We start from the raw sequence: 121341 nt of genomic DNA on the forward strand, positions 1-121341 counted from the left end.
TTATTGGTAGGACATCTTGATGGGTAGGAACAAATTTCAGGACACCGGCAAATCCACCTGAAAGGGTGGCAGCTGTTCTTCACTTTAGCCTGTCTGTAATTTAATTGAGTAAAAAGTGTGGGAAATGAATGGATGGTATCTTTGTTATGGGAGTGGCTCACACTACCTACCCCTTTGTGTATGGCTCTTTGTATAAGGTGGCTTGTTTTTAATGCTTGCCAAGTTGTACCTTTGTACCAGCTAGACCTTTTCAAGCATCAAAAACAAACAAGATAAAAGCCTATACAATTGTTGATACATGAAAGTACCCAAAATGATTGATGATGGTATTAAATGTTGTCAGTGTTTACAGAGTTCTTTTTTGGTAAAAATAATTACCCAAAAGAATCATGCAAGGAATATCTGCAACAACAAAAAAAAGATGCATTTGCAACATTCAGAGACAAGACACACTGATTAGGCCATCAGGCCAGCAAAAAGATGGAGCATAGATTATTTTTAAAAAGATAAACACAATGTTCCATTAGGCCCCTTAGGTTGCTTGCACGACCGCGGCCCCAGTGAGGATTCATCATTTGGAAAATGAATGGATTAATTGAGTATTTAAAATTTAGGTGACCTGAATCATTGGTAGATTTCTCATTGTCTACATGTGTGGGTGTGCAAAGGGTTATTTCTGTCTTATCTGTGCAGGACTTCTCTATGCCTTAACAGCTGGAGTGTATTTGCAATCTGTCCAAGAGTCTATTAGCACTCAATCCAAATTACCCTCACTCTAATGCATGTTGACACTATCCAATCCACTTGCAAATCCAAGAATCTCACTTCTTCACATGGAATGCCTCCAATAGCTACAGCAGAGGCATTTGATATTCTGTGTGATGACAAGACAATCCTGGGAATGCCAGAAGAGTATTGGCAAATAGAGTTGACGATGAAAGGGTTCAGGTTGTGACGTAAATCACACTAAGACTTTTAAACTGATAGCAGGCTCATCCAACAGGGCAAAGCTTAATACAATTTTGATTAGCATAATTGTTTATTTAAGTCTTGATTGGGTGGAGAATCGTCCAAACTGGAAAGTTTGTTTTTGAAAGTAGATGATCGAAGTACTTCAGATTACCAAAAATGTATACATTTCTGTATAGCAGAAAATAATTCTGAATATGAGGAAACAGATTCACTGAACAAAACATTAGGTGGACCCATAATATCATATTAAGAAAGCTGAGCCATAAAAAAAAAATGATAATGCTGGATTTTATTGATTGACATTTTTAGATGTGTATTTGATAGGAGTTTTCTACTGGATCACATTATATCAGGGGTGTAGAATTCATTTTTGTCATGTGTCATGTGCCATATGAATGTATGATCGTTTTATATCGTCACATATACACAACAAATTGATGGATAACTAGTTTTGAAATCAGAAGCCAATAAATAGTTTGTTCAACTCTTTTCAGTTTATTTTAAAGGAGACACTGGTAACAAATGTTTGCAATAGCTCATATGTAATGTTGACAATTTGAAAGAAACATGTCAAGTCAACACACATGATTTGCCAAAATGATGTTGCGGGCCGGATATGGCCCAAAGGCCGTGAGTTTGACCCCTGTGCATTAGATGATGCAGGCGAGGTCTGTCAATCTATTACTCAGAGATGGACACTTTACCCTTTTTTGCCGGTCCGTCCTCCGCCCACGACCTGGGTACCCTTCTGTCATCGTCCCTCCATTCTTATTGATAAAATTAATCATCCTTGGACCCCGGTCGTCCATCCTCGTCGTTTTAAAGCGCTTCCGCCCCCGCCCCAATTGCAAAATAGCGCAATGTTATTTTAGGAAACTTTCACATGTGGGTCGTAGCTTTAAGTGTACAGCGACGCTTGCATGAACATGAATGACGGTTTGGAAAGATTTTCATACTGTAGAGATGTCCCAGACAAGGACATGCTTCGCATGCAAAGGAGTAAGGTATATATTAAATGTTAACAAAATTGCTATCCACCTATTTTCTCGTCAGTGAAATGGGGGTCCTGCGGCGTAATCCATGGTATTACATGTGTTACACCACTAGAGGGCAGACTATACTGATGAGTACAATGTTACTGCAGATAAAGCACATGGGAAAGAAAAAACAGGACTTTAATGTTGTGCAGGCAGTTAATCAAGGCGACTCCGTGATATCGCAGAAGAGTGAACAGTGGGCTTTCTTTTTAAAACAATCCAACACAACATTCATCCCGGATAGGGATGAATAGAAGGACGGACGAAAACCCACTCCCGTCCTTGCTTAGGCCATCCTTTTTAAAAAAAAAGATATTGAGTGCTGGGGGTGTTACTTTAAGAGTAATTAGTTATAGTTACAATTTACTTCTTCCACAAAGTAATTGAGTAACGTTGTTATTGCCTTGTAAAAGTAATTTATTTCTTACCAAGGTAATAATGACATTTATGGTAAGTTTTATCTATAGTTTAAAAGTAAAAATAAAAACACAATATATTTTTGAACCTTTGATATTTAACAGATTGCAACTTGCCACATGCATAGAAATAAAAATGTATACTTATTTAAATATCGAAAATAATAATAATCGAATTTTTTTTTCCTTTTTTCATAGTTTTCCCGGGGGTGCGATTTATACTCTAGTGCGATTTATATATGTTTTTTTCTTCTGTATTATGCATTTTATGGCTGGTGCGAGTTGTACTCCGAAGCCACGTATAGTCTGGAAAACACGGTAGCCACTTACTTTGCATTTAAGTGCAAAACCAAGACACATAATGTAAACTTAAATCTACCAAGAAATTAAGGAAAATCTGGCCATTAGGTAGTGCAATTCTCTGTTTTTGTACGTATATTATTGTACAGTAAACTGACCTCTTAAATATTCATATTGTAAGAATAAACAACATGTTGAACTGTACTCAAATACTCCACTTATCTAACCACTGAGTCACTGGTTGTAATGTCGTAGGAGAAAAAGCTTTTCAAATCTTTTGTCAGACAGCCCATTGCTCATAGGAGAGAAGACAAGTTTGCTCAGGCTGAACTGTCTCTCAACAGGTGCACTAGATAGAGTGGCTGCATTGAAATGTAGTGAAATTTTCTTGATGAGAGAAAATCCACTCAAAGACTCTTAAATTTTGTGATGGAGATCTAAAGTAATCTGCAGCCTGGTTTTCAGATTAAGAGGGCACATACTCCACATCCTCCTCAAAAGAAAATACATCATCCTCTTTGGCTGAATCTGTGTCATGCAATGGTGCCAGTACCTGGCTGTGGTTCTTTATCAGGACAATTTTCTGGCACTCTGCCAGCAGACTTGCTTTGGCCTTGTTCTTTAATTCTTGTGAATGCGACCAGCGTAATATCACAGCAGCCAGGATTAACCTGTTCATTTCCCAGCACATCATCAAATCTGTTTTTGTTGCCTTAAAAGACACATAAGAATAAACACATGCAATGTATTGTATGAATGCACACAAAACATCATTAATATCCAGTGGTGTGCACAGATAGACCTCGGGTGGTGCTGAAGCACTTGCCCCTCTCCCATCTCTCAAAAAAAGTCTCCTTTGAAATGACTGATAAGTATACATGCAGAACATTAAATGAGAAATAATATACAACTTCTTAGCATTCTAAAAACACACCAGGGAGGTTAAAAAAATCAAATCAAATAAAAAATCATTATAAAAGAAGAGTGATGTCCCCTGGCAGGCTCCGGTGTCCTGCCCGTCAAGACGTCCTACCAATACTTATCTTATAACGCCAATAGTGAGGTACGTTAGTTTGCGTTTACATTTAGGTTGAGGGGTAGACTGTCTAATCAGCAGAACTGGGAATCGTCTATTTCCCGTCTGCATATTTAATGGACCCATGTGGTCCTCCCCATTCGGTCCGAGTCAGCCAAACGACAGCGAGAACGGACTTAACTTGCACCACATCACATGCAGGTGCTGCACTCCTGACACGCGGCCGAGTAAGGACAAAATAACAGTGTTGTGTACCTTGCGGTCCCACAGATGCGATGACATGTGCCCCATATTGTTTTTATTTCACTGATCACCATGCTGTGTGTGTGTGTCTGTTGTTTTTGTTTGATATTTATTCTTTGTTGGCCGCGTCTCTGCACGTGCGGCGACTGCTTGTGACGTGAAAATTACGTTTTGGACGCCGATTGGCTGTCACCGACGAGGGATGGGCCAGAAATAAACAGCATCTAGTGGTAACAGTTTGATTCTTCACAAATTTTAATACATGTTTATCTGACAATAGTTAAGTACCCTCTTGAGTTTGTTTTGCACATCTGGGTCAGGCAGCACATGCAAATTGAACTGCTCCAGTGGTGGCTCCTGGCCGCACATCAACTGGAAGAGTCAAGGATCTAGGGCCTTCATGCATGGACCGCCATGAGTAACTAACCAAGCCATAAGGTTGACACCTCTGAAATATGTTTGCTGGTCAAGACCTGTTTGGTCATATCTAAGTAAGACCTGGCCAGCCTTTCCCTCGAAAATCTCAAGAGAGGTGTGCACCTCTAACATCAGGAGTCTAGGATAAAAATCAAAAGGGAAGAGTTCCATTCATTCATTCGTTCATCTTCTGAACCGCTTATCCTCACTTGGGTCACGGGTGTGCTGGTGCCCCTCCCAGCTGTCTTTGTGCTGTAAAACCAACCAAACGCAGGGCCCACAGACACAAACACACATTCACACACAGACACACACATCCACACCGAGGGACAATTTAGACTGTCCAATGAACCTACCATGCATGTTTTGGGAATGTGGGAGGAAACTGGAGTACCCAGAGGAAACCCACACAGACATGGAGAAAACATGCAAACTCAACACAGGAAGACCAGAGCTGGAATTGAACCGTACACCTCAGAACTGTGAGGCGGACTTGCTAACCAGTGGACCACCATGCCGCCAAGACAAGGTGCTTAAATGCAACAATTTGTACTACAGTGCAGACCACAATATAAAGGGAGAATTACTACTGGGATTAATACCTGAAAAACTCCCGCTGTGGTTCCCCCATATCATCTGCATCTTCTCCTACACACTCAAGGTGTGGTGAATGGGTCCAACAGAAAGTCACTCTGGAGAGCGCCATTAAAGCACTCTCCAGAAGCTTACTTCTTCTGATACAAATGGTGGATACCAGATTGCCAGAAATGTGATCCTCATGAAAAGTCCTCAAACAGTGGCAAGATCCACTTCTTCCTAATATATATTAAAAGACATGTACATCAGAAATGAATGGCAAAAACAATGGCAGAAAGTGGCAAAAATATTCCTTCCATTTATGAGTACTTAAAATGCATCGTAAGAAACGACTTCTGAAAAACATTTTGCCAATGTTCTGTTCAAAAAGGTTGTAACTTATTGATGGAAGACTGTCAATTTCAAATGGAACTGCAATGAGGTCATCAGCTTCCCTATCGTCTTCGGAATCATTAATAAAAAAAAAAAGTCATTAATCGGAGTCCTAAAAATCAAATTACACATGTCATTACACAGTAATCCATAAATCCCAAAGCATTTACATAATACAGTGTGATTTATCTACAGATGTATTGTGATTTAATTCATGCATGTGTATCTCCTTAATTTCTTGTTTATTCACATTGGCATGCATATATTGTAATATTGACTACTCATTTGTTTTCTATATTTTTATAGAGTTTCACAGAAGCCTTTCTTATACCCATTAAACCTTCACAACTGACAAAACCGTCTATATGAGAGGGACGTTTAGCTGTTAATATACGAGGCACAGTACACGTGTCGAGGACGGCGCAGACATTGAATTCAGTGTCACAAATGGTTCATGTTTCTAAACCTACAAAGTACCAATTCATTGGTTCCAAAGATGCTCCTCTGTAAAAGACCTTGAAAAGTATAAATGCTGCATTTGATAATGTGATAAAATGATAATGCTTGTAGTCACATTTTCAGAACATACTCAGTATGACAGATTATATATTAGCATCATTTAGAGATTTACCTCTGGGGCATCGGCATTCAGCCACTATGCAGAATCCAAACTTGACTCTAAACTAGTGTCCTGTTGGCAAAAGTTAGATCTACTTTTATCCAGCTGTCTTTTATGGAGGTGTACACTGAAACGGCAACTTCTAAATTACAATTATTAACAATAAGATCACAATTGTTTTCAGTCTGAATTATCAATTGCATCTGAAATACAGAATTGTGTACAAATACTTACAAGAGTTGAGATCTGTCCTCGATGAGCTTCCATCATTGTCCATCGATGAACACAAAGCCGAGACATCGAGGGGCAACGACTGTGAACTCACAAATGACGAGTGCACTGGTACTGCAGGAGCAGAGTGCTTGAAGTGAGGGACTGCAGGTGAGGCCAGAGATACGCTATCTGATGATGCAGGGAATTGAGATGGAGTATTGGGTGAGACCTCAGGTCTGGTAGCTGTTGAGGGAGCAGTGGGTGAAGCCATCAGTGTTGTGGATGATGATGGTGGAGAAAAAGACTGGGAGACGCTCTCAAATTCAATTTGTGGGATGTCTGGTGGAGTGTGAGTACTTTCAGATTCAGTGATCTAAATTGACAAGACAAACTGTCTTATTAATAAGACAGTCATTATGCTAATATTCCAAACGAATGTTTGATCAATACAAACACAAAGACTAACCTCTAATGGCAGTGTAATGTTAGTCAGAGGAAGAATATAAATTCCGCTTCCACCAATTGGTGTCCTGAGGTCCTTGAAAGTACTTGCCTGAACTTTCATCAGAAGACTTGTCAGCTCTTGCGATGTGAAAACCAATAACAGTTTTAGATAGTTTAGTTTTGGTTTCAATAACAATAAGATAACTGATGGGACGCTTTGGAACATATAATTATTAAATTCTGGGAGAGTCATTGAAAGCTGCACATAATATTTAGAGGAGTCTGCCCCTTGCAGATCATGACTTGGGATCCCTGCAAAATAATAACAAAATAATTAAACAATATTACATCAGTATTGGTTTAAAAGATAATTTTTATACTTATATATACTTATATAACTTTTTATATCCAACACTACCATACTACATAATGACAACCAATGGACTTTCCATGTAAATTAAAACGCATACACATGCGCGCACACACAATCTCACTGTGAAAATAATTAGTGTGGACATTACCCAAACCAATTCCGGTCAGTTTGCCGCATTCTGAATGAGGTGGAGGGGTGAGATGATGAGCATTACGCAACAGGAAGAGCCTTAGTCGCCAGACTCCATTTCTCCTATTAGTATGTGCTTGTGTTTCTCGATGAAAACCAAATCTTGTATTGATATACAACTGTCAGTAGCGATTTAAGCAAATTGGGATATTCTAATCTCAAGATTGCTAAGGACATTTGGGCCAACAATTTTCCCATTCTCTTTCTCACTACTTTATTCTTACACTCAGCTATACAGTGATAATTAAATCAAAGGCAGATCCTAAAACTCATATTTCATTTTTTATCATAATAACATTGATTGAAAGTCTTACAATAACAAAATTACAATAGCTAAGTAGCTATGTCTAAAAGTTAGCTTACTTGTCATTGGGCTTGCTCTTCTTCGAAATGTGTTCCTTGTGATTAGCAATAAATTGCTTTCGTTCATCTGTGCTGCCAGTTCTCTTCTTGCGACGTCAAGGGCATTCCAGAACTGATTAAAAACCTTATTAAAACCACTTTCTGTGGCCGATCCTGATGAAGTCCGGCTCATGTCAGCAGGAGCCCCGCCAAATAACTTAGCTGCATACACAACTTCCACCCACCGGTCATATCTGTCTGTATACTCACCTACAGTGTACTGTATATCTAGCTAATATCATATATACCGGGGGTAGGTGCAAAATTAGGTAATATCACATCGGTAGGATTAGTGACATTTCATGAATGTATTTTTGATGCAATATTTAATAACTTAATATTTAATAAACAATGACCCAGTTTGCCACAAGACTTATATCAAGCCAGGAGTAGGCCTAAATCAGATTAGTAAAGCTAGGCTATTTAAGTGGCTTGCATGAGCGTAGCTGAAATTTATTTTGGTTGGTCCTAGACTATGGAGTCCTGGAGTAACTTAACTTAAATTAGTCAAATTAACTTAAATGAGAACACCTGGGTAAAGCCTAATTATCTTAAGTGGGAGCACAGCCTGATAGCATAATGGTGCTCTGGAAAACCTGAACTGGAATTCAGGAAAGCTTTGCTGGAGGAAATCTTGACCCTCAACAATGGCTGAAAGAAAAAGAACACGTTATGAAAAAAGTCTGCTGAAACAAGTTGTATCATTCCAGGGTTAGAAAAATCATTTTTCAAACTGAAGTGCTGCAACGTAAAAGCAGAGTGCAATTCTTCGATTATTTTCTGCTACCATTATGATCTGATATCATTCTGGTCTTCCATTGGAGGGCCAGGACAGTTTTGCTGCTTCAGGAAGTTGGGCAGCGCAACTGTAGCAATGATCACCTTGCAACATCTTCTTGGCTCAAAACAAAGTTTATTGCGTGGACATTGGAATCGATTTTTTTCCACACTCCAAACATCCGCTCGACCATCCCTCTAGTGCGAATTTGAGCTCTGTTGCATCTTTGCTGCTCAGTTGTTGTGGGATGTGGCCAAGGCGTGAATAAATAGGAACGTTGAGCATATCCACTGTGACCAAGTAGCAGTCCACAATACTGCCCTCTCCCAAACTGAGAACAGTGAAGAGTTGTGAAATATCCTTGAATCATGTGTTGCTCCTTTCCAATGGGCAACAATGTTTGAGAACTCTAATTTGGGGCTACATACAGCCTGAACATTAATAGAAGTCCACAGTTCTTATGGTTCCTGTACTCCTCAGCATCAGGAGGTGATGGACACTTGGTCTGAATATGACATCCAAAAACCAATCACTAAATCTGTAGAATCATGCTTTATAGTTGGCTTGCTCAACAGCACCAGGGAACTTGATGTATCGAGTTCTCAGTTCACAGATTGCGCTGCAAACAATGTGAGCTATTCTACACACTGTTGCTTCACTGACACCACACAAATCACCAGTTTCACAAAGAAAGGTTCCAGATGCCAAGAATCCCAAAGTGATCAGAACTTGGAGAGAAGTGGGGACAGGCCTTCCTCTTTGTGACATGGAGGAAAGTCTGGGCTCAAGCAGTGCAATTATGTCCAGTACATCTTTGTACAAACGAAAGCGATCTCTGAAAGTAATTTCGTGAAATTGATTCAAAGGATTACTCCTATCCACAAGTATTTGCCTGTCTGGACTCTGTAGTGAATGTTGTTGTTGATTTAGATATTCCAAATACTCCATGCTTCCAAACCATCTGTACTCGCTTTTACAAACAGTACTAAAATGAAGTTAAACCTGCCTCTTTGATGGATTAATAGAAACTTCAATTTAGTCCTAGACTAGCTCTAATTTATGAGCTTCCATTTGTGCCAAAAATATGTTATGTGTCGATGATACGTGTCTATGTTAGATGTCCATGATACGTGTCTATGTTATGTCGATGATATGTGTCTATGTGTTGTTAGACGTCCATGTTAAGTGTTTGTTAAACGTCCATGTTAATTGTTTGTTAGACACCCATGTTCAGTGTTTGTTAAAAAAAAGAATAAAATGAGCCAAACAATAGCCTAAAGTATGAGGTTTGCTAAACTTAAGTACTGTTTACATTCATGAAAAAGACAAGATTCATGACATCAAATATTGCACATTTAGAAAAAATGTAGGTTAATTGTTATTGTGCAGCGAGGGAGCAGTCAGATTGCGCTGTCTACCGCGAAATTAAAAAAAAATTCTCATTGACGTCTAACATACACTTATCATCGACACATTACATAGACGCGTATCATGGATGTCTAACAAACAATTAACATGGACGTTTAGCAAACACTTAACATGGACGTCTAACAATCAACATGGACGTTTAACAAACACTTAACATGATCGTCTAACAAACACTTAACATGGACGTCTAACAACACATAGACACGTATCACAGACGTCTAACAGACACATACATCGACACATAACATAGATACGTATCATCGACATAACAGACACGTATCATAGACGTCTAACATATACACATTCATCGACACATAACATAGACACGTATCATGGACGTATAACATAGACACGTATCATCGACACATAACATATAACAGACACGTATCATCGACACATAACATATTTTTGGCACAAATGGAATCACATACTAATTCCCACTCTTGCAATTTTTTTTTATCACAAATACTACTACAAATAATAATGTGTTATACACTGTGCAATGTACTACTCATGATTTTGTCAAGTACTTTCATTTGTATGTTGTGATTAGACATTTCTCGCAGCTCTGTACTGGTGGTGGCATCTCGGCATTCACAGAGTCTCCCGAGTCAGACAGTCTAGCTGAGGGCATGTACTCATTGTCAAGTCTCATCCATGCCTGTATCACCACTGCATGTTCATCAGCATCTCCGACACTGTGGCCACTCCTGAAAATACAATTACTTGGAAAAAAAACATTTACCATGATAAGTATGAGATAATGGCACAATAATTAAATAATTAAAATAACTAAATGATAACTTTTTATTGATTTAGCATCAGCAGTTATTTGCTACATGCACCGTATGCGCTCTATCTTGGATCTGAGTGGTGTGTGTGTTTCTAGATTTTAGTTGTTACCTCTTTTCTGAATGTCTTTTAATCAATGGGTGTCTTAAAGTACTTTATAAATACAGCTGAGTTGAGTTGAGTTGAGTTGAGTTGCGATGCTTCTGCCCAGCAGGTGCAAAGACGTCTCCCTCTTTTTCCATCTTTGGGGAACCGAAACAGGCTCACGCCATCCTCCCGTTGGTTCAAATAAAAGCCATGTGGCGCCATAAGCCAAGCGAACCAAAAAACGAAACGAATCAGAACAGAAAACATGACGAGCACACATCTTAGCCGTCAGCCAGCAATTCAGACAAGTGGCTTGGACACGTCATAAGCACCGCCCTAAGATTTCGCCGCGAAGACGCCGGAACCCCAAAGTGTTTCAAAGGGTAACATTAAATTCATTAAATACTCGGTTAATGTTTATCAATTCGAAAAACCATTCATTGTGAGATGGATATTTTATTATTTAATACAACATATTAAAATTAGTAAAAATCGTGTCCCATACACCTTAAGTCCTTACACTGTTAATTGCTTGTTTACAATAATGAATTCATTTTGAAAACCATCAGGGAGCTGTTGTTTTTAAAAATACAGCTTTGGTTACATTATTTCTTGATTTTCTTATAAACTTCTTCTTTCTTCATAGAATGATCAAAGGGAAGCTTATTTAGTACAGCCCATTTTCGAGTGATGGTTATTGTTTACACACATTCATGCATAATGTATTACTACTACATTTGAATAAACAGTCATGCAAATCTAAATTTGTTTCATGTTTACTCAGGTGTATTTATTTTTCAAAACAAACTTCCCGTAATTGTTATTACGAAATTAAAAGATGTGTAACGTACTGATATCAAGGGAGTGCTGAAGACATCTGATGTTCAAGCCTCCTGATTTTCAAACATGAAGAACTATGTTCATGTTTTATTTAGGGGTTTTTGTAACAGATACACACTGAAATAATATTAAGTGAGAGCTAGGTTTCTTTTGTACAGGCAGTCCTCGTATTACGACGAACACGACCTACGGCGTTTCGACCTTATGACGCCCGTGCCTCCTCCACCATTTTGTCCCCAGCACCATAGTGACTACGTTTACATGCAGTCAGTATTTGGGTTAAAGTCAAAATTCTGATTTCTGAAACATTCTGAATATCCCGTTTACATGATTGAGCGGACAGAGTTGCTCCAACATTTGAATAACCCACTGTGTACGGCGACACACGGCGTCATGACTGAAATGGACATCATTTCCGCTTATTACTTTCAACTGTCAATAAAACACAATATTCATGTCACTGACCACATGAATGAAGCAGCCGGTTTCCTCTTCGCTCCAAAAGTGTGTTCTTATGCTGTGTCTTTGAGCTTGTTTACCTCTGCTTATGCAGTTGCGTTGGGTTTTGCGCCAAACAACGCACTTCCGCATACAAGCACTTCCTGTACTAAAAACACGCGGGTGAGCAATGAGCATGCGCAGTGTCTCCATCGTGTCTGTGCGCCGGCCGTATCTTTGCCTTTTTCGCCTCTCGTCCTTCTCCATCCACTTTCTCAGCAGTAATGCTAAGTACAGCATTGTATGCTTTTTATTTTAATGTATTTTCGTTTTTTCTCATACAATGTATTTTGACATAAATTTCGACTTTAATGGTGAAATCCGACATGCGCGGAAATTCGTGTTACATCGCCAGTGTAGGAACGGAACTCGGAAAATGAGGACTCCCTGTATTAGGTAATAAGATTTCAGTCTCTACCTGATACGTGATTTTGTGTCTCTCTATGCCAGAGTACAGTCCGGGGGCTACATCCAAGAGTTGCGCATTTTATGTGTACACATGTAGACTCTCATGCACATAGCTACAGTGAGGCCAGGGGGTGTTGTAGTCCTGTCAGAAATCTATCTAGCCTTCGTTCAGCACCCCCAGCAATTTATTTGCCTTTAAAAACATTGAAAACTTCACAGGTAGCTATTCTGTTCCAATACAATTCCTACTTCCGCGTTTGTGCTGCAGGTGTACCATGTGTGTTTGTGAGGAAGGCTCGCATTGTTCATCATTCTCCGTATGAGCATGGCTCTCAGGATGAGAATTCCGCACCTCCCTGTCCATGCCCAATTCTGTATCCCACGTCGGCGATGCAGACAGTTGTGATGCATTCCAGGTCCTACCATCATCCAGCAGATATGTGTGGGGACCTTCTTGCCTCACCGCCATCTGTGGTTCAGTGAACTTTGTTCCCCTTTCCTTACTTTCCACAATTTCCTGACTCTAGTGGGAGTGCTGGTGTTTTGCACCTCCCTTCACATCTGTGTACTGCTTTACCTTCTCCTGTTTGTGTTCCACCCTTTCTCCCACAACACCATCATCCTCTGTGACAGGAATGCCATCCAAGATCTGAAGTTTCATTCTCATATGTCTTCCATGAAGTAGATATGATGGATTGACGCCAGTAGTTCCATGAGGGGTCGCTCTGTAGTCCATGAGAAAGGATTGTAAAAATGATTTCCAAAGCATACCTTGTATTGAAGCGGTCTCGCAGATAGTCATTTAGCACACTGTTGAACCGTTCAACTTCCCCATTAGCACGGGGATAGTAGACTGATGTTCTTAGGTGAACAATTTCGCTCTGTTTGAGGAAGTCCTTGAACTCAGCAGAGGTTAATTGTGGGCCGTTGTCGCTCACAATCTCTCTCTCATTCCCCTCTCGTGACAAAAAAAGGGCAGTCAGAAACTGCATAATCGCTGCAGCATCAATGCATGTGGCAAAAGCGACTTCTGGCCATTTACTGTAGTAATCTACCAGTGTAATTGCCTGCAGTCTCTTGGCACCTTTTCAAAGGGGCCAACAATGCCAATGGCAACCTTTTCCCAGGCAGCCGAAGGCAACTGAACAGGGCTCAGGGGGGCATCGCGGGTCACAGCATATTTATCGTTCTGACAACATGTGACACACTCCTTGAAGAAAGCTTCCACCTATCCATCCATTTTAGGCCACTAGTACAGCTCCCTCAACCGTTGTTTCGTGAGGAAAATGCCCTGGTGAGTCTCGTGACCTATGACATATAGTTGCTTCTGCAGAGCCTCTGGCGATAAGAAGCCCTGAAGACACAGCCATTCACTACTGACAGTTCATTGCGTACTGACAGTTCATTGCGCAAGTAATACGGACACAAATCGGGGTGGACAGCACTCATTCGTATTGGCCATGGCCTATGGAGTTGCGCCCCTAGCTTGGCAAGTACAGGGCAACAGCGGAATGCTCTTTTGAAGTCCTCCATAGCGATTGCCTCAGCGCCCGCCATTATAACTGCCGCTGTCCCTACTTTCTCCGTGTGGTCCACGCCAGTTCCAGGGAGTGGCGGCCTAGATAAGCAATCAGAAGCATCATTCTGTGAGCCAGGCCTATACTGGGCATCATAACCAAATTCCATAAGACAAGCCAACACCCGGAAAAATAAATAAGGGACACCTCATCGGCAGGGACTGGGCATCATAACCAAATTCCATTAGACAAGCCAACACCCGGAAAAATAAATAGGGGACACCTCATCGGCAGGCATTACCTTGACCAATAAGATAAGCGGATTCTGTATCATCATACTCGTGTAAAAATATGCTGTCAGCTCATTGGTTATAGAGCAGAGAGGTCCTAGGACCATTACTGTAAGTTGTCATATAAAGACAACTGTTGTTAATTAATTATTAAGTATTTTTGACTCTCACAATATTACGGGTCAAAGTGAGTCCCTTTACAACTCAATACGGGACGCATACTTATATTTCTAAATACGGGACAATTCCGTTTTTCAATGGACGGTTGGCAAACCTACGAGCATACCACCTAGCTATGCGAAGGCCAGCTCGGTTGTTCCCTTTTGTCGTCAAGAGCATAGTCTGCTTGATGATCGGTGTACAGCAGGAACCTCCTCCCCCAGAGCCCCACTCTCCACTTTTCAGCAGCCCACACACATGTTGTCCTCCTTTTCCACAATAGAGTTTTTCTTTTCAGCATCATTCAGGCTGCGAGAGGAAAAAGCAACAGTTTCTTCCTCATCAGCATCATTTATTTCGCCAGGACCGCTCCAAGGCCATAGTCGGAAGCATCGGTTGAGACAACTGCGTTTGTTAGTCGAACAGTGTCAGCGCTGGTCCGTTAGCAATCAGGCTTTTTCCTTGCTCAAAACTCTGTTGAGCTGCAGCAGTCCAGTTAAATTACGTGTTTTTACCCAGAAAGGCCCCCATGGGCTTAACCACAATAGCAGAGTTAGGCATAAACTTGCTATACCATGCACTCAGGCCCAGGAATGAACGCAAAGAAGCAGTATTGGTAGGTGCGGGGGCATTCAGTATTGCTGTGACATGGGAGTCATTAGGCTCCAAGCCATCAGGCGACAGTCTGAACCTCAGCAAGTCCAGCGTGCTCTGCCGGAACAGGCATTTTTCCTTATTGAGTTTCAAACCTGCGACTTGCAGGTTGGCGTCATGGGCGGCCTGTGACGATCCATAGACAGTGACATCATCCAAGTAGCATTGCATGCCTTGTAGGCCACAAAGAATTTCTTTCAGCATTTTCTGAAATGTAGAAGGAGCGGAACTCAGCCCATATGGCACTGTACGGTACTATTATAAGCCCTTGTATGTGATGAAAGCACTCAGGCCTCTGCTGTCCTTGTGCAGTTCAAGCCGATGGTAGGCACTTTTCAAATCCGGGCTGGAATACATCTTAGAAGCACGCAGCTCTGACAGCAGGTCTTCAATCAATGGTAAGGGGTTGCACACCTTGCACACACATCAGGCACACCGCCTTGTTAGGTTCCCTCATGTCCACACGCATACAGATTCTCCCATTTCTCCTACTAGTAACAGCAATGGGGGACACCCACTCAGATGAGTCAATTTTCTCAATGACCCCTTGCTCCTCCAGTTCGTTCAGTTCTTTGGTGTCAGCCTCATGTACTGAAAGAGGCAGACGGCGAAGCTTTTGTTGTACTGGCTTCACCTCAGAGCGGATTCGCACTTTATGTACAAAATTCTTAGTATGTCCAAGTCTGTTGTCCACTTTATGACCCAATGAAAATTTAACTTGCACATCTGTGAAGGCACCATTCATTCTGAAAGGTGTATGCAGGTTTTGGAGCAACATATTCTGCCATCAAAGCAATTACTTTTTCAGGGATGTCCTTGTTTATTTCAGCAAGACAATGATAAGCTATATTCTGCACGTGTTACAACAGCGTGGCTGCTTGTAAAAAAGTGAGTACTAGACTAGACTGACTGGAGTCCAGAGCTGTCTCCCACTGAAAATGGATAGCCCATTTAGAAGCGCAGAGTACAATACAATACAATACAACTTTATTTATACAGCACAATAATAATAAAATAGAAATAATATAACAAGTGATAGCAATAAATTACACACAAAATATTCTATACAATAGACACCGCAAAGCAACAGAAAACTGTTCCAAGTCGGGGGGCGTCGCTTCAAAAAGACAGCGACAACAAAGGATATCGTACCTGCTACAACCATAAAGGGACCGAGATGACTAGACTATGCATTTAATTTTATTGCCAAACTAGTTTGCGTTTGCAGCAGCAACGAGCTGCGTGCTGCATCCTCTCTCTCCTCCTCTCCGTGTGGGATACTGTATGTCATCGCAACATGTGACATAATGGACGGATCAGAGCGGAAACAATTCCTGATGGGTGCGTGGCATGTGTTACAGACCTGTCGCCAACAGCACAATGCGTCGGTCACGTGAATCAATGCGGAAGTTGTCGCTCGCGCCGACGCGGGAGTAAAAAGAAGCCTTTCACTGAGTAGATGAGATGAAATTTGGCTGCCCCGCGACCACGTCAAACGCATGAGGGCCGATTAGTGGGCTGGACTAAAATCCACTTCCGGCCATGCTTAGTTCAGACATTTTTTTAAATTTGTCAGTGGTCTTTCTTTTTAAAAGAACCCAATACAACACGTCAGTCGGTACTTGACCCGGTTAGGGGACGAGTCCAGGGACGGACGAAAACCCACTTCTGTCCTTGCTTAGTCCGTTCTTTTTAAAAAAAACTTCTCATCCTCGGTTCATAAAATGGCTGTCCCTCACTGGGACGGAATGCCCATCTCTGTTTTTCAGTGTATTAACCACACTCATGAACCTAATATTTTGGCCTTGAAAAGTTTAGTCGCTCAAAGACATTAACTGTATTGAACGGTTCATCATAGGTTTAATTCATTCAAAGATATAAGTGTCAATGCGGAATGCCCAGCAGCATCTGTGCAGTTTTTTTTTTTTTTTAAACTCTTTCTGTCTGCCGCAAACAAGGAAAATGCTTGAGGGAAGGAGTGATGAGAGACAAAAATCTGTGCCTTTTCAGAAGGAATATAGCCTCTATCATCTTCATAGGCAACGGTTCTGAAAAACACTATTGAAACTAGTGTAGCTCTAAGATATAAGATACACACATGCATTGTTTGTTATGTTTAAAATGTACAATCTGTACAACTTTGAATTTAAATATTGTAGGATCATTTCAGGATATTAATTCAAGTTCAGGTCAATAGAAAATTAAGATAATCTGTCCCTTACCTGCATGCCTGTGGTGGAGCCTATATGGCATTAATAGATTAGGGAAAAAAAATACATGAAACAAGATCAATGTAGCAACTGTTTAGAAACACAGACTTTATCTGCATCGATCATAGACAATTATGCAAATGACAAACAAATTCCCAACCCCTATATCATTTTTAAGATACTCAAACTCAGTCTTAAGTACATTGGGTTCACTGCCGTACTCATGAAAATTTACGAAACTGTACATCCACAATGCCTGTGACACACACATCGCTATTGGAAATAAACTCTAAAAGAATGTCCTAAATTACAGAGCTGGGCATTTTACCAAAATTTCACGGTCCGGGTACCCTTCTGCCAACCGCCTAGGCGCCTTTTTTCAGGCCTGACCAAATAGTAATCGCCTATAGGCCGGTCATCATTTTAAACAGGCTTTCCAACTATACGGCCATGGAAGCCTCATCGCGGAAATAGACGATGGGCGATTACACAGACGAAAAAAATGTGCTTCCACCTATGCTTAGTCCGTTACTTTTTTTAAGTTTCCAGTCTTTCGTTTATCGCCTACAAAATGGGCGTTGATCGTAGGTGGATAGACGGACCGTACCGTCAGATAGTTGGAATGCCCAGCTCTGCTAAATTGATTGGGCTGACTGCAGATACAAAAGCATATGCATACATACACACAAACACACACTGGGATTCCCAGTCTGCTGGAAGTCCTGCAACTGTGTGCTTCCAGCCCATGAAATAAGATGCCCCCCCCCCCCCCCAGTGTTCCACCACGCGCTTTAATTTAGAGCTCCAGTGGCCAGAACATTGTGTGACCTGGTTTCCTTAGCTGCACCTCCGAGGTGTTTTTACTGTCTTTTAAAAATAAAAGAAGCAAATCCATTTTATGTATTATTTCTCACCCCTACTGTAACCTAATTTATAGAAGTAAACATATTGCAGGATGAACGCCGCTTGAGGGTGATAATTGTTTGCAAGATACAAGCATAAATTAATTCACCTGCTTTGGAAATGTAGGCTCTTTTATATCCCATTGTGTCATGCGTCAAAGTTACATAACTGTATTTGTTCCACTTCACAAAACATTCCCCCTGATTTGTGCCACAGATCAATTGGGACTGGAAAATAGTTTTGACATTCTGGAATTTCTCCAGGAACATTAATTAGTATTGGGCCCAAGCCATATTTTACTCTGATTTGCAGATGCCCATTTCGTAGGCGATAAACGGAAGACGGGAACCTTAAAAAAATAGGAAGCTCATTTAAAATGAGAGGCGGACCGGCCTATAGGCGATTACTATTTGTTTCAGCCAGACGAAAAGGTGGATACACGGGCAGCAGTGGGGTACCCCCGCTGTAGATGGAAGGCAATAAACGGACGGGGAAATTTTAGTAAATTGCTCAGCTCTGTTAAATAGCGCATGCCAAATGAATGTCAAACAGATACAACTACAAACAGACTTCAGGAGTAACGGAATGGATGTACCGGCGTTATGTATTCAGGATACAAAAAAAAAAAGTGAGAGACGGGAGTTGATTTGAGTCCTTGCCCGAACAACATTTTCCGAAGTTAAGTGGATAAATGGTCACAATGTAGCTCAAAGGACACCCATAGCTCGTCCCCGGGAATGTTGATCTTTGTTGGCCATTCAGGCAAATGACTGCCGTAATCCAAAAGTAATATAACTACATTTCTTTAATATCATAGTACTTGGATTTTGTTACAAACTACATTTTTTAATAGGAAAAAAGTAATTTCATGGAAATTAAATTTTAAAATAACCCTGACTGTCACGCGAGCAGTGGAAATTGGACCCAGAAGCTGACATGACGTGGAAGTTTTAAAGTGAAAATCTTTATCTATGAAAATACAAAATAACTACAGAGAGCAGGGCCCGATGCAGAACACACGGAAGACCGCTGACAGTTTTACCGGATGAAAGCTTGAGGTACTAACGTGTCACTGGATAACCCAATCCTAAACACATCAGGCCTATATGAAAAAAGGTGACACAATAAAGGACCACAACAAGATACATCTAAGAACAACCAGTCCCAACACTTACAACCCTGAATATAAAATATGAATATGGAAAATTATATTTTTTACACAAAACTGCACAATAGGCTCAACATGTTACATATATACTGAATTATTTTTATTTGATATTGAACTTTACCAGGTGGATTCACCTACATTTCTTAGCAATGCTGATATCTGTTTCAATTTACTCATATATACTGTAATTATTTTTATTTGATATTGAGCTTTACCAGGTGGATTCACCTACATGTATTAGCAATGCTGATATCTGTTTCAATTTACTTAAAAGCTTAAGTTATACCAACTTACACTCTTTATCTTCAGTCCTATACATACGTTGCAGATTGCAAACAGGTCTGAGTAGGTCGGACAAACTGCAATTTACATGTGTATGTACATACATACAGTATGTACATACAATTTACATTTTCATGTGCTACTGCTGTGGTTGACCTCCTGGTTTTATTCACAGAGCATTACATTTTGCAAATGCAGACCGAGACAGCCTCTTGAATGTTTCTCAAGACTTCTTGTAAAACGTGTAGTGAGCGGGATGTAGCACGATGTAGTGGAGTAAAACTGTAAATGTAGTGTTTCTTCTTAACAAAAAGACTCTTGAATAAATGGACATCTTTACTACCCACCTCTTGTGCACATAGATACATGCAACCATTAGCTCTGGAGGTTCATGCAAGTACATTTTCTCATTGTTAGAGTAATGACCTTAATTCAGCAAATAGACAAAGCCCTCTGGCAAACAAACACTGTTAGTCCTGCAAGCTGGGCAACCATGATAATAAATCTGTTAGTTTGTCATTTAAACAAGATCAGCATATCAATCTATTCGTTGCCAAAATAGGACTGTGACGCATACAATTCAGAAGGTCATACATGGCATACTTTTTATTTTCTTTGAAATAAATCAAATCAGTTGTGCATCATGTCTTGTTGTTCTCATTTCAAAGTCATCTGCTACTAGCAGAGCTGGGCAGTCCGTCCCGGGGGCGGAACGGTCCGTCCCTCCGTCCAGGATAAATGCCCATTTTGGGGGCGGAGGACGGGGGCGTGACACGTTTGAAGAAAAGGGGGTGGACTAAGCAAGGGCGTAGGTGGATTTTAGTCCGGCCCACTAATTGACCCTCATGCGTGTGACATGGGACAAGGCCGGTAGGGTACCCAAGTCGCGGACGGAGGACGGACCTGCAAAAAAGGGTCAAGTGCCCAGCTCTGGCTAGCTAAATTAGTAACCGTATGTCTATAATGGGGGAGGAGGGAGCACTAATTTAAGTGACAGGATCCTCCCTCCACCCCCACCACCAAAAACAAAAATGTGTCAATTCAACCGGAGTGTTCCAAGTGTGCTATAAGCTTCAGCTTTTGCATAGACATTTTATTAAGTCACCTAAGTCCTCAGGTGCAAAGTCACATTTAAATTAAGAACCACACAAAAAATGGGTTAGTCAAGTCCTATCACTAAATGTGTCATATTTCTATTGTCAATAAATATATCGTTAGTCTGCATCTCAAATATAATAGTATTTTCAACAGCCCATTCTACCTGAGGCTATTACACTCGCCGTCACCATAAAGCTCATTTTCTTTGAGGCAGCAGACAAAGTAGTTCATATTTAACAGCCTGTGAACTGCTGTGTTGAAGGGAGATGCCATATGGCTTAGATCAAAACCTCTCCTCAACTGGAAAGAAAAACTCAGCTAATTAAATGCTTCCCAATTAATTCAGCCACTGTAATTAGATGAGAATTTATTCCGCATAAATATTTCACTATGTCAGCAGAAACATGGCCTGAGCCTTGAGAGAATGGTGAAAAGCACTCATTTTTAACATCTCCCACAACTCTTAATGCTCTCATTTACCGTATGCACATCCTATTTAGCTTGGGAAAAGCTGACCAAGTGTTTAACTCTCCAGAATTTGATCTGTGCCCTCACATCTTGACTGGCATAATAAATATCAACATTAACTAATGTACTTGTAAACACCCTAATCCTCTGATTTCATTTAAGTTAGATAAATAGCAAAGGTGACAGACAGAAAATAAAATAAAATTTAAAAAAAACAGCCATTTGCAGGGACAAACCCATTTATGTTCGTTTCATTCATTCAATTTTGAGCATGAGCATGCCACACTGTCATCTTGCTTTGATACAAATTATGCAAATATAACCGTGTTTATAACTTCAGATAATCAGTCCATTTCTACCTAATATGCGGAAACATTGGTGATTTTTGTTACAGTTTATATCTTTGTTGCTCGTGTGTTGTGCTAGGAATAATTGTTGTCATGTAAACATAACTAATTAATGTTAAAGTAATAATGTGCTAATGAAAAGCAAAAAGCATTGTTGGGTTTGTATTTATCAGCTATCTACAGTAAGGGCAAGACGGTAAATTATTTGAATTAAAGCAGCATCCTGTGATTGGAAGAGGATTCTAAATTTGTAATTATTATTCCAAAGAGTGATGATGGAAGTAACATTTTATTGCAATTGTCTTGGTAGAACGACTTAAAATATCCCTTATATAGTCTGTCTTCAGTGAAAAGACTTGAGTTTAAAGGGAGCACTGCCACAGCACTTAACCACAAACCATTTAGCACTTAAACAATTCTCCTGCTGAACTATGAAGACATGACTCCCCCCGAGGAACACTGGAGTGTTGTGTGACAGCATGCAACAATTAGAAGCAATGTGGCAGCTTTTAAATAGCTAAGACAAAATGGGACAAAATATTGAAATGGTTTGGGAACAGTAAAAGCTCAAACCCTCTTAGCAAGAGCCATGCAGTCAATAGTGTGAAAAATATACTGTTAAAATATGTTTCATTTATCAGCCCATCATCCATATTTTATTGTATCAGCCCTTGTATATTGCTTGTTGTAAACATGAGATTGCATTTCAAATTTTGCTGGCATTTAAGTTCTAATGAAAAGATGGAAAAAGGTTGAGTTGATTCAGATTAATTAGGTAAATGGTTAGTCATGATTGTATTCTATGAGGAGTAGTTTTATCACTGCTCAGGTGCTGACCCCTTTTAAGAAGAGTTTTATTTTGTCCATCGTATTTAGCATTTAAAAAATTTTTGAAGTGTGGATATTACATGAAATAATTGGCATTGGTACAACATCATATTTCCATCCAATGTCACTGTGTAGGATTAATGTGTTCATACAGTCTGTTTATACAACAGCACAACGCGAAAATAGAGTTATTGGCTGCTTGAAAATTCATTCATTCATTCATTATCCATACCGCTTATCCGCACAAGGGTCGCGGGCGTGCTGGAGCCTAACCCAGCTGTCTTTGGGCAGTAGGCGGGGGACACCCTGAATTGGTTGCCAGCCAATCGCAGGGCACACAGAGACAAACATCCGCACTCACAATCACACCTAGGGGCAATTGAGACAGTCCAATCAACTTACCATGCATGTTTTTGGAATGTGGGAGGAAACCGGAGTACCCGGAGGAAACCCACGCAGGCACGGGGAGAACATGCAAACTCCACACAGGGAGGCCGGAGCCGGGATCGAACGTCGCTGTTGTGACCGACACCGCTCGCAACATCGATGTGGCGAGAAGTGCTTATTGTGCAGGCAATGAACGCAACGCTAGTGCAGCTGGTCCAAAGTTGGCCGCGTATCATGTTTGTTTGGACGTGTCAAGCGTATAGTTTCTTTTTTTCACCGATGCTCAACACCAGCAGCACTTTTGACGTCTAAATAAAGACAGCTCGAGCTGCCCGCGCACAAACTAATTATGGACGTAATCACGCGCTAGAACAACTCTTGGACATGATGGCTCGCGATCTAGAGCAGCGGGGTGCCGTATTTGCAGCTCTGAGAAGCCCAGAACTACAACGAGTTGCAAAAATCTTGACACAGACGCAGTGACATTCCTCTTGTTGAAGATTGACTGAGAAAGAAGTTGAGCTCTACAATACAACCAATTTTATTTATATAGCGCATTTCATAACAGCTAGAGCTGTAACAAAGCACTTTAAAAACAATACAATAAACAAGAAAAAACAATAAGAGGCAGCGATACATCTATTAATAAATATATCAATAAATATTAACAAATATATAAAATATAAATATAAATAAATAAAGCCAATAAATTAATATAAAACGGATGTTTGTCTCTGTGTGCCCTGCGATTGGCTGGCAACCAATTCAGGGTGTCCCCCGCCTACTGCCCAAAGACAGCTGGGATAGGCTCCAGCACGCTCCGCGACCCTTGTGAGGAGAAGCGGTACAGATAATGGATGGATGGAATTAATATAAAACACGATATACAATTGTGTTACTGCCCCACGAGCACAGTTGGATTTTGTCAAAGTATTCAGGAAGTGGAAAGATCTCATCTTTAGCCCTTATTGCAGCAATATTTGAGAGCATGTAACCAAAGTGACTCCTGTTTGAATTTGCACTTTAGAGCTAGATGATTAATTTTCTTGCAGTCTGTTCGATAAAAAACATTTTGAAAACTGAAAAAATTACATTAGGTATTCTTTTATATGGCGGCTGGTTAGCACGTCCGCCTCACAGTTCAGAGGTCGTGGGTTCGATCCCGGCTCCGGCCTCCCTGTGTGGAGTTTGCATGTTCTCCCCGTGCCTGCGTGGGTTTCCTCCGGGCACTCCGGTTTCCTCCCACATTCCAAAAACATGCATGGTAAGTTGATTGGACTGTCTAAATTGCCCCTAGGTGTGATTGTGAGTGCGGATGTTAGTCTTTGTGTGCCCTGCGATTGGCTGGCAACCAATTCAGGGTGTCCCCCGCCTACTGTTCAAAGACAGCTGGGATAGGCTCCAGCACGCCCGCGACCCTTGTGAGGATAAGCGGTATGGATAATGAATGAATGAGTGAATGAATTCTTTTATATTGCAGCACGGTGGTCGATTAGTTAGCACGTCCGCCTCACAGTTCAGAGGTCGAGGGTTCGATCCCGGCCCCGGCCTCCCTGTGCAGAGTTTGCATGTTCTCCCCGTGCCTGCGTGGATTTTCTCTGGGTACTCCGGTTTCCTCCCACATTCCAAAAACATGCATGGTAAGTTGATTGGACTCTCTAAATTGCCCCTAGGTGTGATTGTGGGTGCGGATGTTTGTCTCTGTGTGCCCTGCGATTGGCTGGCAACCAATTCAGTGTGTCCTCTGCCTACTGCACGAAGACAGCTGGGATAGGCTCCAGCACACCCCGCGACCCTTGTGAGGATAAGCGGTATCGATAATGGATGGATGGATGGATTTTTTTATATTCAAAATTTAGCAAAAATCTCGTCTCATCTCGTTCTCGCGGGCTCAATCTCGTGAGACACCTCGTCTCGTGGGATTTTTGTCTCGTCCCATCCCTAATATATATATATATATATATATATATATATATATATATATATTTTTTTTTTTTTTGTCATCCTCAGAGAAGAACAGTTAAAAATCGGTGCCCTTAAACTCTGATTCCTCTCTGAAAGTTGTGTGGGTGAAATCGATGAGATCCTTGAATCATTACTTCTACTGGCTAAATCTAGGTTGACAGACTTCTTGTCTGTTTGTTAAACTGCGTGGACACGGCACTAGCGACTTGCAGTCCAGCGTCTGAAAACTCACACACCCAAGGTACCAAAGTTGGCGTCATTAGCTGGGTTTCTATTATAGGTTTTGGCATGGGACGACGGTGGCGTGGGGAGGCCCGGGGGCTTCGGTCTTCACCGCATCTCCGCGCTCTACAGTGCTCCCTTGCCCGGATCGCTTCCCCCGAGGCCACAGGACAGTGCTCGCTGCGTCCTCCACTTGGACGGGGCCCCCGACTCCCAGCGCGGCGGTCCACCGGCGCAGAATGCTTTCCCCCGGTGGTCCTCTGTTAAATCAGCGCTTGTCACTGTGGTTGCATGGAGGCGTTGTCAAATGACTAGTGGAAATGTGAAAAATGTGTATCCATAACGCTTATGCGATATACTTCTATATTGACACGTCTCAAAAACCACCTCATGACAGCGTAAAGACTTTTTGAGGTTTTTCAGAATTTCCTTGTTGCCATCACCTGCTATTGCGCAATTTGTATTTTACGCTTTTCTATGGATAATGGAAACCCAGCTATTGTTGTAATTACTTACATGCAGTATTGCAAGATTTGGTTTACATCTTGGGCACGGTGGTCGACTGGTACGTCCGCCTCACAGTTCAGAGGTTGTGGGTTCGATCCCGGCTCTGGCCTACCTGTGTGGAGTTTGCATGTTCTCCCCGTGCCTGCGTGGGTTTTCTCCGGGTACTCCGGTTTCCTCCCACATTCCAAAAACATGCATGATAAGTTGATTGGACACTCTAAATTGCCCCTAGGTGTGATTGTGAGTGTGGATGTTTGTTTGTCTCTGTGTGCCCTGCGATTGGCTGGCTACCAATTCAGGGTATCCCCCGCCTACTGCCCAAAGACAGCTAGGATAGGCTCCAGCACGCCCACGACCCTTGTGAGGATGAGCAGTATAGATAATGGATGGATGGATGGATGGGTTTACATCTTGAGTTAATTGTAGTCCCAGACCAAATTCATGCCCTCCTATTTACTTTATGCTTTAGTTTTATGGCTTCCCATTCAGCATTCATTTGAATTGTCTGATTGAACTAAAGTGTTTCAAATAGCTACTCAAGGCTTGAAATTTTTTCTTTGCGGAGCAGCTTTGCTAATCAGTGACTTAATTTGAGGAGCAACAAACTGTTCAGAAAGCAGCGAAGATGGGTTTACTATTCATCGTGGACGCACCATCGTTGTTGTTTTTTTAAAAAATAAAGTAGTGTTAATTTCATCGTATTTTTTCATTAAAATCTTACTGCCCCAGTTGAGCCAGCATCTGCAATGTCCTGGTGGTCCAATGCGCCGTACTGACCATTTGCTTCCACCTTGCTCTTCCCACACATAGGTGACCGTAAGCTCGTTTCACCACATTAACACGCGTGCCCAACGCACCTAATAGCGATAGCATTGCATCCATGTTTCTACACTTAACTGCCACTGCTGACTGTGGTATGAGTCATCTGACTCAACTTGGTCTCTTATGACAGGCGTTTGCAGCCAACTGAACAAAGGCAAACATCATCAGTGCGACAGTGATAAGTAGGACACTCGCGCATATAAACTGCAACTGCATTTTTATGCTGCTGAGCTAGAATAAGACAAAGAATTACCAGCTTTCAGCAAATAGCTAAAGAGCTCCTCAGTGGCTCTATGGTGCTATTTATTTCTGAGGATAGTTAATTTATGTTTGATGAAATTAATTCTTCTGGATGTCCTCATTTCTTAACTGTCAAAGCCTTGCAAGGTTTGGTCATTTATGTGGCATGATGTCTCAAATGACAGAAAATGCCTTTTCACTTCAAGTTTCAAGATGATCTTACACTGTGCTGACATTAATCAATGTTCCTTTTTGGGATTTTATTCATTAAAGTGTTAGAATTTATACATTAACCAGTTAAGGCATAAAGCGCATGGCTCAATAGCTCCCCAAAACCTACGGTCGTCTTTGGAATTACCCTTGAAAACTGGAAGTTTTCGATCTTCCTCTTCAGTAGTTGCTTCAGCTCTTTACGGTGCATTGGGATAGCGTCTCCTTAGTGGCGCAACGCTGCAACTGCAGTTGAACTAAGTAGTTGACACAGAGGCACAGCAATCTTGTAATCAAAACAACTGTAGCTTCACGCTGTTTTGAGCGATATCAATCGCTCTGACTGGGGCCTGCACAAAATTAGCTGGGGGCCGCCCGCCACGTAATTTTGAACGTAGGAAAAACCCTATATTTAATGTATCCTTTACACTTATTTGACCAGGAAGAAAGCACTGAGATTGTCTTGGCCAAGACAGGTATAGCTAAATACAGCTGACTAACTCATCAGTACACAAGCAGCACAAATTGCAAACAGTATCCTAATTTTGAAAAATACCTCTGCCTGTGTCACATTTCTTTCCCCTCATATTTCTTTGTATAACTAAACTATTTGGTGGCTATTAACTGCATAGTGAATATTAATAAAATGCTCCAGTGACCCAAGGTGCCACTTGCAGCACATTCTCTCAGTTGCTGTACTTGCTAATAATGAGTGGAAATGCCTCTGGCTGGGAGAGGTCAGGGAAGCAGACCATCAAATGAATATCCAACTCTGCCACAGTCGTTTGACTTATCACCCCATTCCAAGACTCAGTCAAAGAAGTGCAACATTTCTGTATTTCTTAGAGGCAGGTGGGATTTCCATCTCGCTACAGAAAAATGACTTGGAACAGACCAGCTCACCAGCAACATTCTGTATACTCCGTAGTGAGTGTTCTTTAGCAGTAAATGTGACACCAATTGACCCATTTGGAATAAATTCTTCAGCAACTGAGAGCAGGCATGAACACTTGAATGAAGGGTGATAGCATACAAAGAGAGGTTCAAGCTAAAATTGTCCAGAAAGTGGATTATGTTGTTCACGTTTAGTATGTTGAAATGACATCAGAGCTGGGTATTTTACTAAAAATTCACAGTCCGTTTATCACCTTACGCCTACAGGAGTACCCTTCCGCCGGTCCGCCTATCATTTTAAACGGGCTTCCGTTCGCGTTGCCGACTAGCAACTTTGACAAACTACCACTAGCGCCACCCTAGGGGTGTCAAACTCATTTTTGTCATGGGCCACATTGTAGTTAATTTGCCTCGAATGGCCATTATGACTTTGAAACCATATACTGTAAATGTTAAGCAACGCCTCATTTTATTACATATCCACTACAAAACAAATTGATGGATAACTAGTTTTGAAAACAGAAGTCAAGAATAATACTTTGTTGAAGTTACTGTAATACTGTGACAAGAAAATGTTCACAATACCTCTTATGACAATTTGAAATTTTGGGACAGATTTCAGCAAGCATTATGAAAGTTGAAATGCTTGATTTGCTTTCGTGGGCCACATAATAGGATGTGACGGGCCAGATTTGGACCCCAAGCATTGCGTTTGATACCTCTGCTCTGTCATGCAGCACATGCACACAAACACACACACCCACACACACACACACACACCCACACACACGCCCACACCCACACCCACACACACACACACACACACACAACATGGTGAAATAATAACAATGTGCAACAATATCATTGCGGCCTGTGGGACCAAGAAGAAGTATACAACACAGCCAGCTTCCAATGGTGGCCAAACAGGAGCAACGAGGAGGCAAGGAAGTATCTGTGTGTAAAAGCATATTGACCGTTCCTAAAACCGTAATCATTGCCTTCATGTCGGCAAATAAGCTACAAGCCATGCTAATTGGTAAGCTAACCTAGCTTGTGGTTTAACACCGCAATTAAGTAAGTGCTTGGGTGATACGAGTTCACTTTTCACATACGTCTGGATGGAACCGTGTAAAATCGGAGGGCATCCAACTTTGCACAGCAAAATAGCAGGCAAATAAATAAAAGTTTGGACTCTGGGGAGAATATCGACTCACTAAATTGAACCAGAAACCGTAAAAGAATTACTGTATGCTACGTCCTACAACAGCCAGAATGAGTGGGCTTATTACTTATTAATATAAGCAATAATACAATACATAATAAATTAAAAGGATATAAATATAGTATGAAATACGTATTATTTGTATTGTTATTTGTTCGTTTTTGCAATACAGTCTTGAGGTTTGATTTTGACTTTTGTGTTCTGCGGCACAATAAATGTTCTCAAAATTACATACAGTCAGTTAATCTTTTTTTTTTTTTTTAAATCAATTTAGCTTTGCTCACAAAATAGTTTGCTGCGATATACAATGTGAATTTAAGAAATATATATATTTTTTTAATTGCTCATTTGTTATATTGTAATATTGATCTTGTTTATTCAGGTCTCTTAGAAAGTTACGGAGCCCCTAAAGTGACATGGAAGTCAAATAAAAAACACGTTTGTGTTCCCTCGCAAAACGTTTTTTGCGAGGGAACGCATTTTGTTTTAAATGCATGGTTATATACTTCCTAGCCTAGCCTAGCTTCTAATGCGCGGCTGTTTGAGAGATGACTGTACATCGGAGACGGCCGGCAAGAATAATGGAGGAGGACTCGGAACGCTCCTTGGGGTCAAGAGAGATCCTCTATTGTTTAGCACTCGCTTCAGATGTCTTTCGCTTATTTGGAAACCGTGCTTAACATCCAAATCTGATTTTATGTCTTTGTATTTCAAGCGAATTTCAAAGCAATTCGATTAAACTCGCCCACGGCTGAAAACGCTCCTTTTGTTGCTTTTTTTTACACGGAAAATGACCCGTAAGTACATAAGCACTCATTTTAAAAAAATGCGTTCCCTCGCAAAAATTTCCAGATAACGCAAATCTTTGCGAGGGAATGCAAATCTTTACGAGGGAACGCAAAGTTTTTGCGAGGGAACGCAAAGTTGTTTTTTTTACTTTCATGTCGTCTTAGGGGCTCCGCAGAAAGTTGCTCCTCAAATGAAATCACTGATTCGCAAAGCTGACCTACAAGAAAAAAAAATCCTTGATCATGAAATACATTTCAGCAATGTCGCACAGCCTAAAAATGGGAAGAAAAGATTTAATTAATTATTTACAATACTTGTATTTTGTGGTTGGTGGGCAGTTTATAGACATGGAAAAAGAGTGGCACCAATACACGCAATTCACATTCACAACACTATTAACTGTGACTTTCGTCTCCTCCCTCCAGGGAGTACTAGTAGCCACAGCGAATCACTCACATGTTTAGTTAGGACGATTTTTACATCGGATGGCCTTCCTGACTCAACCCTCCAGTTTATCTACTGCGGTTTAGACGCGCTCATGGCTCTATACATTGGCTAGAAAACCACAGCATTCTGTTCAATCGAACATTTATGCCATGTTGAAGGTGCAGGTTTTTACTTGCGGTCTGAAATTATACTGTTAAATAATTATTTGTATTTAAATTGGATATTTTCTTTGTTTGTTTCCCACATATTATTTCATTAAATGAAACTTTGTATAATTTAATTTGGTTAAGAACAACAAGTCACCCCAAAAAAACATCCCTTCAAGACAGTATTTTCTCATCTAGTTGTACGTGGAGACAGTGTGAAAGAAACATCGATTGTTTGCTGCCATCTTGTGTCTTAATATGGTGCATTACACTTGAGGGTTGCACCCAACATTGGTCAACAGCAAATCTTTTGTCAGAAAAAAATGGTAATAAGATAAAAGACTCGAATTTGCAGAAGGTGTTAGAAAGCAGTGCAGCAAAGAATAATCAACAATAATAATGACAAATACAACAAATTCACGGGCCAATAGAGGATTTTTTTTATTTGCACTGTCACAACTTTTAAGGGCAAAATGCTGCCATTTATGGGCAGTCCAAATGGTCATAAACATCTAGAGAGAAAAAAAATACAACAGGTATACAGACATTTATGTAGTTCATATTGTCTATTGTGTTCAACTAGCTTTGCCAGACCAGTTGAATTCTGCTGAGCATAATAAAAATATATAATATCTAACAATCTAGCATTACAGCCAAGCTACAATTAAAAGGCCAAGCTTATTTCGACAGACTCCCTTTGGCGTCCATTAAGAAGTTCAACTTAATCATTGCTGTAACTTAAAACCATATACACCTTTAAATATACGTTTATATTTAACTATATGTTGCTTTTAAAGAGACGGCCAAACTGGAACTTTTGACGTGAACCTTTATTTTTAAAACCAAAAGCTACCGAGAGATACTTCCACTCATCGAGGTCCCCGTGAGCGTCGATGTAGCCACCAGCCGCGCATAAATTTATTGAACCTGGGTAAATCATATTCACACTAGCAAATGGAGAAATAAGTCCCCGTCACTACCATGTTTTAAATATGACCTAACCAAATATTTACAATCTTTAACTCTACTGGCTGAAAGAAGTGAAAAGATAAATGGTTTGGTGGAAACTACAACACAATATTATATATATATTAAATAGTATATATAAAATGTGTTTGTATGTGAAGACTGCCAATGATTATATTGCCTTCGAATTTGTTTTAATTAAATTTTTGTTTTTATGCATTTAGAGATTTTGTAAAAGCCTTGAAAATGTTATTTTTCTGTTTCTAATGAATCAAAACTATTGTCTTCTGAAAAATGCTGTTTTCTATTCAAGAATGTTTCTAAATTAAAGAACAAATAAAGGTTGGGAAATAAATCAATCAATCAATCAATAAATAAATAAATAAATAGGACGTGGTGGCCACGTGGTATTGACGTCATCGATTACACGGCGTGCGCGGCCCATTTCCAAAACCAACACTTGCACCCTTGTGCCCCTCACTTACGCGTTCCTGCCGAGGGTAGTGTGTAGGGTATCTGCGAAGTGTTTTGTCTCCCCGCCCCTTTTGCGCCCTTGTTCCGCACTTCAGCTAAACCCGTATCCACGGTCCCTAAACCGTAGCAACCGTAGTATTATTATATTACCCATAATTCATTACGGATTTGACGGATAATATTGCGAGAAACTGACGACATTCGGTGGAATTTTAATAACTGTGCCGAAAAACCCAATCTGGCCCAATCCCAATATCCACACTTGCATACTATGGTCGCACACGATTGGTCTATCCCAATCGCGGCTACTCCGCCATCCCCCACTCCAATGCACGCATTACATACTGTATTTTGGAATCCAGGCTGCCCTAAATAAAACAGACACCCAGCAAAATTGTATATTAAAATCCAAAATGAAATAATGAAGAAATTACACAAATGTGGATGGATTATAACAATTTCATTTAAAGTCCTGCGTCGTTTTCGGTTCTGCTGGTACACGCCTCTTTTTTAAACGTCACCACCGAGAAGCTACAAGACTTCCGCAAAGAATACGTCTGACTACCCTCGATATTAAGATAGCTAGCGGGAGCTTGTCGTTGCTCGGTCCTCGCACCTCGTTGCGCGTTAGCTGCAGCTGGCACCATATAAATGACCGCCTTTCTCATCAATCATGAACAGGACGCACCTGAAGCGGTCCAGTATTTTGAGGATGGCTGGTGTGGAAATGGTGGACCAAGACGGACTAGGGGAGACCTTCCTTCTCCGGGCTGCGAGGATAGCAGCCGTGGTAGTGTTGTACTGGTTCGTGTCAATAACAATGGTGTTCCTCAATAATCACCTTCTGGACAACCGCGACCTGGACGCGCCGCTGTTTGTGACGTTCTACCAGTGTGTTGTGACTGTAGTGCTCTGCTGGCTGATGCAGTTGTTGTCTGCCGTGTGCCCGCAATTGATCGACTTCCCGTCGGTCAAATTTGACGTGAAGACGTCCCGTGAAGTTCTGCCCCTGTCGGTGGTCTTCATCAGCATGATAACCTTCAACAACCTGTGCCTGAAACATGTCGGAGTGGCCTTCTACACTGTGGGACGTTCCCTCAGCACTGTATTTAATTTGTTGCTGTCATATGTGATCCTGAAACAGACCACTTCGTTCCAAGCCATATTGTGCTGTGGCATCATTCTAGGTACGTCGGTCCATATTTCACTTTATTCTTTACATAAAACAAACGTTTAAGGAAAACTTGTGGTCGCCGAAACATTGCATGAAACTACAAAAATAGCATATAGCAAATTGTTGAGCTACAATGGCAATTTTTATTTCAATTAGCAGCAAATTTTACCTATATAGATTGTTGGGGTGTAACGGTATACGTGGGTGTATTAATACGTTTCGGTGCGGTATGTTCGGTTCAGTCCACTTAAGTACCGTTTCTGATCAGTTTTTTATTATTAGCGCGAGTAGGCGAGTTTTCACACGGACGCTATTGAGTGTTGCACGCGTAGGAGAGTGGGGGCACAGATGAGGAGCCGGTATGCCAGAAGCCCTGATAAATCATAAATGCATGGATAAATGTCATTATTATAGCATACGCAAACAAGCCAGAGCCAGAAGCCAAACCCCCTACCCCCGCCCCCCGTGCAGTGCTGTCTCCTGTTTGGGAACATTTTGGCTTTCCTGTTAAAATTGCCGATGGGGAAAGGTACGTAGATAAGTCCCAAAGTTGTGTGCCGACATTGCTACATGGAGATCGGCGGCTATGTTGCTGGTAGCACGTCTAACATAACGCACTTAAAACTGCATCATCCGACTGTGAATGTTTCTTCCACGAGGAAGAAAGCAGTCTTTTTAGCCCAAAACTTCAAACTTAAATAGCGAGATTTATCATATGCTGTTGAACATTCAAAGATTTCAATGCCTAAAAAGTGTATATAATTTCATAAAGGCTTTTATTGTAGAAGTTACTGTATTTTTTTTTTCATTATAAAAGCAGTTTTAATGTAGTCAAAATTGTTTTTGTTTTTTTTATTTACAGAAAATCCTGTCATTTGAACTGAGGTATGAAACATTATCCTGTTTGTGTTGTTTTGTCTTAGGTGGATTCTGGCTCGGTGTGGACCAGGAAGGCATGGCGGGCTCCCTTTCCTGGTCAGGTGTCTTCTTTGGTGTGGTCGCCAGTGCCTGTGTGTCTCTCAATGCCATATTCACAAAGAAAGTGATGCCTGCCGTGGATGGAAATATCTGGAAACTATCCTACTACAACAATATCAATGCATGCATCCTCTTTGTCCCACTCATTCTTGTGTTTGGAGAAGTGGGACGCATCACCAGCTTCAGCCGCCTAACTGATCAGTGGTTTTGGGCCATGATGACACTTGGAGGAGTGTTTGGTTTTGCCATCGGTTATGTCACAGGCTTGCAGATCAAGTATACCAGTCCGCTGACACACAATGTCTCGGGGACTGCAAAAGCCTGCGCTCAGACTGTTATTGCAGTTATGTACAATTCTTCCTTTAAGAGCTTTCTGTGGTGGACCAGTAACATGTTGGTTCTAGGCGGTTCCTCAGCCTACACATGGGTCAAGAGCCGAGAAATGAAGAAGACTCCCTCCAGTCATCAGGATTTCACCAAAGAAAAATTGCTACTTGAGGAAAAAGGAAACACAGGGGTATAGTACATCCATAGATGTGTGTGTGTTTTGGGGGAATGAACCTTTTAATTAAATAAATCATGAGTCTTAGCGATTCATTCAACTGTCTGTTTTAGAGTTGTCGTTTTTTTTTTTAATGATGTGAAATGCACTTTTGTAGTGGTTTGGGGTTTAATCATACAGAGGGCTTATAATTTAATGTCACTTTATGTAATGGTGTGAACATTTATGTTTTAATGCTATTATTGTCTTACACTGACATGCAAGTGTAATTACTTCCACACCAAGCTTGTAACTAATTTACTCTAAACGTTGCAATTGCCTCACAGCACGAAGCAACAAAATTGACTTGACAATGGTTCCTAACCATTCCAAAACTCAGAAGTTGGTGTACTTGTAAGTTAAGGTACCAATGTGTTTGTGTATTTTCCATTTGAATGACCAACCAGCAACCACTACGTCACAAGTTTAAATGTAAAATGGAACATTTTCTTAATTTCATGACTGCTTTGTTACTGTCAAACAAATTGTCTTATTGTAAATAGAAACAGAAACATAATACACATTTTAAAAGACATCCTTGGTTTTAATCGTTTCACTTTTCTACTCAACAAATGAGGCTTTTACTGTTCATTTTATTTTAATAACTTTTTAGTTTAACACTAAATGTCTTAACATGTTCATATTGCTCTTTAATGATTTTTTTTCTACACAAATACTATGAATGTGACAGGATTTTTTTTATACTATATGAAATAAATCAAAAAAATAATTTTCATCATAATACTGTGCTTGTGACTGAATGTTATTTGAATATGTATCTATTTAACAACAACAAAAATATGTGACAGATCTAGCGAGTCATTTTAACCCGGCCATGTTTTGACAACACACACCAGCATATAAGCAAACAAAGACACATTATTAAATATCTAACTCATCTTTGTGCCAACTTTGCAAAAATGTTTTAAATTCACGGGAAAATACGCTCAAAGCCAAATCTGACAGGGAACACCCACATTTAAGGTGCTCCACCCAGATTGCGTATCTGGCTTGTGTAATGAAGGACTGAAGTGGACCGGAAAATCCATGCAGCCAGAAAAGTAGGCAGTTGTGTGACTTTGGGGAGAATATGGCCTTTATAGCCTATAGGCGGGTTTCAATGTTTACAAACAATACGGACTTAGTGACATCACTGAGATGCGCACGCACCGCGGAGGAAAAAGCGCCCGTCAACTCCGTTAAGAATGGCCGCTTACGTACCGCTCCAGGACAATTATTTACAAAGGCTTGAAAAACTTAAAGAAGCTTATTTAAATAAATGAACACTTACATCAGGAGTTCTGCTACCCATTCCTTAGTCGCTCCCTGCCAGTGAGTGGTCGAATGGATGGACGCTCAATTAAAAATTCTGAACAGTCAATTATGCATCTGCATTTTCAAAATGATTTCTTGACACTTTTGCGCATGTTTTTTTTTCTCACAGGTTCTTTAGATGGCCAAATTATGAGATCTTTTAATATTTTTCTCTTTACAGGCAACCACCTTTTCAATAATCTTGTCACTAAACATTTGGGAATACCAATCCTGACAGCCAAATCCGGATCAATTAAACCTAATCTTAGCTTCATTAAAATGATCAACAGGTGGTCTTCAAGAGACAGACATGATCCAATTTACAAGAGTAAAAATGTCAAGGGGTCTGAATACTTTCCATATACCCACTGTATGTGCTTACCACGAGGTTCTGCCCAGAAAGCCTGGACAGTATTTAAGAAAAAAAAAAGATTGTTCACGGTTATTGTTGTTGTCGTTTAGCTGTGGAATAAGGGATGGTGAAAGGATAGTTTTGTAGGTAAAGATAGGAATATTATATTGAACACGTAATTGTGTCCTCATTTCCCAGAAAAAATAAATAAAATAAGCAAGTAAACGACTGCTTCGCTGTTGTAATTCCGCATATTGACACTTGATGGCAACAACACCCCACTTCAGTAGCTGGTACCACCAGTGCTAATTCCTCGTAATAGGCTAATATTCTGATAAAACCCTATTTTGCCATTAAGAATACATTATGCAATCTCTCCCCCACCCAAAATAAATCTCAATAGAGTTCAGTGTAATACAAATCGAATAAAGATGGTGAAGGTCTGCTTTTCAATGCATTTCTATTAAAGGATAACGCATCGCCTTTTTTGTTTACCTTTCTCTCTCTCTATTTTTCCACCTACTATTTTTCCATGGCTCAAGCAGAAATTGCCAGTTAGAGTGCCATCTGTCATCTATCAGTTTGGCACAAACACAAGGAAACAAATTGATGTCTTATGCAGTTTTTGCATTTGTATAGAAAATTATACTTGTTTATAAATTGTATTTGTTTTTGAGCTCTGTGTGCAAGAACCACACGTTTCTACTTTCCCTGGAACCTTAAATCTTGTAGTAAAGCTATCTAGAAATCATCAGATTGTCATTAATGTTGTTTTGCTTAGGAAGATTACATCTCTGCTTGACCATTATTGCCAAAGTCCATGTCCATGGTTACGAAAGAGGTTGCCTGGCTGTTTCCTTTGCTTTCAAATTGAATCTGCTCAAATGTCTTATTAATAACTACAACAGGATGTTCAAGGCAATTACGAGACACACATTTGATAAAAATGTGAGCAAGCCTACAAAGGCGTCATTCAGCAGTCTCAGGGTCACTAAATGTAGAAAATAAACTAAATAGTAGAAATGGTGAGCATTGACCATGTTTGGCATAGCTGATTTGAGCTCAGCTTCCATGGAGAGAATACCATTCAATCTCCAAAACAGAACATGTTGCGTTATTATGATTAATTATCTGAATTTGTTGTCTGCTATGGTTGTTGTTCCGGAGTGTGGTCTTTTTGTTTCTCCGATCATGCATGTGTTTTGTTCTCTTGTATCTGCTTTTATGAGCATTTGTATCTCACTGAGGCTTCCCAGTTAATCAAAGAATAATTATAGTATGAATGCACAAAGATAAAATTTTAACTAAGAGATAATCTACAGTTGTCCTCAAAACGGTGATGTGTACCTGCACTGCCTTACTATACTATATTTGACTTTTGACTTCTTCAAGTTGCCGGTAAACACAAGCTCACAGCATGTTTTTAAAATAATCTAAATCCAAGAGCAGAGGTAAAAACAACTGTTTTGGACACTTTCTGATTTGTTTTACAATAATTATGTATGTAATGTGTATGTGTACTGCATTTTATATATATATATATATATATATATATATATATATATATATATATATATATATATATATGTATATATATATATATATAAATATATTAGAAAGAAAAATTGCCCTTGTAATTGGAATTAAACCCTGTTGTTATCCCAATCCGCATTAAACCTTCACAGGTATGAATGTCCACTGTACGGGCAGCATCTTAATTTCTATGGGTAAATACTGCATGTGCAATATGTGTGCATTAAGGCAAGTGTGCATGTGAGGTCAGGCATTCGTGAGTTCCCATGCAGACTGTCCAACGTGCTGTCATTGAGGAACACACTGAGAGGATTTGCTAAACATAGCTCTTACTGCTAAGATGCAGACACCTTTGCAGCTTTGAGCAGGACACTAAGACAGAGCAATTAAACAACGATGTGGGCTCTTGCCAAAATCTGCAACTTGCAGAGAAAATAGGTTTGAACATAGTGATAAAGGTATGCACGGCACTCAACTGCGCATTTATTTAGCGAATTAACCCAAAACATTGAATGGGTTAGTACTACAAATACCGTACACAGCATACAACTCCAACTAAACATTACAATAAGTATTGCACAGTAGGGATGGATATATATATATATATATATATATATATATATATATTTATTTCCTTATTTTCCATGACCATTTATTTCGTCAGGGTCTTGTACTATTTAAACTCTTCATCTTTCTGCCTCAAATTGGTGTTAAAATGTTGAAGTCTTGCAATTTATTGTACAAAAACACCACACTCAGGCCTAAGAAGATTTACTGTTCCCACGTTTGAACTCTCCACCCTCTGTCTAAGCATGAGGCCACGCACAGCGCATGTGCTAGGAAAGTGTATACACAGTTTGCAAATGGGGAGGTGCGAGGATCTCTGTAGCAGACTTTTGCAGAGGAACCTACTACATGAGATTCGTCATTCCTTGTAAAAAAAAAAAGTTGTCAAATATTAGCTGAACATCTTAGAAAATTGCCAAACATCTTTGAAAATTAGCAGTAACCTTAAGCAGAAACTTCTACAAATTTGAAGAAGACAAGACACCCAACAGGTGAGCACGTTTCATTGGGAGTCATATTATTGAATAAATATTTCTGGATACACAGAGGTAGCAAGCAGGTGTCTCCCACACCATTGTAATCTGGTATTATGCGAGATCTTGCATTAGTAAAGGGATGGTGTATGGACGTACAGTATCAAAAGCAATAGTTACATTTCTTGTCTATTCATGTTCTGTACGAGGTACAGTGTATCAATAGTAGCACACTGCAGTACAGTATTATTTATACAGCCATGAATTTTGAAGGTACGTATGACTGTATTCCCCCACTGAGCGAAGGTGTAACAGCAGGTTAGATCAGGAAACTGCCAAATGCAACCTTTGACATCATAAAGTCCCCGTATTTGGCTAATACTCCACAAATGTCAATGGGAAATTTAAGGCGAGTGTTATCTTTACACCTGATAAAATGGCCATTTCTTTTAGCAGAGCAAAGATATGTTAATCTTCATTACACTCCATGTTTGCCAGAAGATAATAGTTAATCCATATTCAAATATCATTGTCATGGAATGGTTATTATAATGAAGTGCTTTTTTGTTAAATATTTCATAAAAAGTTCAACATGGCAAAGTAAGGTACCCACATTAAATAAATAAGAATAACTGTGCTCTTATTAGATGAACATATTGTATTCAAAATCAATTAGTTTACAGTGCAACACACACTGCAGTACTGTACCAGAAGCACTACATTTCATTTTATCAATGCTAATTTGAGTTATGGTGTGCAATTATTAGCCTAGCGTTACAGTATAAAACCAAAGCAATGATTCTACAAAACATTTTATTAGACCCGTGGACTTTTTGACCTTAATGCTTGGTTTTGTTTTCATGGATCTGAGATTCTGTTACTTTGATTTGGCTCTTTTTTTTCTCTCTTGCTATTTGTTGGATTGTTAGTCTTTGTTATTTCGTGTCAGAATCCCACTCATCAGCTATCATCTCAATATATAAAATAATAGTATGTCTTCTAGTCTTTTCAGTCATGTGTGTTAATCTCATCTCTCGTTCATATTGTTGCGCCCCCCCAAAAACAAAAAAACAAAACAAAAAACAAAACAGCTGTTTTAGTTGGTGGTGGATGTTATGTGTTTGAGCCTTTCTATCGCAGCTGCCACATCTGCCACCCAATGAAATTTTAGTCTATTGTATAATAAATATGGTTAAATATGAGTCTATTTTAAAATGTCAGTGTGTTATGAATGTGAAAAGTAAAACAAAACATGTTCAGAAAATGCTGCATGGATGGCAATATCAAAAGTACCGGCGCTGTATATGTCAAACAGCTTTGAATACAAATTTGACTTTTTCATCTGGCTACACATGCAAATTCTCTAAGAGGAATGAATGAAAGGCAGTGAAAACCTTGACATTTTGCCCCTTTGAACTGAAGTAAACACGGAAAAACCCGCCCCCCAAAATGAATCTTTGTAATAAGTTCTATGAACTTTCACTTGTCCAAACATGGCATTCGAATTAATATTAGATTTGTGGAATAAGAGATAAGCAGCAAAATCCACCCATCTTTAGCCATCTCAGGGGCCAGCCATTTTGTCACTTCTGTCGACTGAAAATGACATCACAACTGCTCAGAGCTTAGATAACGACCAATCATGGCTCAGCTTCAGAAAACAGATGAGCTGTGATTGGTTATTATCAAAGCTCTGAAGCTCTGAGAAACTGTGATGTCATTTTCAGTTGACAGCAAGCGGCAAAAGCGGTGGATTTGACTGCTTAACCCATGTTCCACAAACGCAATATCAATCAGAATGCCGTATTTAGACTCGTGGGCCTGCATAGGACATGTTCTTGTAAATACAATTTTGGGATTGACTTCCACTTTAAAATCCATGATAAAATAATTAATCTACTAATTTGCAGTTGATTATTAGTGTACCTTGAACATATACACGTCACAATAAAAGGCCACATTCAACTGTGCTGTTCTTTCTCACAACAATGCTGTGAATGAAGGCATTTTATAAAGGGGTGTGCAACTTTCATCATTAGCACAATACATCCTTTGAAGACCACCGCATCAGGTGTCTTCACTTGAAAGATCATCTGACTTTTCACCTCACTTGAACCTCATGGAGAGTGACAGTTCGCAGCCGGCAAACCCCCTGTTGGCAGAGTGGTACTACGCTGCAGTAGAGCTGGGCATCGCCTAACCGCCAAAGCGTGGAGATCGATGAAATAAAAACAATATGGGGCACATGTCATTGCGTCTGCAAGGTACACAACACTGTTTCATTTTTTATTTTTTCCTTACTCGGCCGCGTATCAGGAGTGTGGCACCTACGTGTGACGTGGTACAGGTTAAATCCGTTCTCGATGTCGTTTGGCTGAGTGGGACCGACTGGGACCACGTGAGTCGATTAAATATGCAAATGGAAAATAGGCGATGCCCAGCTTTGTCGCTATATTGACAGAGGAATAACTACACACAACCTGTCTCATCTGAAAGCGTGGAAGAAGGAAGAACTTCAATAAAAAGCAATATAGAATCAAAGGAAGATTTTATGTAACTAACATACATGCAATCCAATAGCAACACGTACATTTGAGAGCACATATCTTTAACACCCCCAAATACGAACGAACTGGAGATCAGTGTCCATGAGGAATTGTACTTAATTTCCTTGGGAAATCTGCCAGAAACTATTGTCTGGCCATGCATCACCCAAGCAGAAGATTTAACAACAAGATTGGGTTCAACACTAAAGATGCCCGATATAAAGTACACAGCACTAAACTTTGAAAGTGACATTCTGTGTTGAATTTGCATCAGTCGTTTGTTTGCTTTGTTGGTTGGTTGAAACTGTAAAATTTGGAAAATAAATCGAATTTGCAATTGAGGTTGAATAATTTTGGGTGCATAATCATAAGTAAAATAACGAATACAATAACATATATTTTTTGATTCTGCTTGTCTAAGTGGGCAGTATGTTTGAACTACAGGTAAGAGCATTCAACAATACTGAGTGTGAATAAATCAGTTAAAAAAATCCTAAAGTGTGACTGTGACAGCACAGGTTGTTTGTCTGTGCTCTCTGATTGGCTGGCAGCCAGTACAAGGTGTGCTCAGCAACGTCATGTTTTATTTTTTTATTTTTACATATTAGAAATTGTAATTAGCAACAACCGAAATAAATTGTCATGCAAGCAAGACAACACAAAATGGTGTGTTCGCTCTTGTAATTTGCTTTCTCTGGTCTGAATCTGTTGATGAGTTGTAAACAATGTCTGCATTCCACCCGTTTTGGTTTGTGTTCACAGTGAAAATTCCAATCTTACTAAAATGGGACACAACATATAACGCGATTTGATCAGAAGAATGTAAACAAGGGGCGCCCGTATAAAATTAGAGGCGGACCGGCCTATAGTATATGCAATTTTTTTCACCCCGGAAAAAAAAGGCGAATGACGGATGATAGAAGTAGAAGGGTACCCACGCCACGGACGGATGACAAATAACGGACACTCAATTTGTAGTAAAATGCCCAGCTCTGCAAATTAGTGCGATGCAATGCAACATGTCGGACATAACAGTCCAGAAAAGTTTATGCAGTTTACTCACATAATAAATGGGGACTAGTTTTGTGGTACTCCATTTTACCATCATTTGGCTTCAATATATGGCCCTAAAATCATCACGATGGAATTTGAATTACAACTGTGAGGTGAAATAGGTGTTTACTTTAATTCAAGGAAAATGTGCTGTAAAATACTACACCCACAGCCCTGTTCTCTGAGTGTGTCTGATACATCTCTGTGTGTGCTGGATTAGGATGGCTCAAGACGGATTAGTTAATTATAGACACCTGCTGTCTAAGCGTGGTGTGTGTTGTCAGGTGTTGCAGCATGAGGTCGGCTTGGTGTGGGGTGCGGAGGGGGAAAGTTGGAGTGAGGTGTGAAATTGCGTGGACAAATGGTTTGCCATGTGCTCTGAGCGTGTCCGTTTTCTCACTTTCTAATCTCTGACTCCTGTTATCTCTGACCAGCGACCGCAGATCAGCCATGGCTCGTTCACATATGATTGTGTGAGTGCTTGTCTCTTAGCATTCACACTAATGATATTCCGCTTCAAAAATACACTTATCATGCGAAGCATTTTTACCAATACAATGAGCTCCAATATGAGAACTGGACATCCTAAATATATTCTATCTATCTATCTATCTATCTATCTATCTATCTATCTATCTATCTATCTATCTATCTATCTATCTATCTATCTATCTATCTATCTATCTATCTATCTATCTATCTATCTATCTATCTATCTATCTATCTATCTATCTATCTATCCATCTATCTATCTATCTATCTATCTATCTATCCATCCATGCAGTACATATGTACTGTACATACATAGATATAAGCGGCAGCACGATCGATCGATCTATCTATCTATGGCGGCGATAATGGGATCCCTCCGGAAGAGCTGGTAGTCGTGGCTGGGGAGAGGGAAGTCTGGGCTTCAGTGGTAAAGCTGCTCCCTCAGCGACCCGACCTCGGATAAACGGTAGATAATGGATGGATGGATATTGTACAATAGCATAATATATGAACGTGCTTTCGTCAGGAGATCATGTGCAACAAATGTACATACTCTTCAAATGTAGTTTTTTCATTGAAATATGTACTGCACAAACAGTATTGGTCCCCCAATTATGTACAAAGGGCAAATAAAATTAAAACCACCGTCTGGACAGGTCTTATTGTGAAGTGGCGGTGTTGGAACACTGTGCTTTGTGTCTGGGATTAAAACCACGTTCATTTGCACTTTTCCCCAAAGGTGTATCTATTCGGCAACTTGCAACAGAAAACCAGTACATTTCCAATCCTATATGACATATACATGGATTATTATTATGTGTTTATACTATACAGAATGTCACCAAGTTGAGCGTCTTCTTGAGTAAGGCTACTTCATGACGACTGGAACTTTTTCACCCATAAAGATTTGTGAAATGCTCTTATACACAACTATGAAACGCTCTCATATGCACAACTAAATATCAATTAGATATAGAATTTAAATTAATTTCTGCTTCGGGTACAGCGTCAGGAAGCTGATCTTTGGGTGGAAACCTCTGTGCATGGTAGGGAGCTTTCTTGTCATGACATAAATGGCTTGCATCTTTTCCAGTGGCCACCATTTTATGCCTGAGGGCGAAGGGTATATGCCTGGATCTTATTCTTGCCATTCAGCTGACAATTCAGGATCTGCCTCACCCTCTTTAGCCAGTATTTGGCCATGACTGCCCTTGCAGTTGACTCCTCATGGTTGCTATTTGCCTATGGAATTCCAAGGTATTTGTAGCTGTCCTGCCTTCAGGTAGTTGAATGTCTCCGGCTGCTATCAACTTCCTACGTTGACGTCACTTGCCCACGCTTATCCAGTGTGAATGACATTGTGATGTCATTGCTGTATATTCTTGTGAGAATAATCAGAGGTGGGGCGATGTCACACCCGTTCTTAGCATACAGCTTCATCAATGAAGAGGAGGTGGCTGATCGTTGTTCCACTTCTGAGAAGTGGAGTAAAGTACCCGAAGCCGGTCTTGGTTATGATCTGACTGAGGGGGTTCAGGCCTATGCAGAACAGCAGCAGGGATAGAGCATCTTGGAATATGCAGCGTTTGATATTCCCCTGTGCAACTGGCATTGAGTTGCCCCCCAGAGTTGTCTTTCACAGTCTCACTGAATTCTTGATGAAGGTTCTCAGAGTCCTGTTGATGTTATACAATTCCAAACATTTCAGTATCCAATATCGGCAGTGCAGAGGTTGGTGCTTTTAGTTTTACAGTCTTGGGCATTATGGACCTGTAATTGGTGTTTGGCTCTCCTGGTGTTATTACCAATGCCCTTCTGTGCACTGCTCATGTAATGATCCATGTGCCTACTCATTTTGATGGACTTTCATTATGATACCTGATAGGAGCGTCCATGTGGTTCTGAGGCAGGTTATAGGCCAGTAGTTTGATGATGTCATTCCCTTCTGGGGGACCTTCATGATGAGGATTGTCTAACCGGTCGTTCGGGCACAACATTTTCGGCATCTGGCTGGTACATGTATGGTCCAGCATACATGCCAACAATCTCCTCTTTCTCCAACTCTTCAAACACCTGGATCCCCTCAGATAATTTGAAATATTGCTTTATGAGTCCATTTCTGACTGGCTTTGTACATTTTCCATGTTGAGCTCTGCCATTGTTGTTCATGAAATGACGTCACACTTCCGGGTTTGTCGCTCGCCAGGATCTCTCTTCGGGAAAACGATTATTTTGAGGAATATACGAAATAGAAATGATTTTTTCATGCTTTATTTTTGGCATTATGTTTAATTACTTTACTTTGATTTTAGCTTACATTTTCGGAAATTACTTCACACTTGATATTTAATTTCCAAACGCAATCAGCACGCAGTCAGAGCTTCTTGTGCCCAGTACCGTTTTTGGTGCACTCTGAATAGCCGAACGACCTCAAACGTAAATATATGAAGTTGTTTCTTGCGTCATGTTTCTCGACTCCGCTCCATCTCCCCTTTTCACCCTGCTCAAAGTATCGGCCACCTGCCGGCTCGCTGTGAGTGATAGCTGTCTGCAACGGGCTGAGAACCAACTTCCAATATTCCAATCTATTTCCAAACTTGTTTAGTGTACCCTCATCCAAGTGAATGGATTTGTCAGTTAGACACGGTAAAAGGTGCTGGAGCACAAAGCCCCTTCAAGATTTGTGGCTGCCCCCTCATACGTGACTGTTAGATCCGGCCTTGCTCCGAGTGTGGTTTTACTTAAAAAGACAATATGGTTTCAGAGGAAAAAACGACCCCCTCTCTTACCTCAACTCGTGGAAGAAATTGCTACCAGTGTAGATAAAACAATTATTTACTGTTGGGATTTTTCATGGACTTAAAAAAAACTTTTGATGCTACTGGTCACAAAATATGAATGGAAAAAAATTGAAAAATGGCATACGAGGTTTGGCATACAAATGTACGAAAAGTTATGTAGATGACAGAAATGAGTATGTGCAGCATCACAATATAAGCTCAAACCGGTTGAAGATAACTCACAGGGTTCTCCAAGAGTTTGTGCCCTGAATTATTTATTCTGATGTTTGCAGTGTCTCTAATGTTTTTCAGAAAACTATTAGCTGATGGTACAAATTTATACTGCTCTGGAGAAATTGTCGAGCAGCTTCTGACTACTGTGGAAAAATAATTAAATATATATGTTTTTTAAATGGTTTGACACCAACAAATTATCTTTGAATTTATACAAAACGAAATTTATAGTCTTTGGCACCAGACAAATTAAACACCCAGTGAAAATCATTGTCAATTGAATTGAAATAGAAAGAGTAAATGAAACTACAAAGATACATTTCTTGGTTTTGTAATTGATGCAAAACTATTTTGGAAATTACACATAGAAAATGTCAAAAGAAAAATCTCAAAAACTAAAGGTATCCTTTCCAAAAGTATCTCCTGGATACTATATCATAGTCATTTTTATTGCTCATTATTACTGTCATACCCTACTTATTTCTCATTGGTATGGACAGAAAACAAATACTCAGCCTGTGTTTAAGCTACAACAAAAGAGCTATACTGATTATTAACTGTTAAAATAACCAATCAGTCCATTATTTATCAAATTCAACACTCTCCAATTCTTTGACTTAGTCGAATTCCAAACAGCACCAAGAAGTATAAAGCATATAACCAACTTGCCACAGCATTCAGAAGCTGTTTGAATTCAGAGAGGGTTGTTATAGTTTAACGGGCACAAATGTCTTTAGAAAAAAAAAGAACATACAAAGCAAATGTGTGTGTCTCTGTTAAAGGTGTTACTTTATGGAACAGTTGTGAAACATAATTAGAAAGGTGTGAATCACTTCCTTCAAAAAGAGGTTTAAAAATATAGTGCAAAAAAACCACAAACATAAATAACAAATAAACATTACAAATTGCAGAAATGCCGCAACTACGGGAAGTAGTGTAGTGAGTTTATATGTAACCTATGTATAAAAGTGCTTGCAGGGCTTGGAGGATTATACGATTTGTTGTCATATGAGTATACTGTATGCATAAGCATGAATGTATGAGTTTGCACGCGCAAATATGTACTATATACATTTGTATGTACATAATGTATACCAAGGTTATTTAACGAAAACCAACAAAATATCTAAAACTAAAATTGAAAAAACATTTTCGTTAACGAAATAAAATAAAAACGAAAATGCTTTTAAAAGATAAAAGAAAAACGAAACTCAATTTTTACGTTTATAAAACTAACTAAATATATAATTATAGTTATCGTTTTCGTCTTTGGCAATTAATTTAACACACAAGCCTTTGGCATTAATTTTAAATGTATTTTCTTGGATATTACTGCATGGCCGTTAGCCGGAAGAAGAGCAAGTCGAACAGTCGCCTGGGATTTGTAGTCCCCTTATTCTGTTAATCTTATCTGTTAATGTGTGTTGCACAGAAGCAACGTTCTCAAGCAGCAGCCAATTAAAAAGAGCCAACAGATGACGTCGCTCCAAGGAGATAAATCTGCATGTGGTTTTGGCTAAAATGGCTACCCACCTTTTGTTATTTAACTCAGCCCAAAATGAATTGCAGGCAAAAAGTGCTTCCCCTTTTTGCTCCATACATGAAATATATATATACGGTATATTAAAAAAATACAATACTCTGACTGTACACCCAGGTTCAATACTTCTCAATAGGAATTCAAGCCACAAATCCACTTTAGAAGTTGGCACCTTGGCAAAAAGACATCTTAACTTGATTTAATTAGGGTGCATCGATGCATCTAACTTTAGAAGCGGTGTTATGCACTACACTAAATAATTCAAAGTCTGTGGACTGTTAAACTGTACCCTGTATTTTTTTTGTTGAATTTATACTACACAATACTTACTATGTTGTTTTTTAAAAATCCTGCACACAGTAAAACAATAAAAACTAATACTAAAACAAAGTGTTTTAAAAAAATAATAATGATAAAAACTAACATAGCCACCCTGAAAACTTATTAAAACTACTAAATTTCAACAACAAAACTCAAAACGGAATAAAAACTAACTATAATTAGAATTCCCAAACTATAATTACTCTTCTGTATACTGTATGTACGTATACAGCGCCCTCCATAATCACTGGCACTGCTGGTTAAGATGTTTTTAGCTCCTAATAAATTCTGTTTTTTTCCCCCCTAAATATTATAGGACCAAAATCAAAAAAATAAATAAAATAAAATAAAATACAAGAGGAAAATCTGACCATTAACACAAGTGTATTTATTCAGTGAGAAAAAAATCCCTCATTAAGAAATAATTATTTTATACCTAATCATGTGTGCCACAATTCTAACCAACCCTGATGTTAAAACTGTACAAATCCACATTTTTCCAAATAAAGAGCACCTAATCTTCTCCTATGATGTTTCAGAAGGTGGGAGCATAGAGAAAGAGGGATCTTCGACCATTCCTCTTTGCACAATCTCTCTAAATCCTTCAGCAATTTGGGTCTTCTCTGGACTCTCCTTTTTAGCCCCCTACGCAAGTTTTCAATGGGCTTGAGGTCTAGGGACTGAGTTGACCATGGTAGGAGCTTGATTCTTCTAGTGGAGCACGGCTATAATTTTCAGTATGACAGTATGCTTCTGCAATAAAAATTATACATACAGCGCACTGTATGTATGTGTGTGTGTGTGTGTGATATCAACATAAATAATTGATGTCTCGGCGTAGACATCTTTGGAGACCAAGCTGCAAGTTGGATATGATGATGAGTTAGGGAGTTGGAATGTTGCGCCTCACCTTCATCCTATCTCGACTGAGCTACTGTACATGTCAAACTTTTAACAAGAGTAAATGGGTAAAAATGTATGTGCTCCAGAACTGAAATGTGGCATTTCAGACAACAGAGCTGAACTTAATCATCATTAACTATATACTATTTATACTGCTCATTTAAAAATAGGTACCGGTTATACAGTATTTATATTTTGAAAAAAACAACAACAACAAAAGAAAAAAAAAATGTTTTTTTACGATGAATATTCTTATCTATTTTTATGTCTTCAAGGAAAGCTATATGGTGACGACCATGTGAGGCAGGGCAGTACCCTTGTGCCCTCTATTGACCAGCCGACCCTGCTTATTACCCATTACCCTTAAATAACAAATGGACATTTTATTTGATGTGAGCTACTACTGTCTTAGTCAAAACGAGGTTCTGAAAAATGTCGTGCTCCACAGCTGTTTTACTGCATTGGTCACAAGATGTCTTGAATCTGGCAAGGGTACAATGAAATCACAAGACTTATCAAGGAACTATGGAGCAAAAGGTGCCATTCAGTCAGAGCTACAGATAATGTGACCTCCAATGGGAATGGACTCAAAACATTCAACTATGAATAACAATAAAACATTGAACTATTCTGAAGTGGCCTTCTGTGAGCCCGGATCTAAATTCTACTGAAGATCTATGGAAGGAGCTGAAACATGAAGGCAACTAACCGCTGGAGCAATTTGCTCATTGGGCAAAATATCACCCAAATTACAGAAATTGTTTGATTGTAGTGTTTACATGAAAAGGTTGTGCAACAATATATTAAGTGGGATAATCAGGGGACCATTTTTTGTACAGGCCAATTTCACGAATTTTGCTTGTAAAAATAATTCTGTTGGACCGACATAAAAGCAATGTCTGATTTCCATTAGGTCATTTTCAGTACTTATTATTTTTTTCTGAATTACTTTTGTGATTTTAAAGTTACATAATTCAGTGACCATTGCACATTGTTCTTACATTATTGGGAACTCATAAGTGATCTGATCGTTAATCCCTGTAATCTAAGTGCATTTTAGTGACTGCAGGAATAGTTGCATTGCTTTTTCACTATACTCTACTTACTCGATATCTCTACCACATAAATATGGTCAGGTTTTCTTGCCTCATCACGGCCGCCTCATTCACGCTACTGAATTTTGTTGGAATTTATACTGTGGCTACTAATTAAGCTTTGTTTTCATTATAAGAGACAGCCTGGCTTCATTACAGTCATTCATTAGAAGGTGAGTGTGAATGGATGTTTGTCGAAATGTGTCCTGGCTTGACTGGTGATCAATCCCGAGTGTGCCCCGTCTCTTGTCTAAAATCAGATGGCATAGAATCTGGCTCATCCAATGAGGACACATACTATTGAAAATTGATGAATGGATGTAATATAATTTATTTACATTTTACATCTTATTTTTTTTCTTGACATTGTGGGTCTGTATAATACAATTTTATTCATTTTCTGATCTAATACTACTATTTCCTAAATTTGAGATGATGTTCCTGTGTAAATAATTGATTGTAAAAGCGTGTAAAAGGATTTTGAAATGATGATTTTCCTTTATGTAGGTGATCTGAATAATACAAGCCTGCATCCTGCATAAACCCACGTTCTTGTCTTGGAAAAAAGCTTGGTCATGTTTTATTCAAGGGCCAATTGTGGAAGCAATATTTATAAAGATTCATGCATTGGCTTCACGTAGGATTTAACTCTCTCCCCCCAAAAAAACAACAATAACATAATGATCATCTTCAACAATAATAATTGCATATCGAGTTACAATCTGGAATATTTATGCCAGCCACTTTTTCCACCTACTTTTACTACACTGCATGTACAATACTTAGACATCATCTAATGAAAAATATTTTGTCACTAAGGCAAGATGCTTTGGTTTTATTAGTCTATAAATGGGTTTGGACAAAGCGGAAGGAAATTATTTAAATATGTAATTGCTAAAGGGAACAGAACTATAGGAGAAATAATAACAGCAGCAAGGATTGTATTCTATCACTAATCTTGGCAGGTTGACTCCACCCTTTTTGTCTGGTTGTCTTCTGTCAGATGTCCAGGAAAGCCAGTCTACCTTTCAGCAAATCCCTGCAGCTGCATAGGCAAGCATCTGAGAATCTGGATATATTTTGCATGCTGAGTAGGAAGTGGTCTGCAACTTTTTTGAGGCTAAATAACTCATTGTGATGAGATAAAATTACATTTTGTTCTGGGGATTCTAATTGGATTTACAAACAAACAAGCCATGACTTTGTTAACGTTCACCTGACGGATAAAAGCGCAGTCACTCTCAAGTACAATTTACATTCTTGACAGCTCGCAAATCAACAGGTAAGTGTATTTGGAATCCGTGTGTTGCGTACTATGATGTTGTAATGCAGAACCTTATGTGATGAGCTATTCAAAGATTGCAAGTGTGGATCTTCTGTCAAACTATTGTTGAACAATTTGATTTCATTCATGATTTATGTGTTAGGCTGTTGTTGATGTGTTTGCTATGTCAACCTATTTCGAACTTGTTGTACATTTCCAGTCATTGAGCTATTTATGCATTAGAAGATGAAATCAACTACAGTGTTTTCATGATTACTTTTATTACTTTTAAAACTTTTTACAAGTGTTTTGACACGTTTATGTAATTTATTGATTAATGCTCTATGTATAGCAAAAGCAATGTAACTTGCAATGGAATACTGTACATTCCTCTCATCTTTTTATTATTATTTTTTTTACGACATAACTATGCAATATGATACGTTTTAACATTGTTAATTTCAGGGCAGTACTAGTTCTATCGAAAAAGATGTAAAAAACCTCAAATCGGTCATTTCTTGCATTACATTCACCAGGCACACCTTGGTGGCACCTTGACTTTCCCCGGGAAGCCCCTTTTCAATTACGTAACACAATTAGTTGTGTGCTGGAGGTGCTAATTTTATCCTCTTGAAAAGACTTGAGTCTCATTAATGCTGGAGCACTTTGTATCAGACGGACGTGATCGGCTTGGCTGTTCTCTCTTTACCGTAAATGTTCCTTCAGTCATGTTGCACAGAAAATTCTTCAGTAGTTCATGGTTTGATATTTAATTAATCCTCAATTAGCCAGCGTGGTGTTTACACCGTCCTTATTATGTCTTCCTTTTCTACTTCTCTATTTATACTCAAAGCAAACACACATTTTTTAAAGGTGAAATCACTGAAATGTTTGTCTTATATTGTACCTTTTCAGACAAAACTAAATACTGTCCGTATTGCACTTGTTGTCAGAACTAATAATCCAGGTGTTAAAGTCAAGAAGGCCAAGAATCTCAGTGACATGAGCTTTGTTACATAACCATGAACGTCTGTACTCTACAGTAGATTTAAAGGCCGCACGGGGGAGAGCTGATCTTTAAGTCCAAGAGGCTTTACGACAAACCATCACAAACCAACATGTTGCATCAGTGGTGTGATGAAGCAGCATGATGAAAAAAGATGGGGTCAGCAGTAATCTGTGAGATTTGGAAGGAACAAAATGACCATAAACAGGCACATTAACATTTTCAAGTGGGTAGAATTAAGATGTTCTTTTTTTAAAATTATTTGACATTTTACTGATATAGTTTCACTAAATAAAGGTTTTGTTCCCACCACCATGTTGATGTTTTTAGTTACCTGGATCATGGAAAACATATGGATCAATTTCGACAAAGCTTTGGGGAGAGAACGGGTGAAGAAGGGGGCCCATTGAATACATGGTTGTGTTAGAATACGGTAATAGTAACATTTTGTTAGAGATAATAACTTTAACTTGCAAACAGCCATAAACATTGGAAATACTACATATTGTATTCACAATCAATGTAATATAATGGGCTGTTCGTTTTACACAAAGTTTAAAAAAAGGTAATATATGTTTTGTTTTTTTAAAGCTTCCAAGTAGAAACATAATGTTGCTTGAATATTTTTAGTTTTATGTGAATCACTTACTAATTTTCGTAATTATAGAACCACCGTTTCTGAGAATTGCTGTCCAGCACGGAGTCAACTTCTGACACCATAGAACTTTTATTTGGGCCCAGGATGATTGGCTTTCATTTAACATCTCTTCAACATTTTTGATGTGAAGCCAAGCCTTCAGCAAGTAGCCATCCCAAAGTACAAAACAACATTTGCTGAAGTGGTTACATTTTGCCATCTTGCCTTAAGAGAAATGGCGCAACATTTTCTGCACTGATGAAAGCCTGATTGTTCTTCTAGAGACAGTTGTTAGTCAAACAAATTCAAACACCCCAACACTCAATTCAAACCAGAATACACAGTACGATATAAATACTGTGACGTATGGTACACGTGCCCCATGATATGAGAATGTCTCTCAAACCGTGGTAGTAGGCTGATTTATCACATAGCACGGATCATGATTCAGTTAGATTTCACCACAACAGATGAACAAGTCATGTTGCCTTGTACCAAAGACACAATTCTATCCAAATGGATATTTCAATAGAACAAAGAACTCAAACACATCAGCAGCATCTAGGTTCCAGACATACAGGATTCACATTATGAAGGGAACTGCCCAATCCCCAGACCTTAATTCAATAGAGAATTTAAGGCAGTGATGTAAAACTGCTGTTTCTGAAGCTAAACTGGAAATGCAGAGAAATTGTGGAATGGTTTGAAATTATTCTCGGCTGGAATAGCAGTTTGCAAGTTTCCTTTTAGATACAGAATCTATTAATGTGTGTTTATGTTTAGGTGTGACATATTTTTAAAGGGTATGCAGGAGGTGTTTGGTGAAACGTGCATTGATATGGTTTCAATTGCTGTTAAGTGTGTTTGGGGTTTGACTTTTTATTTTAGTACAATACCAAAATTGGAATTAAAGGATCTGCAGAAAATACCTTGTTCTTTTTGCATGACTACTTGGGAAACGAATAGCAACTTTCTTCTAAACCTTAAACATCAGCACATGATCAGACTTAAAATGCATTCAGTTACCGGTGCAAGTACCACTTTATTTGTTGCAACCCAGAGCCTCTGTAATGATAAGCAATCTAACGGTATTTCTTGGCCCTCGTGGTGCTGCCTCTGTGCCTGACAACAGCCATGCAATGAATTTCCAAGTAGGAGGTTGAATATGTGTGACATTTCTCTTACACCAGTGCCAACATTAATGACTGAAAACAATTTTGCATCAACCCGGCGTGGAACATTTTGAATGCCAAACATAAATAATAGCCTTGACAGTTTTAACACTGTTGAACAAGGCCCCCAAAATAGCTTCATTTTTAAAAATTGAATTTTCACTTATAGAAAATATGTTGATTTAATTCACCAAATTTGAAAGTAAATATCAAAATCTCCTTTCACCATGTTATAAGAAAAGCTTTTCCTTGTTTTCTTCCGTCACAGTGCCAACAAGATGCAGAAGCAAGTGGAGGTCAGGATAGATGAGGGCCACTTGGAGCCCACAGTGGACACAACTGAGAGCGCATGTAGCACTGTATGCGATAAAGTCATGAAGAACATGGTTCTAACCCTGACAATTCTTGGTGAGTTTCAGATCATATTAATATTGATTGTCTGCTAGCTGACAAGCACACCAAAGAACATGATTCATAACACTAGCACTGTAATGGTCGTGAGGCAACGGAGAGCCTATTCTGACATGTAATTGTCATTGTCTTTGTCAATTTGTTTTTGATATCATTATTCAGGTGTGTTTCTGGGTTCCATTGCTGGAATGCTGCTGCGGCACATATCGCCTCTCCCTCCTGATGTTATTATGATCATAAGCTTCCCGGGGGAGATCCTAATGAGGATGTTGAAGATGCTTATTTTGCCTCTCGTTGTTTCAAGTCTAGTCACAGGTGGGTAAAAGAAAGTGGCGGCTGCAAATGTGCTGCCTAATTTGCGTGCTCTGTGTTCATGACTGCGGTCTGCAGCCCTAACAGAGAACAGCAGGATAAAGAGCTTGAGTTTATTAAAAAGTATTTTAAAAGCTTGAATACAGCATATATATATATATATATATATATATATATATATATATATATATATATATATATATATATATATATATATATATATATATATATATATATATATATATATATATATAAAAGCATATAATAGCACTTTGTTATTAAAATTTTTTTTTTTTTAAATTGCACAAACGTGCTTGTGCTTTATAGCCTGTAGGAAAAAAAACAGAACATATTCTGGAAAAAAATGTATTTGGATTGATTTCCCCTTTAAGAAATAAAATAGTTTCACTTTTGCCTATAGGGATATTGACATCAAATGTTTTAATTTAAAAGAATGTGTGCCAAACTCAAGTGTGGCCATACATGCACTTGGCACCAGGACACTCAAGGTCCCAGTTTGATGATCGACTTTGCAGTGTCATCAGACTTGCAACCACGTGTCTTGAAAACTAGGTTGAAGTGAGGGTCGTAGCTGTCAAGCCGTCCCGCGCTGGTGGTGTGTGGTCTTCCGGCGACTCAGGAGGGGAAAGCAGTGCACCATCAACACTGTGTATAATGAGGTGCTACTGACCTTGACTAGAGATGTTGTGAGTTGGTGGAGAGAATACTTAAAAACGAAATGACTGGGTGGAGGGAAGTCTGGGCTTTTTTGCGGAAGTTGGTGAGCCCATGACCCGACCCTAGCTAAGTGGGGAAAAAAATGAACGGATGAATAATCTTTGGAAAGTTCCATTATAATTAGTAGGGCTGGAATGATACACTTCTCTCCCAATCCGATACGTTTCCCGATACTTGGGTTGCGATCCGATACGTATTGCGATACTTAAATATTCAAAAAATATATATTTAAAAAAAACTGAGGCATGTGTTTCCAAAGTTTTCACTTAAGTGCCATTTGACATTTATTCAAGCTTCACAATTGAAAAGTGCATAAACTGTTCCAGTAAAGGTTCCTGATACACAGGAGTGCAATAAATAAAATTCCAGTCACTAAACTCAACTTTAGGAAACTCAAATGTGCCAAAAGTATGTTATCGAACGTGCAAAAACATAACATAACATAATGTATCAATACTTCATCAACGTATCGATACTTGGTATCCGCATGAAAAGTATGACGATACATCGCAATACGATATTTTTTCCCAGAACTAATAACTAGTAATCATCACATTAAAATCAGACACACGTAACTGAAAAGTGACTATACTTCATACTTATTTTGATATTCTTGTGAATGCTGTGCTCTCACAGGACTGGCTGGCTTGGATGCGAAATCTAGCGGGCGTTTAGGCACCAGAGCCATGGTGTACTACATGACCACAACAGTGATTGCAGCAGTCTTGGGGGTGATCTTAGTGCTGCTCATCCATCCCGGGAACCCCAAGCTAAGAGCTAATCTTGGACAGGGGAAGAAGAATGATGACGTTTCCAGTGTGGATGCTCTCTTTGATCTCATCCGAAATCTGTTCCCAGAAAACTTGGTGCAAGCCTGCTTCCAACAGGTACATTTCCTGCACTCAATGTTTTATTTGCTGTCCGGTGCCCTGAAGTTAGGATATACAATGCATAACTCATATCTTCATATTCCAACTGCTGTCCGTATTTCTTGTGCAGATCCAAACAGTGACCACAAAAGTGCAGGTGCCCACTAACAGAACCAAAGCACCCCCTCAGTTCACCATCAAGAGGTCACTTCAGTTCAAGAGTGGGATGAATGTCCTTGGTAGGCTATTGATCCTGGTCCCGACAAAAAAGTACTAAGGATACTCTGATTACATTCTGGATGGCTAACTTGGCTTTTAATTTGCACTTATCTTTTATCTTAAAGGTTTGATTGGATTCTTTGTTGCTTTTGGAGTCATCATGGGGAAAATGGGGGAGAAGGCTAAGCTTATGCTTGAGTTTTTTAACGTCTTGAATGAGATCATCATGAGGATTGTTAGTGCAATTATGTGGTAAGTGTACCACTCAAAAAAGCCAGAAACAGGAACTCTTAACACTCTCTACAGCATACGGTCGCTGCTCCTCCATTAATAAATGCGGTGTTTCTTCTTCTTGGGTTTCAGGTACTCGCCATTTGGAATTGCTTGCCTGATCTGTGGGAAAATCATCTCCATTGCTGACTTAGAGGTCGTTGCCCGACAGCTGGGAATGTACATGATCACTGTGATAGTTGGCCTCATCATCCATGGAGGCATCTTCCTTCCTCTAATATATTTTGTCATAGTTAAAAAAAACCCTTTCAAGTTCTTCATGGGAATGTTCCAGGCTTGGGTCACAGCACTTGGAACAGCATCCAGGTATTATAATAATTGTGTTTTTCAAAAACGTGTCCTGACCGAGGGTAGCACAGGGGTAGCCTGTTACTCGGGATTTTTTAATACAATTATTGTTTTCCTATTTACCTTGTTTCCGAGGCTACACAGCAAATAACAACAGGAACTTTTATTGAAAGCGGTAACTGAAATATTCATGCCAGCGGCAACTTCCAACTTTGTTTCCATGCGGGATATTTTTCATTTACTCTGTTTTATTGATGACATGAGATGCCCTCATTCCCCTCCTGAGGTGAGCTCACTCCTTTCAAGTTCCTGCCAGCTCGCTGCTCCACCATCTACAAGAAGTACTAATTGTCAGACAAAACAAACATTGCAGCTGTTGAGTCACAGCTGATATTTTTTCCTCGTCAAGCGCCCTTTCTTGAAAGATTTTACTCCGTTAAAGTCATAGCCTACATCAGCTTTTATATAACAAAATGGCAATTAATAAATCAGAATACTTCAGAATAATATTTGTTTGTGAGAATAGCAGAACATGGCAAATGTGTTTGAAAACATCACAACAATTACGACCCAATTGCATTAGTTGCACAATCCAAAATATGAAATAGAGTTCTTTAGATGGTGAGCCATATGGAGTTTGCAAGACTGACACGTAAACACAAATGTATTTTTCTTCTTCTTCTTTGCCAAAAACTTTCTCTAGTGCCGGAACCTTGCCTGTCACGTTCCGATGCCTAGAGGAGAATCTGAAAATTGACAAGAGGGTAACACGTTTCGTCCTCCCTGTCGGGGCCACCATCAACATGGATGGAACAGCACTCTATGAGGCCGTGGCTGCCATCTTCATCGCTCAGATGAATGGAATTGTTCTCGACTGGGGCCAAATTGTCACTGTCAGGTGAGGACACTACACTACATGTGAAGTCAGTCACAGTTAGTACTCGTAATTAATTGTTTAAAAAACACAAACAATATCAAATACAAAATGGGTGACTTTGCCCATCGCTTGTCCTCTGAGGCTTAAATGTTTGTCGTCTGCAGTATGACAGCAACCCTGGCGAGTGTCGGAGCAGCCAGTATCCCCAGTGCTGGACTGGTAACCATGCTGCTAATCCTAACAGCAGTGGGGCTGCCCACTCAGGACATCAGCCTCCTTGTGGCTGTCGACTGGCTCCTGTGAGTAGAACGCTTTAAATCACCTTGCATACAGGTGTCATCATCATTTTTGTTTATCGGGTCTAGTGAAGAACACTTCTTTCTAACCTCACCTGCTGCGTATTTCATAATCAGTCTGTTTACTCTGCTAGTTTATTTACTTAGGCTGCACTGAATGCAAAAGTTTCAAACTACGCCTAACAGAAGTTTTCAATTCCCAAAAGACATCATTAAAATCTATGTCATCATCCTCAAAAAATGTGTAACCGCAAACGTTTCATACATACTTCGCGATTACAGCTTTAATTTATCAAATTGACTCATGATATATTTTTGGGGAGAGGTTCATTGCTATTTTAATGGAATAAACATTTTTGGAATTAATCTTATCCTTTTGTCATGTCAAGGTATTTTGAACAATATACATATTGTATGTCATTTTTACTGTTTCCAGACAGTTACCTTTATCTATAAAAAGGTACACTAACGTCGGGTGATTTTCATTTTATTTTAATGTGATATTTTGTATTGGGCAAATTAAAGAGATTAAAATTAAATTAAAGACCACTTCCAATTTAGCATACAGTGTTGTACTTTTACATAAATTGACGAAAACTGTATTTTAACCGGCATATTATATCGGGTTAGTGACGGTGTTAGTGATGGTGTTACTAATTTTAACGTTAGTGCTCTAGAGATATACAGCAGTTGTCAACACAAGTCATTTAAATGCCTTAGCCGTTGAAATAATTCAGATTGTAATTCAAAAGTGGTTCAGTCTTTGATGCCTCATTCATATTTATGGAGGGATACTGTTTCAATTCTCCTTTTACCACATCATAGTTGAATTATTGAACAGGTTGACATAGGTCTGCCCTAAGGTCTCACTTCTGGTGCATTTGCAGCTAAGCGTCTGTTTTCCAGATGAATTCCCTTATTTCCAAGGCTTATAATGTGCACAGCAATTTTACATGTAATGCTTATTTCAAGGGATGCACATCCAATATCAATGTGTTTACGTTTACGGAAAGCATAACCTGCGTGTGCAGTTGGACAAATCAAAATAGCAAACCAAGTGTTAACCCCAGGCAATGGTGTCTGGGAAGTGAAAACTTAAAAATAAAAAAAAAGTAAAAATAAAAATAAGAAATCATTATTAAGTCATGATCTGTTTCTGTTTCTGCTGCTTTGATTCACAAGCTTGTCCTTTTGGTCCCTGCAAAGCTTGTGTAAAAGTTGCTCCAATCTGTCTGTCGATCTCATGGTCCATACTGCCATCACTCATGAACCAGAACTACAATACAGACACGACCATTGTCTCTGATTTAGAGTGCTTAATCTCATCCCGGCAGCTTCACATTCAACTGTCATCTGCCCCTGTAAACTTTAAAGGTCACAGCTCAATAAAGCCATCAGAACCATATAATCTGAAAATAGTACCGGTACTGGGGAGATCCTCAGGCCACCAAATTGGACTCGCTGCACATCTTGGTTGCACCGGGAAATGCTGCACATAAACCCCTCCACAATGAACAGAAGTGATGACAAAAGGGAGCTTTGGTGCATTCCTACATCCAATGTTAAACCATTTACTGGGACAGATTGGCATGGAGTCGTGAGCCTGTACTCCTGGCACATTCTTTACAGATCACCAAGATGGATAAGGTGCAAACCTCAATGCAGCCTCCAGAATCCCAGTAAGGGTATAGAGCTGGTGCAGTGTCAGACAACAAGAACCAAAACCAATAGTTATGGGTTTTCGTGAAGCTCATAGTTTCACAATTACCTATTGGAAATCGGATGAAATATAAATGTAAAAAAGATGAAAATGTCACAAGGTAAAGAGCACTTTTAATAGTGAGTTCAGTTCTGCCAGAATGCAACACAAATATAAATGTTAAAAAAAGATACAATATATTTCAAACCCAAACTACAAGCGTTTTCCTTCAAAGTAATGCCCCTGTAGCGGAACACACCTTCCCAGCCGTATCTGCCACATCTTCATGCATTCTACTAAAATAAGGACACCATGTACTCTATGTTTTGGGAAAGAAAAAAAATCACAAGCATGTGTTGCCCGTGTGATTTGTTTTTCCTTTGCTGTCTGCCTAACCGGGCTGTCTTCACTCTTGTTGACGTGCAGGGATCGCTTCCGTACGTCAGTCAATGTGGTTGGCGACTCATATGGAGCCGGTATTGTATACCATCTCTCCAAAGATGAGCTTGACTCCTTCGATGCACAACAGTCCCGGCTGGAGGATTTTGAGATGACTAAAACAAAGTCCTTCTTTGAAAATAACACCAACCAGAATGTATACGCTCACCACAATTCAATCCTGATAGACGACTGCAAGGTACATTTCACGTTAACGGATATAGAGACTTGTATGTAGAGGATTCTCCCCTGCCTGTGTTTGTTTTTGTCTTGTGTATGTGACTTCCTTTATTGATGTATGTGTAAAATATCTTGTGCAGTAAAGAAATTGTGGGTGAAGCTAAAAAAAAAAGTTTCTGGATTGACACTGTCACCATTTCATCATGGGAAAAAGCAGTTTTTGTGGTACCTGGTTAACCAAAGGCTAAAGTTTTTTCATCATGAAATTACTTCTTTTATGGGTTAGAAAATACAATTGAAAGAATTGTTTAGCATATCCTGATAAATGGATGTTTGTTGCATTCCTTATGCATCATGTTGTAAACAAGTATCATTGATTTATTTGTGGTTGTCTGATATCAATGACAATTGAAATCGTTTTATTATATTATAACTGGACATGTATTTATGTATTCAAGGCAGCCCCAACCAAACTCTTTCAATTCTCTTCATATTTTAAGGTATAAATGTTTGCCTGTGGTATGACATAAAGACTGCTGTTTCACTATGATTAATACAAAGACAATGCATGGAATAATCAAATCAACCCTTCAGTAACAATTGTGATCCACTTTTATTAGCAGCAGCAAAATAACTGCTGTTAGTTGACCTTGTGCTGATAATGCATTGTACTGTATATGACGCTGAATTTGCATTCTCATCATTCGGCGTATTAGAATTCGGTTGGGCAGAGAATCCATTAAATACATGGCCAACTCTCAAAATGTATTAAGTCTGTTTTGATGCATTTCTGTTCCCATAAAACGCCTACTCTTATGAGTGTTCAAAGACATGCTGTACATTCCGTATTATTATCCATCCTGAGGACAATGGCCTGAATGAATGTCAAGAACTTTTGGCTTCTCTGCTCTAACCACGAATGGTTTGTTATAATGGTGCCTTGGGCCATTAGTTAGAAACTGTTGATAATTGCTTTCAGGTCACCATGGGCAAAAATGGCAAGACTGCAGGTTTCTGTCTTGTTGAAGAGGAACCTTGGAAATGCGAGTAAAGCAGACCCAGAAGCTGCTGCGCCTTACCCTGAGTTCCGCAAACTTTTACCTTGTGATAACAAAACTATTACAATAAAGTTTCAAACAACGTTAACCGTAGAGACTGTACAGGAGAATCATCCGAAAGTTGCCCTTTTGAATTCTTTTATTTTTTTTTCTCCCAGTTATCCTTCTAGGTAGGTTAACATCACCTCAAATACACAATCTATCTGATTGTGTATTTGCAAAAAAACAAATACAACTTCCAACAACATTTGGTTGAAAAGACTCAGAGCCTTACTTGGTGCTGCTGCAAACTTCATGTTTAGTCAATGACAGACTTCTTCAACTTTTTGTAACATCTCATTTCATTTTTGTATTGAACATCTTTGAGTTGCATAGAGAGCTGATAATATAAATATTGTGAGAGCAGAGCATTGGGTTGATGCAAATCTTAGGGTCAATGCTTTTGAATTTTTTAACCGGTGAATGTTTCTTATTGTCAGTAATGGGTGGTTGCTACAATGAAGGCGTTTCAATTTTGATTTTTTTTTTTTTTTCTTGACTGTCCCTTAAAATGCAAACAAGGTCATTGAGTACAGAAGGTAAAAAGAAGAAGCGTCACTCTGTGTGACATTACGTTACAAAGACAGGCTGGTGCAATACCTCTTACTTTTTGACTAATGGGATTACACCCTGAAGTCGCACACACAGTCAAGCCTAAGTCAAAAGCTTATGTCTTAGACCATTAAGTGGCAACAGCCAGTGCTTGATGTGTTGTTGTAAACCAAGCACATGAGCGTGCCCTCCAAATAATTTTGCTCATGTTTTTGTTCATATTATTGTAACGTTTGAAACATTGGATTTTTGGAAGTAGTTACAGGATATGCCTGAAATGTATAAGTTCATACAGTATGTGCTGTTTCTGAGTGCAAAAAGGGAAAGATAAACATGGCAAATAAAATGGGAGTCAGTAAAGATGAAAAAAAAGGTAGAAAAGGCTCTCACACGATTCAAGTTGTTTTGAGGTTTTTTGTTGTTGTTGTTAAATATTTTACTTGCCTTGAAGAAATCAACTGCATAGTGCAGTAAGCATGTTTTTGAAATTCCAAGATACAAGTTAATCTGGGACTCCCATTACGTCAGGAAATGATTTGTATCAATCTCAATGGCGGAATGAGGATGGCTGGGCCCTCTTCATCTGCGCAACTTTGATTTTAGAACATTTTGTTTTTCATCCCGTGACTACATATCTTATTTGCTTTGGTCATGTGTGATTATTATGTGCACAAGTGATCTGGATTGATTGTATCATATCTCAGATTTCAGTTATTTATTTTTGGTCTAAAGAAAGCAACAGCTAATGTAAAAATATCATTGCTTAAAGTGCCTCCTTGCACTTTGTGTATACTCTATATGTGGGGTGCTCAATCCCGGTCCTCAAGAGCCCCTATCCAGCCTGTTTTCCATCTCTCCATGCCTGCAACACACCTGATTTAAATGATCCGCTCATCACCAAGCTTTGCACAAGCCTGATAACGATTGTGATCATTTGTATCAGGTGTGTTCAGGTAGGGAGAGATGGAAAACAGGCTGGATCGGGGGCTCTTGAGGACCGCGATTGAGCACCCATGCTCTATATACTCTCTTTAGATAAATGTGTAAAACTTGTATAGAGCTTACTTGTCATTGGTTTGAATTATTTTTTGCTATGGTTTCTATAATCAGTTAAAAATGTTAGAAGCATGTTTAATATACTCAACTATGGGCTTGTAGTTGTTGTTTTTTATAGTTTGTTGAGCTTTTATTATTATTAAAGTAATTTCACTTCATATTTCAAAGTAACTTCTGCACCTCAAATTATGATCAAGGAGGCAGACCCTATTTATTAAATATATTTTGTTATAATTTGATTGTATATTTGATTGTTTCAAGGTCATGAGCAAAGTGAAGCAGCTTTGTAAGTTGGGAAAAGTTGGTGGCAGCTAAGTGACTGCATGTAGTGAGGCCTAAATAATAATACGTTTTGGGTTGTTTTCATGGTTGCAATGGATACATTATTACTGTGAGTATGCAATTTGTTGTCATTTCTGTAAATGTGGTGGGTACCAGAAAAACTCAACTGCATGTACAACAGCTTTTTGCCACCTTTTAGTTGGGGTACCAACTGCACTGTACATAAAAAGGTTAAGTGAGACACTACATTATGTTGGTGGTGGATAGACAAGAGGAATGGGAAGAACAAAATACCCTTTGTGTATGTATGTATGTATGTTTATTAAATATCTGACTAATACACTGCTCAGTGAAAACATTGGACGGAGCAGGATTTACTGTTCTGAACCCAAATGTGACATGCTGAACTGAAATGTATTGATTTCCGAAAAATATGGCTTTTATCATTATTATTATTGTTGTACCTTTTAGGAAAATGGGTAAAATCTGTTTTAATTCTGATGTATGTCCTGATCTGAATATCAGACATATATGAATGGATTATGTGTGTATCAGCTCTGAATTTAAAACATCACTTTGATGTTTTCTTGTATCTATTCTTGATCAGACCAGTAAGTGTTCTTGGTCAACTGATTGAAGATAGTAATTTCTTTATTTTCTTATTTTTAATGAAAATGTGAAATCTTTAGTAAATTCAACGTATACTTTCTATTTCTTTTATCTCGATTCTTTTTTTCCCTATCCATACATTGTAATGTATCCTGACCTAGACTCTCCAAATCCAAATGCATAATGAAAAACTGCAGGGCAGAAGTCTTTGTCAGGCAAAAAATATATATATGTATCAAAAGTATGTGCAATGTTTTAATATGTGTATGAAAATATGAAATGATACAAATAAATTATTGATGAGGTGCTGGTGGGCTTTTTTATCAAAACATGATCCATATGATACAGAGCAGCATCATGCAAAAAGATGTAAAAAAGTAGATTCAGTGCTTTCATAATTGATGATTTGGGGAGATCAACAGAACAGCATCTTATAAATTACATATACATACAATAATTACAAAAATATACAAAAGAAATGTCATAAAAAAAGCTCTTAATAATTACAAATTACACTGTAATCAAATATTGGCTTTTTGTTTATCCTATACAAAGACAAATAATTAACAGTCCTTTGAATATCACTCAGAAATATGTGTTGCTATTGAAGAAACATTTTTAACAGCTTAATTCACCAGATTTTAGTGGTTAAAAAGAGTTAACGGCACAAAAAAATTAGAAATGGGTATTGACGTAGTTAGAAAGTATTTATAATGTCACCAGGGAGGGAGCCAAATATGTCTTGGAATATAAAATTGCAAGAATGCTCAGAACCTTTTTTGTCTAGCATCTGAGGGGGCACAGCTGCACATTATTGAAGTAAAATGTTTGTGTCAGTGAGAATATTTCTCTGTAAGGTCATCCAAGGGGATAACTGTGTACTCCACTGCCTTTCCGTTTTCCTTGGGTGTATCTTTTTGCAAGAACGCTTCGTTCTCTGCCTTCTGCTGCTGGGAGGAGTCAACTCGGGTTTGTGGATTTGATGCTTGCCTTGGACCGTTCCACCTAAAAAGAAGGAACCGTTCATATTATACTTGCTATGAGATTAAGATTTCACTATTTACTCTCAATGATGTTAAAAGTCTCACTTGTCTCTGGTAGCGATAGCAGCACAAAGCATCACCAGTGCTGCAACGCCAACAACAAAACCCAAGATGATGACCCAATCTGATGACAAGGGAGAGCTCAATTTAATGAAATGTATCTTTTTATAACGTCTCTTAGTACATGCAGGAATAGGATTTGTTTGACAGTCACCTGGTGTCACATGCCCTTTGTGTTGTTCTGTTGCCGGAGGATTATTAGACTCTGGAACATGGTAAAATTCACCACCTAAGAGGTAAAAAAAAAAAGAAAGTTTGATGTTTGTCAGCTAATTTTACGGTATTATGGATTAATAAATGATGTTTACCTTGGATGGATGGAATTTCAAAGATTCTGGCTTTTCCTTTATCCCTTGGCATTCCAAATTCTGATTCTGACTCCAAATGTTCATCCCCTGAGGCCTCCTGTTCTATGTCAATGAAACCTCCAGTGTAGGTCATATTGGATCGTGTAGTAGGATACTGGTCTGGGATCTCGCTATTCCCAGACCCTGAATAAAAACTCTCATGATCATCACGTTGAGAGGGCACACTGGGCTCTGTGATGTTACTTGACTGAGTTGCGTTTGATTCTGATGAAGTGTTAGACGAGTCGGAACTTGACAAGTTTATTTCACTTGTGGTTGAATAACCTTCATCCCCGGACTGGAAGATCCCGTCACCTGATGTGCTGCCCTCACTGATCTCCTTCAACAGGACTTGATTATGACTATCTTTTCTCCCAGAGGATGTTTGGTTGGACTGTTGAGTGGTAGAGTTTTCTTGAAATGGTTCGGATTTGAGTGACGGGGGGAAAAATTGTTCAACAAGGAACCCATCCGTCATAGCCTCTCGGAGCACGTCTTCCTCAGATTTAATGGGAATTTGGGTCACAGCTGGGGGAAAGAGATGGAAAAATACAAGGATCACCACAAATGTTTACCTACCAGACTTGACATGGAAAGTTTTTCCCTTAGAAGTAGTCTATGACCTTAAAGGAGATTGCATGCTCAGCCTGAAATTCTTGTATTAACTTGTGTTGTCTGCTTTGTTAAGGTGTGACAGTAATGATTAACCTGGGTGATTACTCATATGTGAGTGGGTTGAGAGGAAGTTTCATTGGAGCTTCACTCAATCGCTCTTTTGACACACCTAGTGAACGTAACTCAAGTAAAGAAGGGGATGTAAAATCACAAACTGGGATTAATGGACTTTGTCATTTTATAATGAACTGTACATCAATTTAATGGTAAACCTATAATATTAAATCTCTATCACTGTTTATTCTCATATCCCTCTTATTTGGAGCACAAAAGTGTGTATTCCCTGTTTGCTCTCTTCAATTTCAACTTTTATAGACCAAAATTGACTTCATCTTATTTTGCAAAGTTCTTGGTGTGCCATGCAGAGCTTTGAGTGAAACCTGCACTGCGACAGTGAAACCCTTGAAAAAGTAGAGTTGAACCAGTAAGAGCACTTCAGGTGGTAGGAATAGAATTGCTGACGCATTGGGGAAGAAAAAAAGACACCATGGGAATGACGAGGATCTACTCAATGAATCAAATCCGTAGGTAGCGAAAATGATATTTGAAGATGGATGTGATATCCATCTCAAATTGATAGTGTGCGCTTGTATAATAGCAACAGTATGTTACAGTATGGAAACAAAGATATTTTAAGCGATGAATTCCCCTAATAATTCCAGTTGGACTAATGTTATGCTAAAAAAAACAACAATTAAAATAACAATAAAGCACTAAATATACCACCTGCTAAAAGTTTGAAAAACAATGTTGGGGGGGAAGAAGCATATTTAAGAAAAGAACTGCACTTACAATTCACCAGAGTGGAATAGGCCATGACCAAAAGTCCAAGAAAAGTCCCCAAAAGAAGAGGAGTTGTCATCCTTGAAACAAACAGTTCAAATCAAGCTTATTTTCAGTGCTGCTGAGATTTTGGGCACCGTGTCATCCGAGTCTTTCAATCTGATGATTCACAACTTGGCCTTTTATACGCACCAGGTTTATGTTGCATGAGTACAACAATGACTGACAACACAAAACACCAGGGCTTGAACACCTGTGAACACACCCTCTTCCTCACAAATCTCCCAAGCTCATTTCCTCCTTGTAAAGCAAAGCACTCAGAAACTTTGTGGTTATGGTTTGCTGTGGTGTAGGATTGCCCTTCATCACACAAATAGGTGTTTCAAATACTGTATTTTGATTTATTCATGAGGGGCAGACATTATGAAAACAGTGATTCAAAACAAAGTATGTATTATTACATCAAGAAAGATGGACTTTTTACATACTAAAACTCTCTTCCAATCATCCCCTGTCCAAACAGAGGCAGTTCTGCACATTGAGTCTGGACCGCCCTGTGACCCGATTCCATACAAAGATAGTGCTGTAATTATTAAAATTGTGAAATAGCTCTGACCCAAAAGGTGAGACAAATGTGAATGACTCAACGTTCTAATAGTTGGATCTCTCATACTGTTCTTTGTATGAAGGGATAAACAGACGACAAAGCTCACAATGCATGTTTTTATCAACAAATCAAGGCAAAAACACTCATCAGCACTCGGACAAGATTGATGTAAAAAATTCTGTATGAATAAAAACGTATCAGTAAAATAAGACAGTTACACTACATGATTATTTAGTGTGTTGCATCCTTAAAAACGACAAGTTTTGTTGCTCTACACCACTAGCTTGAAGTTATACCACCCATCCGACGAGAGGCAGTCGCAATCAGCAAGAAATGTTTGCCAGGAGCAATATTGTATCGTTACGAGCTAAGCTTCTAGTCAAGAAATTGTGCCGTCCAATTATATGAATTATAATAGCTGCTTGCCAAACCAGGGGTTCATGTCATCTTGAGTTGAATGCATGCTTTTAAACCTTACCACAAGGCTAAACCGAGCAAGCCCACAACAGAAATCCATGATAATAAACATTGAATGTATTTTTATTGTTATTATTTTATTTATTTAGTACAAGCTTCCATTTTATTCTAAAGTCAGACCAGGGACTAAAACTACAATTTAGCTGCAGCTATCACATTTGTTGGTCGGTTAAACAAACATTAATTTAATGTAATTAAATTAAATAATTATCAAATTATTAATATAATTAAAATAAAATGTAACACATGCAGGTGGCGGGGCGGCACGGTGATCGACTGGTTAGCACGTCCGCCTCACAGTTCAGAGGTCGTGGGTTCGATCCCTGTGTGGAGTTTGCATGTTCTCCCCGTGCCTGCGTGGGTTTTCTCCGGGTACTCCGGTTTCCTCCCACATTCCAAAAACATGCATGGTAAGTTGATTGGACTCTCTAAATTGCCCCTAGGTGTGATTGTGAGTGCGGATGTTTGTTTGTCTCTGTGTGCCCTGCGATTGGCTGGCAACCAATTCAGGGTGTCCCCCGCCTACTGCCCGAAGACAGCTGGGATAGGCTCCAGCACGCCCCGTGACCCTTGTGAGGATAAGCGGTATCGATAATGGATGGACGGACATGCAGGTGGCACAGTGAAAGACTAAGTTAGCTCAACTGCCTCACAATGCAGACGTTGTGGGGTTCAAATCTGGGCTCTGGCCTTTCTGTTTGGAGTTGCATTGTGACCCTCGTGAGGAATGAATGAATGAATGAATGAATATTACGTGCAGACACATGAAGCAGTTTTAACGCAAACCTGATGGTCCAGTGCTTTTGTATGCTCATTTTTTACTGTATGTTCTGTCTATCTCCCACTCTGCTCAAATGTCTCTCATTCCTGCTCGGTGTTCTCCCTCTGAAAACCAATGTCACCCAAGTCCTCAGTCTCTGTGGGGCTCTCAACTTGTTTCACTTTGGCTCTCTCGACACCATTATCTAACTATGGCTCCATGTTTCCATCATTGTTATTTGTCTTTAGGATGCATAAATAGGACACAATGTGCTATTTTCTCTTCATTTTGAGCTAGAGATAAAACACAATGGAGAGGAATACCCAAAATTGCAGCAACCTAGTTCATAACTGCTTGGTCTTGTGTCATAAGGCGAAATAACACGAGCTAGAAGCAGATCGAATGTTCCCCTCTGACAAAACCACTGGTCCCTGCAGCCTTCGTAACTCACGGTGGAATAGAACAGGGGTGGGCAATTCTGGTCCTCAAGGGCCGATATCCTGCATGTCAACCTGCTGCCACCCATCTGATTCAAATGATCAGGCTCGTTATCTAGCTTCTGCTGACCTTGCTGATTATATGATCATTTGAATCAGGTGTGTTGCAGTAGGGAGACATAAAAAAAACATGCAGGGTACCGGCCCGCGAGGACCGGAATTGTCCACCCCGGGTCTAGAACCACCACTGGAGGTTAATAAATAAAACAACAACATTTATGCTTGTAAAAATGTGTATTATAATTTCAATCCGAAGAGTGAAACCGGAGAGAAAAACATGTTGGGCATCTTATCAAACAAGTACATAAAGGGGGGTGGGGAAATTGTTGCAATAGATCCAAACACATTTTTTAATGGAAAACAATATGTGGCCAAATGGAGATGCTTATAGCGGAAGTCAACCAAAACATATTTTTTTCAAGGATGTGTTCCCAGCAGGCCCACTAGTTGAAACACGGCATTCTGATACATTTTGCATTTGTGGAATATAAGTTAAGCAGCAAAATGCACTTGTTTTTAGCCATCTCGGGGGGCGGCCATTTTGTCTACTGTCGACTGAAAATGACATCACAACTGCTCACAACGACCAATCACGGCTCATATTCAGAAAACAGGTCAGTGGGCCTTCTCACCTGTTATTTCCTTCTTGCTGCCCTTACCCAGGAGAACTTTTACCATGCACAGAGGTAGTTCAACAAATTATTTTGAAGACTGAAGTGATTTTGTTCCAAATGCAGTGTATAAGGTGACCTCTGATAAGTGGTGTGATTTAATGGTGACTAATGCGCGTCATAGGTGTGCAGCCTTAGGGCAATTAGGCGTAATCAACAACTGCCAACGTTTGTTTGAATTGCCCAATATGTGTGGGTGAGCACTTGTCCAGTCTTGCAATCCAACAAAGTTTCACTGTGTAACATTGAACTGTGAAACATAATATATCAAGGAGAACATCCCCATGAAAACATACATGAAAAGTCACAAAAAGATGTTATAAGGTACTGTATATCTATCTATCTATCTATCTATCTATCTATCTATCTATCTATCTATCTATCTATCTATCTATCTATCTATCCATCTATCCATCTATCCATCTATCCATCTATCTATCTATCTATCTATCTATCTATCTATCTATCTATCTATCTATCTATCTATCTATCTATCTATCTATCTATCTATCCATCCATCCATCCATCCATCCATCCATCCATGCCTGCAATTTAAATGATACCCATAACGCCAGACACTTTAAATGATTCTTAAGGAAGTGTTATGCCCGCAATTTAAATGATACCCATAACGCCAGACACTTTAAATGATTCTTAAGGAAGTGTTACTATGTAAAATACAATTAAAAAAAAATGAAATGATAACTGTAGACAATATAGTGTAATCAGGAATTGACTTTTGCTAATTAGTGGCTGTGTATGAGTGGTCACATAAGCTTATCCAGAGCCAGTATTTATTTGTGTTTTGGAAACATATTTTTTATTTAAAATTTGACCATTTTTGCTGTTTTATAGTAAATAACGTGTATTTACTGTAATGTAATGTAATGTTGTGATTACTTAGTTCTAACCGATCACCTTTTAAAGGCCATGAGTTGTTGCCTTAACACTAAGGGCGTGACCATTATAGTGGTATTGGGAGAGAATTACAAACTGCCAGTTTTAGTGCTAAACAATACAAACGTGGTGGGTATGTCCATCTCTCTAGCCTCATAACTTCACTTCTGCTTCCATTTCTGCATTTTGTTCCTTCACTGTGAGTTCAAATATTCACAAAGTACCCAGTGTACAGAAGATTTCCTCTGGTACGTCATGAAAGCTTACAAGGGCAACCGTAAATGTCTGTTCACGCTGAAATCCTTTTGCCGCCAGATTTCAACCTTTGTATAGTAGAAAATTGTCGGCAAGTCCCTACTAATGAAATAAAAAACAGCAATAATCATTTAAGTAACTTTAATTGGAACAAAATTACTCATCAATAAAAAATTGCTTAAAATTATCCAATGGAAATCAGGCATTTTATTATATTTGTGGTCCAATAAAATTTTCTTTAAAAAATAATGAAAATAGTTCGGACAAAAATGCTTGTACCCTTTCTGCAATATTTTATTGAACAACCTTTTGTGGAATCACTGAAATCAAACGGTTTCTGTAACTCTCAATGAAACCTTTAGCATGTCTCGACAGGTATGTTGAATCACTATTTATGAGCAAAGTGCTCCAACCTTCTCAGGTTTGAAGGGTGTCTTCTCTAGACAGCTTCGTTCACTGACGTCCAACAGTATTTATATCAGGACTATAACTTGATGCTTTGTTCTTAGACATTCTTGTTTTTCATTACCTTTGTGTTTGTGTCATTATTCTGTTGGAAAATCCACAAAGTACAAGTGTGACCAAGGTGAATGGCCCGGTCGTCTTGCGTTGCTTTTGCATACGGCAGGTTCCCTCTGCCGGATTTAGCAGAACATAACTGAGCCTGCTGTTTGTTTCACAATAACAGTGTTCTTTTCTTTAGGCACATAACATAGGCAAATTATGGGTACTCTTTTGTCCAAAAATGAAAAACTCACCGCAAATAACTTGAACCACTGATTTGTTCAAATGCATGTATCGACAAGCCCCAATGCTTCTGGGATAATGTTCTTGTGACGATTATGGGTTTTTCTTTCTTTAACAAAATAATACCATTTGCTTTATATGGGAGTTTACAGGCGAGAATGGGCTCCCATAATTTTGACTATGCCGTGAGTACAAAGAAAAGAACACTGCACCTACTGTGAAACAAACAGCAGGCTCAGGTATAAACAGAAAAATCATACAAATTTGTTTTTACCACTCTGCGCAGTGCCCAAATTATATTTGTAAAGTAAAACTAATTTGTATACTACTCTTGCACTGGATGGTTAGTCTATGTACATCCGTACACTGTCCGCTTTATGTGATATAATCATCCAAAGTAAGACACTTTTCCAAAACTGCCTTCGTTAATCTAGATTTAAATCCAGATTTAAATCCAATAATAATAAACAAGTATTAAACTAACACAGGGCGGTGGTCGACTGGTTAGCACGTCCGCCTCACATTTCAGAGGTCGTGGGTTCGATCCCTGTGTGGAGTTTGCATGTTCTCCCCGTGCCTGCGTGGGCTTTCTCCGGGTACTCCGGTTTCCTCCCACATTCCAAAAACATGCATGGTAAGTTGATTGGACACTCTAAATTGCCCCTAGGTGTGATTGTGAGTGCGGATGTTTGTCTTTGTGTGCCCTGCGATTGGCTGGCAACCAATTCAGGGTGTCCCCTGCCTACTGCCCAAAGACAGATGGGATAGGCTCCAGCACGCCCCGCGACCCTTGTGAGGATAAGCGGTATCGATAATGGATGGATAAACTAACACATAAAATGCATCATTTTGTAAAGTGGACTCGAACAACGAGACATAACAACTTTTGAAAACTGGGATGCATGCATTGCATACGTTATCCCATTTACAAGATAAATGGTAAATTGAGTGCAGTTAAATAGCTCATGAGCACCAATCCGTACATCTTAACACTGACCTGCAGGGAGCAGGACTGCGCCGTAAGGAATCCAAGGCTGCCACAAAACACACAAGAACAAGCGAATACAACGCATGCGCCTTGAGGTTTTATTACGTATTATGATATTTTCATAATTTGAGCGACTTGGAAGTCGAAACTGGTAAGCGTTGCCATTCACTTCAAAGTAGAGGAAATGAAACGAGACGGCGTGTTTTTTTCTGCCTTTGTAAAGCAAAGGTGCGGCTGTTTTTATTCCGTGTTTTATGGCCTCAAGCAAAGTCACGTAACTTACGTCATCAAGTTACCAAAACTTACACACGTAACCACGAAGGGCGCCTCATTGTATTAATTTGGTTAGGCAGTTAATATTAACCTTTCACTGCGTGTCTGTCGACTGCATGTCGGCTAGTTGTTGCATGCGTGTTTTCACAAATGTTCTCACCGACTCGTTATTAAGTGTAGTCGACTTCCCTCTATTAAAATTAATTACAAAGGCTGCATACATCGAAATACTCTACATTTATTGTTTTGAATTAACGTAACGTGCAGGTTTTTGGAATGTGACAGAACCTGATTGCTCGTTGCCACTAGAAGTGCTCGGAATAAGTCGCACGTTTGCATGACCACACTGCATGTACTCGCACATTTTAGTTGCACCTTTTAGTCTACTGCGTAAACATGTTATTATGAGTAATCTACTGCGTAAACATGTTATTATGAGTAATTGACTGAACAATTTGCCTCATTAACTCTTGATGGCTGAGGTTAATGACACACTGGGCATAATACCATACCTAAAGGTAAAACGAATCTAAAGACTTGACAGAACTGTAAACCTTTTCTTGTACCAAACTTTGTTTGGCTCTGAATCGGTCTACCCTCAGTCTGCGTCACATTTTGTGTTCACTTTGAGGTGAACTTTGGTAAAAATGCATGTAGGTGTACGCAAGGTCAATTGTGTCACTGTCGTGATAACGTTTCTAAATATTGGGCTGTTTTTGTATCATAATGTTGAAAAGAAAATGGGTCCCATTTTCAAATGTCAAATGTTGTTGTTGTTGAATCGTGTGAAACCTTCACTGAATGTGAATGTTTTCCCACAGGAAATGTCTTCCTTGTGTGGCATCAACAATGGCGACCAAGGTGCAGGTCAAGACTCAGTAGAAAAAGAGGTAAATATCATTTGACAGGAAAAACAAGGGATGAGACTAGGAATTTGTCTTAAATGGGGCTGTAAAATGCAGCGGTGGTGGTTTCTTTCTTCCCTTGCCTTGTAAAAAGGACACAAGACAAAAGACAGTTTTACTCTGACCTAACTTTCTAAATCTTTTTTAAGAGACAGAAATCAATGTGCAATGTTGGGACATTTTCCCAAACATTGTCTCTTTGTAATGTGTTATAAACTGTCTTCAACTGTGAGTTTTTTTAGGATGTCACCCTGTGACTGTAAGAGTGCCTTGGGTGACAGTATGCAGTAACCATTTCTTCAAATACTATTATTAAGAATGCTTACTTTATGTCAGACGCAGGCCTTGGAAATGCATAAACATTAAAAGCAATATACTCGTAAATGCTAAAAGATTGTGTGCATGTATAGTAGAGAAAAAAAATAAATAAATCAGAAATCAACAAACGAATCAGTTGTAGTGTTTTCTCTTCCAAAAATGTATTTGATGAAAGATGTGCTACAACTGTATATTTTGATAAAATCTGAGAGGATTTCTCCAGGTGAAGAAATAAAAGCTTGTCTCCGTTATCCCTTTGTCTATGATCCATTTCCAATAATGGACTGGTCACCAGCCCATCACAGGCCACAATCATTCACAATCACATTCACCATTCACATTGATACATATTAGTATCTTCAGTAAGATGAATACGCATATTTTTGAAATGTGGGAAGGAAAGCGGACTACCTTCGATTTGTGATGCAGATATGCTAATCGCTCGCCCTCTGTGCCGCCAGGTTGTGTATTCTGTATGCCGAATAGTGTGTATGATAAGTTATTTTGAGAGCAGCTGGACTGTTACTGAAACGAGCTGAGCCTCAATCCCCCGATCCCTTAAGTCTCTTTTCCCCAATTTGACAAAAACGAAAAAGGTATCTAACTTGGTGTGTTATGGTCAATTTCTGCTAAGAGCCCACTTGAAATAGTAAGAGTATCGGGCGGTTGATTTAAACAACGACCAGATATGATCATTAAGTTGAGCACTAGCTGACAAATTTTTGATTTAGCTTTTAAAGACTAGGCCCTAATCATTTCTTTGTGTTGTAGGACAAGGAGCATCCTCGTGTACTTATTCCTGAGCTCTGTCGGCTCTTCTACCAGCTGGGATGGGTTACTGGGACGGGCGGAGGAATCAGCTTGAGAAGAGGGTTTGTATGAAATGAGCTTTTGTTGAGACTGTGACTGTGGTGTGATTCTACTTTGATATAATTTTTTATGGTTGTTTAGTAGGGGTGTAACGGTACACGTGGGTGTATTCATACGTTTCGGTATGGCATGTTCGGTTTGGTCCACTTGCGTTCGGTTCGGTCTACTAATTAACGCGAGCTTACTCACGGGCGCTATTGACTGTTGCATGTGGGAGAGGAGAGTGGCGGCACAACAGTGAGAGTCAGAAAAGAGCCACAGATCGAAGGTCCCCCCGTACACTGCGGTCTCCTGTTTGGGAACGTTCTGGCTGTCCTGTTAAAATCGTCAATGGAGAAAGGTACGTGGTTAAGTCCGAAAGTTGTGTGCCGACATTGCAACATGAGGTAGCACGTCTAACATGCACGGCATCATCCGACTGTGAATGTTTCTTAGACGAGGGAGCAAAAACGTCAAACTTAAATAGCGAGATTTATCATATTGTAGCGTCTTCCAGGAACACGCCGTCAGACGTACTTTAATTATCACGTTTTTATTCATCCAAATACAACTGCTCGCGCTCTTCTTTCCCCGCCGCTCCACTCGCTTGCCGTACGATGCATTCATATCACAACTCAACAACACAAAAGTCCGACCACAACACAGATAACCCAATTCGTTACAATATGCTGTTGAACATTCAAAGATTTCAATGCCTAAAAAGTGTATACAATTTCATAAAGACTTATTAAAGTTACTTTTTTTTTCATTATAAAAATAGTTTTAATATAGTTAGCAATAATTGTAACTGTTATTGTATGTATTTTTATGTACTGTAATGACAACTTGGCTTTAACTTGAATACTTAGATGTGTCATAGGCTGTTGCTGCTGACTGTTTAAAGATTTCAGTATCTTAATAGTTTACAAAATTAAGAGATCTTTTTTAGTGTATTTTTTATTCAGGTCTTATTTCTTAGAATATCACCCGAATGGTTTGCTTTTATTTATTTTTTCGAAAAAAAAGTACAGTTTAATTGTCATCTTTTCAAAATAAACATATTAAAAAAAAAAAAAAATCTGTTTTTTGTATCGAAAATATACCGAACCAAAGTTTCCAAAAAAACAAACCAAACCGAAACGTGATTTAGCGTACGTTACACCCCTATTATTTAGTATATGTCTTTTTGCACCAGTAAGCCTATCGAAAGAGAAAACTAGTGTGGCAAAAAGAACATGCACAGTTCCAAATCGGGCCAATTTAAAACCGCTTTGCATGGTTTTTGTTTGTTTTGTTTTGTTTTTATGAATTACATGGTTAAACATCCCTTTGCAAGTGTCACCTCAACTTCAAGCGTTTTGTGGCCATCAACAAGCTTCTGGCGTTACTCTAGCTGGATAGTTTTTATCTTGAGTAGCGGGGGAAGTAGGGAGGATTGGAGACTGTTTAATGCAGAGGCACCATTTTTGTATTTTAAGCCATTTTCACTCTGAGGCAGCTAAAATTACATCTTTAAAAAGCATTATCGCAACTGGTCGATAGTCCAAATTTGAACAGTCTTCCAAGCATACCGTATTTATTGCGCACCCTAATCTGAAGGAACACATGAGTCAGTAATGCCTCATAACAAATAACGGAGTGTCTGCAGTTATTATACAAAAGAATAACTCTTTCCCGTCATCTTATGTCAGGCAAAGGAAGGGAAATGCTTTCAACAACAAAAAGTTATTGCTCTAAAGTTCATTTTTGTACCAGGGTGTTTGTTCTGTTGCTTGGTGTGATTGAACCACTTATTAAAATGGGAAGTCCTGGGTTTCCCCCAATAGTTAGATTAAAAAAAAATCACAAATATACAGTAAAACAACTGCGTCTCTTACGGATCAGAACTGCTGAACACAAATGTACATGTACCTGGGTACTTTGTGGATCATGCCTCCACCATCTACTACATTCCAGGGCCTTTCTGCTTTTGCACTTTGCAGTAGGGCTGCCACAAACTATTATTTTGCTAGTCGACCAATCACTAACAGTTAGTTAGATTAGTCGACTATTCGGATAATACAGTATATAAATCGCGGCGAATTGCAGCAGCAAGCTGCTGCTCTTATAATAAGCCTCATTCGCTTACATCTTAAATTCTTTATGTACAAACTAATCATGAAGACAAGATGATAGTACATTCAACTTTTATTAAACTTTGCAACTTAAGCCATCATTCCTGACATGTTTATAAATAAAAGAGCGGCTTGAATTGATGGCAATACACTGGCCTTAAAATTTTTAGCTGTAATTCTTTAGTGCGTTTTAAAATTGAACCTGCACTATGCAGAGTTGCACTAATACAGTAAAATTATCTAGGAATACAAAAAAAAGTACTTGTACACATATTTCACTCTTCTTGGGCACCAAGACTTTTTTTTTTTTTTTTTTAACGGAAGGTAGTGAAATCAGAGGAGTAAATTGGGCAAATGCTCTGTGTTAAAGAAAACTAAAATAAACAATTGTATTAGTTTTTAATTTTGTGTTATTTTAAACTTTATCTAAAAGGTTTTGTTATTCTTTTCACTAGTATGCATAATTTAAAAGTAGCAAATTGATCTACACAATCAATGTGGTATGCACCTGTAACAAAAAAACAAAGCTCTTTATTTTTTGCACTTTAACATAGTATATTACAACAAACTTAATTATGGATTTTATTGTTATGTGATGCCGATGACTGGCACATATGTCGTTTTAGTGTTGAGTGCTGATATTTCCCAGTTCATGATCGCATCACTCCGTTCGCGAGTGAGAGAGAGAGAGCAAGCGTGCGCCTCCTGCGTCCATGTCCACCACGGGCATAAACACACAGAGTTTTGCTTGTTAATCAACGCGAGTTTACTGAATAATGGCTGCTTAATCCATAGAAGATGCTACGACGTGTTAGCGTACCAAATAGGAACGTTACATCAAACACACCGTAACGTGTGTATGCTAACTGCAGCTAGCTTCTAGACACAACTGTGCCTATGTCAGATATGAAATCAGGCACAAGCCATAACTTGCTTCCTTTTTTTAAATGATTGGGCATGCCCATCGTGCTGCCATGAAAGGCAGGTTTGCATTGTATTGAGTATATTTGGTGAAATGCGCCGTAACTTTCGGACTCTGTTGCCAACACGAATTAGCCCTTACAGTGTAAGGCTTACACTACTTTACCCACAATGCTTCTGTTTACATCACCCGGATTACGTTGTTACGAGCGTTGCAACTTCCATTTAGTTAGTCTCTTCTTCCTGGTTTTTCTGTATAAGTGATGTTCAGTAAAGTCTTCTGTGATACACCTCCTGCGTCTCCTTTCCTTCGGCACCACACTGATGACCCCGACGTCAGTACTGAAGTTTCAGTGGCTGTATCAAACATGGCGACAAGTAACGTTGTTCTCAAGTTGCCGGAGTTTTGGGAGGCGTCCGCGGCGGCCTGGTTCGCGCAGACGGAGGCTCAATTCGCCCTGCGCGGGATTGCTGATGACGACGCGCTACTACTACGTCGTTACGGCACTAGGGGGTGCCACTGCCGCAAGAGTGGTGGGCTTCATCACACCTCCTCCTGCTCGGGCCAAGTATGCCGCGTTCAAGGCACTTCTCCTCAAGACCTTCGAGCTGTCACGATCGGAGCGTGCTGGACGGCTTTTTGCTATCAAGGGACTGGGGGACAGTAAGCCTTCTGAGCTTATGGAGAAGATGCTGAACCTCCTTGGCGATGAGGAACCTAATTTTCTTTTTATTGAACTGTTTCTCCGCCACATGCCACCACATGATCGGACTGCGCTTGCCAACACGACGATCACAGAACCCCGTGCTCTAGCGGAGGAGGCGGACCGCTTTTTCCTCGCTACCCAGCATTTCGCTCCCGGTGTGCTGGCCCCGACGCGCAGCTACACCCCGCCGGACAATGGGGCACGGGTGAGCAAGGGTTCCGCTACCACTGACAGCCGGGAACCAGGGCATGTGCTATTTTCATGCCCGCTTCGGTACTAAGGCAAAGAGGTGCCGCCCCCCTTTCAGTTTTGGCGCCGCGGGAAACGCATAAACCTGCGCACAATAGCAGCCATGGGCGCAGGTGTGAAAAAACACCTGTTGTTTGTCAGAGACACCTTTTCCAGCCTGAAGTTCCTCTGTGACACTGGTGCTACGCGGAGTGTACTGCCTGCCACGGCAAGCGACGCTGCCGGCGGGACACATGGCCCACCCTTGTCTTCCGCAAACGACACTCCTATGCGCACTTATGACACGAAGGCTGTGGACTTGTGTTTCGGCTGCCGACGATACACATGGAACTTCATCACCTTTCCACTCATTGGCTTGACTTCTTGTGTGCTCACAGTCTGCTGGTGGATGTCGAGGGTGAACGTTTAGTGGATGCGCAAACTTTCTGCTTGATACCTTGTGTCCGCGACAAGGCGACATATGACGCTCTGTCCAGCTCGCTCTCTGACGGTGACAAGTTCCAGCGCCTCCTGAACGGGTTCCCCAGTTCGACTCGGCCCACATTCTCCGCTACCACATCGAAGCACGGAGTTGAGCATTACATCGCCACAGCAAAGCCCCTTTTGCACATTTCGCTGTTCCTGAAAGGAGGGTTGACCATGTTAATGTGGACTTGGTGGGCCCGTTTCCCACATCGCACGGGTTCTCCTACATTTTCAACATGGTGGACTGGACGACCCGCTGGCCTGAAGCCGTTCCCCTTGCCTCGACTGCGTCCTCTGATGTGGCCTGCGCTTTCATCGGCATGTGGGTGGCCCGTTTTGGTACCCCGTCCGACCTATCTTCTGATATGGGGTCACAGTTCACCTCTGACCTCTGGAACAGCCAGCGGGAGAAGAGCGTGACGCGGCAGTCTCGAAAGAAAAATAATGTGCCAAATAAATGAATATATAAATAAACGACATGTCGACCTTTTGATAGTCGACTAATCATGGCAGCCTTATTTGGCAGCGGTAATTACAGCTCTCAGGAAATGAACCACTTTTACCATTAAAGTCATTATCGATGTCCAGTACTGTATCACCTTGTTAAAACCATTTTTTTATCTTTATTTATTTTTTTACATGATGTGTTGTGCGCCACAAAGTTTTGATGTATTTACATCTCCTTTACGTGTGCTTTTTTTATAGCGTGTTTTATTTAATCAAAGCTCTAAATTCACATTAACTCTCTTCCCCATTATGCTTTGCGTAATGTTGTGATAATGGCAAAAACATTATCAAATGAAAAAAGAAAACGAATAAAGGAAATTATATTTCACGCAAACGTTTGAATGGCGTCTTTGTATTTTGTGTGAATAAAGCAGAGGAATATTGGAAAAAGGGAATATGAATAAAGTTTTAATTATGTATTTATAATACAGCATAAGCGGCTCAGATAATGGATGGATGGGTATGTTGTATTTTATTGAAAAACGTGACTTATACTGTGGAGAGTCTTATAATCTGAAAAATACCTCCTAGGGTGCAATTTTCTTATTAAAAAACCTAAAACGTTTTTTGTTATTTTTTGGGAGGGAGGCTAGAACAGATTAATAGCATGTCCATTTATTACAATTGGGAAAGATGATTTGAGATACAATTGTTTAGAATTCCGAGCATGGTCACAGAATGAATTAAGTTAATTAATAATTAAATTCATCGTATCTTAGGGTACCTCAGTATTTCATTGCGCTGAGCCGGATTAGCTGTGTGAAAACACATTTTGGACACGGCAGTGTCAGTGAGTTCTGTCTGAAAGGGACCTGGGAATAAATTCCCGCTCAACAGTTAACGCCGCTGATGGGCCAATTTACCAGGGAAGCCAGTGTGGGCGCCTAGTTTTTCACACACCATGAAACACATTTTAAAGCAAGGAGAACAGTTGCTCACACTTTGTGAGGATTTCAGGTTTGACACACACTGCGGACCACGCACCCTACAATGTTGATTGTGCACTGTAATTTCCTCAGTACTAAAACATGCATGTTTGTTCCGTAATTTACAGAGAACACATCTATATTGCGCCTTCAGGGGTCCAGAAAGAGAGAATCCAGGTCAGTAGTGATGGTGTAGTACACCACCTTGCAAAAGTATTCACCCCCTTGGCTCTTTTTTTGTTTTGTTTTTTAAGCATTTTGTTACATTGCAAATTTAAATAATTTTTATTTAATTTGATGGATCCGCACAAAATAGTCTATCAGTAGTTCTCAAACTTTTTGTACCAAATACCACCCAAAAAATATTTAGCACAATGTACCATGATGATCAACATTAAATTACAATAGCATAATAGGCCTAAGTGTTCACTGATAAAAACACACGCAGAAGTTTTATTCCTAAAAAAATTCAAATCTAAATCTAAAAAAATGTAAGGAATGTATGCCACAAAAATATTATTCAGTTTGAACTAGGGTTTGCAACTAACCATTATTTTAATAATTGATTAATCTGTCCAATATTTTGTTGTTTAATCAACATATTGGATTTGAAAAAAAAAGTAAACAATGGGACATTTCAAATTGCCAGTGCGGAAAATGCACACAAATAAATCTGTTGAAATTAAGTTACTGGTTTGGTCCATAACATACCAGAAAATCAGCAAAAATGTTGATCATTGTTTTCCAAATTAAAAGAAAATGTTTGTTTTGCAATGTTTTCTTTTGATTGAACAGAAAGATAAAAAGTCTACTTTCATGGTTGACTCCAGAAAACAGAGATTATTTGCTAATGAGAGGCTGAATTTACAAAGATTTGGACAATTTTAAATCAAACAAGGTTTCTAAATGATTAATGCTTTGATTACTTCAGTTCATCACATTTCGCTGCTAAGTGGGGGTTCCACACTAGCCACATTTGTTAAGCAGCGTTGCCTTAGCTTGGATGAAGGAATCAGGACGAGCAGTAAGTTATCAACAAACTCTTTCACAACAAATGATTAGTGTCAATCATAATCATACCACAAGATTAAACAATTTTATTTATTAATATAGTATTTCACTATATTGTGTGTGAATAAACACTCTCTGCTTCCGAGCTTTCTCCCCACTCCTTGACTTGCCCAGCCAATTGGCTGTCGCTGACAACGGATGAACTGAACTGGGCCCACAACGTAGACCACCCTGATATGATGATGGAATGCTTAAGATGGACTGACATGCTCACCACTGCTTATTTTGCTGTGAAAAGTGTAATCGATCACCGAAGCACTTAATTGCAGTGTGAAACAGTGTGTCATTCTTAGGTTAGCCTAGCATTCAGCATGGCCTCTCCGTCTTTTTTTCGTCAACACTTCATGAGCATGACACTTGTCAGAAGTGTACCTGATTTGCCGCCATGCAGATGATGATTCCCGACTTAGGAGGTTATGTGTTTAGGCACTCCAAGCCAGCCAAAGCTATTGCTAGCTAGCTGCTGCTTCTACGTAATTAGCACAGAGCTTTCCTCGACTTCCTGACTACCTGTTGTAGGTGACGTGAGCCCAGCGGAGTGTTTTTTTGACTTTCCTGGATGGTTCTTCTTCTGATACTTTCTTTTGACGGTTGTCTTGGCGTTTGAGTCTTAGTTTTGCAATTCAATGTGTCATAATGAAGCGCAAAATATACATTTTGACCTGCAAACAGCGATGTGAAACCACTTATTTCTAGTGTTGGCCTTATAGTCCAGAAATTATAGCATACCGTACTACAACGAATAATGACTTTTTTGTCGATATGAACTGATAGGGTGAGCAAGATTGTACACTAACACAAAATATATAATACAGTATAACAATAATATGCACACACAAAAACCCCACCCACCCAGTACACCCCCCCCTACCTTTTTTGTTGCGGTCTACCAGTATACCACGATCGACTGGTTGGGTACTCCTGAATTAGAGGTTGCTATTTCACAAAATGGGTAAATAGTCAAGGGGTGTGAATCCAGAACTCCCGAGTTAGAGGTTAAAATTTCACAAAATGAGTAAAAAGTAAAGATGTGACTACTTATGTAAGGTCCTGTATAATATCATGCTCTTTGTAAATGGTTTTAGTTAACCGTTGTTGGGCATGCTTGTGCGTTTTTGTGTGTGTGTGTTTTAAACAGCCAGAAGACATGTTTGTGTGTGATGTGGAGGAGAGAGACATCAGTTGTCCACCTGTCTGGAAGAAGTTAAAGAAAAGCCAATGCACCCCACTCTTTATGAACGCGTATACTATGAGAGGTGAAATGGTTTCATCCATACAGTGATAACAGTTGACAAACAGCTGAGCCAAATATTAAGTAGGTGTTTACATTAATGTGATCTGTGTTCACTGTACAGTGCATGGGGATTTCTGTGGTAGATTTATGGGACTTTTTACTGTAGTTGTGAGTGATTCCTACATTGAATTCTAGCATCCTTTATCTTGGAAAAACCTCAAACTGAAAAACTTGTTTTTGTTTTTGAAAAAAATAAATAAATACAGGGGCACAGGCAGTTATCCATACTCACTCCAAAGCTGCTGTCATGGCAACCTTGCTGTATCCTGGTAAGGAATTCAGAATAACACACCAGGAGATGATTAAGGGGATTCGTAAAGGCACCACCGTCACCAACTATCGGTATGGAACCATGCAGTAATCATACAGTTGTGCTCATGCAGTTCTATTTCATGTCTTAGTGATGTGTAAGCTTGTACTGCCTTGTTACAGGAAGTACAATTTCAAGTACAGCACAGTTATTGAGGATGGCACCACAACATGTCTTAGCATGATCTTATCTAAAACAGTCTTCTGCAAGCTTTTAGAAGTTATTGAACTTTTGTTTATTTAGGTCAGCATGCCTCACCTAGTATTGTTACAGGTGACTAACCATTAGGGATGTAACGATTCACTCAAGCCCAGATTCGATTCGATTTCAATTTTCAGTTCCCGATTTTCTATTCGATTCAGTTTTTGTTTTTTAAATCGCTACCATGCTTGTCTCTGTGCGCTAGTGTAATCCTGCAGTCATTCGCAAACGCAATCCGCGATGATGTTTGGCGCAAGCGTGTAAAGTAGGCTGCCTTAAACTATTATTTTGCTTGTCGATTAATCATCAACAGTAGTGCTGAGTTGCACTAATACTATGAAACTAACTATAATTACCCAAAAAAAAAAAACATTAGTAAACATTTTTCATTTTTCTGGGCACCAGTCCTTTTTTAATCTAGAGGAGAGTGAAATCAAATGAGTAAAATTAGGGAGAAGCACTGTGCTAAATAAAACTAAATACTTACATTGTTGTTTTACTAAGAAAACTAAGAAATCAACCAAAACATATTTTTTTCAAGATTATGTTCTATCCAGGCCCACTAGTTGAAACACGGCATTCTGATTAATACTTATTTTGTGGAATATCAGTTAAGAAGCGAAATCCACCTAGAGAATACTAGAGAAGCAAAACAAACCGTTTTGGATTAAGGTTAAACGTTAACGTTGTGAGCAGTTGTGATGTCATTTTCAGTCGATAGAAGACAAAATGGCCGCCCCCAGAGATGGCTAAAAATGAGTGCATTTTGCTGCTTAACTTTTATTCCACAAACGCAAAATTAATCAGAATGCCGTGTTTCAACTAGTGGGCCTGCTGGGAACATATTCTTGAAAAAATCACAAATGCTCACGGCTCAGATTCAGAAAACAGGGGAGCCGTGATTTTTGCCCGATTTATTAACCAAACGCTCACTTGCCTGAGCAAATCACAGAATCGCTGGTAGAGCCATGGATGTTGTCGTTTCGGACTGCGCGCTCGTGGGAGGAAGCGGAAATGCAGAGGAAACTACGTTGGCTTAGACACACCAAAAATAACAAAATCGAAGGTGCCGATTGGAACATTTTTAACGTCGTTATATCCAAAAAATCCGGTTACGGTTCAAAATTGCTTATTCGAGCAGCCCTAATGGTGGGTGTTGCTATGGTAGCATAATAAACAGCCCATTGACACACTGATGAATATGAGGTGAGGGGCAATGTGTCTTTCTGTGTTGGTTTGACACAATTGAGCAGTGGGAATTAGTGGGAATTGGATGGCTGTCAAGTAACTTGCCATCACTTGACAGCCATTTAAATACCTGATCAACCTTTCTAAAAAAAAAAACTGTTGCTAATAGCAAACTTTTTGTTCAACAGTTCTTTCTCAGTAGGTGTCACGGGTCTAATGCTCGATACGCAACCATTATGTTTGATCTGTTCACTTTCTTGTTGACAGCAGAATGTCAAGGCTTGAGGCAATGTAATGTGTTGTCGAGACTGTTTGCCATAGGACTGATTAATGGGTAAAATGTCTTGTATACTGCAGCTATGATGATACTCTGGTGGTGCCTATTATCGAGAATACGCCAGAAGAGAAGGACTTAAAAAATCGCATGGCTCAAGCTATGGAGGAGTATCCCGACTCGTGCGCTGTCCTTGTCCGCAGGCACGGAGTGTATGTGTGGGGCGAGTCATGGGAAAAAGCCAAGACTATGTGAGTATTTACCTTTCTGAAAGTCGAACAGTAGTGAATGTCTTAACGAATACAAATGTTTAAATAATGTTTGTTGCTTCACATTTGTAGGTGTGAATGCTACGACTACTTGTTTGACATTGCTGTTCAGATGAAGCAATGTGGACTGGACCCTTCAGCTTTTCCAGGAGAAGAGAAAGGAATAGTTTGACATTTACAGGAACCTTTTGAACAGACGCTTGTTCAAGGAAGGTCACGGAAGTTCAATCAGGGAGCAGATTTTAATCATTTTGCTTTCATGCCAGCTCTCCACAATTTTGACAGTGATTGCAGATTCAGAGTTGAAGGCCACTTATCCGGAAAGACCTTGAGAAGAATACTGCTTCAAGCCCTGTGGGTGGAATCTGTATCATTAAAATACCATTCTGTTAATCTGCAATTGTGATTTTGTGCCTTTACTTAAAGGGATGGTGGTGCCGGGATGGCCGTGTTTTCACCATCAAGTACATATATTTTTTGATCAGGAAAATGAAAAGAGTTGCTATTTTATGAATACATTTAGGAGAAATTAGGAAATAAGTGACTCCATGATTAACGCCTCTTTTTAATGAGAAGAATGCCCGCGCCCCCTACCGTTCTATCCTTGTTCGGTTGGAGTCACTGGAGGAACCGATTACAAACGCTCCGTGCTGTAGCCTATCCCAGCTGTTTTCGGGCAGTAGGCAGGGGACACCCTGAATTGGTTGCCAGCCAATCGCAGGGCACACAGAGACAAACATCCGCACTCACTATCACTCCTAGGGGCAATTTAGAGTGATCAATTAACCTGCCATGCATGTTTTTGGAATGTGGAAGGAAACCGGAGTACCCGGAGAAAACCCACGCAGGCACGGGGAGAACATGCAAACTCCACACAGGGAGGCCGGAGCTGGGATCGAACCCACAACCTCTAAACTGTGAGGCGGACGTGCTAACCAATCGACCACCGTGCCGCCTACATATATTCCACAAGAAAATATTCATTTTTTTCAATAAATAGAAATTAAAAACATAAAATTAACCTCAGCCTAATTGTGCCCTAAATCAATTTAATACTAAATGATGTATGTAAAATTGAATGCACATCAGCTGACACAAGTTTATTTCAAGGTTGATGCTACATGCATAATAATGAGCTGACACAATTGTTTTTTTTCTCGCAAGTTGCACACTTGCAGGTGAGTGGCTGTTGTGGTGGCATCACACAATGCTAGTATACACTTGCACATCATGCTTCTAATCCTCTGCATACTCCATTTTTTTTGAAAACGAGAGTTGTCCCTTCAAAAAGCTCCCTCTGCTGCCCCAATCCTATTTCCTCCACCGCTGTATCTGCTCCAAACAGACTGCAGCCAAATTTGTCACAAGCTTATTTAAATTTAAATTGTGAGGATACTGAAACGTCCCCATCAGTTCTTACTGATGAGGTATTTGTGTAAACTAATTCACGACAAAAATATTAACACTCCCCCCATAAATTGAAATGATATTGTGAAGCCCACAATGTCAAGCAATCTGATGTCACGAAAAGACAAAAATGATGAGTTGTCCCAGTTTTGTTTACTTTAATATTTTGTTCCTCTTGGGCGACTTACTGAGGAATTATCTTTAAAAAGCACATGACAACGTTTTTTCTTTTGGAAGGGGGTGGGGTTGTCTATGCCTCAGGCCTGCAGATATTACAGAGTCAGGCTTCTCTTGCGCTGATTATGTGCATTTTAATATTAACACTTACCAGTTGACATTCATATGTATTTCTTTATTTGTTAACAGTAAGTAACAAGATGGCGACGCCCTGAGGTGTAGCGGCTTCTCCAGCTCCCAGGTTTAAGCCCCTTTACTATTACATATAGGAGTCGATTTTAGTGCCATCGCAATGCTAATACACGTGTGAAGTATAGAGCGCTAAACCCACTTTTGGCTGCTTTAATGATTTTTGAAAAAAATAACGGGGATAAATCAGCAATGGCTCCCCATGGCTTAAAGACTGCATCGATCGGGTCTGAATGACTCTTGGCCAGTAACCTCAACTCCAATAGTCAAGAAGTGCTTCAAGAAGCTGATAATAGTGCAGTTAAAAAAGTTAAAATTCCATCAACATCACTGTGGACCCTCACCAGTATTCCCACAGGATAAAACGCTCCACTGATGATGCCATCTTATCAGTGGTCTACACAGCCCTCACATACCTGGAAAGCAGGAAATCCTATGACCCTCTGCTCTTTCTGGATTTCTCCTCCACCTTCCTGGGCTGGGATCATCCCTTGCGGACTGGGTTCTGCACTTCTTGACCAACAGACCACAGACTGTCAGAATCCACAACACCCTCTCCTGCTCCATCACCCTCAGCACTGCATGGTTCCAGCGCTGTGTACTGAGCCCCCTCCTGTTCACACTACTGACCTATGACTGCTCTGCGAAATTCCCGGGCTGCCATAATATAGATAAGCTTGCGGACAACACAGGAGTAGTGGGAAACACACGGACAACGATGAGTCTAAGTACAGTACAAAAGTATTGGGACAATCAGAATTCTCATCCCCAGGTGTCCCTAATGAAGCGGCCATATTGTTCAAAAGTATTGAACAATTTTTCATCCCCAGGTTCCTTCCCTTCAAGATTCCTTCTTTCCTTCCTTCCTTGCTTCCAAGCGTCCTTTCTTCCTCATTTCTTCGCCTCATCCTTTCCTTCCTACTATTTTGTATTCTTACTTTGTTTCCTTTCTTGCCGTTTTCCTTGCTATCTTGGTTCCATGCTTCCTCCCTTCCTTTGATTCCATCATTCTTTGTTTTCCTTGTTTTTTTCCCTGACTTCCTTCTTTCATTGTTTCCTTACGTCCTCTTTTCTTACTTCCCTTCTGACTTTTTTCAACTTCAATCAACTTCATTCCAACGCATTCCACGGTTTCCATTCTGCTTCCTTCGCCTTCACACGCAATTTCTCCAGAAATTGCATTCTCTAGTTTACAAATGCATTAACTAATTTGGAATAAAACATTCACTAATTGTTCTGTAGTTAAACATGTCATTTGTTTATCTACAATGAATTGATGCCTTAAATATGCATCCATCTTCTTTCTTTCTTCCTTGTTCCTGCTTACATATGCAATCTTTGCAAAGCCTTATGGGAAATGGCATATCAAGTGTTAATATAGTTTGTGTGATTAAAGGCGCTCATGCTTCAATGAACAAATGACTAACTTGCCATTGGCATGGATGCATATGCATTTTTAACTACCTAACTGTGATTTACCGGTAATTGCCATATTCCAACATCACAGAGTATAGGAGATTGTGGAATGGTCATAAAAAGTAAGTGTTCCATGCCATGATTGCAAAAATGTACATTAAATAATAATTACCTATGCAGATCTAGCAAAATGTTTGTGAATTCATGAGTCAACTCATTTCTGTTTTCTCAAACAAACTTAAAGAGGCCCTTCAGCCTCCAGTGGCACATCCTGAAATGACTCTCTTCAGGTTTGCACTCCATGTGAACTCCCTTAAAAAGCGCATTTTTGTTGTGTGTCTTAAACTTTTTTTTCAACTCCTATTTTGCTGGGGCTTATCAGTTGGTGGACATTCCATGGGCACTGCAGAAATTCTTATTCTGCTAGTAGGCTTCTTTCAATTAAGGTATAGTGTGTATAACAAGTGTGTAGTGGTGCCACTTAGCCCATAAATTACGCTTCGAGTCACATTGACGTGTTTGGCACTGATATCTCAAGAGAAAAAGGAACACTCAATGCTGTGTCGTGTTCTTTGAGATAGGCCTACTGATTGAATTGTGAGTGTGTTTATGATTTTAAAGGGGTAGTCAGCCCAAACATATTTTTGTCAAGAATATGTTTTACGCAGGCTCACTAGTTGAAACAAAGCAGTCTGATTAAAAACCCACCCATTTTTTAGCCATCTCAGGGCCCGGCCATTTTGTCTGTTTGTCTGTCAACTGAAAATGACATCACTAATGCTCAGGGCTCGGATAACGACCAATCATGGCTCAGCTTCAGAAAACAGGTGAGCCGTGATTGGTCGTTACCTGAGCTCTGAGCAACTTTGATGTCATTTAAGTCGACAGAAGTGACGAATTGGTTGCCGCCAGAGATGGCTAAAAACTGGTGGATTAAGCCGTATTCCACTAACACAATATGTATCAGAATGCCTTTTTTCAACCAGTGGGGCTGCATAGAACATAGTCTGGAAAAAAAAATGTTTTGGTTACCCTCCCCTTTAAGTTGAAGGGACGATGGGGCCGGGATGGCCACGTTTTCACTAACAAGTTCATTTTATATATTTTTTGATCAGGAATATGGAAAGAGTTGTCATTTTCTATTTTCTCAATAAATTTGGGAGGAATGAGGGAATAAGTGACTCCATGAATAACGCCCCTTGTCAATGAGGAGAATGGCCACGCCCCCTAGCTGTCCATCCTTGTTCGGCCGGAGTCACGGGAGTAACCGATTCCAAACTCTCCATTGGAAATCATTGTACCTTCATTGCTTATAACGTCCAAAAACGGTGATCAATTGGCACCAAAATGTATGTGGACATCCTTACTAATGACCACATCAACATATCAAAAGGATTAACCTCTCCTCGGCTGATTTATATGAGAATGAGGAAATGTGGAAGTGAGCAGAGATACATAGCTTTATGCTGGGACGAGCGCACACTGCTTCTTTGCTTATGAAAAAAACAAAAAAAACACTGTTCTTTGCTGGTCACGGTTAGGACGAGCGAGGCATTTAAGACCAGTCAGGATATTTACAGAGACTGAAGTGGGAATGAGGACACGTGCACATTTATTTGGATGAGGAATGGCCCCAGTTTTTCGACCAACAACGCGTCGTCCAATGGAACTTAACAGCCGAAATGGTGCGTTCCAATGCAACAACACTCGGCTGTGGAGTCGGATGCGCATGTTCAAGACGGTGGGCTTACCTCACTCTGACGTCGCTTCACTCTCGGTGCTCCAAGCGGTGTCAGACAACGCACTCGACTGCTTGGGGGGCAACCCCACGACATGAAGACCCAGGCTCATGATCATCTCCACACGCTGCGCGGACAGTAAGGAGCTAATGTTGTGCTAACGCCTTTTGTTTTAACGGCCTGAAGCTAGTTGTTGCCATTAGCTGTACTTTTATCCTACTGTTAGCTGGGGAGGGGAGCGAATGGGGGCGGGGGTGGTCGCGTTGTTAGGGGATGAAGATCCATGCTTGCCTGATTGCTTGCCCACTGCCAGTCGCCATCTGCCTCCCGAGAGTTGATATGAGTTTAGCGTTGCGTCGGGTTCGTGTGAGTTTAGCATTGCGTCGGGTTCGTGTGCGCATTCATGCACTTGTCCGCGTCAGCTTCTGAAAGTGGAGGAGCAATCGCCACAGTATTTTAGATTTTGTGGAGGTGATCGTGATGAGACCACGTTTTATGTCAACAAATCCAAACTATTGTGCAGAACACTTTTATACTTTCACAGTTTGAAGTGGACAAGAGTAGCAAAGTGCATTTGTATTTTGGTGGCGATCGGTCACCGTTTTAGACAACAGAACTGACAAAGCGAGCAATATTACCACGCTTGGCTCCCTCCCGTGACGTGGACAGCTGAGATCGAAAACATAACATAAGCCACGCCCCAAAAAGGGGCGGGGAAATTTGTCATAAACCTAATCACAAAAAAAGCCCTTAAATCACTACAGTCTTTTGAGATGGGCATTTTAGTACAGATGTCGTTTTTACATGCAAACCTATTATATAAGTGCCAGTGTTAAGCTCACCCAAGTGTCCCTTTGAGTAAAAGGCTTGATCCCCTTCCTGGTTGCAACAGTGATGGATATCTGCTTGAATCATTTTGGACTATGATGACGGTGTGGTCTGCACTGAGAGCATGAGACAGGAGTGGAGGAATACTACAGTATTTGGAAAATCTGTTAATTCCATATTCTACTATATGTGATTATCGGGTATTGATTTAAGTAGCTGTTGCCTAATTTGACGACATTGATTGAAGCATTATCTCCTTTTGTTCAGTAATCAAATGAAAATGATGACTTGAGCCAAAGGCTGCAAGTATACACGTTAGTATCCCACTTGTCAGGTCAAATTTTCAGCGCTACTCTGCAGTGCACACTGCTTCTACAGGTTTCACCTCCACACTCTTGATGTATCGTTTGCTTGCATTTTCTCATGTCCTCTGCAAGCAGAAATGGTAGGATGTCTGCCAACTTCCAATGTGAATCAGCCTCTTATGCATGCTTATCACACTAGCTGCAGCACTTTGCTCTAGGCCTTCTTCTTTCCTTTAATCCTTTCACTCAGACCATACTTTGTTTTCTTGGTTGCACTGACTTTGCTGATGGAAATGTTAAAGGAAATGAGTGGGACAGTGGTAGATGGAGAGAGAAGCTGTGTCAAACACATCCCCAGAATAACAGTGCACACACGCATTCAATATATATATATTTTAAATGTATGAAAACTGCTTGCACAGTTTGCAGTCAGATGTCTGAAACAAACATTCCTTTTGTGTGATTGTTTTTTTCAGACAAATATATCTTTCAAATAGTTGCATGCATTTCTAAAAATGAAGCGCGTCCTTTTGCAATTGTTTTGCACAAAAGTAGATCTTTGGTCCCTTTTGCCCCATGTGAATATAACCACTGCCAGCTCCCACTGTGCAAATGTATGTTAATCAAACCTTCATCCTCTGAATCCTCAACAAGGGTGCTGATCTGGGTGTTAGATGGGCGGGCTGGACTCTCCAAGCGGTTAGCACACTCAACTCTCAACATGTGACTGGCGGTGATGTGTGTTTTAATCACAGGTGTGGCTGCACAGCGCAGGAACGCTACAGACGACCTGTGACCCAGATTGGGAGTGAGGTTTTATGCTTCATTTTAGACTGTGTAGTGTCTCTTTGAATTGTCTTTAAACATTTAGCCCTTGTAGCACATATAAAAACGTAATATTTAGGCAGCATGCCTATCATGAGTAGATCCCCAAAAATGCCTCAAAAAGCCACGCCACTGACGTTAACTGAGGTGAGGGCTGAGGTGAGGGATGCCTTCAGTTATTTAGCTGCTGTAACGTGTTCCTTTAGCATGAATGCATGAGCATGAATGATCCTCTGTCCTTGAAAAGGTAGTCAACCCAAACATATTTTTTTCAAGAATATGTTCCCAGCAGGCCGACTAGTTGAAACATGGCATTCTGATTAATTTTGCGTTTGTGGAATAAATGGTAATCCACTCGTTTTTAGCCATCTCTGGGGGCGGCCACTTTGTCTTCTGTCGACTGAAAATGACATCAAAACTGCTCACAATGACCAATCACGGCTCAGATTCAGAAAACAGGTCAGCCGTGATTGGTCGTTGTGAGCAGTTGTGATGTCATTTTCAGTCGATAGAAGACAAATTGGCCGCCCCCGGAGATGGCTAAAAATGAGTGCATTTTGCTGCTTAACTTTTGTTCCACAAACGCAAAATTAATCAGAATGCCGTGTTTCAACTAGTGGGCCTGCTGGGAACATATTCTTGAAAAAATAGATGTTTGGGTTGACTTCTACTTTAAAATCGACCTCAGACCGTTCCGTCCCTGGGACGGAATGCCCATCTCTGAAATCAGTCCATCATTTCCTACAATTATGAACAACTTCAGGGCAGCACTGAAAATGCAGGCCAAAGGCCAAAAAATGGGTTCCACACAAGGGAAACTCTTTACACAAACACCACCAACTAGGTTTTAAACCCAAAGACCTTGCTGTGATCCTCCTATACTGTAATGTGCTGACTCTCTAACATAAGAATGGTAACTTCAACAATGGATTTTGCAATTTTTCTTCAGCGTTACTGAGGGCCCACAAAGTACCACATACTTCCTAACCAAAAATGCCATTATTAATGACTAAATATGTGCCTAATGTATGTTTTTTTATTGAACCAATATTAATTTGTTAGAATGCTGAAATGCATACAGAAAAGGACAAAGGGTTCTCTTGCATAAAAATTCCCATATCTTTGAACAGCATATCTTTCAAATCCCCAAACTGATAGGCTCGCTCACTCACTTGTGTGAACACAGTGCAATATAGGGCAGTGAAGCTGGTTCAGGATGCGCCCCCTCTGTTAGGCCATCAACAGCCTCTTGTCCAATTAGCCACCATACACACTTGTAACATTATTAAGCATTGAATGCATACCTCATGCACTTCAAACAAGCTGTCAAACGCTGTGGAAAAATGTTTTTTCTGTACTTTTGAGACCGTGTAGTGGTGGACATGACACACTCTTCTTCTCTAATGCTGAATTACAGCCTTGGGGTTGGCGGTGCTGGTGTCCGATTTCTGACAACCTGTGGTTAACACTGGAATGGCATCTTTCAACGGCTCAACAACAGTGAACTTTTTTTTTTTTTTAATTAATCGTGGTCCACTCTGAGTGCCCATCTCTGCTCTAACATATATTGGATCTCTTAGGCAGCTGCAAGCGCCATAAAGTGCCACTTCAAAATGAACTATTAGCTCCATTAAAGTACATTGTACTGTATGTGCTCTGGGAATCCTCTTCTCCTCTCATTTTGCTTCCCCGGGCATGTGTATCAATGTCCTCCCACCAATTACCCCCACACCTCTCCCCCCAGTGGAACTCAGGGTTCTGCCATGCAAAATATTTTTGCCAAATCAAATTTGAATGGATTGGAGGGATGACAACCATTTGCGATGAATGGATTTGCAAGGGACTTAGTTTATTCTTGGCAAACATCCCTACTCTAAGACACCACCAAAAGAGAGAGGGGCTACACAGCCACCCATATCTCTTCTATCACTGCTGAAATATTGCATATTCCAACCATGTATTTCATGCATAACATGATTGGCTACATCCAGTGGAGATATGGCAGGCTTGTTTTTAATCGGGTTACTTGTACATCTGTATCAACGGAACTGTGAGCCAAGTTGAGGTTGGATGATACATTGTTTTATACATATATAACCATCAAAGTGAGATCCCTGTTTATATGTGAACTGGGGGATTTTGCCTCAGATGGAAGGAGGGTGTGAGATTAGTCCTTCATTTGAACTTTAATGGTAAAAATAGAAAGGTAGCTAATGCTACAAAGGGATCTACCATCCTCCAGTAATGAAAAAAAGCAGAATACGATAGCCTGTGTTGTATAGTTAGCTACTTGCGGTTGTACATTGTTGAGGTTATCAAGACCTGACAGTCTCCTAAGTGTTCTTGTTCAGAACATGACAGCAATGTGTTAGCCAAACTAGGGTGCTTACTTAGGTCTCAAAAAGCATGTGGCTGCGCTTGTGTTAATTCTGCTTGTCCTCACTGCATCTTTTGGGCCTTTGTTAACAAGTTATAGCAGCAACATTTTGTGCTGCCTTCCACGGCTGAATGCTCTGGGTGCTCATCCCCTGAGCATGTGTGCACGTAAACACACACACGCACACGCCAATTAGTCTTAGGTTTTGTTGTTTTAGGGACTTTTTAATTGTCTTTTCAGAGCAGTCATTATGACCAAGTAAAAGAGCAGTTGTTAGCAATTTCATTGATTAGGGTTCCATATAGTTCTGGTCAACTCATTTTACGGACTCTAGTTACTATCACTACACAAACAGTCGCTCACTAAAGTGGTCCGGTTTACTTGTGTCACTTGAGTTAGTGTTGTTGCTGACTGAGGCGATGGTGAGTCCGTTTACTGGAGTCAATGGACCAAATCACTTGAGTTGGGTATCTACTGGTATGTTTGTGTCTGCTAACTCACCTTGCGAGCTAAATTTCTGCTATGGCTTAAAGCAGAGGTGTTAAATTCCGGTGGTCGAGGGCCACTATCATGCATGTTTGAGATGTTTCTCTCCTCCAAGCCACCTGATTCAAACTATCAGGATCGTTATCAGGCTCCTGAGCTGATCATTTGATTCAGGTGTGTTGGAGGAGGGAAAAACAGAGAGAAAGTGTTGTTTGAGCTGTGTCCAACAACGCAGCGAAATATAGCACATAAGGGAGCGCAAAAGGACACTAATAACATTAAGAGTTGTCTGAAAATCTTTAATGAATGTGGGGAAAACGTTCCGCGATTCGTATCCCACTATTTGAATGATTTGCCTCCCATAACCTTTCCAAGCATGGACGTGTGTAGCCTGCTCAAGAGAATGGAGCAGGGACAAGCGGACGTTTGTGCAATGCGCAGCGCGCTAAAGGTTCAAGCGGACACGTGCGCGGATCTTCATGTGATCACGGCAAACGTGAGCTGCCGGGTGGAAAGTCTGGAGGGTGCTGCGAAGGTGGCACGGAGTGACAGCCTGTGGGAGAGCAGATCTGCGGTGCTGAAGGACCCCTATGGCGGCGGAGGAGTTGGGCCTACCCGGGATGCGACGGCTGCTGGACCCAAGGAGGTGACAGGGGCCGCCGGTGGCGCTGTTGCTTGTCGCGGTGTGAGAGAAGAAGATGGTGTCCTCGCGGGCGACGGAGTGGAAAATAATGGAAAAAGTTTTGACCTCGCCGAATTGGGCGACCGTCGTAAAAAGGGGCAGGCAACGGCCGGCAGTGGTAAAATTGGGAGCACGCCCCGCTGCACCTGGTGTGAGAAAGATGAAAAAGCGCATGGCTATCATGGGCACGGGATTAGCAAACCACATAAAAACGGTATCGACAAAGTTGGTGAGTGTTTTTGCATCTAAAGTCTCGCCAGATTTGGAAGCACGGACACTAAGTGAATATCTGCAATCCCAACTTGGCCGGGAGGTTAAATGTCACAAAATATCCTCCACTAATGGTAGATTCGCCTCGTTTAAAGTTACAGCTGAATGCAAGGATGTGGCGGAAATGTATAACTCAGAGATTTGGCCAGTGGGCACTCGTGCGGCGTTTCTTCGAGTCACGCAGCAGAGTGGCTCCTGGCTCATTCGGAGCCGGCATGAATGTGCAAATAAGTGGGGCTCCATCGGCCAGTGATGTGACCTGCATTGGGGCAGAGTGCAGATGCTATAACCCGCAGGATTGTTGTGGATCACCTGTTGGATCAGTGCGACGTACTGTGTTTGCAAGAGACATTCTTCACCAAGCAGAATTTGGAAGGATTAAATACAGTAAGTAAGAGCTTTTATGGTGCTGGAGAGTCTTGCATAGACATTGGCGTTGGTATAATATGAGGGTGCATTACTGGAGGTGTTAACATCTTTTGGAATAAGAAAATGGACTCTCTTATTATTATAATTAGACTTATTATATAATTAGACTGGGAGTGGACTGTGTGCATTGGAATTCACCTAACACAAAATGGCAAGGTTTGTGTTATCCTAAATGTACACGTACCATACGAACGGCATCCTAATGAAACTGAGTATCTTAATAGGCTTGATTTTCTGAATTTGTTTGTTCTGGATAATGCATTTTCTAATGTTTTTGCTAATGGTGATTTTAATTCAGATATCTCAGACAGTACCTCAGTATATGCTAATCATTTCCACCAGTTTTGTGAGGAGAATGGTTTTATGCTGTCAACTAAAGCCCTCTTGCCTGCAGACAGTTTTACATACATTAGCGAAGCTTGGCATAGCACTTCATGGTTAGATCATTGCATAGCCACAGCAGACGTCCATGTATCACTGATTGACATGAAAGTGTTTTATGAGTTTTCAACAGTAGATCACATAGCATTTGGAATGCAAATAAATGGTCAATGTCTACCTACAGTGCATATCAGTAATAACGAAAGTGGAACATTGTTTGTGGATTGGAGCTCTGTCTCGAGAGAACAAATATTTATTATGTTATTCTGTGACTGCAGATAATTTTCTTGAACAAATATCATTGCCCACGGAGGCTGTCATGTGTAGGAATGTAAATTGTAAAAAGTTTAAACATAGGGCTGCTATAAATGCTATGGATGAAAATATTGTCAAAGTGCTGCTTAAATCAAGTGAACCTATACAGCAGGTGTGTCCAGCTCCGGTCCTCAAGGGCCGGTGTCCTGCCTGTTTTCCATCTATACTTGCTGCAACACTCCTGATAATTGTCATCAAGCTTCTTAAGAGCTTGCTAACGATCATCAGGTGCGTTGCAGCAAGGAGAGCTGGAAAACAGGCAGTGGCCCTTGAGGACCGGAGCTGGACACACCTGCTATACAGAAAGCAAAGGCCAAAAAGAAAGGAAAGCCAGGATGGAATGTACATGTCGCTGAGTTTTTTTTTTTTTTATAAAGCAAGAAATGCTTCTCAGGAGTAGATTCTGGCAGGAAGACCAAGACATGGGCCGTTTTTTGAACAGAAACGCGCCACGATTGCTCAATATAAGTATGCGTTGCGTTTTATATTTAAAAATGAATGTGCTATGAGAGCCGATTCATTGGCCAGGAAACTCTTGTGCAGCAACAAACATGACTTTTGGAAGGAGTTAAAACACATGAGAGCCAGTAAAAAATATCTGCCGAGTGCAATTGATGGCATCTGTGGCACTGATGACATCTTAGAGCTATGGCGTCACCACTACGGTGGATTATTTAATGGTTTTTGGCGTGAGCCTTTTGCCCTGAATGATGTTGGCCATGCAGAAATAATAATGTCAAATGAAGTTCTCAAAGCTGTCACTAAACTGTCTAATAATAAGGATTGTGGACAGGATTGTGTTCCAGCTGAACACTTAAAGTTTGCAAACGCAAGGTTAGCACCACTGCTCTCCATTTGTCTCACAGTCTTTCTCTCTCATGGATTCGTACCTGACACTATGCTAACTGTGTTATTGAGGCCAGTCAGTAAGGAAAAAACTGGGAAGGTTGCCAATTCCGACAACTCTAGACCTATAGCTCATGCTAGCGTAGTGTCAAAAGTCATGGGATCAATCATACTGGACAGTATTTCATAATGTGTTACATCTACTGATAATCAGTTTGGGTTCAAGGCTATGTTAGGCACAGACATGTGTATATATGCATTAAAAGAAATTGTCCAGAAATACAAGAGACAGAATGTGAAATACAAGAGACAGAATGTGTTTTTTAGATGCTTCTAAAGCATGATAGGGTGAATCACCCTAAGCTTTTTATGAAATTGATACAGAGAGGTGTTCCCAAATACATTGTGCGGATTTTAATACACTGGTATGAAAAACAAACTATGCAGATTAAGTGGGGGAATAATATGTCCAGCCCATTTAATGTAAGCAATGGAGTAAGGCAGGGTGGAATTCTGTCCCCAGTTTTATTCAACTTGTATATGGATGAACTCTCAACAAGGCTCAAATCATGTAAGACTGGTTGTGTGGCTGTAAATTTAATTTTAAATCATTTTCTATATGCTGATGACTTAGTAGTGTTTAGTCCAAGCTCTGCTGGCCTGCAGCAGCTCCTTAACATCTGTACTGATTACGGTTTGCAGCATGACATAAAATATAACTCAACAAAGAGTGTGGTTATGATATGTAGGACAAAGGAGGACAAACACATGAACCACCCTCTTCTTCATCTGTTAAACACAGTTCTCACTGTAACTGCGGATGATGATGATATTTATAGGCAATGTAGAATCTTGTATGCTCAGGCTAATACACTGATGCGCAGGTTCGGTTCATGTACCGATGATGTAAAGTTGACTATTTTTAAGGCATACTGTACAGCTCTGTATACAGCCCACCTATGGACTCAATATAAAAGAGCCAGTATGTACAGGCTACAGATGGCCTACAATGACGCATTGCGGATGCTCTTGAGAAGACCTCAATGGACTAGTGCGACTGAGATGTTTGTCTCTGCACAAGTGAACACTTTGCTAGCGGTACAAACTCTAATGCACAGTTTTATTTGTAGGCTAGGAAGGTCTCAAAATGAAATCTCACAAACAATGGGGTTAGTGCAATTCGCTACCAGTTGGACATGTGGAAACACTGGTATGCCTGTCTTTTTGTTGTGTGATAATTTATATTTTGTATGTGCTATTTTTGTATGTTGTTTTTATTTGAAGCAGACCTTGAGTCTGGAATAAAAATTGATTGACAATGTGAATTACTCTCTGTCTCATATATTTATGTGTGTGTGTGTGTATAACTTGTACATTCATCATATTCACATATTTTTATTGTTTAATAAAAACTCTTGCTTCAGTTCCGTGAGATTAACCTGCAAAAAAAAAAGGTCCACAAAGTTAGAAAATTACCCCTCAAATTAAGTTGTTGGTTCGCAAAACTGCTCTGTAAAGAAAAGTAAAAAAAACAAAATCACGCCTTGTGCGTCCTCAGTCAGGACCCCAATCTTGCGTTATGATAATTGACTCTTTATATAATAATAATAACAAGAATAATTATAATAATAATAATGCATTTTATTTAAAGGCACTTTTCTTGGCACTCAAGGACACCATACAATGTTACATTAGATAAAATAAAACAATGTAATTAAGAAAGAAATTCAAATTAAAACAGAAAGTGCTAGCGCAAATTGACATTAGGTTGAGTAGACTGTTACAAACAGGTATGTTTTGAGTTGTGATTTATGAAAGAGTCTCTTCCTAACTGCAGTTGTTCTGCCAATGTGTCCTTGACGCAAAGCAGCATGTATACTTTGCCATGTGTGCAATCGGGGGGGGGGGGCAGATGCAAACTGTACTCATCTGTCAAACGTGGGCGTGTATGCACTGGTATGTCATTAGTGCTTTGCAAATAGTAAATTAAGATGGTGCAAACTGCGGGTGCAAATGAAGTGCAATTAAAGGTGCTTGCTATCAGCAGCCGCAGTTCATTCTTTGTGGATACTGTCCTCAGCGCGCTGAAATGACCCAGATGCAAGGAAATGCAGGGTTAAACGGAGTTTCATCATAGGTGATTTAGCAAGGCTCCTTGTGAGTGCCTCCAAGTCAGCCCTTATATCATTCATAAGCTCCTCAACTGCTTTGCTCAACAGATGAGATATGTTTTTTGTTTGAGGCTTTTCAAAGATTTTCACGAGAGTAGAAAAGTTCTCCTCGTCTCTTCTCATTTTGCCTGCGCTACACCGGCACCACTTTGTGTGTTGGTTTGCAGCTGCTGTTCAGACATGCTATTTAAAGGTGCAAAACCAATGATTAAAATACATCTTCTGTTTGATAAATCACATTGCTTGGACAAAATTCACATGTGTGTATATATCGGTAGTTCACCCACAATGTGCAAAATTAACTGTGTGGCAATATTGTATGTTTGTCAGATTTATCACTGGTCGCACACGGTTAGTATTTCAGCTTCCACATCTGTTTGCATGAGCAATCAAGTTTACACCTGTTTTTGCATCTTTAGTAAATCAGGCCCATCATCTCTCCTGTGTGTCCAGCTCCATGTGACACTGAACAGGATAAGCGGAATAGAAAATGGAGAGATGAACTTCTACTTACTGTAAAATCCATACTAAAATGACACGCACCTGTGTATAATGTGCCCACCCCCGCAAAACACCCTTAAAAAAGCATTTCTTTTCTCTGTACTTGTGAATAATATGATCCCCCTATTATCTCGCATCCTTTATTATCCGATTGAATAATATGAATGACTAAAGATTAAAACATACCATTAAAGAATACCACTTTTAAATCCAGGTTAAAAATTAAACTCTTTTCCCATACCTAGATGAAGTTCTTTCAAATTATTTTTGAAATCTTGTTTTTGAAAATCCTCTTCTTGCACTGTATGCCCTTTTATTAATTTGAGTAAGATATTTTTTTATTTTCTTACTTTGGTTTTAAATCTGTCTAACTCATTTTTAACAGATTTTAAATGTACTTTTAATTACAGTATGTGAAGCATATTGACTTACACTGTGTATAAAATGCGCTATAAATCAGTGATTCTATATTTTTTTCCAACTCCTTGGTATATTGCCTAGGTACTGGTAAACATCTAAACCAATGGTTGTCAAATTGGGGTACATGGGGTATGTGAAAGCACCTCAGGAGTTACGTGAGATTTTAAAATATACGGTACTTCAAAAGTAGCATCAATACAAAAAAAAGCCTCAACAGATCAGTTGCCTTCCTGTTTGCGCCATTGTGGGATGTAACATAACCTTTTTTCTGGCGAATTGTAGTGGAATCCCTCGTTTGCATTCAAATCAGGGTGGTTGGAGTGCAGTACGCAGGAGTATGCCGCCCTTAACATTGCGGGAACAGAAATAGACTTTGCTGGAGTCCGTGCATGACATTGACAGGTAAACTGCAAGATCTCCCCTTGTGCATGTGACACAGGCAATTGGAGACCGCCTCGCACCCATGACTGTGCGTCCATGTGTGTATAATACCCTCCCTTTATTTGTGATTATTCACAGGATTTTTCAGTACATACTGTGCTTATTTTTGATATCTTGACAACATCTAAAAAAAAGTAAGAAGTCTTGCAGCACCGGTTTAATGATCTGATGAATTCCCTTTTCCCAACCAGCTGATAAATGAGCTCACAAAAAACAAAAGGTTTTCAATAACATAAGACTGGTCTCCAAGATTGCTGCAAACTCCTGCAAAACCTATGTAATAATTTAGACTTGCCAGCAGAAGAGAGGTCTTCCAGTCCTCTTAAGAAACTGCAACAGCACCTCATCCTTCATCTGTCACCGTCTGTTCAGCCTATCTCTCGGGCCCAGCTGGAGAGCATCCTCTCTCTCCGAGCCCACGTAGATGCACATAGCCGCAAATGTGATGGATGAGGGAGTGTGCCTTCCTCTTTTTACAGAGCATGACTCCATTTACACCTACAATGTATCGGGGAACACTTGTCTAGCTCCTGGGTCCCTGTGTTGTCCTTATCCTGACCACTTTTATGAACAAGTGAAGACAGATGTAGGGCACACATGGCCCCTTTTTTTCACCCTTTCTACGTGATTATAATCTTGAGCAGAATTTTTCAGTGGGGTGCATGGCCAGGCTGACACAATGTCTCATTGAGGGGTGGCCACATGCATGCACGTGTGTATTCACATGCTCATTTACAAAATCTTGTACAACATACTCATAATACAAGCAGGAAAAAATATACCCACCTTATTCCTAGGCCCCATAAACCGTTGTGTGAATTATGGGTGAATTATATTTACATGGTAACTCTTTGAATGAGTCCACTATCGATGAAAATTGCAGACTTTAAAGGCACAGAGTGTAAAATGCACTTGCCATCTAGTGATGAAGTACCGGTAATAGAATGCAACGACCTAAGTTCAAAGCGCATGCATTTTGAGGCACGCGCACAACGGTTCCTTAGAAACTTTGGAAACCTACCACCAATTTCTTGACCAGAGTTGCAAGCAAAATGTCAGTACAAACTTCTAGTATTGACTCAAGTGACAAAGTAAGAGCATTGTATTTGTTACACATGCTGTAGTTATGATGCTGAGGAACTATGTTTGCTAAGTTTGTCTCCTTCTGGGTCTGTAGTAGAAAGATGGTGGTGGTGGTCAGCCTGCAAGGTGAGGTAATATAATTAGCATTTTAAATCATGTACATTGATGTGATACAGCATATTTTTTGCATATTATTGAAATTAATAGTGTTAGTTTTTTTTTTTATATGAATGAACAGAGCTGGGCATCGGCCCTCCGTCCCCGAGTTTCGGTCCTGTATATTTAATCGAGACGTGGTCTCAGTCGGTCGGAGTCAGCCAAACGGCGTCAAGAACGGACTTAACCGATACCGCATCACATGCAGGTGCCGCACTCCTGACACGCGGTCGAGTAAGGAAACAATAAAAAATGTGGTGTACCTTGCGATCCCACAGACATGTGTCCCATATTCTTTTTATTTCACTGATGACAACGCTGTGCGTGTGTGTGTGTGTCAGTTGTTTTTGTTTGATATTCTTTCTTTGTTTGGCGGCGTCCCTCGCCGGCGCCATGTGGGTCGATTGAATATGCAGGACGGAAACTCGGGGACGGAGGGCCGATGCCCAGCTCTGTTCATTCATATAAAAAAAAAACTAACACTATTAATTTCAATAATATGCCAAAAATATGCTGTATCACATCAATGTACATGATTTAAAATGCTAATTATATTACATGGGTCGCACCTCACCTTGCAGGCTGACCACCACCACCATCTTTCTACTACAGATACCCAGAAGGAGACAAACTTAGCAAACATAGTTCCTCAGCATCATAACTACAGCATGTGTAGTTAACTACGTCAAATGGTATTGTATCTTTTTAAAAAAAATTAATTCCTCTCTTTTTTACTTGGATATATTCCTTTATTCAGTATTTATTTATTTTATTTATTATTTTCTGCTGATCCTATTCCTATCGATTAGCCACACTCTGTTGCTGCTGAAAGCGATGGGTAGGTGTTGCGTAGGCGTTTTATGACCTATCCTCATCCTCCCGCCATCCTGTAAAGTGCTTAACGACAATCAATCAATCTTAACTCCGCTCCTAAGGAGATCGCATCGACCACAAGCTTGCTATTGATTTGTGAGGAGGCCTCAAGGTGGTCTTCCCACAAACCTCACCTGCTAGCGGTCAGAGTGAAATACTGATATACGAATAAGTGACCATGGTAACATTACTAGTAACATTACATTGGCTGTATGGAAATGATACCTGATAACGCAGGGGAAATAACCATGCTTAGTTAACCTTCCTTTTATGTTCTGGTCAAATATGACCTATTTACAATTTAAACTACTCTATAATAACAATAAATATACAATCCCAATCCCAATGAAGTTGTAATGTTGTGTTAAACATGAATAAAATCAGAATAGAATGATTTGCAAATCATGTTCAACCTATATTCAACTCAATACACTACAAACGCAAGATATCTAATGTTCAAACTTATAAACTGTATTGTTTTTAGCAAATAATCATTAATTTAGAATTTTATAGCTGCAGCGCATTCCCAAAAAAGCTAGGGCAGGTGGCAAAAAAGAAAGTTGAGGAATGCTCATCAAACACCTGTTTATACAATACAATGCATTACAATACAATTTTATTTTTATTTATATAGCACATTTCACAACAGTTACAGCTGGAACAAAGCACTTTACATTCAACATCAAAAAGTGAAATCAATAAATGAACACAAAACACTAAATACAATAGACACCGGAAAACAGCCAAAAATGTGTCAGTCTCAGGTCTGATCAAAAGCCAGAGAAAAGAAATGTGTCTTCAACCGGGTTTTCAAAATGGACAGAGAGGGGGCTTGCCTAACAACCAATTGGAGGTCATTCCAGAGGGAAGGACCAGCAACAGAAAACAGGCTCGATCCCCTCTGAGGCTCCGCTTGGTCCTCGGCACCTCGAGCAGACCTGAGGCTGCAGGAAGCTGCGTAGGAGTGGAGGAGCTCGGAGAGGTACGGCAGGGAGAGGCCATTTAATGACCTAAAAACAAATAGAAGAATCTTAAATTGAACCCTAAAGTGCACTGGGAGCCAGTAAAGGCAGGCCATAATTGGTGTAACGTGCTATATCTTCTGAGCTCCAGTTAGGAGGCGAGCAGCAGCGTTTTGGACCAACTGGAGACATTTGAGAGAGAACTGGCCGACTCAGATGTATCAAAGGCATGGATGACTGTTTCCAAGTGCTGATGAGAAAGGAGGGGCTTTACCATAGCCAGCTGTCTAAGATAAAAGAAGCCTTACAACAGCACTGATTTGCTGTTCCAATTTAAGATCACTGTCCATTTTGAAACCAAGGTTTGAGACTGTTGGCTTTAGATATGGTGTCAGGGGGCCCAGGGCAACATGGTGGGATGTAGAAGAGCCACTGGGACCGAAGACCATAACTTCTGTTTTCTTTTCGTTGAAATTTAAGAAATATAGTGACATCCAGGCTTTGATGTCCTCTAGGCAGGACAAAAGTGGTCTTAAGGAGAAGGCGTCCTTTTTGCTCAGCGGGACATACAGTAGATTTGACAGTCATCCGCATAGCAGTGGGAGGAAATACTGTGTTTTCTAAGGATAGAACCAGGGGCAGCAAATACAATGAGAACAGCAACATTTGAAACATCCCACAGGTGAACAGGCTAATTGGGAGCTGGTGGGTGCCATGACTGGGTATAAAAGGAGCTTCCCTGAATTGCTCAGTCATTCACAAGCAAAGATGGGGCGAGGTTCACCCCTTTGTCAACAACTGCATGAGAAAATAGTCAAACAGTTTGAGGTCAATGTTTCTCAATGTACAATTGCATTAAATCTATGGTCCATAATAACATAAAAAAGGTTCAGAGAATCGGGAGAAATCACTGCAATGTAAGCGACAAGGCCAAAAACTAACATAGAATGCCTGTGACCTTTGATCCCTCAAACCCCCACATAAACCCCCATTTTGATGAAACTTGGAGTTCAAAGAGGCGCCTCTGAATTGACAGCCTGTTACAACTCAGCTTACTTTCTCCTAATTTGTACTTTTCCACCCCTATATAGTCATTTTTGTTTTCTTTTGCATTGTTTTAACCCATTTTGCATTGTGTTCATCTGTTTTGACCATGGCATTCTTTGGTGGAGTGTATTGGCACTTTGGGTTGAGTGTGCCTTCACCGGCAGCAAACTCTGCAAGCTCTGCTACCTTTCTCTCTTTTTTTAAACTCTCCACTATTTTTGCGTTGTGCTGAGCCGTTTGTTCTATTTCAGCATTTCGCCTGTGTTTTATTGAGTGGAGATAATTGGCCGTATTGGGCTTTCACTGCTTGTTTGCAATGCTACAAGAGCGAGGAGCTTCACCCCATCATGGAGCCGGCTGGCCAATGAGCCGGCTGGCCAATGTCCACTTGGTGAAAGCATCCCGGAGGAGATATGGAGAGAGATACTAGCTGATGGTAAAGTGAAGTAAGAAAGAGCAGGGTTCCCACTCTTTTCTGTAAATTATTCTCCCGGACTTTTGACTTTTCCAGGACTTTTTCATCTCCTACAGTACGGGTCAAGTTATGACAACATACACGAATAAATTCCATCCTCAACCTTTGGAGAAGTGTTATTTTCTACAATTATACTTTATATTTTGTACATTCAACCAGATTGCTTCAATGTTACCAAGTAACATACAAATGGATTCTGATGAAGAGTCCACTTTGTCTCGTGTCCTCTTTATACGTGGTGTCACTAGCAGCAAGCTGCTAGCCTCTGCTATATTTTCAGGTGCAGTACAGTGTGTAGGTAACTGACAGAAGAAGTCTTTTAGCGTCTAGACTCGAAGATCGAACATGATCTTGAAAAAGATGGAGGCAGATTGCTCTGGAGCTAGCTGTTTGCTGTTCAAGCACTGCTAGAATACGGTCCCACTTGGCACATGTCGGTAGAGGTGCAGAAAGCGTTGCATCAACCTTCTATTCTGAAAGTTAAGAAGAAACTTGGGATTCAGCAACTGAGCTGGTGCTGATTACTCCCGTAGTCATTCGACTTTTCAAGAATAGCCAAAGTGAGGACAGAAGATTTGAACGGTTTCGTATTGCAACAGCTTTGGAGAGTAAAACAGAGGAGTATCAGCTAAACTATCTCATGTATGCAATGGGAGATTTTGCTAATGAAGATGCAGTTTTGTCATTGACTGCTGAAAACAAAAAAATAACATGAAGCAGTCAAAGTAGCTTTTGAAGAGCACTATGTGGGAAAATATTGCATCATCCTTGAAAGAGCGCAGTTCAACTACATATGTCAACAGGACGGTGAATGTGCTGAATCATTTATCACAGATTTACATAAATTTGCAGAAAACTGTGGATTGAAAGAGGAAATAAAATACATTATTCCATTTGGAATAACGGACAATACAGTCAGAACAGCTAGAAATATAAAATACAACGCAACTTTATTTAGATAGCACATTTCATAACAGCTGCAGCTGTAACAAAGCACTTTACATTCGCAAAATAGCAATAATACAAGAACAAAGAGAGTGAAAGCAGTAAAATAAAACACAAGCTCTCCTGAATTGCTTGCTCATTACTCCAACATAGCAGACATGAGAGTTGCTGCAGATGCATCGCCATATGGTATCGAAGCCATACTCACACAACAGCAGTCAGACAGCCTGTGGCGACCAATGACCCACATTTCAAGACGACTGACTGACACTGAGAGGCGCTATGTGCAAATAGAAAAGGAGACACTTGTCGTCACATGGGCTTGTGAAAGACTTTCATCCTATCTTTCATCCACCATCTGAAGGAGATCTTCAGATGGAGAATGAAGTAGAGGTTGTTGTGGACAATTCTGTGGACACAAAGACACGAACAATCAGGTCTCCAATCGGTCTCCAAGTGCCCACTTCAAATATCTGTGATCTACTTGCAGTTCCTTAAAATGTACCTTGCGCCTTGCGCCCTACTCCCAGACTCGATAAAATCACTTGCTTCTTGCACCATTTTAGGGACTATCAGTGCTCTTCTTGTGCGCAGCTTTTAAAGTTAATGAGAGAGCCGTTTTGATTGACAGCTAATTCGGTCGTCTGTGGTCACGTCCACAATGGAACAAATCGTCCTTTTTTTAAAAAATATACTTGCCGGCTTACGCCTCTCTTCAAAAATACCATCACTTGGTCCACAGCCAGTAAATACACACGAACCCTAAACAATTGTCTGGAATGACAATGGCAATCTTAAATAGCCGAACAAACAAACAGTATCTGTTGATGATCTTTTTGTCTTTACTTTAGTCTTGAATGACACTGTCAGAGGACTAATAGCACTGGTCAACAGCACATTTTAATCAGAGATGTCTATATGTGCCCCAATACACATTTTTTATGCCAATCTTTTTTACATTTTTTCTGGGATATCAGGGTTTTGAGATATTTACATCTTTTGTTAAAGCAACACTGTATCATATGTCAGTTTTTGTTGATGATGGCGGCGCCATGTGGACATAAGCGGTAGTGTTTTGACAAAAGTCAACCACATTTCCCATTCATGGCAGCGCGTAGTGTCGTGAAATCCTGAGTTCTCGCTGGCCTGCAAGTTGGACTGAATTCCATTTCCATTTCCAGTGGCTGTGTGAAAGATGAATAGTGATGAGGTAATGACTCTAATTTTGTTTAAACAATACTTTTGTTTTTTTGTTTGTTTTGGGGCTTCTGCCATGACACCAGTAATAGCGCCTAGACGTCCTTATAGCGAAAGGAGGAATGTGCTTAGTGCCAGTAAAAACTATACAGACACATCCCAGGGCATGACAAAAGTCCCATTCAAATACTTGAAAGTCAATATTTCATCAAAAGAGTTGTGAATTTTTTTTTTTATTAAGGTCGAATTCTTGCCCAGTGTTGCTTTAAGTTTGACCTATAATTACCGTGGATTGTAGCTATGACATTTCAGAAAAAAAAATCAACTTTTGAATCCATAATTTATAAATATTACAACATATATTCCTGTATTACTATTATTATGAATATTATCTTTATTATTATTACTATTATTATTATTATGAAAACAAGATTTGCTAGAGAAAAAAATGAGGCAGATTCCGAATGAGCACAAGAAATCAATATAGAAAATTTTACCTGCATGTCTGATTAAAAATTGTAGTAAATTTGTTGACCAGTGTAATTTAACATTGTACAATATATTATTATAGTTTGCATAGGAGTGGAACTACATTGTATCTTAATGAGAGGTGTGTTTTAGGTAACCGACACACAACATCTCAAAACTGAGCAGATGCATCTCACTGAACATATATTTTATACATTATACATCTTATTCTAAATTCTAGGTTTGTCTACTTGTATGCTGAGAGAATGTTTTATGTATCTGACTCAGATTACACCCACCGCATCAAATACAACAGACATGCATTGATTTTGGCATTTCTCAGCGCTGGAAGCACTGAAACCACTGAGAAGCATCATAATTCAGAGGGTTTACTTTATTTGACATGTGCAGCGTTCATGACAAAATAACAGGACACACTAAATTTCCCTTAACTGCTGTCCTTGCACTCCTCATTGCCCAAAGCATTTGCATCTGTCACCTTCCATACATTTAGGCTTGCAGAGCTGCAGGTTCATGTGAGGAAGTAAAACTGTGGGGAACATTAGCAGATTAAAAATAAAACACCATAGTCGTTTTGGGATACTCAACCTTTGTGTTTATGCTAATATTCCGAATTATAATGCCAAAAATGTTGGCCTCTATGTGAATTTAAATTACATTTAATTCCATGGCTGTCTTTCAACTTTAAAGTCCCCTTTTATCATTTCTAATTTTTAGTTTTATTATGTTTAATATACATTTGTTGGGTTTGCAAGATAATTTGGGTTGGTTGTTTTTTTTTCTATACATACTGTATGCTGTATATACAGAGGTGGGCATTCCGTCAGACCGACGGAACGGTCCGTCAGTCCGTCAGTGACGGATTCCTGTTTTGCTCACGATTGACGGGACACCTTTTAAAAATGACGGACTGACGAATGACGGAAGTGTGGTTTTCATCCACCAGTGTAATCATCATCCGTCCGCTAGTCTGTCACTGGACCAACGGACTTCTGACGGACTACATTACATTAAATACATTACAATTCAATTCGTCATGAAAAATGACAGACTGACGAATGACGGACTAGCAAAATTTTGTAAAATGCCCACCGCTGTACACATACAGCTGTCGCTACTGATTGGTTGAGCTCCAAAGCTTGATTTACGATAGAGGGCAACATCAGGCCATGATCAAAAATTCACTTTCGAGATGCACTTTTAAAAAAAAACTGGACTTCATGAAGCTAATTCAACCAGCATTTTGCTGAGTGTCTTGTTTCAGTGTGGATTTTTTTTTGGCGGGGACACTGGTAGACAGACACAACAGAGTATGACTGGAACAGTTAGCATACACAAACAGGGAGCAGCCATCTGTGGTGAGTACAATGTTATTTATTTATTTAAAGTCATGTGTCATGTGTCATCTTCTACACTGCTTATCTCGTACAAGGTCGCGGGGAGGTGCTGGAGCCTATTTCAGATGACTATAGGTAAAAGGCGGACTACAACCTGAACTGGTTGCCAGTCAGTCGCAGGCCACACACAGACACCGTCACTGAGCGGGAACCGATCCCACGCTGCCCGCACACAACTCAGGCCGGTGTACCACTATACCACCGCGACCCTTTATTTAAAGTTTTTATATAAAAATTGATTGTGAAGTACTCTATTGTACTGTAGAGGTTTGGAGTTGATGGGATTATGTATTGGAGGATAAACTGTACCGTAACTGTGTTTTTTTTGCTTTTGCCAAATAGTTTCCAGAATGTGCTACTGTAACTACATCACATACACAGCACATACACGCCAGGTAAAAAGTGGACAAACAATGTAGGACAAAATAATTATTGCAGTCTGCGGGCACCAGCCAGGACTTTTATAACACAGCCAGTTTCCAATATGAGCCAAAAAGGAGCAGGCAGCAGGATCGCGGTGTGAAGCTGGTAAGTGTCCAGACTTGTTTACAGCTGTAGAACCAAGATAGTAATAGTATTTAGCATTAGCCAAAGTTTTGGTAAAAACCCCTGGCCGTCTGAATGACTGGCGATATTCATGCATTTTTTTTTTCATCAATGTCAGAGAAGATGTTGTAAACACTAAATGTTATAGTTCATGTTTAGCAGAGTTTTTTTTAAAGAATTTTTATAGTTTACATGTTTAAATTTTTTCCCCATTTCATCATCGCTATGGCTGGGGTTGACTGTAGTGTAAATATATAAGTTGTTTGTTGGATGTATTGTTCCATCTTCTGATCGAAACGATGACTGAGTATCATTTTTTTAAACTCACTGGTCGCTAATTGATCCCAACAAATGCTGATCACGTAGTGTGTGTGTGTGTGTATATATATATATATATATATATATATATATATATATATATATATATATATATATATATATACATATATATATATATATATATTTTTTTTTTTCAAGCCTTGATTGACACACGCTTACATACATACAGGTTTACTGTTTGTTGTGTACGATGGATATTATTGATAGTAAAAATAAAACAGAATGACATTCATTAAATTTGCAGTAAACATGTCTCACCTTAGTGGTGATTCATAATACAAAAAAAAATATATATATATATATATATGTATATATATATATATATATATATATATATATATATATATATATATATATATATATATATATATATATATATATATACATATATATACATATATATATATTTTTTTTTCAAGCCTTGATTGACACACGCTTACATACATACAGGTTTACTGTTTGTTGTGTACGATGGATATTATTGATAGTAAAAATAAAACAGAATGACATTCATTAAATTTGCAGTAAACATGTCTCACCTTAGTGGTGATTCATAATACATTGAAAGAGTTTACGGGTGTCACCTGGGTAATACCATGCTAGAAAACAAATGGTAGATAATTAATGCTAATTCGAAACTATTAAAAAAGACACCCATCGTAACAGCTTTATCGGAATGATTAACCTTTTGGCCAATACGGAGTTCAACCAAAATTGTCCTCTACAGATGTGTCACTGAATAATAAGTATCATAATTTGCAGGCTTCAGACAACCTGTGAGAGGAAGGCTACAAGTGAATATGAATCCAACGTGTGATGTTTTTGTTTTTGTTTTTTTCCTAAAGTAACAATGAAAGTAAACAGTGTGGGAGGATGAACCTTAATGGACTTTGCTTTCCTCTTGTTACAAACAGTTCCAGATAATTGAAGTGGCATTTTTGTGTATGCATATTATACTAAAAGCCCTTTGTGGATTAAAGAAAACCAACTCAGTGAGAGAATTAGCTGTGATGACGGTAAAAATTCTTGCTCCTGTAGTTAACAGGACAACCTCACATTTCAATGTGAAGCCAAACTTTATTGAAAAAAGTCTTGATCGAAATGTAAAATATCAGTTAGAGTCAACATAAATTGGGTCATTTTTGTGAAAATAACAATTCTCCGATCCGACCATCATGCGACATTCAGACCAAACACAAAATGTCGCCTTGCCTCGTGCCTCGTATGAGTTTGATCGCGGGATATGATCATAGCTGCTTCTTTCACATTATGCCACGGCAGAGATGAGGACGAGCCCACGAAAAGCCTTGGCCATGGCCAACGCAAAATGGAAACCTCGCCGCGGCCACTGGAGCCTCACTGCGAAAAAAGATGATGGACGATTACATAGACAGAAAAAAATTGACTTCTGAATATGCTTAATCCATTTTTTCTTTTTATGTTTCCCGTCTTTCGTTTATTGCCTACAAAATGGGCATCCGTCATGGCTGGATAGACAGACCGATCCGTCAAATAGGTGGAATGCCCGGCTCTGGAAATACCTACAAAATTGACAAAGTGAGAGCAATTTCAATGTTGGCATGCTGAAAACACTCATTTTGAGAAAAAAAGTCAAAAAATCAAAGTTTGGGCACAAATTTTTCAATGGGCCATAGCAACCAATACTTTAGAAAAAATATATTGACCGCAAACGTTAAGGCAGTGTTGAAAGACCTATCGGGAGTAAATTGTAATAGCAAGTTAGGACATTATCTGAGATTTTAACCTTTTAAAATAAAGTTTGACATCTCAACAGTTGAAATAAGGGAAAAATGGTGAATTGGCCTCAACCCCAAAACAACTTTGACGAGCCCATTAAGCTTCTAATTAATTTCCTCATTATCTGCCAAAGTTTGCTTGTTTTATTGTTGCTACTTGTGTGTTTTTGTTTTTGTTTTTTTTGGAGGTGCAATTACAGCAATGGGAAATTTGATCGAGGAGTTTCGTGTGATAAGATTGTTTGCCTTGTGGTGTGGTCTATGACAAGAAAGTGTATTGATATTTTGTCATGGAGACTATCTCCAATGCATTTGTCCACATAAAGAAAAAAAATATTAGATGGTTGAACATATCCAATATTTACACGTTACTCCAAATATGAGCTGCATGCGTTATGGGCCAGGCTGGAAGAACAACCACAAACAATCATTCTTTCATCTGCTTTTATTTTCATCCACTCAAAATAGTGGAAATTTGAAGCTTTAGAACTCTCCTACACAAGCATACTGCTCCTCACTGACAGAAGTATGTTGCATGAAATGACGATACTGAGGAGGAGTGATCAAAACATTACATAATTTACATTATTTTATTACAAGGTATTTCTTTGAAAAACGTTTCCATCAAAATGTCGACTCCTCACTTTCAACTGGTGGGAGGTGCTTCGCGGTGCTGACATGTAAACAGAGGAGTGTTTGACGCTCTTGTGATTGTGACATACTTGTTGTGATGAATGAAAGCATTCAATTATAAGTAGAACTAGACCCGTTAAAGAAAGAGGTCCTGGAACTGATTAACCATATTTAGATTGCAAAAAATACATACTGTTGAACACGTTACTCCAAATAGGCGCTGCGGGGGCCATTGCATGAAATGACGACATTGAGGAGTGATCAAAACATTACATGATATACATTGCATTATTACTTTATCGGAGATGGGCATTCCTTCCGAGGGACAGAATGGTCCATCTGTCCGGGACATTTCTTATTCTTTTGGACAGAGATGGGCAATCCGTCTGACCGACGGACCAGTCTGTCTGTTCATCACTGACGAATCCCCATGTGGCTGACCTTAGACAATGGACGGGAAACTTTTAAAAAAGATGGACAAAGCACAGACAGAAGTGGATTTTGATCCATCTCTGTAATCAAAGATGGGCATCTCGGATAGACCCCAACAGCAATAACAAAACAATAACAACAATGTAACCTTATTCCACTTATAGCCATTATATTATGATTATAGTATATTTATTTCCCCGTGTGCTGCTGTTGTGTCATGTGCTGGAATTTTAACATGTGTGTGTGTGGGGGGGGTTGGGCGTGTATGTGTTTGTGTGTATGTGTGTGTATACCCAGAGATGGGCATTAAACCCTATTTTGCCGGTCTGTCCTCCGGCCCCTAACCATTCCATCATCGCCCCTCCGTCTTTTTTCATAAAAAGAATTGTCCTTCGACCCCGTCCGTCCTTGTCCTTTTAAAGCGCTTCCGTCCCTACATTTCGTCAGTGCCCCCACTGAACCGACTGAAAATGACATCACAGCTGCTCAGGTAACAACCAATCGAGGCTCAGCTTCAGAAAACAGGTCAGCCGTGATTGTTCGTTACCTGAGCCCTGGCAGTTGGGACGTCATTCCCAGTCGACAGAAGTGACCGTCCGCAGAGAGAGCGCAAAAACGCAGGCTTCCCCGTTAAGATCTACATTGGTCATAATCCATCGTAATGCTCATGCTGAACGTGGCAATCCAGACCGATTTTAGTTTAACTGCGGGTGTCATTTGGAGAAATAAAATATACTATAGTACCAATCTTCTGTTAAGCAACAGTTAGGCACATAATGCTATTTGGGCCAAATGTGACTGCAATGTTTTTCTCCTTAGAGTCAATTTCTTTACATGTCTACCTTTCATTGATTTCTGTGGTGAGGCTACAAGGAGTCAAGTGCACATCACATACTTGCTGTGCGGGACTCGTCTGGTGGATAACTGTCTCTTTGGGTTTAGCCATTTCAGTATTCAAACCAAGAAGAGAGAACAAGCGCAGTGGGACAGCGGCCATTTGAATAATTGAAGAGACTCCGTGGTGCTGGAGGATCCTCTCTCTTCTTTACACTCACTGTCGCCACCATCTTCTTTCCCCTTCATTTTATTCTCCAGTCTAGCTACTTGAAGTTTGTCCCAGAAAGCAGTCTGGGACTTGTACGAGCAAAGCAGTGCAACCAACAATCCCAGTGGAATGCTGGAAGAGAAAGAAGAAGGAAAATGGAGTAACTTCACAGTATACAATTTGACAGACAAGTGGCTAGCGACCTAAAAGGAAGCAGAAAAGAACCAACTAAATTCCTCTCTTTCTTTTACATGTTTAACAATTAAACAGAACTTTTCATTTTGATTAATATGACAGACAAAACCAAGGTTGTCAAGGGAAGAACAATTTTATAAAGATTATTTTTTCAAAAATAATGTTCTTTTTTTTTTTTACATGGGTAATAATTTAGTGAAATGAAAATAACACATTTTTCTCCTCATGGCAGTGTTCCTTGTAAGTAAATTATGGCACACATTGCCCATCTGGTCGATTTAGCGCAATGTAATGTATGCAAGAGTTTTATTTGCTTCTGTCTGGATTAGGTTTAAAAGGAAATAAACAGGTTACAAAAAGAGGACGATTGGGAAAACTGTATGAAAATGGGCACTTTACTTACGGTGCAGTCAGGACATTATTGGCTACTCATGGTATAAGTGAAGGATGTTGACCCTGTACAATGCTATGGTCATATGCAGTACATGGGCAGACTTCAACACAACAGAAAATCTTTCTTAGCAAAATAAAAATAAAATATGTTTTGGAAGAATGTTAATCTTATGCCTCGTGGCTTCACAGGAATGTTATTTTGTTTACTTTTCATCTTGAACTACATAGAAAAGAAAACTTGAGCCAAATCATTTCCAACTGCTCTTCATGCCATAAATGCGACTTACTGTACATGGGTTGTAGACAAAACAATGTGGCATTGTCAGTCACGGATTATAAAACACAATGCATTATGGGGTGCCCCAAAGTTTTTTTGTCATAGTCTTATAACCAATTTTCATCATATGATCTCAACAATTGAACAATTTCACCACTGTTCACCTCGCTCCGTTGACTGTGAGGCCAACGCTAAGTACAAGGCATGCTATATAAGATATAAATCTTGTAACACACTGTGAAATCGGTTAAAACATTGTATATAATTTTGATAAATATTTTATTTTTCGTCATGAAACCCATTCAATTTTAATTTCCAGGCACATGCACTTACTCAGATTTTCATATTTCAAATGTGATACAATTTGATTCATCTTTGCAACACCCTGTGCAACACGCGCATGAACACACACACATTCACACATGCACACGCAAGCACACACACTCACACAAATGCATCACCAGTTGATGAGAATTTAACATGAATTCATCATGGACATACATTTGTATTGTTTTTTTGGGGGGGGGCTTTTAATGATTGATTTTATTAATTAAGTTATTTTTCCAGATGGGAGGAATATACAACATTAGTGAGTTTCAAAATCCATATTTTGTTGCACAAGTTTAAATGTATTTTGGTACTGCTGAATATTTGTGGATTATGACAAATACTACCATTATGACAGAAGTTAGGTGATGGCTACAAAAAAATATTTAGTTGCGGTGAAACTTCCAATGGGACATGTAACCAAATATTAGTGGGGGTGTACTGTATGTGTATATTTGGGCCTATCTGTATTATAATGTCTCTATGTGTCTATCGTCAGTTCAAGCCTACACACAACTGTTGAAATGACAGGATTTTGTGATACACAAAAATTGACCAAGATTAATCATTCCAAACTTTTCTTTTTCACCATTAATAGCCTATACACTATACAACGCAGTTGGGGGGTAAATGCAATCATTTCGAGAGAGAAAATAAGGAAAAATGAACAACTGAGATAATGTGGTTGCACAAGTGTGCACATCCTCGTATAACTGGAGATTCAACTCTCAACTTTATTTATAGAGTGCTTCAAAACAACATAAAAAACTGCAAACAGGTTAAAAAATCTAATAAAAGTAAAAAAACAACAACAAAGGAATAAAAAAATGTTTTTTCAGAGCTACCTCTAATTAACCACAAGTAAAGTTCAGATGTTCTAGTATGCTTTTCCTGACATTCTGGCAGTCACATCTTACAGCACAAGCCATAGTCCGCAGAGAGCTACTACAAGTTTCAGTCCAGAGAAGGGTGCAAATGAATTTACAAGGCATTAAATATACCATGGAACACAGAGAGAGAGGACAGTCATCATCAAAATCTGGCACAACATTGACCTTCCCAAGAACTGGATATCCCACAGGAATGAATGAAAAGTTGAGAAGAAAATTGGTCAGGGAGCCTGCCAAGAGGCCGAAAGCAACACTGAAGAAGTGGCAGGAATTTCTGAAAAGCCTTAGCTGTTTAGTACGTGTGACAACAATCTCTCGTCTTCCTCATATTCCTGCATTATGGGTAGGATGACAAGACGGAAGCCTTTCCGGAAAGAAAAGCATCCAAGCCCTGCCACATAGTGTAAAAACACATGGTCTGGTGGTCTGATGAAATCAAGGTTGACATTTTGAACCATAATTTCAAGTTACAGTGCATTTGGTGCACACACAACACTGCTCATCACTGAAAGAACACCACACCTACAATGAAGCATGTTTTGGGGTTGTTTTTCTTCAGATGTAACATTAAATGGTGACAGGTGTGGTGACGACGCCAGCCAGCCGGGATGTAGCCATTCCAGTGTTAGGACTGACAATATGTTTCTAGAGGTGGACCCAAAAGCGAAGAGGAAACAGGTTGAGAGTTGAGGGTTTAATGACAAGAACTGAGCACACAGGCTGTGTCTGGGAGTGATTCAAAGTAGCCTATGAGTTAGTGGGCTTCTTTGAAGCAAGGAAACAAGTGATGAGTCGAGGGGGTGGCCCAACATGTCCTCTGTAGAAAAAGTGGGACTTGTGGTAACGAGATGGATGAGGCTGGGATGGGGGCTCAGTGGCTAGACACTCAAAAACCCCAAGCTACAAACTGTTGAGCTGGCCGAATTACTACTGTGAGAGCGGGAATCATCTAGCACCTGCATGCTGCTCTGATTGGCTCTTAAACTAAGTTAATTACAGATGGCTTGCAGGTGTGAGTGGATGCCCTCCAGAAAGAGCCCCTCACAGCCTGAACAAGAAACGCAACCAAACACAAGCAAGGAGGAAAAGGAACTAGGCCCACCAAACACCACATCCAGAGCTCTTCTCTCCTATCATTTACATTTTTTTTATATCCAGTGCTGTGAAAAAGTATTTCCCTCTGCTCAAATTCTTACTATTCTGCAGTTTCCCCTCTTTGATATGGAAGATCATCAAAGAAATGTAAATATGAGACAAAGATATCCCAAGTTAACAAAAAATGCATTTTTTAAATCTTGATTTTATTGAAGTCGGGAAAAAAAACTCACTGTGAAAATATAACTGTCCCCCTAAACTATGCAAACAAGTAGAAACTACTTTTTCATAATTACATTTACACTAGTGAGCACTGCAGGACACACCCTCATTTTTTCCCATTTATATTTTTTTCATGTGGGGAGAAAGTCGCCAGCAGTCGAGACTTTGCCAGTTTTCAATTAAGGCAGTTGGTCAAACAATTTTTAAGTGGATAACTGCTCACAATATAGCTCAATGCAACGCCATTACTCATCCCACGTAAAGTTTTTGTTGGGAAACAACCAAATGACACCGGTCACTGGATAGATGTTGGTTTTAAAGTGGTTGGTTTCAAAAGTAACTTGAATGGAGAGTGACTGTTTTGGATTGTATTTGCTGGAGGACTTCTTCATATAATTTGTACAACAACATTCAAAAAGAAACGTGTGAGCTGTCAAAATCATCCGGAATATTTCTTACTTATGAGGGTGCTAGCGGAGATGGGAAATTCAGGTCCAGAAAGTAAAACCCCTGCCACAGTTTGTTTTGAGCCACGGGTACTTCTAATCAACTGAGCTCGTTTACCTAACGGGTCAGGCTAGTCCTTGTATTCCCTGTGTAATTCCTGTCACAAATAACCCACACCACAGTTTTACCATTTAAACACCACATTACCAATATAATTTGCTAAAATTGTCACCAGGGATGATAATAGTAATAATAATGATGATACTAGTACTACTAATGATAATAATAAACTGTTCTACAAACTGGCCATGCAGGTTTAAATAACATTATGAAGAGAGCAAATTTGTTTTACATCGCGGGATGAAGTTATGCATCTATCCATCCACCTCTGCAGCATGGTACAAGAGGTTAACATGTCTGCCTCACAGTTCTTATGCTTAGGACAGAGGTCAGCATTCCTTCTGAATGACGGACCAGTCTGTGTGTCCGTCACTGACGAATAGACGTTTTGCTGACGTTAGATGATACAATATGAAAATTAGAAAAAAAAAAAAAAAAAAAAAAAAACAGACTAATCACAGACGGAAATAGATTTTCGTCTGTCTCAGAAATGGGCATTCCAAGGCAGGGACGGAAGGGTCCGTCCGGCCGTCCCAGAGGGACGCCCAGTTTAGGGCCGGAGGACGAGAATATTTTTGTAAAAAGGACGGACTAAGCAAGTATGGAATTGGGTTTTCATCCATACCTGTAATCATCCCTAACCGTGTCAAATACTGACTGACATGTTGTATTGGGTTCTTTGAAAAAAAAAAAAAGACCACTGTTCTCTTCTGTGATACCACAGAGCTGCCTTTAACTGCCCGCACAGCCCTGTAGAGACCTTTTTTTTCATTTCCTGTAAGTTACCTGCAGTAACATAATGTACTCAAGGGTACAGTCTGCCCTCTAGTGGTTCAACTCATGTAATACCATGGATTACGCCACAGGACGCCTATTTCACTGACGAGGAAAAAGGTGGATAGCAATTTTGTTTTGTATACACACTGTTAACATTTAGTACATAGCCCTTATATATCACATGTCACCTATCACTTATCCCTTTGCATGTAAAGTATGTCCTTGTCTGGGACATCTCTAGAGCATAAAAAATCTCTCCAAACTTTCATTCATGCTCACACCAGCACCACTGTCCACTTAAAACTACAAACCGTAAGTGGAAGTCTTTAGTTCTCCTAAAACAACATTGCATTATTTTGCAATAATTATTTTTATTGCAAAATAACACAATAAAAACTGAAAACTTAATGCGTTATAAAGCAACATTTTTGCAATGAAACACAATAGTGTTGCGTTATAAAGCAATCTTAAATATTCTTGTGATGGATCGTGGCAGGCTCCTTAGTCTGGTGACCGTCTGTGGTTGTGTTGGCATCTAAATGCTATCATGGTCGACACTTAAACAGTTGCAAGCAATTCAATCCACTCGTGATACTCCCAATCGGTAAGGGGATGTGAATAAGAAGTTAGCCAGCTAATGAGCTGTAAATATGAATAAGGACGGGGGGACGATGATGGAAGGGAGCCTAGGTCGCAGATGGAGGACGGACACGCAAAATAGGGTTCCCATCTCTGCTAATGCGTACTTTATTTCAGTTTGCATAAGGACTAGGAAGCATTTTAATCCACCAGGATTGGACCTTTGGTAACAATGTGACACAGGATTCTGGTTAAGGTAAGCAAAACTTTATGAAGAGTTAAATCGGCAGCAAGCTCCCAATTACAGTTCAATAGATCAAATGTACAGTATGTGCACGTGAGCGTAACGCTGTTTGAGCAAACCGACTTCAATCAAATCTGTTCAGATAATGGATGGATGGATGAATGAATTTTTCATCTGTTGGACCTTATTTTTTCCGGACCTTTGATGTTAACTGATGGATGCGTGGTTAAAATAACATGATGGACTGACCGACAGATGATTACGGTCTCGTTCGGCTTTAAAATTAGACGAATGGACGGATGACGGAGGGGTACTCAGGCTGCTGATGGATAACGAATGAAGGACTTTAGTCAAATGCCCACCTCTGGTGTAGGATTAGAATTCCGGGTGCCGAGCCTTCCTCCTGCATTCCAAAACCATGCAGTTATCATGCATAACACGGAAAGGACCAGACAAAAAATTATAACTGTATATCGTATTTATTTACTTTTCTCTTTTTTTAAACATACAGCATTTTTTAGTATTGGATTAATCCAAAAGCATCCAAATCCAAAAGTACTAGTATGTACTTGGATTATGTTACTAGCTACATGTTTTAAACAGGTAACTAACTAACCTATCAGTCTACGTTTTTAAAAGTAACCCTCTTTCCAACATGCTGACTGAAATAATCCATAGATGA

The 121341-nt window shown here is 39.7% G+C and overlaps 4 protein-coding genes across 7 annotated transcripts; 3 read left to right on the plus strand and 1 right to left on the minus strand.

The window, feature by feature from the left end:
- The first annotated feature begins 32206 nt into the window (after positions 1 to 32206).
- On the plus strand, positions 32207 to 34435 carry slc35c1 (solute carrier family 35 member C1). The gene is made up of 2 exons (XM_086027038.1): positions 32207 to 32863; positions 33774 to 34435. Exons 1-2 carry the CDS (start codon positions 32350 to 32352, stop codon positions 34349 to 34351), a joined length of 1092 nt encoding a protein of 363 aa, XP_085883164.1. The 5' UTR covers positions 32207 to 32349; the 3' UTR covers positions 34352 to 34435.
- A 4001-nt stretch (positions 34436 to 38436) lies between these two features.
- LOC147150318 (excitatory amino acid transporter 2-like) lies at positions 38437 to 64169 on the plus strand. 2 transcript variants are annotated; one of them, XM_086025577.1, is made up of 11 exons: positions 38437 to 38626; positions 53919 to 54058; positions 54224 to 54376; positions 55748 to 55998; positions 56111 to 56219; positions 56325 to 56451; positions 56563 to 56796; positions 57482 to 57676; positions 57820 to 57954; positions 60077 to 60287; positions 61248 to 64169. In XM_086025577.1, the coding sequence occupies exons 2-11, from the start codon at positions 53929 to 53931 to the stop codon at positions 61317 to 61319; spliced, it is 1617 nt and encodes a 538-aa protein (XP_085881703.1). In that variant the 5' UTR covers positions 38437 to 38626; positions 53919 to 53928; the 3' UTR covers positions 61320 to 64169. The 2 variants fall into 2 exon arrangements, with proteins under 2 accessions (XP_085881703.1, XP_085881705.1); XM_086025579.1 differs by lacking the exon at positions 38437 to 38626 and adding an exon at positions 50607 to 50853.
- On the minus strand, positions 63889 to 66918 carry LOC147150319 (uncharacterized). Its single transcript, XM_086025580.1, has 5 exons — positions 66782 to 66918; positions 65276 to 65842; positions 65122 to 65196; positions 64953 to 65031; positions 63889 to 64869 (listed from the first exon to the last, which is right to left on the minus strand). Exons 1-5 carry the CDS (start codon positions 66849 to 66851, stop codon positions 64698 to 64700), a joined length of 963 nt encoding a protein of 320 aa, XP_085881706.1. The 5' UTR covers positions 66852 to 66918; the 3' UTR covers positions 63889 to 64697.
- Positions 66919 to 72711: 5793 nt separating this feature from the next.
- apip (APAF1 interacting protein) lies at positions 72712 to 85912 on the plus strand. 3 transcript variants are annotated; one of them, XM_086026447.1, is made up of 9 exons: positions 72712 to 72822; positions 73766 to 73834; positions 74939 to 75039; positions 75255 to 75377; positions 81034 to 81082; positions 83115 to 83232; positions 83477 to 83612; positions 85327 to 85494; positions 85585 to 85912. In XM_086026447.1, the coding sequence occupies exons 2-9, from the start codon at positions 73769 to 73771 to the stop codon at positions 85682 to 85684; spliced, it is 861 nt and encodes a 286-aa protein (XP_085882573.1). In that variant the 5' UTR covers positions 72712 to 72822; positions 73766 to 73768; the 3' UTR covers positions 85685 to 85912. The 3 variants fall into 3 exon arrangements, with proteins under 3 accessions (XP_085882573.1, XP_085882576.1, XP_085882577.1); XM_086026450.1 differs by lacking the exon at positions 72712 to 72822 and adding an exon at positions 72828 to 72899; XM_086026451.1 differs by lacking the exons at positions 72712 to 72822; positions 75255 to 75377 and adding an exon at positions 73381 to 73462.
- Positions 85913 to 121341: the final 35429 nt, after the last annotated feature.

The sequence above is a fragment of the Filicampus tigris genome, chromosome 3 (genome assembly GCF_054856515.1).
Source record: "Filicampus tigris isolate MCC_2025a chromosome 3, RoL_Ftig_1.0, whole genome shotgun sequence".
NCBI lineage: Eukaryota > Metazoa > Chordata > Actinopteri > Syngnathiformes > Syngnathidae > Filicampus > Filicampus tigris.

Bases quoted from the DNA above. Each gene is read 5' to 3' on its own strand.
- slc35c1 (XM_086027038.1), top strand. From the start codon at position 32,350: ATGAACAGGACGCACCTGAAGCGGTCCAGTATTTTGAGGATGGCTGGT. The intron at 32,864-33,773 runs GTACGTCGGTCC...GTTTTGTCTTAG, and splicing joins GTGCTGTGGCATCATTCTAG to GTGGATTCTGGCTCGGTGTG.
- LOC147150318 (XM_086025577.1), top strand. From the start codon at position 53,929: ATGCAGAAGCAAGTGGAGGTCAGGATAGATGAGGGCCACTTGGAGCCC. The intron at 57,677-57,819 runs GTGAGGACACTA...TGTCGTCTGCAG, and splicing joins GGCCAAATTGTCACTGTCAG to TATGACAGCAACCCTGGCGA. The intron at 60,288-61,247 runs GTACATTTCACG...AATTGCTTTCAG, and splicing joins TCCTGATAGACGACTGCAAG to GTCACCATGGGCAAAAATGG.
- LOC147150319 (XM_086025580.1), bottom strand. From the start codon at position 66,851: ATGACAACTCCTCTTCTTTTGGGGACTTTTCTTGGACTTTTGGTCATG. The intron at 65,197-65,275 runs GTAAACATCATT...TTTACCTCTTAG, and splicing joins TGAAATTCCATCCATCCAAG to GTGGTGAATTTTACCATGTT. The intron at 65,032-65,121 runs GTGACTGTCAAA...CCTTGTCATCAG, and splicing joins CAAAGGGCATGTGACACCAG to ATTGGGTCATCATCTTGGGT.
- apip (XM_086026447.1), top strand. From the start codon at position 73,769: ATGTCTTCCTTGTGTGGCATCAACAATGGCGACCAAGGTGCAGGTCAA. The intron at 75,040-75,254 runs GTTTGTATGAAA...TGCATGTGGGAG, and splicing joins GGAATCAGCTTGAGAAGAGG to AGGAGAGTGGCGGCACAACA. The intron at 83,613-85,326 runs GTATGGAACCAT...TGTATACTGCAG, and splicing joins ACCACCGTCACCAACTATCG to CTATGATGATACTCTGGTGG.